Consider the following 113,285-nt stretch of genomic DNA (forward strand, 5'->3'; position numbering starts at 1 on the left):
GACATCTTTTAAAGCCGTGCACCAGAACTGACACAGTTTTGTCTTTGTCGCTGGATCAAGCTTCTCAATGTGCGAAAAACCTTCTCTGATTAAATACAGGCGCTGAGCCAAAGCACAAGAACCACTGTTGAAATGTACAATCCATCCATTTGACATCATTTGGTGTTTGTACATATTAAATGGTACAAGGGGGAGTAACGTACAACCAAATAGAAATTGGACATTTATCACTGTACACACACAGATCTGAGTGAGCGGTGATAAAGGATGATTTACCCTTCAGTGCTGAGTGTGTACGCACATTTAGCTTCGTAATCAAAGCAGAAAAACAGTCTAAAGCATATTATAGGATGCAGAAATAAAGATCTGTAGAGAAGGCTGATTTGTAACAGCGGCTTTACAAACTAAGGCAGCGGCAACGCAGGACAACAGAAGACACGTTTCAACGAACGTGGTTTCTTCACACAGGTTACACTGAAGTTATTTTTTTCTGTGAATCAAAACATATTTTTCATTTCAAATGAGAACACTAAAGCCCATATAGGAGCCAAGATAGACAAACTGTTTAAAAACAGCATTCCAGTGGCTGGTAACCAGTCTTGAAAACAGCCTCCAGCTTTGTACTCTTCTCAGTGGTATGTAGTCATGGTTCAGCGCGGTTACAATCGATTAGAGCCGAACACATTGAACAAAGCCGATGATGAGAATTAATCGGTCACAAATTAAAACGTACATTCTCAGAGTTCCGAGGCCGACGCGCTCAGCCGAACAACCTCATCAACAACACTTGCGCTGTCTCATCCCAGAACGAACACTGGTCGCCTTCGGGAAATCTTTCCTTTCATAACCCTATTTGCTCCAATTACTTGTAATGATGATTTGACGCTGTGTGACTGTGGAGAATTGCAGAAGCACGTAAAAGAATGGATCTTATTCTCAGTACACAAGCGCTTGCCTGTGAGTTTGTCCCGCTCTATGTGACAATAAAACAAAGTATATAAATTTCAAATTAATCTGGAAACATCAGGAACAACAACTTCACTGCAATGTTGTTTTTTATCTGAAACTTTGTATTCAATGGTTTAGATTTTGGAGAAACATTGTTTGAATATTTAAAAGTAAACAAGCAGAAATGTTGTTAAACACTCGATGGTGTGGTAAATATAATTTTTAATTACACATCAAAGGTCCCAGTGGCAGAAAATAAATGGACAACGCATCTCGTCTATTGATGCCACGGAATTGAAGTCCCACCGATACACGTGCTCAACTAATCATGAGACATTTCAGCAGTCAATCTTTATGTTTCCCAAGTTTTTATATAATCATAAGTAATTAAAACCAAACGTACCTGAACAAATCTGTGTGATAGAACTACCTCATACAACGTCTTTGAGAAAGACTTATTTGACGTCTACTTTAACTTTTTTGTTTGGTACATGTCCCATCTGCTAACATGGAGAAGGCAGTTTATAACATGTACGGCAGCCAGCCCCCAGGGGGCACTTTAAGACCGCTGTCATGTCCATCTTTATAAACCGTCAATGTTTCCAACATAGACTTATATAAAGATGGACATGACAGCTCCCCAAAAGTGAAGCAAAAGTGTCTTGATGGCCCCCTGGTGGCTGACTGCATTATAGGCCATGTAGCACACATCCATGTGCTGGATATTTTAGGAGGAAGTAGAGATACGTCATCCATCTTTTTATACAGTGTATCAGTCCAGCACATAAATCAACACCAGACTTATCATCCCATGGTGAGTGTATTCTTGTGTTAAAACTCTAGCTAACAAGCGTGTGAAAATGCCAGATTATGGTATACAAAATGGTGTATTTCCAGTATTTCATCCCAACCATAATTAACCATAACGTGGGTGTCCTTGCAAGATGAACAAGCAGCAGAAATGTTCATCTCAGAGCTGCATTGGAGCTGAAATTGCACTTCTGTGCATGCTATTCTTTTTCATCTAACCTGTTCTGGGCTGCATCTCTTTGTATTGTGTCCTGCAAAGGGAGAAAATAATCAGTGAAGTCAGCTGCTGTAGCATTTGCTGGGAGTGACAAGAACTTGCACTCTTGCATGGCACAGGACAGCACCACCCACACTGCAGTTTATATACTGTACCTCAGTATTTAAAAATGGCTGAGGTTGACTTTAAAAGATGAATCTTAGTCATACAGGGCTAATTCAGGGTCTAAAAAAATAACTTGCTTTGCAAGTCTGCAATTCTTTGTCAGTTGAGTTGCATAACCCCATGGTATCACATCTTAAGCTGCTTTCAGACATGCACTGAGCTCCGCAGTTCCTCCATACCTTCTCTGGAGGAGGTGCATGTGTGAACGCAAAAGTCAGAGTGAGACGCTCCACAGTTTCTAAAGACTCCCTCCACCTGGCCTCCTAGTAGTAGGTCCGTAGAAATCCAGGAGAAGTCGATGATGATGCTTTTGACGCAGACAGACAGACGCAAAAATAAAAAAACAAATATCTCTCTGTGAAATAGCGGTGACACACACGTCCTGCCTGTGTCTGCTGCACCCGGCTGCTCCACCTCTCGCCTGAATAATGCGGAGAATTTGATGCAGTTGTGAATGCATCTGTGCAGAAAACCTCCCTCTGTGTTGTGCATGTGTGAAAGGAAAACTGCGGGTAAACTCCGTAGCCAATTCTCCGGATTTCACCAGCAGGTCATGTCTGAAAACGGCTTCAGTAATGTGGTTTCTGGATTTGGGAGAAGCTCCCGTTTCCAAGTATAACCTGCCCAAGGTAACAGTGAGTCACACACACTCTCTAAGCGAGAATTAAAGTGGATTAGTGTAAATTCACTTTCTGTAGTTATCCTGTAGTATTGACACAGGGATGAAGTGTGAGAACATGAAATAAGGTCCAAAGCAGTAAAGGGATTTTAAGTGCCTGACCAGCAGTAAGGATCACTAGGTGTTTCTGTACGAATCACTCTAGTGGAGCAGCAGAGATGCACAGGTTGTTTAAGGCACAAGCAACTTGCACAATCTTATCAAAGGTTGACAGGTTCGACGTGCGCTCGGAGGCCGTGGTGAAGGGGCTCTCGACGGGGCCGGTGAGCATGGCGTATCTCCGCTTCACCATGGAGATAACCCTCTCCACATGCCTCGGCACACTCACCATCTCAGAGGAAGAATCTGCAAGCTGTGAGCCCTCCGAGCTCCCACAAGTCTCTCCTTGGTAGCTGCAAGCAATTTTAAACAAGGCTCCTCGTGCAGCCACAGAATCTGCAATGTCAAGATTGCGACTCGCCAACACGATGTCGCCTGGGAGCAGTTTGCAGAGAAACCCACAACCCTCCGCCAGAGTCTTGTCACTGACGTTTCCCAGCACACCCCTGGACACAAAAGTGACGACTCCTTGCGGAGCCACACCAATCAGGTACTTTAACACGTTATGACTTGTCCCTGCACCCTGAGAGGTAGCCGCCGCCCTCTGCTGCTGCTGATGCTGCTGCTGGTTGCCCCGGGAAACCGGCTCCTCAAAAGGCACGGTGAAACAGTCTATGATAACAGCACAGTCAGGGTGGGAGGTGCGCAGAGCTGCCGGCAGATTCTTTCGGAGCTCGGCTCTGGAGGGCCAGAAGACGGCTGTTGGCACCAGAGTGGAGGACATGATGTTGACCATCTGGTGCACTGTTCTGGTTACTATGCCGACTTTCACGCCAAAGCGGTACGCCAGGTCCTGGTTGCGGAGGTCCAGGCGGAGCCGCATCAGTGTGAGCAGCAGCTGCTGGAACTTGGAGAGCCGGACGTTCTTCATCCCGTCCATGTGCGGAGCCAGCAGCCACATTACAGTCTCTAAGACAAAGTAGTTGGGTAAACCCGTGTAAAACTTTACTTTCTCTGCATCGTTCCTCAAGAAATTCTCAGACAGAGACATTTTCTCCACAGACTCCCTGAGGGCCTGGTTTTCCTTCTTCAGGGCTTTCAGGATGTCTTCGAAGTTCACCGCCGCATCGAACTTTCCTTTCTTACTGTCACTCACAGATTCATCATCATCCTCATCGTCAGTGCTGAGGGAGGAGGACGCACTTTCCTCCACGATGGCCTCCTGCTCCTTCTCCTCGGGATGCTCCTCCTGGAGCCGCTCACCCACCGCAGCGCTGCCCTGACCCTGCAGGAACAACAAGGCGTTGGCCGCCTCCACACGGTCCTCCTGCTTGTCCAGGATCTCCAAGGCACCCGGCTCCTTCATCTCTGGGGATAAGGGAGCTGTGGTGAACACAGAGGGAACATAATCTGGCGAACGTGGATTCTTCACCTGTTTACCTGCATGTGGAAACACTGGGGGTGAAAAATCTGAAAAATATAGCATAATGTAAGTATCCATTTCTGGCACTTTCCCCAGTACTACTTCAGGCAGTAGTTTGAGGATTAATTATGATGGGCATGCAGCCATGTTTTTACCTGCCTAAGCTGGTACATTGTCCCACACGTAAAGTGCCAGGAGCAGTTTGATAACAGCAACAGTTTTGTATGGTTAGATATAGGATCTGTCTAATCTTCCCTGGGGGAAAATTAAAGTAAAGTTATAGCTGCCGTTATGAACAGTTATGAGACATATGTATGATTTTAAACTAAACGAAACAATATATTGATGAAAAATACAAAAGTGACATTGAGCAAATTATTACAAGACCAAGATATCACACAGACTTTCTCCGAAATAGTGCATGTACAGAATAAATACATGTTGAAGAAAACAAGAGAATAAAAATACAATAACACAGAATAAGAAAGATAATAAATAAACTAAGAATAATAAGAGACAGAAAACGCACAGTATATATAAATAGATATATATCTATATATATACACAGTATTGGTACTTTATATACGGTTAGTACCTTTATATACAGTCTTGGTACTTTATATACAGTCTATGGTTGGTACATTTTATACAGTCTACGGTTGGTACTTTGTATACAGTCCATGTTTGGTACCTTTATATACAGTCCACTGTTGGTACTTTAATAAAAAAATTTAGGTTGGTACTTTATATACAGTCAATGTTTGGTACTTTATATTCAGTCTATGTTTTAGTACCTGAGATGAAGTGAGTACTACACAGTCTGCTGCCGTCGTTAGGGATCCAGCCCTCCCGGTTCACAGCTTCGATCCACCGCTGCTTCCTGTCGGGGTCCCGCGGGAAGCGGTAGAAGGAGAGGCCGGTGCCCGGGGTCCTCCTGTTCCTGCAGCCGGTCACCACACACGTGTGAACCATCGTCTGGAGCGCGGAGCAGGAGAGGAGGTGAGCGGGGCCCGCTCAGTGGCCGTTTGACTCCCAAAATGGCGGAAGACAAGAGGAGGGCACAAAAGGAAAGAAAAAAAAAAAAGACACCACATGGTAGGGACGTCATTGATGCTCGTTTGCTTCCAACGATCTGATTGGACCGTTTGGGGTGACGTCAGTTGACTCTTTACTCACGCGTCGACACTGATGCGGTTTTAAATGTTTAGAAAAATAAATGTAAATATGGTGGAAAAGTGAAAGGTGGTTGAAAGAAGTAAAACAAATAGGAATAAAGTACGAAAAGTCGCATATAGAGAAAATTATTTATTTTTTCTAGCCGTCAAATGTATTTTAGATTAATAACTAACCAGTGGGGGTTCTAGCCTGTGTGGACCCCCGGGTGAACCCAAATCAATGCCACATTCCATTAAAAACCTCGGAATGACCTCCCACCCCAATATTCCGAGTGGTAATCAATGCCAGTGAGCCATTGTGAGCACAAAACTGGTCATAATAACGCATTAGGCGGCATTTCACACATGCTAAAGTGGTAAAACGCCCACAGACAGAAATTGGACAGTACTATGTGTACGACACATTTAATGACAGCGGTGCTAATAAACAGTAAAAACTACAGCTTTCACTGCTGTTGATATATGGAGGGGCCATCTTGGATTTCGAAGTCCGGGTTTGTGAGGTTCCTCTGACCTCCCGAGTCGAAATTCCGACCAGTTGTAACTTCCGACTTCCGAGGTTTAATGGAACGCGGCATAATAAAAACCATAATTACTTAAAAGAAGAAGACAAAAGGAGGGGGACATAAGGAAAGAAATACAAAATGGTAGCTTTATCATTAACGGCTGTTTGCATTCAACGATGTGATTGGAGCATCTGGGTTAACTTAAACGGTGAGGTCATGCAGTTATACAACGAATGTTAAATGTTAGCAAATAAATGTTAACATGGTGTAAATAGCCAAACAAGTAAAGTGCAGGTACTTAAGACAAGTAAAAAATTAAAAAAGGGTAAACTTCGAAAATGAAATGTGATGTCCTTAATGGTCCTTTACATTTCAACAATCTAATTGGACCGTTTCTGGTGACATCACTTTGTTTTAGTGGTTTTAACGGTTAGTTAACATAATATTTTGTGAGGTTCCGAGGTTTTGACAATATTTACATTTACAAGACTACATTTCTTCTGGCACTTTGTATATTGTATAACAGGTTATCCTATTTTGGCCTAATTCATTAATGCTGTAGACTAGAGTTCAGCTGCACTTATACTGAGTAAATACTTCTATCACCTTTTATTCAGAACTTTAACTAAAACTTTTAAATATGCTACACGAGCCTCTGGAGAACACATTTCCAAACAATGTTCAGAAATGTTAGGATTTATTATATACAAGTCAATTTATATTCAGATCAATAAACTCACATTAGTGCAAATTGAGAAAACCAGAAACCGGCAGCTACAACTTGTATGAGCAGCGTTTTGTGAGTTGAGATAAAACTAGATTTCAGTTTCAAGCAGCAGTTAGGTATTTGCGCTCAGTTTGTACACGGCGTTGTTCTTGGCTCCCCCCACTTGCTGCAGCCTCTTGAGCTCGGTGAGACACAGGACGAACACGGGCGTCTTGGTCCCTACGTTGGTAATCCTCTTCAGCTCCTCCAAATTCAGTTCCGTCTTTTCTCCTGCAGAGGGCAGGGCAGCACAGAACAGGAAACGGTGAGAAGTGGTTAGAACTGTAAAAGTGCTATCAATGAGTCTTATTTTTTTCCTCCAGTACTTATGAAACCAACATATTTGGGCTCTATTGGTGGTTGTCTGGTTTAGTTTGTGTTCACTATTTTGCAAATATTTTGGGCACCGTACCTAATTACCTGTATGATAGTATTATGACCACTCATGTGCATCAAGGTGTTTTCTTACTGTTGACCGACACACCAGCTCTTATTTCTGCCCTGCTGCGTCAGAACCTTTCTCAGTTTCTACAACATCAGGTTCAACGTCTCACTCTCACATCCAACTTGTCTCCTTCATGTATCCAATAACAGATTAATCTAGGTTTAGTCTGGAAGGGGTGATGATGTAGTTTTCTAAATCTTTTACAACTCGAAGAGGATATTTAGACAAAACGTTGATATATTTGCTTTAATCATAAAAGGGCAATGACTGTGGCACAGACCTGGAAACTCTGCTGTGAACTTGTTGATGTTGTGGACGACCTGGTTGAGGTTGGACAGCGTCATCTGCCTCATGTAGCGTGGTAAACTCTGGAACTCGCTCTCTGACACCGCAGACAGACTCGGAGCACTGGAGAGAGGACGCATTACTATGAAAATTTTGATTTGTAGACTGCATGCCTGGATTATATCAGGAAATGAAGCAACAAGATGGAAGGAAATACACATGAATCGTAGTTAGAAATAAACAGAACAGAAAGCGAATCACCTCAAAACTCCCCAAAACTAGAAAAATATTCAACATAAAACTCAATATCTTTGAATCTACTACATTTGAGTCGGGAGAATCTATAAAAAGTACTTTTCAGAGCAGTTTTACCTGTTTTTATGTTTTTGTGTCCTGACATTTGGTTGCACAACTGCCACTTCTGTCTTTTTCAACTGACTCTGGGACACAAGCTACAGAACAGAAATCATAAGAGAAAAATGAACAAAATAAGCATATGAGAGGTGAGTTGAATTTTACATCTTATATATAAATATGATTTTGATATTCTGAGCAATATGTCAATCATATCTAACGTCTGTTCAGGCAGGTATGACATAAAACCAAAGCTTCCTTTGGACAAAGAAATCACTCTACATGGAAAATAGATTTTTGAATGTTTTAGGTATAAATGATCGATAGGAATTAAAATTGTGTGATATTCATGGCGGAAGAAGCATTCAGAGATTTTACTTCAGTAAACGTACACACAATAACAATAACAAGAACTAACTAACTGATTGATGTAGCAGTAGACCAGCAACCCCCTCTAGTTCTGTGAGGTAAAATGACATGATGGCTAAACAACAAGCTTTGCAGGAATCCGACACTTAAAATAACAATCTAAGCATGTCAAAAGGAAAAAACTAGCACTTAAGTAGACATATTTTGAAGAGGATAAATGCCCAGTTGGGCCAGGTAAAGATTATTGTCCTTATCAGTCATTTACACCCAAAAACAGGGAAAATAAGGCCCTGGTTATCATGTCACTATCGGAAATACACAATGTCTTCAGTTAATCAGCTAAGACAAAGCTACAGGTATGGTCTCCTCAGTTGTGAGAAGTTTCATTAATGGGAAAACACAACTTACTTTACAGATGTCCTGTGTTACAGAGCTGAGGTCGGGCATCTCGGGGGTGCTGGGCTCTTGGTAGTCCCTCCTGATGCGAGGTGTCCCCAAGCTGAACTCCTGGGTGGGTTCGTCCAGCTCCAGGCTGTTAACAGCAAGCTCCTCCGTCACCTGTTCATGCACACCAGTCTTCCTTGGGATTTTCGCACTTCTCTGGGAGGTAGAGACGAGACAGGTTAAAAAAACGGCATGTACACATTAAACAGAGGTTCAAATTCAACTTTGTGGATTTGATCAATTTGCTATTTGGCTAAAAATCATTTGGTCGTACATTTTGTAGAGATTTCCCCAAACAAGACTCCAGGTTGGGCATCTCTGGCATTTGCTTGTCCTCCTCACCCATGATGGATATTTCTGGCACATTGTACTCCCACATGCGTTTGGAGCCGGTTGCTGTGCTATGAGTTGGCGTCAAAGGTTTGGAGCTGTGGCCGTCATCATCAGTTTGCATGCTGATAGGCTCTGGCTGCTTTGCGCTCTGCGAACACGTGCAAGAGGCACAAACTCTGAGTTGAAAGTTTTCAGCCAGTCTGGATGAGCAAATTAACTAATTAAAAATATTACACACAAACACTTCATACCTTTTTTGTGCTCACAAGTCGGCTCAAGTATGGTGTTTGAAAAGCGGGGACCTCAGGGGTGGTACACAGGGGTCCCAGACGAGTGGGGGATTCTGGGTCACCCCTGCCTGACGCTGCTGGGGAGCAGTTTGCTGTTGGTTTGTTTGTCTTTTTGATTTTGAACCCCTGGGTGCAAAACACAGGCAGTTCTGGGGACTCCAAGTTTTCTGCTGATGGCAAGAGCAATGTCATATGAGGGGGAACAGCAAACATGTTTCATTTCAGTGCTTTTCACGCATGGAGGATTGTGAAGTTTTTATAAGTAGCATTATAAGTAGCATTATAAAAAAAAAGCATCTTAGCATTGCTATGTCATCATCAGTAATACTCTTAGGTGACATTTTAGAATATTATTTAATGAATGTCAAAATTCAATGAGATAGACTTTAATTCATTTATTTCGAAAAATACATGTTAATATTTCTCAATGTAAAACACATTTTGGTACCAGATCTAATTTTTTATTGGCTCTAGAGTTAGAAAATTACAAATGTTAAATAGGTATTGTTCTGGAAGTGTTTAGAAAAGGTATGAGAAAAATCAGAGAAATATAGTAGAAGAACAGAAAATAAATCCCTTCACGGGAAAAAACAGAGGTAAAGGTCAGTTAAGGATTGTCATCAAAATAGTTTCATACCTTTAGTCTGTAAACTCTCCTTTAGAGATTCCAAGGGTGGTACAGGTTTGTCTTGTGATGATCTGTTAAAGCAGAGGACTTGTATAAAGTAGGAATAAGCAGTGATTATGGACTCCTGAGAGACCTCTGACAGTACTGCTGCAAATCATGCATGTTCCCAGCAGAGGTCAATAAAGATCACATACTGGACATATTTTGTTATGCTCCTAATACTCATCCTTTACCTTTGAGGCTTGTCGATGTTCTTCTGGATCAGATTCATAGTGAAGTCGTTGTACAGACACATTGTGTGCTCGGAGATGCCAAAGTTGTGCATCTGAGGACTCTGAAGCTCGGTGTCATCCATCCGCAGGGCACGCTTGGGTGTTATAGGCATGGGTGGTGGCGTGGGCGTGCTCAGTGAAGGGTGAGTGAGTCTTATCTCAGGCATGGGGGGCACTTCAGAGCACCACTCTCTCCCAGCCAGACCTCTCTTCAGCAGAATCTCAGACAGACCAAAGTCAGAGAGCTGCGGGGTTCGCATCACGTCAGTGAAGGGCGGTGGCCCCATTGTCCGAGATGATGAGGCCTGATCATCTCCAGCCTCCTCCTGGCTTCCCTCTTCTTCTTCTGCTGACTTAGTTTCACTTTCATCTGCTAATTCTTCAGTATCTGAGTCCTGGTGGTTGTCTTCTGTGTAAGAAAAGGTCACAATAATAACACAGTTTGAGTGCAGCTGGTTAAAAATAGAATGTCCAAGTGAGAGTCTCCTGGGTTTCTCTGACCAGCCTCCTAGTAAAACGATCCTGGAGAATGTCAGAATACGCCCATGTGAGAATACAGCAGGATTCACCTCGAGGGAGTGGGTGTGTTGATGACATTTCTAACACGCGACAGACACAAAAACCTTTTCTTTATGAAAGGCAAACTCCAGAGAAAGTCTGGACCAAATTGTGCAGTCATCCGCCGGCTGGTGACTTACTGGTTCGTCTCTGGGCATCTCTGGGAGCCTCGTAGCCGTAGTTTTCCCAGTGTTCCTTCAGAGTCTGGATGTCCTGACTGACCCTCTGCTCCATCACTCTGCAGGCCTTGATGAAGCTGCTCACCTCATTCTCCTGCGCTTTATGTTGAGTCATCTGATCCTGGACCTGCCCCTGCATGAGGACAGACCAGAGGTATTCGTCACAAAACTGACACATTATAAAAATGGTGTGTTGGAAGCAGGCCGGATGTAACATTAAAAAACTTTTATATGTAGAAATTTCATATTATACTTAATGAGGAAAAGTGTTAATCCGTCGCAGATAATGTTCTTTTCTTATTTGCTGCCACTTAGCGCTGCAGCTAAAAATGTATTTCCCTAATAATCTACTGTTAATTAATCAATCAATATTACTTTTATGAAATTACATTATTCACAGAGAGGCCTTAGTCAAATTACCAGTGATGACAGGCAATCACAAATCCAGGAGTAATTCGTTTATGAGTAAACACACTCATAGACAAATTATTATAAGGGATATTTCCCAAAGTGGGACGAATAAAGGAATATCTGATCTCATTTAAGTCAGGACCTTTTGGTTAATTCTGCAGGTAGCTAGAGAACCAGTTAATTATACTATAACGTCTACTTTGACAAAAATGTTTAATTCTACTAACTGCCATCAAATTCATGTCATAAAAAAAGAAGCCAATAGAAGGCAAGAAATAGGAACTTTTACTTATGTTCTGTAATGTAGTACAATTTGTAGATACTTTTAGTTTACGTAATTGCTTACATTTTTCAGTACTTTATACAAAAATTCCACTAGAAAGAAGCATTGAACTTCTTCTCTGATAAGATATGATTACTAGTTACTTTAACATGGAAGATTTGACATTACAAAAACATATGAGTGTATAAAAAATCTATTGTTAAAGATTAATAATAGATTTTGATTGAAGCCAAATATAAGGATAAATAACTGAAGCTATGCAAACTTGTGCATTAGAATAACAGAGCCTGTAAAACTATGGTACAGCAGATGTAAGTGTATAATGTAAGAATAAAACCTAAAATACAAGACTAGAGATATAAAATATATAAATTCAAATAAAGATAAACATAGTGGCAGTCTGGCAGCCTAGTCACATGGTTAATCACTCACTATATATGTATACACTCATGTATTCTTACTTTTAGTGAAGTTATGAGTACTTATTTAACAAAGCTGACGACAGGAGTACTTGTAATACAGTTTACTGTAGTATTTGTGGGTGTTGAGATTATTGAACAGACTTTGGTTTGGACAGTTTCTACCTTCAGGTTCCCGACGTCGCCGTTCAGTTCGTGGTATGCTCGCATCGCCTTCGCGGTGGTTTCTGGAAAGAGAAGGAGGTGGTGTGGACATATTGAAGTTTACTGAAGTATTTAAACACACTTTAAAGGAGCTGGACGCCATCTCTCACCGCTGTCAACCTCGCTTTTCTCGCGGTTATCGAAAGACTCCTGGAGTTTGGTGGTTTCTGACTCCAGAGTCACCGCCAGCTTCCGGAGTCTGGAGAAGAACCTCTCCGTCGGCTCCATGGTCGCACACGAGTCTGAACGTTAACTAATAAACTCGATTACACAGAAATAATCGTTTGTTTACATCTATTCTAACTTGGAGAATTGTTTCGTTTTTGGCGCCTCAGCTTTTTCCGGCTTCAGTGTCTTCTTCCTCTCTCCGGCAGACTAGGCACTATTTACCACATTGCTGCCTCCCACCGGTAGGGAAACATCACTGCAGTTTAGGCCCTCAAAATTGTTGTCTTGTGATATAAATTTGTAGTTTTAAGGTAATTCACATCTCCCCAGTTTGCCTAATGCTATAAATAATTCCTTTCTTTCTTTGGCATAGAGTTTGCAATGCATCAAAACCTGCTGCACAGACTCCAGGACTCCACAGTAGTCACAATAATATGTGTACAGAATAGTACTGCATGCATAAGCACACATAATTACCAGCTCTGTGTTTCCCCACAAGCACCAACCCACTTGTCAGTCCACAATGCCCAAGCCTTAGCCGTGACAATTTGATATCATCCATTTGAGTCATGGTTATTTTACTGTCAGGTTGAACTGATGCTTGGAAGTTATATAGCTTTTTTTCCTCTGCTGTCTCCATCCCACTCTCGCTGCCATATCTGATTGAGCCTCTCACTGATACTACGACACTCCATCCTTCCAAATGGCACTTGCACATCTATTGTATTTCTGCCCAAACTTGTCCTCGCTGCCTTATCCGCCACCTCATTTCCCTCAACACCAACATGTGCTGGCACCCCTCCCTGCCTCTCCAATTTAGAGACCTTCATTAAGATCTATCCGGCCCAGCTCTGCCTCCCTCTCCCCTCACCAATGCCACTAGGGCAGATAATGAATCTGTGCACAGGACAACTTTATTCCAGCCTCCATCTTCCACCCACTGCAGCCCCCACAATAAAGCAACTAATTCTGCAGAGAATATTGAAATCCCATGTGGCAGATTTGCACATGGAGGATGTATGAACCAAATCCCACTCTGCTGCTTTCTGGATCCCTTGAACCATCAGTGTAAATGTTTATATAGTTATTCCATCTAATTCTTAAGATGTCGTCTACATGTGCTGCCAGATATCTTTTTTCACCTTTCTGCAATAATTATTTAATTGAATAATAATCATAATAATCATGATTATGATTATTATTCAATAAAAAAATTATTGCAGAAAGGTGAACAAAGATATCTGGCAGCACATGTAGTTATCATTATCAATACTATTCAAATATTGTTATTGGATTTTTTTCTAACCCCGTAGGAGACTGGCCATCACAAAAAGAATGTTAATTAAAAAGAAAAAAAGAATGAAGCAGAAACAAAACAAATCCATGTTGAAATAGAGAGACATAAGATAATCAGTTACAGTCACATTTATTTTTGTGTGTACACTATTATAATAATCCAGAATTGGTTTCCCTATATTTACAGAATGTATCAAAAGAGCCTATAAAGTGGTACATCTGAGCTTCCCCACAAGAGACTGAATGATGGAGTGATAAATGTACCTCTAAATATTTGAAAGAGTCAGGCTCTATATAAATTTACACCTATCATGCATCATTTCCCTCTTTTACCATCAAGTTCAGAGAGAACAGTAGGTGTGTAGATCTCTTATCAGATACACTAAGTGTATAAATACTGATCAAACTGTGAAGGTCAGTACAAACCTGAACGCAGCACGACTGAGGTGAGAGACACGAAGAGAACGCAACTGGTACTAATTTACACACTTATATAACTCATCAGGAAGGTGAATTTAATGGTGTAATATTTCTCTATAGCTAATTTGTTGGAACAAAGCTCCAGAGCCATGGCGATGTTTGGGAAGGTTTTGGAGCCTGTGGGCTACATGCAAACTGTGAGGTGAGTTACCTTCTCTATATATATGTGACATAAACTTCTTAGTGAGTCCTTTTGATCGAAAACTGGGAGAGAACATTCCATTTTCCACATCCTGTTTAGAAAGCAATGTTTTCCAATGCATTTCCAACCTATATGGTGATCTGTCATTGCTCATATCACACAAGTCAATCGGGAGTGTGTGTGTGTGTGTGTGTGTGTGTGTGTGTGTGTGTGTGTGTGTGTGTGTGTGTGTGTGTGTGTGTGTGTGTGTGTGTGTGTGTGTGTGTGTGTGTGCGCGTGTGGCTCAGGGTCCTCGTTCAGGGCATCTGCTCCTACCTGGGCGGCAGTGCCTCAGCAGAGGAGATGGATCTGGCCAAGAAGAACCTGGACCACATCGATCAGGAGCTGGGGGTGTCGGGTCATGGCCTGCTGGACGACCAGGAGGTCCACCGGCTGGAGGACGACCTGGCGGTGGTCTACTACCAGCTGGGTACAGCGGTGAGGAGCCTGTCCCTGAATCTCATACATGCAGTTAGACTGAGTAAACAGATATATGAATATTACTGTGGAGGGAGAGTATCTGCTTCTCAGTGTTTTATTGTGAAGGTTAAGAGAATGTGAAACAGTCACACCTAAAAGTTAAATCACACACAGTGCTGTGAAAGTTAAAAATTACATGCAAATGATAAATCAGATTATTCAATGATTATTTTGATTATTGACTGATTGTATTACAGATACATTTAAAAATTACACCCTCATTAATGTGAAAATGTCTGTTCCTCAGCCCTGAGGAATTTCTTATTTTCTGACATTTTACACAACAAACCATAACTTGATTAAAAAATTACAGTTTTCTGTATTTATTTAAAAAGACAGAAAGACCGATTGCAGTGTATATTTCTGACAGTGTGAAAGAAAGCCCATGGGAATGGTAGGGATTCAGGGTTCTTCTCAAGGACAAATCAAATCAAATTATTTCCCATGAAGAAATATTTGAATTTATCTTTTTTAAATAAAAACAACAGAGCTGATGCTGTTAATTGATTTGATTGATGCTGGGATCAGAGGTTTTATTGCCATGTTGACTCGTCCGAGAACAAACTCCAGATCAACTTTCTCACCCGACAGACATTTTTGTAGTTTTCATGAACACCACCAACTCTGCCAATTTTCCTGATTCGTGACTGACTGGCCTCATCATGCAGAGTGCATTATGTAAATATGACCAGATGTATGACCCAAGCATCTGTTTAGTCGTAGCAGCCTTCGCATTAACAGGCTTATGCCTTTTATTTTTCTGTTTTAATTATTTCAAAACAGGAACTATTATCATTTCACTGTGAGTGTTCGACCGGGGTGAGAAATGTGAAAGAAAATGTGACTCTTCATCAGCGAGAAACAGAGAAATATGTGATGAACAAGCTGAAATCCAGAAGAAAAAGTGGCTGTGCAGGACGGAGGATTAATTATTGTTAGAATGTGTGTCTGTCTTTTCAAGGACACTTCAGAGTTGGCATTCATTATTTTCAGTTAGTGTCAGCTCTGAAAACTAACTTATTTATTCTTAGAATCCCTTTCAAAAGCAGGATGTGGGTTTTAGTTTTATCCATTATCCAAACCCATCTATACCACTTATCCTTTGAGGATCATGTTTGGGTTACTGGAACTAATCCCAGCTGACATTGGACAGGTCGCCAGCGTAACACAGGACCAACAAACAGAGAAAAACAACCATTCACACCATCGATCTAGAGTGTCAAATTTGTCTCTGGAGAAAAAGCCAGAGAACCTGAAACACACACACACACACACACACACACACACACACACACACACACACACACACACACACACACACACACACACACACACACACACACACACACACAGAAAGGTAGAAAGGTCACAGCCAAGCTGGAATACAAACCAGCAACCTTCTTGTTGTGAAGCGACAGCTAACCACTGTATGGTGAAGAGTCAAACACAGTCATCAGCAATTGAACCCAAATCTTAACGACTGCCAATGACCTTGTTCTACCTTCTACTTCCACCAAAGGCTTGAGGGGGGAATCAGGGGAGCGGTGTAAGTACAGCGAGTGGATAGTAGACTTGTTTGGATAATAAATGGATTCTTGCAAAAGCCCACTGGACATGAAATGACTTTTGATGTAATTTGTTGTAAGGCAATCAAATATATGCAAAGAAACACAAAATGACCACAAAGAGACATAAGATGAGATGCAAAACGAGGTATAAAACTACTATGACAAGATGCAAAATGACTTAACAAGATGCACAACACAACGACAAAGAGACGTAAAATGACTACAAACACAAAAATGAACACAAAGAGATTGCTCTGATGAGAGGTGCGGGGCCGATGCATGTCTGTCTCCAGCTATTTATTCATATTATATCTTATATCTTTTTAATTGAAGTTTCTGATCCGTCCCCTGCCTCCTCAACCCCTGTATCTCAAGAGAAAACCCTCTTATCTCCTCTTGTTCCAGGTCAGGGCCCAGTCAGATTTCACCAAGAAGGAGACAGAGGTGTTCCTGCAGTACGTACATGACCACCGCCTGGAGAGGCAGCTGACAGCGCTTTACAACCGCCTGATGGGAGTGTCAGCGCTGACCGACCAGCCAACCCTGCTGGAGCAGCTCATACTGACCCGCAAACCCAAACGCTGGGAGCTGAAGGAGTTCTGCGTCAAGGTTGGTGAAGGTGCAGGGGAGGGGGGGGGGGGGAGTGTGTGTGTGTGAGTGTGTGTGTGTGTGTTTACCTCATCTCCCTACAGGCATCGTTAAAGTTTAATTCTGTCCTACCTTACAAGTCATTATACAGAAGCATGCACCCCTGCTTAACTACACCATGAGGAGGCCTGAGGTGACACAGCCATCCAACGCTCTCAAGTACACAAATGAGAGTAGGAATAAAAATGTCTTTAATCTGAGATGCAGTAAAGCTCTCATCTGTTTGTCCCGTGTTAAAGACACCGGACCCAGGAATCAAGTAGCTACTTCAGATGTAATTTTAGGAAAATAATGCAAATCTGCTCAGTTAAAGCATCGAGGAGCATGCACAGCTACAGGATTAAATATTCAGTTCCCAGACCAAAGAGATAAATGTGAGAGAAAAACATCCAGGTCCTGTGGGGAATGAAACAGGCTGCATCTATCTTGTTGGTATGAAAATAAACTGAATATTTAATACTGCGGAGCTGTGACCTTCTAGTGTCTTCTTGTGTGCTGAGTTGGCAACTTCCCTTTTGCTGTTGTAAAAACTAATTCTTTTTCATCCACCAAAAAGGAGATACAACAGAGAACTGTGTAGGCTTTTAACTTCTAAACAGGAATTTTAAGTAGTCTGTGAAACAACATTGCATAACTGGGGTGTAACTAAAAAGGTTTGAGAGCAACACAAGGAAACATTTCTCTGTCTGCACTCACATTGTGCTTACATAAAAAACCCACAAAGAACTGGATGGTTCACTCACTTAAAAAAAAAAGTCACTGTTTGTCCATTAGTCCATCTGTTGTTCTGCTGTGACCCCGAGCAAGACACACACAGAACCAGCAGTCGCTGGCTTGTTTGTTATGTAAAAGCAATTATGCAATTACCTTATAAATATTAGAAGGGCGCACAGCAGACCGCGGACAGTCCCCTTATGACACCACATTTAAATTCACCGGATCCAGATTTTATTTGGATCTGCACAAGATTGCACATACTCATAAATTCTTTTCATCAAGTTTCATGAATTCTTTTCTGAGAAATGAAGGAAGTTTAAAACAGTTAAAAAACAGCCTATGTTGCAACGTTAAAGAAATCTATCCTTTTTATCTTTATTTAGTTTTTTATTTAGTTTATTATTTAGTTTATCCTGTTGAGGGTCCCGTGGGGGGACGTGGCTGCTACTCTCACATTCTAACCTACCGTCAATTCAGCAAACTCCACACAGAAAGAACCAAGAAACCAACTGGGAACCTTCTCGCTGCTAACCACTGCATCACTGTGCTGCCCACATTCATGAATATCGCTCTCCTAAACATGTCTGATTTTATTCATCAGGAGCCCTCAATTATTCTCTGAGACATCAAGAAAAATGTAAAAAAAAACTCACAAAATCTCACAATGTTAAAGAAAGTGATTACAAAATTCCTCAATCTGCCCCTTGGTTCGGATCCGCACCAAATACATCATACCGCATCCTTTCACCACGTTTTGTGGAAATCTGTCCAGTAGTTTTTGTGTAATCTTGCTCACAAACAAAGGGACAGGGGTGAAAACATAACCTCTTTGTCGGAGTTGATAATCATGGGCATGACGTACGTTGGACCAGCATTTAACCCTCATTACACATGATGCAAAGATCACTCTGAGGGCAGCGTAAGGACTATTTACCAAGTGTTTGTTCATTTAAAGCAGCTGTTGTAAGGACTGGGTGTTTTCAGCTTAGAAACTCAAATCAGTCTAGATTCCACTTCAGGGGGCTTTAGTGTGTGAGGCAGCCAGCCTCGCTGGATTAGCCTTAATGCTGCAGCAATTTCTGCTTGAACTCGGTGCTGGAGCAGTGATTTGTTTGTGCAGTGCTCTTTCAAGGACTTGTGTGCACTATGACCTGGTTTGCATAAATGCACGGGGGAAGATAAAAGCAAAGTGCTTCCACTGAGGCGGCAAGTAATTGAAAAATTTGCCCTCACGCTGCCGTCAAAGTGATCCTCAGTGAAACGATCCAATAAACAATACAATGGCACAAACTTTATTCTGCGTAATGAGCTGAGGAATCGACAGGCTCTGAGACCAAGCTGTAGTGACGTCTACAACTGACTGCAGCGATCAAAGTCACACTGCAGAACCTGACCTTGTTAAGCAAAGCAACCACAACTATGTTTCTTTAACCTTGGATCATATCATATATAAACAGGTTGTAGGTGATAAGTTTATGTGTCATGTGGTATTTTCGCTCCTGCTGGCACAAGAACTCTCGTGGTCTTTTCTTTTTTTGGGGGGGAGAAATTCTAAAGTACACTTTAAATAGGATGAATAATACAAAACTAAAATAATATCCACAGTCTCATTCATTTTCATATCCGTAAAGCTTGGTTGCTCTATCTCCACCAAAAATCAGCAGACGCCACCAGGCTCTGTGCTGTTAAGTTAACCTTGGATAACCTTTGGTGGCGCTCTTTCTTTGAAATGAGTTTGGGACATCTGTGAGCTTTATCTAAAGGAGAGCGATCAGTCTCACCAGCCTCTGTTCTGCAGTAAAAATGAGATTTGGAAACACTATTAAGGTCAGTGTAGTAGCCAAAAAATCCCAGATGGCTTGGTGTATTACTAAAGACAATACAGTGTCATAGACAACGTACTACAGCTGTACAAGATATGATTGTAATGCGAACTGGACCTGTTTTCAGCCAAAATTTGCAAATGGGACCACAGCAGAAGAGAACATCCAATTTTCACGAATTAAAATGTGTTAAAATTATGTTCCGGTGTTGTGACTGTCAGGTACAGTCATGTCTCTGCTCCAGAGAAGGGATTATCAAGACCTTAATTCAAAAAATGTCCTAAACAGTAATTTGAAAAATAGCGACTTGATGTGTTTGGCATTGGGGAATCAGGCCAGCAGTGTCTCAACCACAAACAACAAAACACAACATGTTCTGATGACTGTTGAAACTAGAATGGCACTCAGTAGAGCGCATCCCTTCCGCAAGGCCAAACAGTCCCTTTAAATTAAATCAAGCTACTGCAAATTACACACACTCAAGGATATCAGTTCCCTTAATATATCAGATTTTTTTCAACAAGATTCATTAATTATTCTCTGGGAAAGTGGTGAAAATGTCAAAAAGTATTATATCCCAAAATGTTACAGTGAAAAAAAAATCCGGGATCTGCCCCTTTGTCTGGATCCCAGGATCAGTTGAATAGTTTATGCGTAGTACAAACTATCAACCAAACATCAACCGACCAACCGACCAACCGACCAACCAGCCAGCCAGCCAGCCAGCCAGCCAACCAACCAACCAACCATCAACCAAACATCAACCGACCAACCGACCAACCAGCCAGCCAGCCAGCCAGCCAGCCAACCAACCAACCAACCAACCAACCAAACATCAACTGACCAACCGACCAACCAGCCAGCCAGCCAGCCAGCCAGCCAGCCAACCAACCAACCAACCATCAACCAACCAACTATCGACCAACTATCAACCAACCAACCATCCACCAACCCATCATCAACCAACCAACCCACCATCAGCCAACCAACCAACTATCAACCAACCAACCCATCATCAACCAACCAACCCACCATCAACCAACTATCAACCAACCAACTATCAACCAACCAACCAAAAAAACCAACCAACCAACCAACTTAGAACCAACCATCCAACTAAACCACCATCAGCCAACTATCAACCAACCAACCAACCATCAACCAATCAACCCACCATCAACCACCCAACAAACCAACTCTGAACCATCAACCAACTATCAACCAACCAACCAACCATCAACCAATCAACCCACCATCAACCAACCAAACAACCAACCAACCAACAAACCAACTCTGAACCAACCATCAACCAACTATCAACTAACCAACCAACCGACCATCAACCAACTATCAACCAACCATCAACAAACCAACCAAACAACCAAACCACCATAAACCAACTATCAACTAACCAACCAACAGCCATCAACCAACCAACCCACCATCAGCCAACTATCAACCAACCAACCCACCATCAGCCAACTATCAACCAACCAACTATCAACCAACCAACAAACTATCAACCAACCAACCATCAACCAACCAACCCACCATCAATCAACTATCAACCAACCAACCATCAACCAACCAACCCACCATCAATCAACTATCAACCAACCAACCAACTCTGAACCAACCATCAACCAACTATCAACTAACCAACCAACCCACCATCAACCAACTATCAACCAACCAACCAATCATCAACCAACGGACAGGGACAGTATAACAAAAAGTGCAACATAGTGTATCTGTGTGTATTGTTGCCAGTATGTTGTTAACAGTGTGTTTCGAAAATGACTTTTAGTTCAAAACGACCTCTTGAAGAATTTCTGGATGTTCAACACTTTTCAGTAGTATTCATGCATTAAAATAACCCATCTGGTTCTCCCTGTAGGGAAATACACATTTTAAAAACTATTTATGACCACTTTTCTCTTTATTTCAACAGGTAAACTTTGTCCTGGGCACCGGTCTGCTGTGTCTCTTCACGCAGGCTTCTCTGACAGGCAGAGATCAGGCTCTGCTGATGAAGACCTGGTCAGACCGTATGGGCGCCCTCTACAGGAAGATGAAGAACATGGGAGGCCGCTGCCTGGGATACTTCCTGGAGCAGGCGGAAGGGGATATTCGGCTACAGTTAAATGAAGCCGTGCAGAACCGCGCACCACCTGAGGAGGCAGCAACGGGCATCCTGAAGACCCTGGAGAAGAACTACGATTGGCTGCGCTGGGCGGTGATGCTCCACCCCGCTGTGGGACCTCTGGATGACGAGCAGGGCGAGGAGACAGAAGAAGAAAAGGAAGAAGCACCGGTGGAGCAGCCGCCCAACAATTTGCTGTCAGTGACATCTGACGCTCCAATCCCCCACGTGGTGGCGTGCTACCGTGACACGCCGACTTCACTGGACAAGAGTCGTATCCATCAGCTCATCGTGGACCTGGAGTGGAAGATCCCAAACCCACCCCCTGAAGTGTACGCCTCCATCGAGGATGACCCAGGAAGGGCGCGGCGCTACCTGGCGTCCCGCATGCTGAAGAAGCTGCAGGAGGGGCTGGGCTCCGGCGTGGCGGTCCACGTGGTTCCGGGCAGGATGGAGATGAAGTGCAACTTCCCTCAAGCCTCCTACTACCTCTACGAGTACAAACACCGGCTGGCCTCGGGCACCGTGTGCGTGTTTGGATGAAAGGGAAACGGGGAGGAAACGACCTGTTGTTCTCACACAGATGTTTCATAATCATATTAAAGTATCTGCTTTATTTGTGTTGCTTTCACACTGACATTAATTTGTCTTGAGTAATGTTGCTACAAATAAATGTCATTTTAGAGAAAAGAAACAATGACATACATGAGTTTTTACCTTCTTTCAATCACTGAGCCATTGGCTGACGTTAATTAGCTTCTAGGGGCAATGGGCAACATTTTGGGGCTTCTGGATATCCAAGACTCCGACTAGTTTTTAAAATCACAGAAGTCGAACGTTTCTCCACACAAAACACAAACAGCGATACTTTTTGTTGAAGTGTTTTAGGTCCAGATGACATTTTGGCTAAACTCTATATCAACATCTATCTGTATATGAATAAATATAAATTAAAAAGCCTTTCAGTCAATGTGTTCTGCCTCTTTTGCTCTCCACACTGACGGTTCACCTGCTCAAATGTGATTGCTCAAACCAGAAAAAGAAACCAGAAGGCTTCCGGGCCCAAAATCTTGTCCCTCGCCTCCAGATTCTTCATATGCTCAAGAATCTGTTTATATATAACCTTCCTTTAAAGCAAATTTCCAGTTTAGAACAACTTGAGTCTAATCTAATACTGTACAGTCATCCATTAACAGGGTGATAAGTCCAGCGGGAAGACACACAAGAGAACAAATAATCTAAAAGACTACTTGAAAGTAAAACTACAGATTTAAGTTTAAACCTGTGTTTTGTTGAACAGTGATGGATCTTTGAACAACTGGGTAAGAAGTTAATGGATTCATTTACAACCTACGATCATCTGACAGCTTGTGTTTCTTGTTTAAATCTATGTGATCCCAGATCTAAGAAGTTGACTTGGTGAGTCCCATGTTATTGATAGGGATCATGGCCAAAACAAGCAAAAAGCAAACCCCAAGTCATATAAAAACAAAAAGTCTGAATCTTTCTTGTTTTGTCACTAAGATATATATTGACTTTCCAAACATTGCTGTTAGATCGCAACAAGAAAGCAGAGATTAAATGTTTGACCCGTCTTAACTGTTGAGGTCTGAATCATTCCCAGTTCGAGTCAAGGCTCAAGAACTGTCCATCTCCTCGGTAAGTAAATGTCCAATTCATGTCCACATATGGAATCAGTTTTTTGGTCTTACACGAGTCCACCATCAGAGTTGAGCTCAACCATTTGTTCCAAGTCCTTCTTGACATCTGGGAAGCCCTGCAGCGCCTCCCGAAAGTCGTCACAGGACAGAGTGAAGCACTGGCAGTCGGTCAGCGCCTTCATTGTGGCCAGATGTTTGCCTTTGGTCAGCACGCACGTCTCTGTAGAGCGCACACACACACACGCACACACACACACACAGAGGGAACCACAAGAGCGTGGTTAATGAGCGAGTAAACCCTAATGACGGGGATGAGCTCTGACAATTAATCCTAAATTAAATAACCAGACTTAGCTGAGTTGTTTCGGGAAGCCTGCTTAGCTCTAAACGCTGCTGAGGTTTGCTGCCAAAAAGATTATGACTTGTTCCCACTTCAGCCTAAGAATTAAATCAGCCCCACAAATTGGAAAATGTTGATTTATTCACTTTCATTTGCCAATGGGTAAAAAAATAATCTGTCTTGCTCGCCTATGCGAACTTAAACAAACTAATAGAAGTGTTCAGAATGTGTGATAAATGTTGAAAAATCTGACTATATCTACCTAAAATATAATCCAAATATATTGAATTCATCAGTAAATCAAAATATATGTCTTTGAGATAGTACCATATGCCTGCCTCTGATTTTTTCCCCAATGCAATGGAAAACATTTTTTGCGGAGCTCACAGAGTCTTAAAATGACAAGAGCAACATCTTTTCCTAGAAACATGATCCATGTTACTGTAGATAATCCTCACAACCAGCTGTCAGCTGTTTTGGACGATCTCTGGCAGAAAGTAGCTCCAGTGAGAAGTGCTCACGATGACATCTGTGGATTATCCAGAGTGCAACTATGAACTGCTTTTATAAAACAGAAAATTGACGTTTTTTATGGATTTTTCAATGGAGTTTTGAACAATGTCTTCAAGTGAGACAGCAACATATAATGCTAAAGACCCAGCGATATACAAACTTAGTTGGACCCAAACAATTTGATTAACTGGGTTATTAAATTTAGCAATACTGTGCATTAGATATACTGTGCATTATTAGGATCATTATTTCAAGGAAGGCATGTTACTGCTGATTCTTTTATTAAAATGTGCTCTATAGGTGACAGGAAATGAGTGAAGACACTGACATTGTAATAAATGAACGGTATGGGTTTTAACCACAAGGTCAAAATGACACAGGAAAAAACTATTTTCTTAAATTTCCAAAACTTTCAGCACCATATGGAATTTCATTAATGTTCATTGTCCATTGCATTGAGGTGGAGGCAGAACACCCAAATGAGAGACATCTCAAACTCCAACTGCATATTCTTGGTTTCCTGTAATTTGAGTGAACTGATCCTCTATGGCTATGAGAAATAAATACTTTAAATTGATACCCTGAACACACTCATGGTCAAAGGAAGTAGTATCACAGTGATGACTCAGCAAATATCAAATTTAAACAGAGAATATTAAGTATATATTTAAGTACACTGTAAAATTGTGATATTGCTTAATTAAAAACACAAAATGTGAACACAAATGAGCTTATAGTACTTTTTGTTCATTATAATACTTACACAGCATCATGTACTTATTGTTAGTATTGTGTCACATACTTGGCCTGATTTCAGTTTCATTAAGTTTAAAACTTTTGAAATAAGTTGTAAAACACATTCTGATGTTAATACATCTTAAATTAACCATGAATATAATTCCCCAATGTTTCGCAACTTTTTTCTGTCTATCTCTGTCTGGAAATCAATTTCCAAATCAAAGTAAACACTTTGTAGATATTAAAAAAATGGAGAAAATCCCACCCACCTCCAAAAAAGTCTCCATCACACAGTTCCCTATCGTAGGAATCGCTCTCCATGAGGACCTGGCCGTGGTCGATGAAGAACATGCGGTCGCCCGGGACATTCTCTCGGACGATGACGTCTCCCTCCTGGAAGACCTCGTACTCCAGTTTGGGGAGGAGGGCACTGATGAAGTTTTCATCTCTGTTCTGAAACATTGGAGCTTTTCTCAGCAGCCGGCTGCACATCACTGTCAGGATTTGCTGAAAAATCATTAGAAATGATTATCAATTCACAAGAAAGAAAGAAAGAAAAATAAAAAATAAAAAATAAAATAATAAAATAATAATAATAATAATAATAATAATAATAATAATAATAATAATTATTATTATTATTATTATTATTATTATTATTATTATTATTATTATTATTATTATATGAATGACCAGGAAGCAAGAACCAGGCCTGACATTAAGAGTCAGAGGTTAAAAAATAGTGTTGTTGGGGGTTTGATTTAATTCAGTTTGTTCTAACAGATTGTTTCAAACTGCCTCAACTTTCTCCACCACATTGGCAATGTTGTGTTCATTTTTTACTTTGAAATTACTTTTTTATTAGTTTACCTCTTCAGACGTTTGTATGTGGGTGAGGTCTCCAAACCTCTGAGACACACCCACCATGAGAGAACAGACTCATTTCATATGAGCATGGTAAACATGGTAAACACACAGAAGTCCAGAGATGAGCATTTACCTCTTTGAGTGCTGAAGACACCGTGTCCATCACGTCCTTCTGGTCAAACCACTTCCCCCCATAGCGAGCCTGGTAGTAGTTGCTGATGCGGAGCTGCAGTTCAGGCGGTAGCTTCATAAAGGACATGTAGTGCTCCAAGCGACTCATCTGCAGAGAGTCACAAGGTTTCCACTCTGAGTGTCTCAGATACTCAATATTTGCATAGTCATAGTTTTCCAACGGCTCATTCCTACCCTTACAAGGATTATAATACAACTGCATTAATAACGAGAGAAGAAATATCACATGAAAAAAAATAACTAGTCCATTTAATAATTAAGAAAGGCTTGACATTCTTTATTTTAATCCTCCACTTTAAATCCAATAAATCATTGCGATGGTGTATGTAATATTTAGTGAATATCAATTTTTTACACCATCATTTACTCATATGGTCTCTAACATATAACATAATTTAATATATATATAATATAATATCTAAAATGTCCTTGTCTTTTATTTTCCTCTGCCTACTAATATTATTGTTATTTCCAGCTAATCCTGATTTCATCTTACTTTTTAAAATTTTGTATCTCTTTTTCATATGATTTTGTTTTAAATGTGTTGCCTTGTGTCAAGAACTTTGTAATTTGAGTTCTGGGAAGTTCTCCACAATTTTTTTTGTATTAGTCTAAAATAATTTTGACTTTGAATTGGAACCAATTTCTACTCAGTACTACTAGCTGGTGTAATAACTTGTTTAATATGGTGTGTATTTGCTGATGAAGGATAGTAATTGTCACCCATGAGGACCTTGATCTTGTACTCCTTGGCTGCTGGGTCGGTGTTGGCGATCATGGCGGTGGCGTTGGCCACGAGGACGGTGTACATCAGACAGCCGGACACCATGCTGACCATGACGATCCACATTTCAACATAATCTGGGGCCAACACACACACCAGCTCATTTAGTGTTATGTTTGGTGTATTTATATCTGAGAGTGAATGTGATACACATTTACTTCAAATGGTGTTAGTGTTGGATAAAGAAATCAATATCTCTCACTTGTTGGAGCATCCATGGAGCCGTACGAGAGAGCAATCATCTGTGAGAGAGCTCGAAAAACTCCCCATGAGTACTTCACGATCACTGTGGCATTCTGGAAGAAATATTTACATCATTAGTGGTAGTTTCCGTAGAACTGCGGTCTGTACCACAAAGTCTAATTGCTCTCTTGAGGTTTTTACTGTGCTGGTCCTTATCAGTCTGGAAACTCGAAATACAAGTGCACTCATGTGAGAGCGTAACAACATCTTGTAAACCATGAATCCATGTGATATTGATTCAGTGTTGAGTTTTACCATCAGGTTTTCTTTGCGGACCCAGCAGTCAGAGGGGAACTCCTCCAGCATGGGCACAAAGTACTGGATGCAGCCGTTCCAGTGACACAGCAGGAAAATCATCATGAACAAAGACAGGATGCGGAAGAACAGGCGGACCACCTCCAGGTTTGCATTTGACACCTAAAGAGGGGTTGACACGAAACGACACGTGACTTTATGGCACTACGTCCACACAATCCTGGTGGCTCAGATACAGTATGTGCCATTTTACAGCATTATTCACTGTGATTGAACACCCGCTATAAATAAAGACCTTGAAACCAAAGCAAAGACAGGTCATGAATACAAAAGTTAAACCTCCTGTGCAGACCTGACGTCTCTTTCTATGACTTTAACTTGATGTAAAAATGAGGAAAGATTATTCTGGTTTAGGGCGACATGGTGGAACAGTGGTTGGAACCAGTGTCACCTAACAGCAAGAAGAGATGAGTATGAGCATAAAGTGAATCTGGGATCATCTCTCTCTTTACTTTTCTTTAAGCATCTGTTGTTTGAGCAGTTACCTTTGGGCACATGTGATAAGAAAAAGGTGAGAAAACTGTTGAGTAACGGGCCGGCTTTTGTTTCACAGATGACATTGACAGTGGTCAAAGTCAGATTTGTCATCTGATCCAGGCCTGGTAAGATTTCAGCGGGCGGGGAGAAAGGTCGATTGAGTTTCAGGGGGGAGCTCTGAAGAGCGCCAGGCGTTTGAACTTACTTTCTCCACTTCGTTGAAGAACCTGACGAGTCGGGACACTCGGGCGAGTCGGATCAAGCTGAGGATCCGAACAAACATCAGGATCCTCATCATCTTGTTGGTCTTGGACGGGTTGTCATCACTGTTGTAATGCAAGTCCTGGGAAAGTGAAATAAAAAATTCATAGTCACTTTATATGTTTTATTTTATTGATATTATTGTCATCTTTTATATTCATCATATTATAATACTCTCAAGTTCTCAACACATTATTTTATTTACTTTTTCTCAATTATTTACCGTCTGTAAAGCTCTAAGCGCTGCACAAGCTTTTAATTATAAACCACCAACAAATTCATGTAAAATTAAGAGCATGTTGGTTTTGTGCACTGACACACGCTGAAGCACACTGTGGGCTTTTTGCTGCTTCAACAGTTTGATCTCTTCATTACCGCAAACAGCAGAATGTAGCCGATCGGGAAAGCAGCTATGACGTCCGGTATGAACCATGTCCTCAGGTAACTGAGCCGGATCCGCTTGATATCCAGAATAGCTTCCTGTGATAGAGAACAGAGCAGCAGATCGAGCAGATGGATGAAGACGCCGTGCAGCCAGATCAGATGTATAATTTAACACTTGAACTGAACCAATATTTTTGGGCGATTGTCCAACATTAAGGGAGACAGTGATGTCAAATAAGATTAGCGTTCTGCTCAAAGAAGAGAATCTGAATGGATTTGACAACATCATTGAGCTGTTGGGGAAGCTCATGCATGAATATTTCAAACAAGGCATAAACCGACTGAGAATAAATCTGGAGAAACCAGATGCTCGTGAGATCCAGAGTAAACACCACAGATGGGCCAATTTGGGATTGCCAAGATAGAAGTGCGGGAACATATGCAGATGAAAACAAACAGGATGTAGTTGTCTGTATAATACTTAATTGGAAATGTTATACTTCTCATTCAACCATTACAATAATCCCTGTTATAAAATCAAACAGCAGGTGCCAATATCGCCGGTGTCCAGGAGATGAGGGGGCAAGTTTGTTAATCTAGCCTTTCGTGTATTGAGTAGATTACAGATGGGACAGAGATGGATTGTACGTGCTTGTCTGCACGGGGATTATAGTCTCCCAGATTGTGTCTGAAAATAGAGCACATCCACTCTCACCTCGCTGTCCTCTGCTATGATGCCCATGCGGAAATTCAGAGCCACGTCTATCAGGAACAGCGTGTCTGAAAACACGTTAAATCCTTCCCATGCCAGCCCGCTGGTCCCGTCCAGAAAAGCAATCTCCATGGGAATCCCGATCAGGTTCAGAAACGTGATGGCCATCATGCACATGATGTAGTAACTCCTACAGGACCAAAAAAAATCACATGTGACTGGTGAGTGAACCTCAGATCTTGTTTACTATGTGGTTTTGTAGAGTCGCAGTTCATTTGCCAGAGGGACTCATTAGCTGCGGCAGGATGATTTTCTCTGATACTATAACTGCACAACTCCTCAGCCGTGGTTCAATACCAGGCTCAAATAACTCCCTGCTCGCTGATCCTGATTGTTTCATCCCCTCTCTGTTTTCACTCCATCTGATCGCCTTACAGACTGATAATAACAATATGGATAATGCAAAGCCATTCGTCTGTGAAAACACAGTAATTGGATCCATCTGCTTTTTCCTCTTCCAATCCTCAGCTATTATCTTTAAATGCACCTAAAAAAACGTGAATTTCAAGACTTTTAATCATTTAAACTCTCACTTAATTATCTCTGTTATTTCTTATGTTTGATTTCTCTTTATATTTTACACAAATTAATCTATTTTTGTTTTCACATGTGCAATCTTTTCAGAAGTGCAAGTCAAATAATCATAATGAATAATTTTTGACTAATAAGTAAAATTATAAATATGAATAAAGTAGGTGAGTAGGTGATGGGCTGATCATTTTATATTGCTGATAAATCTGCTATTAATTTATAGATTATTGACCAAATCACTTTTTATATATTTGTAATATGATATATCATAAAACACAATTTCCTCACACCCTAAACCATCAAGGTTGTTGTTTTTTATCACTTCACTTTCAAATGTAAAAATATTCTGAAAAAATTCAAATCTGTAAAACCGAGTTGGAACCAGAAAATGTTTGCAATCTTTTGATTTATTACTAAAATCATTCCTAATAAATTTTCTATCAATCAATAATTAATCAATTAAACGACTCATTATTACACTTCCAATACGGATAGAAGATAAGATAACATAGGATAACAGCAAAATACCTGCAGGACCTCACTTCAACAACACAACTTCTAAAAATATGTATGGAGTTTTGGGGTTAGGGTTGGGGTTGGGGTTGGGGTTAGGGTTGGGGTTGAGGTTAGGGTTGGGGTTAGGGTTGGGATTAGGGCTAAGGAACAGGACTAGCCTGAATCAGATATATCAAATACCTCATGAGGCTGAAAGGGTGAATGACAAAGACCCCGCTCTCCAGCTGTCGGAGGCACTCCTTCTCCACGGCCACCTCGCTGCCGTACAAGTACAGCGACTGTCTGTTCAGCTGCGGGAGGAGCAGGGCTCTCCATCCACAGGTGGACATAGTGCATCCCTCTGTGGGACCTTTTAGTTTCTCCATGGCCCGACCTTGGTCCCCTCTGATCAGCCCATCGCACGCTCCATCCTCCCTTATGCGGCAGCTGCGTCTTCCTCTCAGGACGAGTGGAGTCTGACTCGACCAGTTCTGACCTCCCCCCTTGTTCACGGGGTAATTTTCCACCAACGTTCCAAACCTAAGGGCTTATAGAAGCTGTGTGGAGCGAGGCGAGCGGACACCCTCCTTTCATCTGCCTCCCTCACTCCCTCCCTCCCTCTCTCCGTCAGCCTCTCTCTATTTCTGCCCCCACCCAACCCCTACACTTCTTTTCTTTTTCTCCCAGCTCATCAACTATTCAGTGTCTGTGTCTCATCCCCACATAAATCAAGCCATGTCAAGAGGGTAAGGTCCAGCTCACATTAATACTGAAGACAATGACGTGTGTGTGTGTGCCTGTGTGTGCCTGTGTGTGTGTTGAGGGGATCACAATTATAGTCACGTGAGCTCGACATCTGCCAGCATGTGCGGAGGACAAGTTCGGTCGGAGCCGTCTCTACCAGGGATGTAATTAAACACTATACTGTGTTACCTGATGCTGGTGATGCTGTACATATGCTCGCAGCTCGGAGCCAGCTACCGTGCTCTCTGTTTGCATTTTTCACATCAGAAGCAAAAACATGTTTGTGTCTTATCTTTTCGGTTTTCCATGGAGGGCTGGTGGGATTTTGAGGCAGGCGAAGTTTGAACCACAAAATGATGTTACAGGATGTAGCAGCATGTGGGAATTAACTGAGGGGTCAGGCCAGTGGGTGAGGTGAACTGCTGGCAGCTTAGTGCATGAGGTGAGATGTCTGATAATGAGAGGGACAATTTAGGAGATGACTCTGCTCAGAGTATCATGGGACATGAGAAGAGAGGTACAGGAAACAGCAACCGTTTCTCCACTTACAAAGAGGGATTTGTATTGGTAATGAGTTGGACGGATACGTGAAGTGTTATTGGAAAACACATTGTGATGTGATGGACTGTCGAACTGTTTGGGTGCACGCTCCTCTGACGTTCGCTCTGAAATAGGCAACAACCCCTTGTGACCGTGCACAGGAATATCATAACCATTGTAGTTTTTCTTTTAGTTGAGCTTCAAATCCAAATTACAGTTTTCAAATAACATAATAATCTTGTTCTGGAAACTGCAAGTATTTGGTGAAAAGGCAGAACAAGAAACCATCCTTCCTAAGTATAAGGTATTTTGGTGATATAATGTCACACTGCTTAATTGTGATTAAGTATTTTTGCACACTCAATCCATTTTTGCACTTTTCCAGTTTGCACTATTCTCATCCTATCCACTGTGTGCCTTATGACTGCATACTATGTTGTACTGTGTACTATGTTTTGAGTACTTAATATGTTGCATACTGATATGTTTACCCCAGGGCGCAGAGAGAAACATCATTTAAATCCCTCCTATGTCCTGTACAGAATTAACGGTGACTTTCGATCTTGGCTTCTGTCATTACACATATGAAGCAGAAGAGGGTAAGACAACATGATTATCTCAGTGTTTCAAATGCTGCAGAACATAACGCTGCTCAGAGAAAGTAAAATGTTCCTCAGTTATTTTTGCAGAAACTGGACAGAAATGAACTCGGAGCCTTTGTCCCCCTTCGGCTCCCCTTATTAGAGGGTTGATATTTGTCACTCAGTAAAATAACAATAACAGGGTTTAGTCTGACAATTGCTGTCCAGTAAGATAACAGAAATGCCTGAGTTGTTGTATTTTGCTTGGATTAAAAAAAAACATGGGTGTTTGTAATCCATTGACATAATGTGACCTAAATAAATGTTCAGCTTTTCTGGAGCACTGTTTTGTGTGATGGCAATGACATTTTTGCATTTCCATAAAGGGACAAGGCTTATTGGAATATACAGAACATGGGGGATAATTATTATATGTACGCATAGCAAACACCAGTCAAATAAAAACCCTTCTGCGTGTTCTAGAGACTGCTGGAAGCTTTTAGCAGCTGTGAAGAGGAGGTGGCACGTGGTCAGGACCTCGGCTTACACCTCTTCTCCATCAGGGGGCAGATTTCTACATGAAAAAAACAAAACAATGACAGAATTAAGATAAAACTCAGAGTGAATTAAAAGGTATTTGACTCGTATGTTCAGCTCTAGTGCCACACTACATGGATTCTACTCCTGGGGAAAGACTGCAGAGTGTGTTTCACATGGAGGTGCATATATAAATATATATATATATATATATATATATATCACACCATACAGATTAAACCTACAATGTGCTTACTTGCTCATTTATCTAGCACACAGCTGGCCCCCAAACCAGAGTAAGTGACTCAGTGATGCTGCTTACGCACTGCTGTGCTGCGCTGACGTCCTGTGGACCCAGCACACATGTGAAAACACATACACCTTTACCACTGTCGGACAGAACAGGTACATTTTTCATATTAAAATACTCCCACACCACAGAGGTGAGCCCATCGGTAATATATTCTTACAGCTCAGAATATAATATCTGCAACAGAACCTGCTCATGTAGAAAAATAATAGCTTTGTGTATTGGCTGATGTTCATTCTCAACTCATATAATGTTTACAGGATTTTTCATTTATTTTATTATTATTGTCACAGATTGTACAGTGACACATTTTGATATTTTACAAGAAATCACTAGTAAGGTGCTGAAAAAAGTGATAATATACTTTGCTTTAATTATGAATTGAAAGAGTTGACATTTATATAGGTCATGGTAAAGTTGAGGCTGTGTGTGTGTGTGTGTGTGTGTGTGTGTGTGTGTGTGTGTGTGTGTGTGTGTGTGTGTGTGTGTGTGTGTGTGTGTGTGTGGCACTGAATACATGATTCAGAATCACTGGAGCTGATAATTACATATAATTTGATAATGTTATGGTCTGTTTACGATTTTTTATATTTAGTCTTTTCACTCTCGATCTCTCGTCTTTGTCTCTAATTGCTTAATTTAACTGATATTTAAATATGCATTCCTGGTTGTTCATAGTATTATCTTTTAAATATGTTTTACCTTGTGCTTATAATTTATTGTTTTCATCCTGATTTTTAATTTGATGCTGTAACATGGCACATTTCCCTAAGGTGGGACTGATATAGAATTATTATATATTATCAAATTTTTAAATTGATTTGTTTTTATGACAAAAAAAGGGGAATTTAATTGAGTTTACTATTTACAGAAACCTGGGAATATTTACATTTAATAAGCTGTTACCAGAGTATTGTTTGTTTTCTGAGGAAATAATGAAACTATTGTGTATAACAGAGGTCAGTAGGTGCCTGGAAACTAATATTAGTCAGTTAGTAGACACTGAATTAGGATTATTTTCTAAAATCGATGTTTTCCAGCATTTTGTTGTATTTAGAAACGTTATGTCTTAATTAATATCACAAAAATCTAAGTGCACATGAAATTATGCTGTAGTATTTAAATGGGTTGTTTCACCTTTCCTTCAATTGGCCGCTGAGGACAAAGTACTACATTTCCCAGAAGCCTCCGCTGCCGCTGGCGGCACGTGGGATTGTATAAAACGCGGACACGTGCTCTTCTCTTCCTCGTTCATTTTGAAGGTGAAGTATTCCCTGTTCTTCGTCCTCCATCCAAGTAAGTGACAGACCTGAGCTGTAGATTCTCCACCGGGTTGTAATCCACGTTGTTCGTGACGTCATCAGCTCATTGATCCGCTGGGTCTCAGTTAATGGTCGTGAGCACGTTTCTGGGGCTGTGGTGTCGCAGCTCTTTGCTAACTTGCAGAACAGGAAGCTAAAGATGCTAGCTCCACCGGTTCAATGTAAAAATCCTCTGTGTTGATCTGAGTTCATGTTACATCATCATCAGCCTCCTCCACGGTCACTATGTGAATCTAAAGCAACGGCACAGACTGTACCTGTAACATCCCACTGCTGCTACCATTCAAACACAAGTAGTTTACTGTCACATCTCAGAAAGGAAAACATCAAATATTTACTTGGTAGAAGCCAGAACCAACAGAAATTAGTATTTTTTTGTTTAATTTTTTATTATAATGTATATTTGTAGTAATTTGACTTTTTATTACTGCAAATGCTTCAGTCATACTACAACTGCCATTTACTACATCCTGTGGTTTTATTCAACTTCCCATGAAGTAATTTTGCACAATTCTGATTTGCACTACTCCTAGCCACCGTGTGACTCATCACTGCATACTATGTCCTACTGTGTACTATGATTTGAGTACTTAACATGTTGCGTACTTTGTTTACACCGGGTATCAGAAACAGCATTTCAATCCTGTATGTCCTGCACATATGGCAGAATTGACAAAGATGACTTTGACCATATGAAACCATCCTTTTATGAATTAGAGGCAATTAATAATCAAATTGTCTGACAACAATTCTGACCATTGTGTCTTTCAAGTTCTGAATTCAAATGTACTGTTTACAATGTGTAGAGCTTAAACCTGAATTAATTAAAAAGCTAAATTATTCTCCAAACTGTTAATTGACATTATTTGTGGCGGTTAGTGTGATGAGGGGAACTACATGGCATCTCTTGTCATTTTCACCTATGCTTTATTAATCAGTGTCATCTTCTGTGACTTGCGTTGATATAATTAAAATATCTGCATTGAACGACCTTGAGCTTGTTCTCTGGACTTGCACTTGTCCACGAGTGATTCTGAGATGCAAAGTGAAAAATGCACATCTAATGTTTTCTGCTGGATATTCAAATGTCTCTCTTTATGTTAGTCTCCCTCAGCCTGAAGATGTCGACCGTTTCTGCAGCCAGCCTGGAGTCTGCTCATGTGACTGAGGGCACTGAGCAGAAGAAGCCACTGAAACCATGCTGCGCTTGTCCAGAGACAAAGAAAGTCAGGGATGCTTGGTGAGTGTCTGTCGCCTGAGGAACTGAAACATTTTGTCGTTAGAGAATATTTATTCATGCCTTTTTTTTTTTTTTTTTTTTTTCCTGCATAGCATCATTGAAAAGGGAGAGGAAAGCTGCACAGAGCTGATTGAGGCACATAAAGTCTGCATGAGGGCACTTGGATTCAAGATTTAACCTACCCTGACGACTCCATTTTTGTGTGTGTGTGGTGAGTATCATTTAACAATTACAAGCCTTACCTCACAAGGTCACCCTTTGTAGCACTAGCTTGTTTGAAACCAATTTCCTCAGGCTGGGTTGTTGATATCCCTCAGCTGCTCCTGATTCATCCACCATCAAATTCAAACTGGGTTTGTTAATTTAAACATGTTTGTCAGAACCACAATTACACATACTCTTCACACACATTTTCAAATGTTACATTTTATTTGTACATCAGGTAATGTGCCTTGAGTTTTAATTGTCGCTATTGAATCACATTTTTAAACCACTTTGAAATGTGTTCTGACCCAATTGGGGAGAAATCGCTCTTTGATGTCCAGATGTTGTAAAATCAATGTCATTATGCCATAGATGGATAAAATATCAGAGCTGGATGTGAAAACCTGAAAATATTTTTTTCTTCCAGTTATTTGCTTTAATGTACAATAGCTGCCATTTTCCTGTAAATAACCACGTTTCAGGTCTGTCACCCTGTATATTTGCTGTTCAGCTGGTTATTAGTATTCACCAGACTGTTCCTGGCTTCAGTCTCCTTGCTGGGTCAGTTGTGTCTCTTGGCCATTACTGATTTCATCCATTGTTGAGCACCTGCTGCAGTGTCCTACAAGGACATCATGTATCTGGGGGCAAGGAGATGTGGTGTGTGGTGGGCATCACGTCTCCTCTTTTGTTGCCATAGTGCACATGAAACATGCTCATAGCCACACAGCTGAATTCTCGTCTCAGCAGTTGAACCTTCTTTCTCACCTGCTCTTGTAAAATAAACTCTTTAAATCCAGACCTCAGCATTTGATCTGGGTACATTTTTTAATTTATGCATCTGATTGCTGATCATAAAATCCTGACATAATGCTCTTGACTTGTTTGACTCAAAATGTTGAAGGTGAAATACTCATTGTGTACTTTTGTGTTTTGATTTCCCTGCAGTGTGTTGCAGTGTGAGTGGAGGACAACCCTGGCTTTTCCTTCCCCCCCCCGCTTATTTATACCTCGACGAGAGGGGAGCTGTAGAAATGATGGATTTAGACTGTGTGTGGGAATGTTTTTTAATGTGCTCATTTGAGAAATGTGTGAAACCTAAACTGCTGTCTGTGATTAAATAAAAGTTCTATGCAATACATTTTGTCTGTTAAATCTATTTTAGTTTGGATTGAGTGCATTTGAGGGTTGTTGGTGTGTATTCATCTAAAGCTCCTGACGGTAGTGAAGGTCCTTTCTGCCTGTGATCGGTTACTTGCCACAGTTGCTGTCCCTGGTATGCACTTAGGCTTAAAAATAACTCCTGCCCCTGCAAAGTCAATACTTGCCCTATCTGCATTCTTTCTCTACAGTGTGTCGGTGTTACTGAAGTGTGCCGGGCAGCGGACGCATGGCTTGACATTCATTTGCAAACTTGCAAGTGACTAATTGATGTCTGTGTATTTTAAGACTTTGTTTACAGGGACTGACATTGTCACAACTTCGATTAGCAAGTGATCCACCGCTTGCACTTAGTAACAAGTGTATACATGTATCAGACTTTGATTTAAATCGTTTCTTGAGTCTACTACACCAGACTGTTGTGATTGTGTTAAAATGGTCTGCATAGAATTGAGTAGCTAAATTTGTGCCTAAACTCAAGCAGTATTTTGATATATATATATATATATATAAATAAAGCAACTAAATGCGTCCTGTTTGACGCATTAAATTTACAGCAATAATAACTCAAGTGTCCAGATTGTTGCAAAAGATTTATTGTAGAACTTAACAATTACTTTTTAGAAAAATTTTAAAGCTCAATTCATATTTGTTCCAAGGTTATAATTTTCGCTATGGAAAATGTTTCTGCACTCAGATGTCACCAGTTTTACCAGATGGATCTAATGTGAATGTCTGACAGCAAGGTGGATGTTGACTGAGTAACATCTGCTCAGTACAAATTCATTGTCTTAAAGTTTTAATTTGTTTCATACATTCAAAACATGCCCAGTCAGTGTGTATATGAAACTAATATCAGATCTATAATGCAGTGAATATCCAAATAATTCTATCAAAAACTAGAGACTAAGTCACAACATTTGAATTGAATAATTAAATTGTGAGGCTGCACATTCATGAAACACTGGAACTCATCAGGCATAAGATGAGTAAAAACACAACACATAATAAAATGTCTCCCACATCACAAAGAACACAATCTTATTTTCCTCCTAAATATTTGTACCAACTTCGACCTCAGAAACCAGCTGGTTCTTATTTGTTTAAATCAATTTTATATTTAATGTTTTTTGTTCGGACTTTGAACTATTCTTATTACATTCTGTTTATTGCCATGCACCAATAAAACTAAAAGTAAACAAAGCAGAGAACATGTTTCTAATGAACTGATGTGTTCGGAGAGTTCTCGTGACTGAGACATGAAGGCGTTGGTTGCACCGATGGGTGTTTATACCTGAAATCGGACCTGTGCTGTCGTTCCACTCATTTCAGTGCCTCTAAATATTCCCCAGCCGAGCCCCACACTCTGCAGGGAGTCAACTGGACTCATGAACTGAACTGTGCTGCAGCTCTGGAGGAACTTTATCAACAAATGTGTGCGACCATTTGTGAGTCACTTACAGATATTTTTTCTAGTCCCTCTCCTCCCTCGTGTTTCCTGCCCCTCTCTCGCCTTCACTTTCTGTTATGTTAAGTAGCAGGCCTGCTTTCCGTCCACCACTCTTCCCTCCTTGGGTTTCAATTCCAAACATGGTTATCCTTCTAGGGCTCAATCGGCAACCTCCCCCCTCCCGTGTCCCTTCTCTTCCAGCTGTTGGTTCGACGGTGCAGGGCCGGCGGGCGAGAGGCAGAAGAGCGCTGCAAAGAGAGACGACAGGAAGACGCAGAGGGCACAAGACGGAGGGGAGAGAGCAAGGGACACATAATGAGAGGAGAAGAAGAAGAAGAGCCATTCCAGCTGTGTTTCTATCACAAGTAGAGTCGTGAGAACTTCTTCACATTGAAGGTTTTTCCACTGCAACTCCAGGGAGCAAACGTTTGACATTTTCTCGTCGGTATTTTGGATCAAGCTGTGAGTCGAACAGAAACACTGAGTTGGACAAGAAGACTGTTTGAGGAGTTTCAAACATGAGCGCAGACAACTCAACTTTGCTGGACAGTTTGTTGTTCGCCCCTCTGTGCGATGGCTGGACCAACAACACCGAGGGAGCCATCTACCACCTGGGCAACACCATCCTGTTCCTGGGCTACATGGGAGGCAGTGGGGCCTATGGGTGCCTTTTCATCTTTGGCTTCCTGACCCCGGCCTTTGCGTGCCTGACCCTGTGGGGCTGGATGACGATGTGCGGCCTGGATGTCTTCACCTGGAACCTGCTTCTGCTGCTGGCCTGCTTGGCTCAGATCTGCCACCTCCTCCACCGACTGCACCAGGAGGGCATTCGCAGCGAGGAGCTCACCTCCCTCTACCAGGCGGTCTACCTGCCGCTGGGCGTCCCCGTCCAGGTGTTCAAGGAGATAGCGAGAGCGTTTGAGAACAAGGCGGTAGAACTGAAGGCCGGAGAGACGTATGCTGTGGAGGGCAAGACGCCCATCGACCAGCTCTCGTTCCTGCTGTCTGGGAGGTGGGGAGTGTGCATGTGTGTGTACGTCTGTTTCCAGAGAATACAACCAACACACAACGCTAACCAGTGAAAACACATCTCACATTCACGATTACCCTTTAAGTTACAACTTTAGCTTATCAACACAGTCATGGAGCTTCAGTCTTTAGCATTACAGCATGCTGTAATTAGCATTACATTTTATGGGTTTACGTCCACTCTTTGAATGTATGTTCAATGCCTACTTTATTTTAGCTCCGTTTTTGGTCTCTACCATCTGCTGAGGGAAATATCTGGGTCGCTAGTGGCACCTTTTAAGATTGTTGTTATACGATCATACAAATGTTCTATGTGAGGAAAGCTAGTTTTACATATTTTACACAATCATACTTTAATACTTGAGTACTTTCCTCCACTAACAAACATTTCTCTGATGCAGTCTGAGCAAAAACGATCATTTTCAAATTTTCACAATATCTTCGGTATGCATTGCTTTACAGGTGTTTATGATTTTCCGACTTATTATACGTGTTCACATAGTAAGTGGACAATTTAAGACTTTTGAGAGAGGTAGTTTTGACATTTAATTGTTTTGAAAAAAGCATATAGTTGTTGCAGATATTAATGACACTATTATATTACTGCTCAGCAATTTCTACTACAGACATAGTGTAGAATTTATTGATTTAAAGCTAAAGATAACACCAATCTTTTTTTTGAAGAAATCTTCTATTTCAGCCGGCTACTCCAGAGCTGAGTTTCTATTTTTGCCTCAGCTGTTGGCAGCGTGCAGCCGTTACAGGAAATGTATCCTCTTCATCCAAACATCCTCAAAGTAGAGCTGCGTTAGATCTCACAATTCTGGAGCCTACACAAGAGAAATGTTAAACAGAGTATTTTTGTCTGTGACTCACTGGTGTGTCGTCCCCCTGCAGAGTGCCAGCTGGTTAAATGATATCTTTGTACTTAGGACATGGAGAGTGGACGCTGACTGCTCCTCTTACCTTGAATTAAAGGTTGGACACAGTGTCGACTGCTCCGGGTGTGCGAGACACATTTTAAACAACAGACAAAGGAACAATGAGCAGATTTTTTCTGCATTTCTTAAATAGTTGTGTATTAGATGTGCAGCATATGATCTTTTGGTCTGTGCCTGTATTCAGCAGACATACTTTTCAGATTTAAAGATAAGCAACGTTGATATTTAACCAGCTACAGTTTTAATGTGTCATCAAGAGTCTCTTGTTCACATGGCCAAAAGCATGTGGACACACACACGTGATTGTTGGAACATTTCATTCTACGACCATGGGTGTTAATGTTCTACAACTCTGACTGCTTCCATTGGGGTTGAGGTCAGAGCTATGCATGTGCACGCCAGCCAAGTTCTTCCACACAAAACTCAGAAAAATATTTCTTCTCAGACCTTGGCCTAATTTTCTGCTGCGTTTTTCAGATGTAAAAAAATGTCCAGACCAAATTTTCTGGACATTTTCCAGAGTTCATGTCTGAAAACGGCTTTAGACTCACCCTACATCTGCCATATTGTACGTTCATGAAAGAACAACCTTATAGTTTTGGTGTCAAAGATCTACTCTACCTGAGAGGCCTCTGGACTCTATAAGTTTAAAGGCATTTTAAGTCAAAATAAGATTTTTTACCCATAATTTTCATTTTCATTTTCCCTATCACCCTATCCCTTAAATTCAGCTCAAAGCCCTATACAGAACAGGCTACATTCACACACATTCATACACAGATGACATACCGGGGGAAAGTTGGTGTTCAATATCTTGCTGAAGGACACACGTGCGCTGGAGGAGCCGGGGATTGAGCCACCGACACGACACACAGCTGCCCCCAGAGGTCCTGGTGTTACAGGGACATTTTTAGCGTGGGACTCCCCGGTGGAGATCCCTGTCCACGACTGTGTAGCTTCCTTATAGGGTAATCAGACCACAATGCACTGCAGCAACATAGCTGTTAATTGGGTGGGACTGCTGTACAGGCAATCCAATTATATGCTGTTCTAGGTCCAAAAGTTTTCTCTTAATTAACACTGTTGTGAAGAGTGTAAATAAAAACTTCTACATTGTTTTCTCTGCCTCAATATTTCAAGCTAAAATGAACAGGTTCTCAAATCAAAATTTGCCAAAACAGAATACCAGTAATACTATTTAACTACTATTTATTTTTGAAATCCATTCAATTTGTATAATACCCTCTTAAAGTACCAACTGCTTTAACAATGACCTAAGAAAGGACAAAGTCAGGAGGAGAATATTTATTTTGAAAGAATTATTTCCTGGAGGAGACGTCCATCTCTTTGTGCAGATGTCAGGTGATTGATATGAAGCAGATCGTCTGCAGCACTGAAATGACACCAAAGTGAGGATAAAACAAACTTTGACACTTTTGATGTTATCCAATGAAGTCCTGATGTTGCGTGTGCTGGATTATCTCACTCTGCGGAAACTATGTCCTTTTTAAATCAAACTTCCCAGAGAAGGAGGAATGTCTCGATATCCCTGAATTATGATTTCTGTGTGTGGAGAGGCAGAAGAGGAAGTTTGGTATTATCAGTTTATCTGAAAATGCTGAAAAATCCCTGTTTCTCTTTTTAACGCCATGTCTCTGTTTCTCTCTGTCTCTCAGGATCAATGTATCATTGGAGGGCCAGTTCCTGCATTACATCCACCGCCACCAGTTCCTCGACTCTCCGGAGTGGGAGTCTATCAGACCAAACGAGGAGGGAAAGTTCCAGGTACTGCAGAGGCCTCGACTCGCAGAGACGTTAAAGTTGATTACATGTTTTAACTTAAAAAAATCCAAAAATGATAATTCGCTCATTATCTACTCACCCCTATGCTGATGGAGGGGGTGGGTGAAGTGTTTGAGTCCACAGAACACTTCTGGTGTCTCAGGGGTAAACTTTGTCAGAGCAGAATCCAATACAATTGAAGTCAATGGTGAGTCCTTCTTCAGACGTAATGAAACAACAGAAAAAACATAACATTCCTCCATACTGCTCCTGCTTCCGTCGGAATTGCTAAATCCGCTTGCTTAGCCACTTCTGGTGGACTTTTAGATTAATAAATTAGTGTAAATGACCTTGTTTCGAGTCGAATTTGAATGTCGGGGCTTTCGGACACCTGGATGACACCACACGAGCAGTATGGAGGGATGTTGTGTTTTTTCTGTTGTTTTATTACGTCTGAAGATAAGTCACAAATGTCTTTGGATTTGGCTGCTACACTGTTAACCCCTGGAACTCCCAAAGTGTTTTGTGGACTCAAACACTTCACCCAGCCCCCCATCGGCACAGTGGTGAGTAGATAATTAGTGAATTTTCATTTCTGGGTGAACTATCCCTTTAAGTAAATTCAATAAGCGGACGTCTCCAGGCCAGAGCGTGGCACTAAAATGATAAATGAACTGCCACTAATATTGAAGGAGCTGAAAGGAGACACCAGACCTAGACATCAAGTCATCTTTCTTGTCCTTTACGCATCCTGTTGATGCAGAATAATTCAGTTCAAGAAGAAAAAATAACTTGCCATGACATTGGACCTCAAATAGAAAAGGACTGCAACTAGGAGTTAGTTGAATACCAATTTATCTTCGTTTATGTGTTTTTACACTGAAATTAATTCCCTGGGGCGTTTTCTTGTAAACAAAATTCATGTTTACCTATGGTGTTACTCTCCAAAATGCATTGTGTATGTCATTGATGGCTAACAAAATTGTGCGATGATACATTGTATGTCACACAAACATTTCTGAAACTTGCATAATGTCTTTCCTTTTAAAACATTTGTAAAGTTGTCATCTCAAATATTTAAAATCATTGTTTATGTCTAGTTAGCAGTTTATTTCCGGTCCATCTTTTTTGGTGCACTGTTATGTTGTCCTGCACAAACTGTTGATCGGAGAAACCGTCCTTCATTGTCATGTGCACACACAATACAAAATGTGCGCCGACTTGTAAAAACAATACTCAATACTTCTCCTAATGGTCAATACCCTCAAAAGGTACCTTCAAAGTGCTTTTAATTATTATCTAATACAATTAAAACAAATCAAATTGCAATTAAAGTGTGACAAAATGAACAGGATCACTTGTAGTGATGATGCCATTGATAATTATCATCCGAATCTTCAGCACTGTCAGGAGCTTTATTCACTTGTTTACTGGTCTGTATCTTTCTAGAAAAAGCTAGAAAAAGACTGGCTGGTATATGCAGCAAAGAGACAGGAGATGGAGGAGACCAAAAACTGAGCTAGATTAGAGTGATCGATGGATTTACATTCTTCAGGTGGACATGAAGATGATTTCAAATAAATAATAATTCTTCTCTGTGACAAATATCTATATTTTCAAATTACAAAAAGCACATTGACATTCCTACTCCCCAGGTGACTCTGACAGCAGAGGAGGACTCCTGCTACATCTCATGGCGCCGCCGCCACCTCTACATGCTGATCTCAAAGGAACGCTACATCGCCCGCCTCTTCTCTGTCATGCTGGGCTATGACATTGCGGAAAAGCTCTACAACCTCAACAGCAAGCTCTACATCAAGAGCGGCGTGCTGCTGGACATCCGCCTGCCCAGTCTCTACCACGTGCTGGCCCCGTCCTTGCAGGGCAGCGAGGGCGGCAGCTGCAGCGATGGCGGCATCGCTAAGGAGCAACAAGTTGAGCAGCAAGACGAAGACCAAGTGCCGGCCTACGAGAAGTCCGACCCAGCCCAGTCTCAGCCCTTCCAGCCGTACCTGCAGGGACCAAGGAAGCCCTACCTGGATGAACCCCGGCCCTCCCAGCCTGACCGGTATCAGCACCCCTGGGCGTCGGACCCGGAGCTGATCTCTGGTGAGGACTCCACCAGCCTGGTCCTGGAGGACTTTGCTGATGTGGCGGGCTCCTTAATGGATTATGGCAGTGAGAGGGATTATTTGAGGTAGAGGGGCAGGGTGCTGGAGCTAACACACTGGGTCACCACTTAAGCTACATGTAAGTACCTCACCTGGGCGGGGAGTGGTGTGGGGGCGGCGTGTGTGTGCATGGCTTGAAGTGCACAGTTCTTACTAACCCTGGCTTTGTAGTGACACATAGGGCTGGGCCCTATGTGTCCATTTTTTGCAATATCGATTTAATGATGTTGCAGATACAATCGTAGATATGGCGGTATATATTTATTCACAATACATTATTGTTACTCCATTATATTTATTTGACAGCTGTAGCTACCACTTACTTTACAGACTTAAACATTACATGCAGAAAATATCATCTCCATAAAAACATTTAAAATTAATATTAATTAATTAAGCATTAAGATATAAAGTTTATGAAATCCACCTCAACCATCTAAAACATTAAAATACTACACGTTAATGGCCAGTATCAATTAAAATATCTATATTTTGCACATTATACTATATTTTGTGTACAATAATATTTTTTTGCTCTAACTCAAGTATGATTTTAAATGCAGGATTTTTTTACTGTTAAGTTACAACAATAGTTACAATAGTTGTAACATTGTTGGACTATTTTTTTATTTTAATTTTCAAGTAGTCTTGCACCTCTGGATGAAATGTGAACACAATCACACACACAACAGTCAAATCAAGGTTTTAATGTTCATTCTTGACCTTGTAGACAGTAATTGAGAAAATAATCTCAACCCAAAGTTTAATTATTAGCTTGTTCTGGAACTTTTAAATATATCACATGATCTTCATCAGCAAATTCACAATTTCTTTTTTTATAAAAATGTAAATTTGAAGGTGTACAGCGCTGATGATGATCATGTGATTTGATCAGACCTCTAAACATCAAATTTATACAGTAAACTATTAGGATTTTATTAGATTTGCAACTTATAATAAGACAGTTTGTTAAATAATGACATGATATTATGAATGTAGAATGATACTGAATTGTTGTGCTGCTTTATTCTCAGTCGTAAGAGAAGAAATCTTTGCTGTGACATATTATTATAGTCCTTTTGTTTTGTGGCTCTTCTGCTCTTATTTAATTTATATTGTGAGCATCTGATGCTGTGGCTCCTCGGTCTTTAAGCATTTGAAAGTAAAAACAAATTCACTTACAAATGTAAAGGTTTTGGCTGTGTTTGGATTTTGCTGGTTTTTAAGGAACTATACCAAACAATTTCTTGCTGTCGAAATTAAATGGTGTTGGGAATTATTTCCTGTTGGGCTCCTCTGCTTTGGGAAACTTCTGGATTATTATTTTATTTTCCAAACAATATTTTAGGATTAAAATCTTTGTTTGCTCTAATTCAGTCCCTTTACAAGCTGCCCGTCGTGGTTGGTGCAGTAGCAGAGCTAAAAGTGCCCTCTCAGAAAGAAGAGATCTGCTCAGTAAAAACAGTTTAACAGCATATGAGCGCTAAATGTTGCTTTCAGACATCCGACTGAAGGGGGGAGGCAGCGGCATCAGCTGTGTCCTCATCTGAAGAGGATTAGAGCCTGGAAATTCAGGGGATGTCCAAAAAGTTCAGTGCCGCGCTTTTAATCCAGTGTGCTAACCACTTGGCTATCTGTCTGCTTATGTGTTCATCACCCCGCCTCAACCCCACCTGCCTTTCTACCAGCCCTCCAGTCACAGGTGGAGCATCACATTTCATAGCCAGATAGTTGGTTTAATGTCCGGCTCAGGTTGCAGGGCGGCTGTGAGGCCGTAGATCAAATCTATCACAACTTCAGTTCAGACAGAGGAGGCTCAAAACTCAGACCTCATGGCAACTAAATTTTCTCCAATCCGCAAAACGTGAATCCACAACTTTGAACCCTTGGATATTTGTGACAGTCCCTTCATTTCTGTTTGAGCAGCAATATGTAGAAATATGTAGATATAGTGAGATCATAGTTGATATTTTGGTTCTAATTTCTTGTAGGTTTTCAACAAGCTCAGTAAAATGCTGTCATGACAAACACCCATTCAGAAAGTTTCCAAAATCACACACATCTAAACTTGATAAACTCATGGTGCTGGACAGAAGCGATGAAAATTAGAAGACGAGAAATGTCAGCACACCCGGATCAGTAACGTTTCGGAGCACAGGCCTTTCTTCAGACTCCTAATAAATAAATGAAAAATAGTGTATTGTTATATCATTCTTCATAATGAGTACTTTACTTTGGATAGTAATATGATTGAGTTTAAATTTAGGCCTGATTTTTACTTGTAGAAGAGGATTTTTTACTAAAGATCTGAATTTCTTCCAGGAGGTGATAGCGACGGGGATCTACCGCCTCGGTTTCAAAGAGGCAGAGCGCCGCTGGCTCCCACCGACACTCCCAAGCTGTGAGAACAGTCTCTCCTGGAAACACGGATATATGTTACAGTGCAGTCGAATGAATGTGTCACATGTCACTTGTTCTTTCTCCTCCTCCTCCACCTCCTCACGCTCAGTTCACATCTTCAGTCCTGAGTGAGGTCAACATGTGCTCCTCTTTCTCCCTGATGCCAAAATGCAATATTTATATTTTGCAACAATCAATATTTGGAGCATATATGTATCACCTATTAACTTTATAATCAATTTGCCTAAAAATCTTGTCATGATGGCTTTGAAGCAACGTTTAAAGCCAATCTGTTGGCTGTTTTAAATGAACATGCAATTTTTACAATGTACAATTTAAAACCTGAGCGAGTTGATTAAATGTTCACAGAGACAGAACGTTGAACAGGAGGAGATTCTGTATCCAACATTAAAATAAAAATAATAATTAACTGTTAACAATAAGTCAAACCCAAATTTAAATCCCAAGAACACCTTCATCTTTAACTGGCACTGAGACAGGAAAGAGAGACAAACCTTCACTTTGTCAATCACCAGCACATTAAATGTCTGAAAAGTTATTTTAATGTTTTAAAATCTGATTTTATGTTTTTTTCATCTCACTAATATTCGATGTTGGATCTGGGATTGTTTGATTTGGACTCGACTTCACCTGAGTTAAGGACTTTTGATGTTTAATTCACAGAAATTCACTTGTATTTAGAGAATGAATTTAACTGCACAGGTTTAAGTTCACTAGAATAAGAAAACTGTTGGACCAACTTAAAAAATGACCTGAAGTGGTGACACAAAGATGAATCAACACAATTATCAAGTTTAATTCAAAAACGTAATTTATTCGTTTTCCACTAATTGAACTATTCTTTAAAGTTGGTTAACAATTTTAACACATTTTATAGATGTGACAAATTTAGATGTATTTGGTATAAACTGATATGATGTATAAGTGTGTGAAAGAGGAAAATCTCCATCAATTCATTCTCTTGGAAAATATTAAGTTCAGGACGTAGATTTTCTCTGTTACTTTCATGTGTTGTTGTTATTTACCTGAATGCACCATGACTCTTGGTTCAGTAGCAGAAATGAATGCTTTTTAACAGATGATGTACGACCACCTCTCACTTCTACTCTGGCGATATATTGGATGCCTGTAGATGTTGTTTTTTATTTTATATTTTGTAATTAATTGAGAATTTATACACAGATTCACAATGTGAATTGTCTGTTGTTATCTTCCAAAATAGAGAGATGGGACTAAAATGACACAGTCAGTGTTTGTAAAAGGTTTTTCTCATGGGGCCAAGATTTCTCCATAAAGATGTTTGTGTGCAGTGAAGATGTATCGGATTTTCTGTGATTTGAATATTAGATGATATAATTAAAATCTAAATATTAATGCAATACTCAAAAAAGTCACAACACAAGTATTGACCACTCAAAGCGCTTTATAGTACAAATCACATTTACCCATTTACACAATTTGGAACAATTTGGAACAATTTGGGGTTCAGTGTGTTGAGGGCACATTGGAATTTAGAGGAGCTGGGGATCGAACCTTCAATATTCTGGTCCCTACCTCCTGAGGCACAGCCGCCCTGTATCGACTGCTGTGTTTGGTGTCACATTGCCGTCAGAGCCAAAAGCTTGTTTGTATTTTTATGGATTTATGTAACGGTAGCTAAACACTTCTCAAATCTTTGATTACAGTAAACTATCATGAAGATGCTTCCATTTACAGTTTTTTACAGTTTAATTGTGGGAAATAAACATTAAAATATCGACTGGGAAAACCCTAAACAATCGCCACTTCTTTTTCTGTTTATTGCCAGAATCCCTAAATACAACAGAGTCTTGTCGACTGGAGTTCATAAGTTAGACAGATGTTGGGAACAAAACCAGACAACAGGAACAAAGAACACCTCAAGCGAAAGGAATGAACTAAGACGCCATAAACAGAATCAGAAATAAGGATTCAAATCACTTATTTCTCTCAGTCACAGTGTGAAATCAGTGGATGAGGCGAACAACAGTGGGACTAGTTTTCATTTTGAGTGTGTAGTAGAGTAAATCCAGAACAGCGTGTGGTTCTCAGTGTGGTTCCACAGAGATTTAAATCTCATTTTAAACAAGATGGTGTACGTGAGGTCAGGTTGGCCCCGATGGCTGACTTCAGCGTAGATTCATTATTATATATATTTTGTCCACTGTCCTGTTGAGCAGATTTCTCTCTTCCGTCAGTAGGAGTCACAAACCTGCACAAAGTCATGAGACCATGGAAGTCCTCGTCTGACGTTGACGTTGTTCACGCACAACGGATCTTCTCGTCTGAAACACAGACACGTGTAATGTTCATGTTAAACTTTAAGAGGAAAGTAGCTATTAAATGTGGGTTAAGGCAAACTTTGGACAAAACAACTTGAGATTAAACCGTACAAGACCAAAGTGGTTCAGGTGGAGTCTCTAATTTGTCACGATTTTTCTTTTTAACTGTATTTTCAAGATGATTATTTTTCTTAAAAGGCAAATAGAGAAGATGACATGCAACATAGACCCTGGCTAGAATCAAATCAGGGATGTTGCAGGCACGAGGACTTAAGGGATGCCCGGACAGTTATGTGCCAGACGTCTCAGTACAGTTCAAATATCCTGGATGTAACAACTGCCATCTTGTGCTTTTGACGTAATTCGGAGCAAGAGTCTGTGCAGTAGTGATCGTGGCTCGACCAACCAATTGCGGCTTGAGAGAAACAGGCCTGGACGCTGTCGGGATCCCAGTATCTGTGAGTAACTTTACAGAAGGATCAACTTGCCCATGCAGGAGGAGGAAGTGTGAAAGCTTGCACAGTTAAAATATACATGTCTGGTCCTGTATACCTGACAGAGGGGAACTCGGACACACAGACGGACTTGAAGTGGATGTCTCCCTGCCTGTAGAACCGAGAGCCGGTGTTCTTCAGCTGGATGGAGTGGATCTCACACAGAGCCACGGGATGAACCATCACCGTCCGGTACACTGTCGTAGACGTCGGACTGAAACACACGTTCATCTCCATGGGAATAATGTCATCAGACAAACACACACTTTCACATGAGCAATATTCATCACCAGTGGCAGTGTCCAAGGGCTCTGCACTGACAGGGGGCCCCCATATGACCAACATTATTGTTATTGTGGGGCCAGTGTCATATTCTTTTAAAGGATCTAAAACTTCTAGCTTTGCTTCTGGTTATTGCCAATTAAAGTGAATACAACAGACTGACTCCATAAGTGTTGTTGTGTCTTCTTCAACGTGTTTGCTCGAATTTGATTAAATCTAATATTGCAAGAAAAAAAAGTATCCTAACAATGGCTGGAGCTAGAAATAGATTTATTTACTCCGCCGGTAAAGTAAATGAAAAGCAGGTGAAAAAATGTTTTCATGAACTAGAGTGAACCTGTGCACAGCCACTTCCCATCTCTCAGCGTTTCTGGCTCAGTATCTTGCACCTGGCCGGCTCTTTACAGTGGAAATACAGTACCTCGCGTCTGAAAATAGAAGCTGCACACTCACCTCTTCTGTAAAGAAAAATGATTACAGTACGAGCTGCGGGATGAGAAGCGTCTGTCAGAGTCTGTGCTGAACAAAGACAGTCTCTGAGAACGCTGTCACACTGGAATTATTGCTGAGAGATTGGAGTTTACATTATAATGAAGATTATTTCGCATCATTTGCTTTCAAGGCGAGTTTACGCATCAGATTTGTGGCTGTTTGTGTTGATTTCCATCACGTCAACTTAAAGTCACCATCTTTAATTAAATCTCAAAGTGACTCAGTAAACAAAGGAACATCACGTCCTTCATCCGTATTTATTTATAGTTGCTGTAAAAGTCTGGACACAGGATCTCAGCTCGTCCTCTCTCCTTGTAAACAGCATGTACGACAGCAGAGGGTCAAACATGCCGACTTTTTGTGCAAGAGGATCATTTTGCATGGCTGTAACTCACAATTATTTTCATATGCTTTGTTTGGGTTTTGCTTGATCATAACGTTTGGCACTTTTGTTTTAGGAATGACTTCAGATTATTGGTTCTTTAACTGATTGACAAATGGTTCCAGCTATAAAATTTTGATTTTAAACAGAAATCTAAATTTAAAGTACAAAGAAATTGCATTGATTTGTGTAATATGTGTAATCTGGCTACCTTAAGAAAACTGTATCAATCAGTTGCTATTATTTAAAGTTATTAGTCTGGCCTGTAGAACTTCATAAAAAAGTGGAATCAGAGGTGTGGTACGTACAACCTGAGCCTCCGGTCTGTGCCCAGGTTCCCAGTCCTCAGCGTCACTTCCACCTCAGCGCTTTTATCCAGTCGAGAAACTTCCAGCTCCAGCAGGATGTGATGAGCTGAGCACAGGAACAACAACACACATTCTTTACCTTCTTACGTTCCAGCTGTCTAAATGACAACAAACATAAAAACTCTTCTTCTTGACTGTTGGTGTAGGGCCAATTTTGCCTTGGGGCCCCAAAGTCCATTGAAACGCTTGAGGCCAGCCACCCTGTTTTCAGAGCAGTAAATCCACAACTATTATCTCTCACTCTCACACACACACACACACACACTCACTGCAGAAAGGTGGCGAAGAGGTCGTGAGAAGGAACAGCTTCTGCTCTTTGGGGATTGGAGATATGGCTATCCCACTGTTTTCTGATAAACCTGAAACACACACACACACACACACACACATATAAAGTGAATGAGGGTCACACTTGTATGTCACATATAAGAAAGGGCTCCGTGTACGTTAACCGCGTCACAGTATCAGTGTGTGTTGGCGTATCAGGGCCTGAGATGATAAGAAGCTGCCAGTAGCTGCCGTGTGACGAGAGCAGAGCTGCAGCGTGAGTGCAGTTATATCGACTGGTGACACTGAGACTGAAACACGATACGCAGTTTTAACCTCTATTCCTTTATGTGCTGGTGTTTTCGTCATCCTGTCGGTTTCTCCACATCCTGAAGGAAACATCAATTACTTCCACTGCACGTGTGGTGTTTCAGAGAGTTTCATCTCTGGTTGTAATGGAGGAAACAGTTATGGATCGTACGGAGTCAATATCAATCTGTTAAAAAGAAACAAGTTATATCACACTGATGCTACAGTGCAGCTACAGCTACTGTCACTGCTGCCGAGAGGGAAATACGTACCGATATTAAAACGTGGAAGATTTGTTTATTTTGTTTTTGGAATCAAGAAAAAGAGATTTGACTGTTTAAATGCAGTCATACACATTTACAACATGATTAAAATGAAGCTTTGGAAGATTTTGGATTATTTTACACATTTATCTCCTTTGTTGTACTTTTTTTTGTTAGAATAATGTGTAAAACATGTCTGTTTTTCAACTTTCAGGAAAAGAGCTTCAAATCACTATACTTTCATATATACGTTAAGTAAAATTATAGAGAAACAGAGACTATACTTAAATTAATGACAAGAAAAAAAAGGATAAAAGAAAACTACTGGTCAACAGTTTGTCCTCATTTCCTGAAATAACAACTTGGTACCTTGAGATGAATACAATTCTTGGATTGGAAAATCCTGCATAAAGGTCCCCACATTTTTGGGATTTGTACTCTATAGATTTGTCTAAAGAGGGGCAGCTTCAGTGACTTTTTTTGCACCCAGCAACAGTGTATTTGGCTCATATAATAAAAGTTCATAGTAAATATATTGCATTAATAGTAGTTTGACATGAGGTTTCCTCTGTCTCCAATGTCACATAAATATATCATAACTTATAGTGAGTATGTGTGAAACAGTTCATTAAAGTAGAATTTTGGTGCATTATTACCTATAGTTGGACACGTCCCCTTGAAGACATCACAGTTCACACACTGTCCATTCAGGAAGTCCTCATAGTTGGAGCAGGGGATCCCCCTCATAGGGCAGGAGCCATTCAAGGCACTCATGTAGACGTGCAGTGCCCTCATATGGTCACATATCACATAACCGTACACTGGAGAGTAGATGAGAACTGACAACACACACAGAAACTAAGGGAGCCAGATGTTTCCGGAATTATAGATACATCTATGTATTTATAATTGACATTTTAAAAATAATTTTAAAATTATTAAAAATTATGTTAATTATGATTAAAAGTGGCCTGATGAAGCGTAGCTGCTGTTGCTGCAGCATGTGGAACGTACTTGAGGCGAACCTGGAGCGGGCACATCCTGTCTGATCCATCCCTCCGTTCAGGAAGAAGTCCACATGACCCACAGGGATGGAGATGCCAAAATCTGATGCAGAAGAAAACCTCATCATTTCATTTTAAGGTGAAAAAAATTTAATATCATGTGATCTAATACTATAAAGCAGGGTTCTTCAACGTTTTTCAGGCCAAGGACCCCCAAACTGATGGAGAGATGGAGCAGGGACCCCCTACTATATATATTGTATAAAATTGGGTTTTATATTAAATGGGCCTAGTGCCATGTATAAACATAGCTACCCTGTTATTGTGCATTCAATACTAAGCTATTCAAATAATACAGAGGTTCATATATTCATGTTTTTGTTATTGTGTGTCGCTGAATGTGTGCATTGCTGACTGAAAGATAACGTCTTCTGCCTCCATTTATCCGTTCGCTACAATATGTTGGATTTATGCTAATGTGTGTTTAAAGACATTTAAATTCGTGGGAAAAAAATTGGTTGGGAAAAAAATTAAAAATATATAAAAAATTGTCTAGTCAACAAAAGATTTCGCGACCCCCCCTGCAGTACCTCCACGGACCCCCTAGGGGTCGCTGACCCCCTGTTGAAGACCTCTGCTATAAAGAGGTAAAATGTCAGACAACAACATTACGCATTGTGCAGCTCTGGGCTCTATCAGCTTGAAAAGAAATTTAAAGTTGTCTCCTCACAGTCAGAGTCTGTGTGGATGGCATCAACAAACAGAGCATCAGACGGGTCCAACCGATCAAAGGTGTCAGCTCCTTTAAACATGGGTCCAGCAGGATCGAGGCCTGGACAACAAGGAGGGGAAACTCGGTTTGAAAGGAGGAAATTAAAGGATTGAATAGATGAAATTCACAGCCTGCATGAGAAATGATCATTTATGTAACAATATCATTCTTCGGTGCTGTCGGCAGTTCAGAATCTCCTGTGAAGCTTAGTTTGTATTTCAAATGCAACTTTCTGGTATAGAGTTTGTATCTTTAATGACATAAACATATCCAGGTTTATAGTTGTAATTAGTGTTTTTACTTGAAAAAGTTTTCATGCTCTAATGTTCAGAAAACAAATCACTGTCCTCATACTGTCCATCGCTGCAGCTCCTCTTTTCAGCCTCTGTCTGAAACACTTGGTTTTAATGCCTGTCTCTTTGTTAGGGGTCGTGCCAGACTAGGGGATTCTTAACTTTTAGAGCTTTTACATTCACAAAAAAACATAATAATACACGAGAGGAAAGAAAATCTGAGAATAATATGTCTCCTTTAAAATCATTTAAAATGTAAAGTGAAGCTTCTCATTATTTTTATGTCAGAAGCCTCGTTTTTGATATGGATGTTCAGGCTGATCACGTAATAAAGCATCAGTATCTGTAGATGGAGCACAACTACTGGGGTGAAGTCAACAGAGATTTGCTGCAGCATGGCAGCTGCAAGAGAAAGGAAATGAAAACAGAAGAAAATGTGTTGTATCGTGTGTAACTGTTTCACGTCTGCTGTTACTTTGTGTTACTGCAGAAAATGATTCAGGGATGTTTTGCAGTTCTTAGAAGTACTGAACTAGTGTTTTACCGACCACAACTAGAAACCAACTGAAATCTATACATAAATATAGATGTATTTTTGGTATGAGTACACATTTCTTGCAACCACATGTTTGATCTGTAAACATTCCAGAATTCCAGTTGCAGTCCACATCTGTGGCTCCTCTGAGCTGCACATTTAAACTCACACGAGTGCCCGCACTAAACAACCGACATAAACCAGTGAGCAGTGGATTGTGTTGGCTGCTGGGAACGAGTGGCGTGAGCCTCTGATCAAAGTGCCCTCGCCCTCTGAGGAGCGCCGCTAATCTTCCAAGGTCACGCTGCCACAGACGCGAGGCTCAGTCACTTCTGAGCTGTGGAGACCTTCACAGTCTGGACCAGCAGTGTCACAACAGCCGACAGCTTTAATTTTCCTATTCACCAGCAATCATGACGATATTGAAACAAGGCAGGAGCAGTGTAGCAGAACTTTAAATCAGGATTTTTATACATGAACTGTGAGAGATGATCACTCCTCAAAAACACTGATCCGCACTCACCTGTGATTCTTCCTATCTTCCCCTCAAACAGAGTCCCCACAAAACCAGCGACGTGGGCCCCGAGACTGACCCCGATGAAGTGGAAGGACTCCAGCTTGCATCCGTGTTCCTGTTGGACGAGACAAGACAGTCACGCTCTCAAGTGTTTCTGTGGAACTATACTTGATGTTGAGCAACACCTCTTATGATCAGCATCATATTTAAAAGCAATTTGTATCAGAAGGAAGATTTCCGTCAGCAGCACAAGAAGAAGAGGTTGAAACCTGCAGGTTAACTTCACTACTGCCTCTCTGTATCCATCAAAAAGAAGAATACACAGAGTTTATAAACTTTCCCCAGAGATCCATCACTTCTCTGGACACTGGAAAACGTTTCATAGACACACACATTTAATTTGTATAAATAAAAATATACATCTTTTTAAACACAATGTTGAAGTGACAGAAAATGGACTTAGGACACTGGAAGTTCTTCATTTCTTGGGGTCACTGCCCACTTTGCCTCCATGGCTTAGAATATCATTCACTGTTATTATCAGTACTGTGCTAGTAAAGAATCCATCAAAATAGCAGTAAACAATTTAAACATTAAACCTGAAAACTTTCCAGACAACTTGATGTACTTATGGTGTTTGGCCCAGCAAAAACATTAAATACTCAAATATTTATACATATATAAATAATTAATAAACAATTAAATACTTTTGAGTACCTGAATTCTCACATAAATTGAACTAAGCTTTTGTGGGATTTAAACTGTTGTAACTGAAGTCAACATTCAATTTCAATATTATTATCATGAGGTGCAGCAGGAAGAGGAGTGCTTCAAAATAAATGTAAGTCATGTGAGAAACTTCTGAATATCAGCTCATCCTCTGTGGCTTTTGTCTCACCTGCAGCTGGTTGATGAGGACGGAGATCTGCAACGCCACCTCCTTGTAGTTCTGCACCACCAGGTTGTAGGCGAAGGAGGCGCCGTAGACCCAGTCCACCACCAGCACGTTGGCGTCCTGCGCCCTGAGCAGGGCCCGGGCCAGCTCCTTCACCCAGGACGGCTTACTGCCCATGGCTCTGTGAGGGCAGGGGAGGGGATCGGATCATGGGTGGTGGGTTCATGATGAGGTTGACAGGTGGAAAACAAGAATAAAAACAAACCAGATGAGCTGCTATTCAAATTGAACATATCTGAGCTTGTAGGAGGCCTCAATGTGTCTGTAATGGAGCTGCGTGAATGAGATTGTGAATCAGACTACTGGATAACTCCTGGTATTTCCTGGATGGTTCCTGTAAGTTTTGCTACTATGTTCAGATTTTTGACTTTTTGCTTGTTTTGGGATTTTGTGATATTTACCTTTAACTTTTGCATCGCTTGCTGCCTTCCTGTGTTCGACCTCTGGCCGCATTATAACTCGGACTGTTGATTTGAACTTTGAGTTTTGTCTGATTCCCGCATGCAAGTCTCTGTTCTTGCAGTCATGACAAATCTTCCAGCCAAATGTCATAATGTAATTTACCATTTTATAGTTTCAGGCACAGAAACATAAAAACAAAGAATATGTTAAAATGCTGAAAGCAGGATCACGAAACCTAATATAATACACATGTTTATACCAAATGTTAACATGGAGAATATAAACGGAGAATTATTAAACATAAATAGAAATTAACAGATGACTGATTACCTCAACTTTTCAGATCTTAATTTTTTTTTTTTTGCATCTGTCCTGCTCATGACTGTTTTTGTTTGGTTAATTTCTGCAGAATTGTTTGTTGAATTTCTTGATTTTAATGTTTTTAAATGTTGCTCATCTATATTTAGGGGCATATCGGGGATTTCTGTAATTACATACTTAGAGTGTGGATTATATCACTTGACTTGTGTGACTGTGTTTTTTTTTCTATTTGTCGTTTCATGTGTGAGTGATTTACCCTTTTGCCCTCGTGAAGACCTCTTGTCTTTTTCTGACAAACTACACTGTCCAAATATCCCCAGATTTCCTCAAGTATAAACTGAGATGGCCCTTTTTTCTCCAGATGAATTGTATCTCTACTGCTGAAGCTGTAATTAGAAGGCTAGTGATTTCATTCTGTGGGGACTTTCCAAAAATGACTCTCTCACCTTTTGTGAGTTTAGAGCTTGGGTGTCGGGAAAGTTTGACTGAAAATCCCTGGAAAACTAAGATTTACCATTAAATATTAAACAAAAATGTATAAATATTTGACACTCAATGATAGTTAATGATTTAAAACCTGCACATCAAATCTGAATGGGACAGTTCATCTTTAAAACTTTATTGTATTTGTGAAAACACAACAACAAGGGCCATTTAACTCATGTGAATTGCTTGATTGTGCAATGAAATTTTGTGTTGTCACAAATAGAATAAATCTGGAGCTTTTTATCCCTACACACTTTTGGTCAATTTCCAGTTCGGCCTGTAGTAGTTGTAGACCTGGTCTAGAACTGGTCTGCTGTGGCCCAGGTGTTTTCAGGGCCTTTGGGACTCCTCCTCTCACCTGTATCCGTGGACGATGACCTTGGTGGGGCGGGAGGCTTTGAAGTAGGACGGCTGCCTGGTGAGAGACTCCTGGTCGAACGTTTGTGCACAGTCCATGTTTGTCCTGGTCAGCAGCAGGTACTGGACCTGCAGTTTGACCCTCTGCTGCCGGTACCCGTTCCATGTGGTGTTGTTGAGGTCGGCACACTCATCGTCTCCCTGCGCTTCCTCCAAACCTGGTTGATTAGAAGGAAGCGTTTGCCCACGACTGGGTCTGAATGTGGAGTATCGGCATCATTAAATCCCTTTTCTCGCATGATGGAACCAAACAATATAAATAGCCTAGAAGCTTGTATTGTGTATTTGTCATTATGATGTTGTGGGATATGCAAAATCCTTGTGTTTCTTAGTTTTTAGCATTTTTGAGAGTTGTTAGAATTATGTTGAGTTATTAGCATTTTTTAGAGTTGTTAGCATTGCGTTGAGTTGTTAGTGTTACGTTAAGTTGTTGGCAGTTCCACCAATGTCCTTATCTTTTTATAGCCCTTGATTTCGATTTTTGAACCACTTGACTTAACTACCTCGCCATATATAAAATATATACTGTACATAAAGATGGATGACACGACAGCTCCCATAATTTAAACCAACTGGTTGATCGCCCCCTGGTGGTTGGTTGCAGTATATGTCATGAACCTCCATTTTGGGAAATGGACCAAACTAAAAAGTACATAGTCAATAAAATTTTAACTAAGATGGTTTCTGTCATTTTAAGTAGTTGTTATCACACTGATGTAAGTTAAAATTAGCTCCACCCCAACCAAGTGCAACATTGAATTAGTATTATTAACGCTCTAATAATGCAAATTTAACTCATCCAAAGTAGAAAGAAACATTATGGTAAAATAAGGAGGAAGTCACTGACCAACAACTATTCTTATTTATGAAAATATTTATTTCTACTATCACAGTTACTAAATTGTTATTAATATGTATTTAAAACAAACTTTGGAAAATATTATGGCTTCAAAAAGGACCAACCTTTGAATTTGTGTTTATCACTGAAATGATAAATCATCTATATGTGTATGTTTTATTTCTTATTATTGGATCAATGGACCAAAGACTGAATAATCATCATACTGTGTTACAATAAGAAGTCATTCAGTGTGTGAGTAATTACACGACTGACAAAGCTTTGTCTATTCCACTTGAGCATCTTTGAAGCTGTTGCATGAATCAAATTCCTAAAAGAAGTGATGCAGAAGAAAATGTGTCCTTCAATGCGTCCTTCAAATCTCACTTACCCACTACCAGTGATGTGATGTAGACCGTCCAAACACAAAGGAGGACGACTTCCCAGTTCATGTCTGTAGTAACAGGGCGGTGAATGGGGGAGAGAAGAAGCTGCCCGGAGCTTTAGTCTGTGCTTAATGCTGCTGTTCTCCTCAGCCCCAGATTGGTGGCTGGAGAGAATCCAAAGCAGTGTTGTAACTCTGCAGCGACCACACAGCCTCTAACTGGCAAGCAGCAGATGTGAAGCAAGGCAGGAATCCATAATCCCATAAAAGAGTCCAAAAACACAAATGTTTTGAATGATCCTTGTGGCGTCTCCTCGTCTTTGAGCCTGAACCGATCCACAACAAACCTTCCTCTGTGTTTTCACTCAGTCATCCCATCTGTCAGAGATTTAGTTTTTGTTAGACTGCGTTTGTACCGGACCGACAAGGGCTTGAAGCTCTTTGACTGGCGGTGAATACATGAATGACCTCATTGGCGTTCAATGGCTGTTTGTCTAAAAAGCTGGACTCTGGCCTGCACTGTGTGTGTGTGTGTGTGTGTGTGTGTGTGTGTGTGTGTGTGTGTGTGTGTGTGTGTGTGTGTGTGTGTGTGTGTGGGGGTGTGTGTGTGTGTGTGGGTGTGTGTGTGTGTGTGTGTGTGTGTGTGAGTAGAGGTCATCCTGCTGTGTCTAAATGAAATCAATCATCAGCTGATTGATTGTTCCACCATCAATGCTGGTTTATGTAATCACTGCTCTTTGCGAATATATAGAAAAAATACTAATTCCACAGCCCTAAGCATTTAAATAATTTCACTGCAGTTTCTGTACTTAATTATAAGTGTGATATTTCACTCCAGATACAAATACAACTAGTTGTTTTGAAGCAGTCACACAAAAAAATAATCCATTCCCAGGAAAATAGGTCAAGTGATTTGTTTGGCTCAGTGTTAATCATGATTTAGAGCTTAGTTATGTTCCAAACCTCACTAGAAAAAACTAAAACACCCTCAGCTGCAAGAAGTTTGCTGCAAATCTCAAAGAACAATTGATTTTTTTCTCTTTGGAGGCAAAAAGGTCAAGTTCACAAGTGATGCATTTAGTTTTATTATGATATTTGTCAGTTGGGTCTGAGAAAAGGGAAGAAAAGAAGAGAACAATGCGCTGAAAAACAAAAACATACAAGTGCCAAAAAGAAAACCACTGAGCGATGCTGCGACACGTTTCCATCTCAGCTTATTAGTTTGATAATAATCAGCTTCATCTTCCTGTGTGAATGTGAAGTGTTCAACTGTCAGAAAAAACAAATGCATGAATCATGATGGATATTTTCTAGGTCACCAGATTGCAGCTAATTTGAAAGGCATATACATTTATATATGTATTGATATGTATTGATAATCATTATCTGATAATAAAAAATAACATGGAGATAAGACACGTTTTTGAGTTAAATCATTGTGTCATTCATTAGTTATGCAATAATTCAATCAATTCATTATTTACATTGCTGTGTTTTTAAAATGACTACTGCTTATGTTTTCATCTTTTGGTGAAATATCTTTTTTATTAAATGTCCAACCCTGACTCCAAGTGGGAAAAAATACAAAAACAGTTTTCTCAATGACATGGTTGGGATTAACATTACAGCTCAGGTCAGGACATTTATTAAATGAATAAAACTGCACATTCATTAACACATTAATACCCAGGGTCAGGTCTGTGTTTAAGCAAAAAATTACTTTGGTTAAGTTTAGGGAAAGGTTGTGTTTGAAAAAAATCTTATTCAAATAGTCAATTTGAGCTCTTTCTTTGTTAAAACCTTTATATGTGACTAAACATTTGAGGAGAGACAGTTGACCACTTTGAATCATTTAGCTGTAATTCGTTCCCTCTCTTTAGGCAGCTCTGAGGCGAGCCATTCAATGGTGCGTTTGCGTGCTTCCTCCCAGCTGTACTTGGGCTCGTATCCTAGATCCCTCTTGGCTTTCTGATAGGAGAAGGTGAACGGCGTGTTCAACATGGTGAGGAGCTGCCGGTTCAGCGGCAGGGCGACACGTATGAGAGGTCGGATCATCGTGCACAGGATCTCCAAAATGAAACAGAGCGCGTAGAGGAGGTAGAGCGGCAGCCGGAGTTTCTCTTGAATGTTGAAGCCCAGAGGCGCCATCAGGACGTGGTTGAAGTCTGAGTAGCTCACCGGCGGCGTGTCATCAGAAATAAAGAAAAACTTTCCTCCTATCACATTTCTCTTTTGTGGATCTTTGAGGCCGCGAGCTGCTTGGAGATGAGCCACGGCTACGTTTCCCACGTAGACAGGATTCACTCGAGCCTCTGGTAGAGACATTCTCAACAGAACGTCCTCGTTTCGTATCCCGTCGTCCATGTGGCCCAGCAGGAAGCGACACCCTTCGCCAAAGATGTACATAGGTCTGAGGGCACAGGTGGCCAGTCGGCCTCCGTTCTGAAGCACCTCTCCGTGGGCCAGCAGGGTTCTCTGCTCTGCCTCATTTTTGGTCTTGCTGTAGGAAAACCTCAAGGTACTGTCATAAATTGTGTCCTCGCTGCCATTGATTATGGGTTCACCTTTGGGGTTTGGTCCCATCACCTCGATGGAGCTGGTGTAGATTAAGGACACCACGTTCTCCTGAACACAGGCCTCCAGAAGAACCTGCGTTCCTGCAAAGGAAAGAGGCTCTTTAGTTCTGTAGAAGAAAATAATTGACCTTATTTCCTTCTCTATATTTTCTTAATACACCAGGTTCAAGTTCCCTCTCTCTCTGAGTGACTGTAAGTGATAGTTACACTAGTTAGTGTTCGTTATGAATTAAAGTGTCAGCCTCACCTTTGACATTGACGCCATACATTTCACTGTACTCCACTGATCCATTGACGTCGATGATGGAGGCCGTGTGGAAGATGACTGACGCACCTCGACAGGCTTTCCTCACAAAATCACTGTCCCTGATGTCTCCCTCGAACACACTCAGCTGTGTGCTGCCTCTACAATCTTACACAAAGGACATCAACAACACAATAAAAATACTTATACATATATGTGTTCCAAACATAATGATATAATGCATATGCTATCTTAAAAATACATTCAGTTGCTGTCCCATTAAAAAATAAACGTAAACTGCTCCATTTATTTATGAATTATCTTCATATCAACCTCCCCAAAGTGCAATATTCATTCTAAATTATCTGTGCAATCACTTGCTCTGGATGCTTCATTACAGGGTTTGTGACTTCATTTTAGTGCTGTTTCCTGCAAATTCCTTTTGAATACATATATATGTATAAATGTATATAATATGCTATTTCACTATGTTTTCTGTGTTTTCTTTCAAAGCCTTACTTTGTGTGTGTTATCAATTAGGCAGCCACAGACTTTCTGCACATAAAATGTAATTGTACTTGCACAGTGACAATAAAAATCTCTTGAATAGTTTAAAGTAGTCAGCACTTATATAAAACAGCTTTAGAGTTGATTACTGTGGAAAAATTGAGAACGAATTATCAATGATTATCTCCATTAATTAACTTGTCATTGTTCTTGCTGCATATTTTGGCCAAAAACCCTTGAAAACAAGTTTTTTGAATCTCAGTAAAGTTTCTCTAATTATTTTTCAACTGAATATAAAATGCATCATAATACAAAGTGTGGTCATGAACTTTGTGATATTTGCAAATGATCCTCACAGTTTCATGCTGTCAGGTGGAAAAGCTAGTAGATTCAGATTAATACTGTAATATTAACATTGTTTTCATGAGATGGATAAATGAGGAAAAATCTCCTCCTACAGTTTTCATGTGCTGCTTATCTTATAAGAAACTGTAATCTACAGCTATGAAGCTACAAAGATTTAAAAAATTTGAATAAATTGCAGAATGACAGATTTTACCCTCCAGAGTCTGGAAAACTTGAGGTTGTACGTGTTTGTCCAACATCCGAATCTCCGCCATCGTCTCTTCCTCCAGCAGCAGCTTCACCAGCCTCCTTCCCAGGAATCCACAGGCTCCCGTCACCACACACACATCACCTCCCAGAGACATGGCCGGGGTTAAAGAGAAAGAAAATATCTGCCTCTTCCAAAGCTCTTCTCTCTGAGATCTCCTCAAGAGCCTTTTCAGAAAAAAGAGTGTGAAGAAACCGGGATGGACTCTGCTACTTGATGAAGGAATGTGAGCTTCACTGACTGTGGGATGGACCTTTTATATGCTAAGGACAGTTGCTGTTGGAAGACACAATCTTTTATTTTAATGTTAATGCTGCTTTGATTGAGGGGGTGGGCTCAGTGTGGGACACTCACAAAAACAAGACCAGGGTTACTCACTGAAATGAAATGAATGATTTGAGGAAGAGGTCATTTAATATTTCACTTTAAATCTTTTTAATCCCCTTTTGTTATTTGTCAGCTTTAGTGACAAGTTATTTTACAAAATAAAATGTCCTGTGTAAAAAACACATCAAATAAATATGATGTATTTAAAAGATTAAACTTCCCAGTTTTCGAAGTATAATGATTTATTATCATGGGATAAACCGCTTGAGATGATCAATCTTGTTTTCAAGGGGTAGTTAAGTTGACTCCATATTGAGATAAGCTACTTTAAAATTAATAATAATCTGATAATATGAATAACATGTAATAATTTAACTCTGCATCATGGGTCATTATATTTTTGGAAGATTAAGAACTTTTTTGCTGACGATACTTGTAAGTCTGTTTTTTAAGGCTTTTATTTGCAAGTTTCCATGCATAGTTTGTTTTACTTTCAATTTTAGAATCTGGCAACGTCAGGAAAACACCAACAGATATAAAATGCTGGGTCATTGATTTCAACAAAAAGAGGTTTGGAGACTTTTTTATTTTTTGTCAGCTGCTTGCTGTATATACTTTGTATATTTTAAATCTTTGCCTCACAGCAGACAAAACAAGACGCCAGCTTAATAATGTGACTCTACAAGGTCAGACCTGTTTGTTTCTGCTCTGTTCCGAAATCCAGAGGAACAGTTTCACAGTATTACTTTAAAAGAGAAGATGGGTCGATCTAATCTCTGTGTTTTAAATACTTTGCACTCTAGAGGAAACCACAAGGCCAGATCAGCCAAATAAAACAAGACTTGAAGTTTCAAGGTGACGTGTGTCTGCCAGATGGCCAATTCTATTTTCCTGTGCAGTGATTAATTTGATTTGGCCGTGTACATGGTGAGTGTGATGGAAACTGTGAGTAAACAGTTAGAATTACATTTGACTGTGGGCATTTTAACCAAACAACGTAGTATATATTAGATCATGTCTTACATATATTGTATTATAAAAAGAACTACGTGAGCAGATTCAAAATAGCTTTGGGCATCTTTTCTCGAAAAATATCGCTGATTTTGTGATTTTTATTTTGGTTATTCAACACAATCATGCATAGTATGAGTCTACTTTGAATATCACAGCAGCCTGTTGTCTTATCTGGAGGTGAAGGATGCATTTTCAACGGCAGCTTCATCTTCATTCACTTACATCACACATGAAGAAAAAGGCTGTGAATGTGTGTGTTAAGTTGTGAACCCACCTTGCTATTGCATATTACTGCCAGACAGCTCCACACCCAACCACACCCAGGCAATAAAACACTGCATATCAGCATAAATATACAAAACCACATGACAGTAAGTGACTGAGATTTTGGTTCGGCAACATGGTCCAAACCCAAACTGAAAACCAACCGGTTTTACTAGAAAAAACTTTATAATACTTTCAGGTTCCTGCTTGTACTTAAATGTAGGCACAGTGGAAGAAAACAAGACGATGGGGAACAACTCTGTAATCAAGAGGAAATGAGCTCAGCTTTTATTTTGTATTTTCTCCTACACACTGCACGATAAGCTGTGTGGGCTGCAAAATAATATCTTTGATTCCACAGTAAGAACAAGGTTGACGTCACCCACTGGTCTGTGAGCTGAGACCTTGTGTTTGACCTTGTCTCCAGCGTCATCTTGGTTTTTTGAAACCAGAGGTAACCATATTTGGAGGAGCAGGGGAGGACCCTTTAGCTCCGCGAAAAAAAACAGACTTTACGACATTCACACAGTACGTTCAGCAAGATAATCTTCACAAATGAAAACCACTTTTGTGATTTTTGAAAAATAATAATCACTAGAAGTAAAAAGCTAACATTAGCCATCATCGATAAACTTCCAACTTGTCTCCTGCAAAAGCCTTTCCTCTTAGAAACCTAATTTGGACGAGCACACATCAAGGCTGTAATGGTGGAATAGAGTAGATTTGTATTCATGTTCTGTGGGATGATGTTTCATGTCCAGACAACCTCTGTATAGTCTGTATTTACTGATGTTTATTTTGTGGAATAAAACAGGAAAATGTCTTGAGTTTGTGATTCCCACAGAGTTTATATATTAGACGTCTCTAAACCCCATTTGAAAACACTTCAACTTCCGGATTGGGGAACTGAGAAGTGCAAAGATGCAAACTCATTCCTGTGTATCAGGACTCATTCCTGCTGCAGTTTATTCAAGATTCTCTACATGGTTTGTCTCATCTCTTATAACACCCCTGACTTTGACCTACAGTATAAAACAAAGCTACTCCGTGGGTTTGACCTCTCTGTCAGGATGTGTTAATCATGATTTAAAGCTTAGTTGTGTTTAACACCTCAGTACAAAAAATAAAACACCCTCAGCTGCAAGAAGTTTGCTGCAAATCTCAAAGAACAATTTTTTTTTCTCTTTGGAGGCAAAAAGGTCAAGTTCACAAGTGATGCATTTGGTTTTATTATGATATTTGTCAGTTGGGTCTGAGAAAAGGGAAGAAAAGAAGAGAACAATGCGCTGAAAAACAAAAACATACAAGTGCCAAAAAGAAAACCACTGAGCGATGCTGCGACACGTTTCCATCTCAGCTTATTAGTTTGATAATAATCAGCTTCATCTTCCTGTGTGAATGTGAAGTGTTCAACTGTCAGAAAAAACAAATGCATGAATCATGATGGATATTTTCCAGGTCACCAGATTGCAGCTAATTTGAAAGGCATATACATTTATATATGTATTGATATGTATTGATAATCATTATCTGATAATAAAAAATAACATGGAGATAACACACGTTTTTGAGTTAAATCATTGTGTCATTCATTAGTTATGCAATAATTCAAGCAATTCATTATTTACATTGCTGTGTTTTTAAATGACTACTGCTTATGTTTTCATCTTTTGGTGAAATATCTTTTTTATTAAATGTCCAACCCTGACTCCAAGTGGGAAAAAATACAAAAACAGTTTTCTCAATGACATGGTTGGGGCAACATTACATCTCAGGTCAGGACATTTATTAAATGAATAAAGCTGCACATTCATGAACACATTAATATACCCAGGGTCTGGGCTGTGTTTAAGGAACACAATTACTTTGGTTAAGTTTAGGGAAAGGTTGTGTTTGAAAAAAATCTTATTTAAATAGTCAATTTGAGCTCTTTCTTTGTTAAACCACACCTCTTTTAATCATAACCACATATACTGAGTGCAGAAACATAGGTAAAAAAGTTGTAGTCACTACAAATGGATATTGTACTGAAAGACTTTGAATTAGTTATTTGCCACCTGACCAAATATGTACATTACAGCAACATTATGTAACTCTTACTGAGCAACAGCGCCCTCTGCAGACACATAGGGTGATTAATTCTATGTACTTTGAAGCTGCTCCTGTAAGATAAAAAAGTTTAAGAGTGTTGCTTTAACAATAAGTTTGCTGTTGTATATAACAAAAAATTTGAGGAGAGACAGTTGACCACTTTGAATCATTTAGCTGTAATTCGTTCCCTCTCTTTAGGCAGCTCTGAGGCGAGCCATTCAATGGTGCGTTTGCGTGCTTCCTCCCAGCTGTACTTGGGCTCGTATCCTAGATCCCTCTTGGCTTTCTGATAGGAGAAGGTGAACGGCGTGTTCAACATGGTGAGGAGATGCCGGTTCAGCGGCAGGGCGACACGTATGAGAGGTCGGATCATCGTGCACAGGATCTCCAAAATGAAACAGAGCGCGTAGAGGAGGTAGAGCGGCAGCCGGAGTTTCTCTTGAATGTTGAAGCCCAGAGGCGCCATCAGGACGTGGTTGAAGTCTGAGTAGCTCACCGGCGGCGTGTCATCAGAAATAAAGAAAAACTTTCCTCCTATCACATTTCTCTTTTGTGGATCTTTGAGGCCGCGAGCTGCTTGGAGATGAGCCGCGGCTACGTTTCCCACGTAGACAGGATTCACTCGAGCCTCTGCTAGAGACAATCTCAACAGAACGTCTTTGTTTCGTATCCCGTCGTCCATGTTGCCCAGCAGGAAGCGACACCCTTCGCCGAAGATGTACATAGGTCTGAGGGCACAGGTGGCCAGTCGGCCTCCGTTCTGAAGCACCTCTCCGTGGGCCAGCAGGGTTCTCTGCTCTGCCTCATTTTTGGTCTTGCTGTAGGAAAACCTCAAGGTACTGTCATAAATTGTGTCCTCGCTGCCATTGATTATGGGTTCACCTTTGGGGTTTGGTCCCATCACCTCGATGGAGCTGGTGTAGATTAAGGACACCACGTTCTCCTGAACACAGGCCTCCAGAAGAACCTGCGTTCCTGCAAAGGAAAGAGGCTCTTTAGTTCTGTAGAAGAAAATAATTGACCTTATTTCCAAGAAAAGAAAAGTGACCACATTTCTCCTGTATTAGCTTCACTACACTGGCTTCCGGTTAAATCTAGAATAGAATTTAAAATTCTCCTCCTCACCTTCAAGGCCCTTAATAATATGGCACCATTATACCTCAAAGAGCTGATAGTACCTTTTCAACCCACTAGAGCACTGCCCTCCCAGAATTCAGGCTTACTTGTCGTCCCTAAAGTCTCTAAAGGTAGAGTAGGAGCCAGAGCTTTCAGCTATCAAGCTCCTCTCCTGTGGAATCATCTCCCACTTTCAGTTCGGGAGGCAGACACCATCTGTACGTTTAAGAGTAGGCTTAAAACCTTCCTTTACAATAAAGCTTATAGTTAGAGCTGGTCCAGGCTTGTCTTAGACCTGCTCTTAGTTATGCTGCTATAGGTTGAGAATGTCGGGGGACACATGACACACGGAGCTTCTCTTTCCAGCTTCTCCTTCCTCTTCTCAATCGTTATCACATCAAAGAAATTAATATCTCATCAATACATATTACTGACTTCACTTCTTCCCCGGAGTCCCTTTGCCTTATCGTCCGCAGATCCAGATCTGTGGATCGCGTATCAGAGATCGTGATCGTAATGGTGGATCCAGTATGGCGGATTCTGTATCGTGTTGGCATCTGATACTGGTGGTGAACCACGATCAAGGTGGCAGCTGATGGTGGACCCTGATGGCGGCAGTGGACAATGACTGTGGACTATAGTGGCGTCCGATCTTGATGGTGGATCATGATCGTGGTGGCTGCTGACCATGGACTATGATTGCAGCAGGACTGCCTGATATATAGTATTTCTCCTCAGATACTTGACCATTACTGACAATAATCCATCAATTCATTGACCTTCAGTTATGCTTCAAAATGTTTATTCTTATCAATGCTGCAAATACTCTTATCTTGCTGATGTTCTCCTTTACACTTGACATCTATTGCACTTCTGTCCGTCCTGGGAGAGGGATCCCTCACATGTGGCTCTCTCTGAGGTTTCTACGTTCTTTTTACCCTGTTAAAAGTTTTTTTTAGTAGTTTTTCCTTACTCTTGTTGAGGGTTAAGGGCAGAGGATGTACCACCCTGTTAAAGCCCTATGAGACAAATTGTGATTTGTGAATATGGGCTATACAAATAAAATTTGATTGATTGATTGATTTCCTTCACTACATTTTCTTAATACACCAGGTTCAAGTTCCCTCTCTCTCTGAGTGACTGTAAGTGATAGTTACACTAGTTAGTGTTCGTTATGAATTAAAGTGTCAGCCTCACCTTTGACATTGACGCCATACATTTCACTGTACTCCACTGATCCATTGACGTCGATGATGGAGGCCGTGTGGAAGATGACTGACGCACCTCGACAGGCTTTCCTCACAAAATCACTGTCCCTGATGTCTCCCTCGAACACACTCAGCTGTGTGCTGCCTCTACAATCTTACACAAAGGACATCAACAACACAATAAAAATACTTATACATATATGTGTTCCAAACATAATGATATAATGCATATGCTATCTTAAAAATACATTCAGTTGCTGTCCCATTAAAAAATAAATGTAAACTGCTCCATGTATTTATGAATTATCTTCATATCAACCTCCCCAAAGTGCAATATTCATTCTAAATTATCTGTGCAATCACTTGCTCTGGATGCTTCATTACAGGGTTTGTGACTTCATTTTAGTGCTGTTTCCTGCAAATTCCTTTTGAATACATATATATGTATACATTTATATAATATGCTATTTCACTATGTTTTCTGTGTTTTCTTTCAAAGCCTTACTTTGTGTGTGTTATCAATTAGGCAGCCACAGACTTTCTGCACATAAAATGTAATTGTACTTGCACAGTGACAATAAAAATCTCTTGAATAGTTTAAAGTAGTCAGCACTTATATAAAACAGCTTTAGAGTTGATTACTGTGGAAAAATTTGAGAACGAATTATCAATGATTATCTCCATTAATTAACTTAATGGATTATTATTAACTCTAATTATTTTTCAACTGAATATAAAATGCATCATAATACAAAGTGTGGTCATGAACTTTGTGATATTTGCAAATGATCCTCACAGTTTCATGCTGTCAGGTGGAAAAGCTTGTAGATTCAGATTAATACTGTAATATTAACATTGTTTTCATGAGATGGATAAATGAGGAAAAATCTCATCCTACAGTTTTCATATGCTGCTTATCTTATAAGAAACTGTAATCTACAGCTATGAAGCTACAAAGATTTAAAAAATTTGAATAAATTGCAGAATGACAGATTTTACCCTCCAGAGTCTGGAAAACTTGAGGTTGTACGTGTTTGTCCAACATCCGAATCTCCGCCATCGTCTCTTCCTCCAGCAGCAGCTTCACCAGCCTCCTTCCCAGGAATCCACAGGCTCCCGTCACCACACACACATCACCTCCCAGAGACATGGCCGGGGTTAAAGAGAAAGAAAATATCTGCCTCTTCCAAAGCTCTTCTCTCTGAGATCTCCTCAAGAGCCTTTTCAGAAAAAAGAGTGTGAAGAAACCGGGATGGACTCTGCTACTTGATGAAGGAATGTGAGCTTCACTGACTTTGGGATGGACCTTTTATATGCTAAGGACAGTTGCTGTTGGAAGACACAATCTTTTATTTTAATGTTAATGCTGCTTTGATTGAGGGGGTGGGCTCAGTGTGGGACACTCACAAAAACAAGACCAGGGTTACTCACTGAAATGAAATGAATGATTTGAGGAAGAGGTCATTTAATATTTCACTTTAAATCTTTTTAATCCCCTTTTGTTATTTGTCAGCTTTAGTGACAAGTTATTTTACAAAATAAAATGTCCCATGTAAAAAACACATCAAATAAATATGATGTATTTAAAAGATTAAACTTCCCAGTTTTCGAAGTATAACGATTTATTATCATGGGATAAACCGCTTGAGATGATCAATCTTGTTTTCAAGGGGTAGTTAAGTTGACTCCATATTGAGATAAGCTACTTTAAAATTAATAATAATCTGATAATATGAATAACATGTAATAATTTAACTCTGCATCATGGGTCATCATATTTTTGGAAGATTAAGAACTTTTTTGCTGACGATACTTGTAAGTCTGTTTTTTAAGGCTTTTATTTGCAAGTTTTCATGCATAGTTTGTTTTACTTAAAATTTTAGAATCTGGCAACGTCAGGAAAACAAAGCTCTTCTCTCTGAGATCTCCTCAAGAGCCTTTTCAGAAAAAAGAGTGTGAAGAAACCGGGATGGACTCTGCTTCTTGATGAAGGAATGTGAGCTTCACTGACTTTGGGATGGACCTTTTATATGCTAAGGACAGTTGCTGTTGGAAGATAAAATCTTTTATTTTAATGTTAATGCTGCTTTGATTGAGGGTGTGGCCTCAGCGTGGGACACTCAGAAAAACAAGACCAGGGTTACTCACTGAAATGAAATGAATGATTTGATGGAGAGGTCATTTAATATTTCACTTTAAATCTCGAAATAATCCATTACAATTAAAGGTCATGTGTTCAAGACCTTAAGTGGCCATATTAGAGCTGAACCAAACTTAGTTTTAAACTGAAAAATCTTGAATTTAAAGGTAACTCAAAATGCATATTACTGCCAGACAGCTCCACACCCAACCACACCCAAGTGTGGCTTGCACAACTTCTCAAGATACCATGACCTGGATGAAGAATGTGATTATTACTGGAAAATAACGAGCAACATTTTTTTTTACATTTTTATTTCAAAACACTGCATATCAGCATAAATACACAAAACCACATGACAGCAAGTGACTGAGATTTTGTTTTGGCAACATGGTCCAAATCCAAACTGAAAACCAACCTGTTTTACTAGAAATAACGTTATAATACTTTCAGGTTCCTGCTTGTACTTAAATGTAGGCACAGTGGAAGAAAACAAGACGATGGGGAACAACTCTGTAATCAAGAGGAAATGAGCTCAGCTTTTATTTTGTATTTTCTCCTACACACTGCACGATAAGCTGTGTGGGCTGCAAAATAATATCTTTGATTCCACAGTAAGAACAAGGTTGACGTCACCCACTGGTCTGTGAGCTGAGACCGTCTTGGTTTTTTGAAACCAGAGGTAACCATATTTGGAGGAGCAGGGGAGGAACCTGACTGAGAGCTAGGGGAACCCACCAGGATTCATCCATCGGCCTTTAGTCTGTTGCAGACTAAAATAAGCTCTGCGAAAAAACAAATTTATGACATTCACAGAGTACGTTCAGCAAGATAATCTTCACAAATGAAAACCACTTTTGTGATTTTTGAAAAATAATAATCACTAGAAGTAAAAAGCTAACATTAGCCATCATCAATAAACTTCCAACTTGTCTCCTGCAAAAGCCTTTCCTCTTAGAAACCTAATTTGGACGAGCACACATCAAGGCTGTAATGGTGGAATAGAGTAGATTTGTATTCATGTTCTGTGGGATGATGTTTCATGTCCAGACAACCTCTGTATAGTCTGTATTTAACGATGTTTATTTTGTGGAATAAAACAGGAAAATGTCTTGAGTTTGTGATTCCCACAGAGTTTATATATTAGACGTCTCTAAATCCCATTTGAAAACACTTCAACTTCCGGATTGGGGAACTGAGAAGTGCAAAGATGCAAACTCATTCCTGTGTATCAGGACTCATTCCTGCTGCAGTTTATTCAAGATTCTCTACATAGTTTGTCTCATCTCTTATAACACCCCTGACTTTGACCTACAGTATAAAACAAAGTTTCCTTTCATTTACCATAACTGCAGAGAGAAAGAACCACAAGGAGCTGAGTCGGCGAGACGCTGCATGGCTGACAGTGAATGCAAGGAAAGGAAATGTTACTAAAGATGGTGCTTGAAGAAAGATGCAGAGTTTTTGTACTGTACTGCTGTATAAGCCATGCTTGTAGCGGCAGCTTGAGTTTGCAAAACTACACAATTTTTTTCCCAGACTTTTCTTCGATGGTGGTCAGAGTAGAAGAGGGAACACCTCCGCTCTGTGGCCTGTGCTCAGCTCTTCGCTGTAGGCAGCGGACACTCCTGTATCTGAGCCTCGTCCACTGACCCCTCCGGCAGATGAACCGTCATCGTACAGGCCCGAATCCCCCCCAGAGGCTCCAGCACGTTGAACACTCGGTCCCACGTATCCTGCTCTGGATCGTACCGCTGCACGATGTCCACCATGCACCTGCTGTTCCACGAATACCCTCCCACTACGTAGATCTGCCCGTTAAACACAGTCACTCCGACGTCACTCTGGCCCCGAGGCATGGGCGCCACCACCGTCCACTGGTCCGTGTCTGGGCTGTAGTACTCGCAGCCCAGGACGTCGTCGTAGTCACTGCTGCCTCGGAAGTGATTCCCGCCCATGACATAGAGTCTGTCTCCGACGGTGCACATGCAGTGCAGTCCGCGGAGCTCCCTCATGTCGGCACGTCGGCTCCAGGTGTCGGCCACAGCGTCATAGCACCAAAGCTCCTTCTGGAAGGCGTCACGGGTGATTCCACCTGAGGGACAGAGCAGAGGCCAACATACATGATGTTATATATATATTTAATGTAGATCGTGAAAAATATACAATCCTAAATCAAATTGCCTGTAGTTTTGAATTTTTTTTCTTAGTATTTGAATTATTATTTTTGTAAAAAGCATGAGTTGCAAATCAGACACTATACAGTATATGATTTAATACAGGATGTTGTGAGCACATAACGTGTGTGTTGTATTCTAGTAAATAATAAATAAATAAATGTTACCAACTGTAAGGGAAATGTAACATTTTGATCATGCACAATGTAATCATGTTAATTTCCCCTTTGATTGATCATGATTGAATCTTATACAATGTAACCTTGATCATGCTGTATCCTGTACAACTGAATGAATCTTGGCCTGATTGCCTAAACTAAGGCATTGTTGCCTTGATGTCATCAGAAGATCCTGACCTTTGGCTTAGAAACCTCAACCAGGGGAGGAAGGGGCCAAAAGAGAAAGAACAGCTTCCCATCGGGGTGCATATTACAAATAAACCTTTGTCTTGTGAACCATGCTCTGAGCATTAAAGTGTGACAATACTGTCAGAGCTTTGTGTGTCGTTCCTCGTTGTCAGAGTGGGATTGCAGAATTCCCACGACCCCAACACTGTGCAGCAGTATCGATTTCTGGGTTTTAACTTTGTTGAAAAACACCGTGGGAAGCCTCGACCACAGGTCTTTGTGTTTCCTGCTTCTCCGTCCTATGCGTGATACTTATATTTCTGCTCTCACCACAAGAGGCCGGTTTCCTGTCCAATGTTGCTAAGAAACCTGACTCAGATCAGACAACGAGCAGCCGCAGAGGCTGCTGTTAAACAGGAAGTGGTTTCAAATAAGGTTGGCCCTGCAAGTGCTGTATATAATTCATCTTGTCAAGGTGGAACTTTCTCATATTTAGAAAACCGCTGTCAAATCTGCCTGAACAGGTTGAGATGTGAACGGTGATGGACGTGATCTGTATGAATGACAGGGTGTCCACACTTTTGTATCATCTTCCTAAACAATATATATAACGGCACAAGTCAAAGTGGACAATTTATTTCAGATGTTACACAGCTGCTTGATATTAATATTGTAAGTACTCCCAGAGTCGGGGTTTCTATTTCTGTCTGAATTCTCGATCTTGATTTCAGGGTTAGTGAACAGCTCAAGGGTTTTCTGCTTGTGAGATATTGAATTATATATTTTATCAACAATTTAAACTCTTTGTTGAGCATTTTCACATTGACCCAAATGCTGCTTTCCGTAGGTCAGTGCATTTGGCTCGAGGAGTCTAGTTGTACATCTGACAATGGATGACATGTGATGACTGTTTATGAGTCATTTGTCGAAACATCTCAAATGAGTGCGTAGAGTTTCCTGACAAGTCCTGCCCTGAAAGTGCACGACAATGTTGCACAACTGCAAAAGAAAACTAAGAGGAAGTCTGGTTGGATGGTTTGAGAATGCAAAGTATGTGTTGTGTTTCGTTTGACCACAAATACAAGTTCTCTGTTACTCTAAGCAGGACCACGATCTTTCCCCTACCGTAGTTTTTGTTTCCTAAACCTTGACATTTGAGTCACATTTTAAACAGGTGAAGTTTATTTGGTTGGCCAATCACACATTTTCTCCACTGTGTCTTGTCTTTTTTTCTTCTTTCTGTTTTGAAAGTTTTGAATCTGAAGCAACAACCTCTTTAATCTGTATCTATGTTTAATGGTTTTACCTCATTCCTGTTATTTTATCCCATAGCCTTTCACTTTCCAAAAATAAACCATTTATAAAACCATTATTCAAAAGCTTCACTCGACAACTTTATTTAATGTTTATAATACATTTACCAATACTTATGCAGTGATACACGTTTCTGTTGCCATGTTGTGCATTCAATGAGTAATAATGGGCTATACAGAATAATCTATGTTCTTAAAAGTGTTAATAAATGGATCTTGTTCGGGATGTCCTGCAATGTTTCCCATAATCCTACCTCTGCAGAAGGTGGATGTGAAATGATATGACTACAGTGAAAGTGATTTACCTTCACAAGGGAACCCACACATTATTAATGGCTTTTAAGTGATAGAGAACGTATTAGTAAGTTGTTACTAAGCAGTAGTAGAGCCATACATTTCAGATTATCAACACATCATGAATTGTGGTTTATCAGAAAGTGATCCCCAGATTAATTCTATCGACTTTTAATTTGCGTGAAATTCGTTAAGTTAGTGTGAACAACAAACTTTTTTACCTGAGATGTACATGAGGCTGCCGTGAACCGTTCCAGCATGACCGTAGTGAGGCTCGATCATGTTGCTCACAAATGTCCACTCGTTCTTCTTCAGGTTGTAGCACTCCACCGTGTCTGAGCACAGAGACACGACTGGGTCAAAACTTTATTCAAACATGCATTTGAAAAATCCACATTCACAGTATCATTAAGTAGTTTTTCAATTATTTGATCTATTAGCACAATAGTTGAAATGTATCCTTCTTTTCAGTCATTTAAACTGCAATTCGTCATGTATTACATAATATATGAAACAATGATGGAAATGAATCATCAGTGCACAAACTGACAGCAGAGGTAGAAGAAGCATTTGCAGCAGCTCACCGATCTCTCCTGACTCGTTCCTTCCTCCAACTGCTAACAGCTTCCCCTTCAGAGCACTGAGGTGGAAGAACGTCCTCTTCTCGTTGAGTGAAGCAATCTGAAGCCACCTGTCGAAGCGCGGGTCGTAGCGGTACGCGCTGTCGATTGCCGTCTTACCCTTGGTGTCGTATGTGCTCTGGCCTGTGGGGAATAGAAGTTAACGACCTCCAGACGACCCTCAAACACAGGTACTGACCAACAGAGGTTAAATACCCCAAACCTCCCTTTAAGCTGCTTTTAGACATGCAATCAACTACGGAGATCCCCTGGAGTTTCTCTGGAGATGGTGTATGTGTGAATGCATATGTCCGCTGATGTCGATGTGATGTAAACGAAAACACGTGATCTCTGCAAACGTTGTGCATGTGTGTAAGGGAATCTCCGGACGCAATTCTCAAGAGTTGCTCCGCAGGTCATGTCTGAAAACAGTTTTAGTCAGTTAGAATACGTCTTTTCAGAAACACAACGAGTAAGTCCAGTTGCCTAATTACCCTTTTACAACTTCTAAACACAATATGACCATATTTTCCTTTTCTTGCATTTCCAGTGTTTCAATCAGATGTTTTGGTGTCAAACTGTTCCTACCCAAACACCTGAAGTAGTGAACGCTTACTATCTAGGTAATGTGATGTGAGTGTTGTCCTGAAAGTGTCTACGGTTTACAGTACAGTGTAAAGTTGTCGCACTGACCTCCAACAATGAACAGGAAGTCGCCCAGAAGAGCGACACCATGTTGGTAGCGTGGAGCCTCCATGGGTTTAAGGGCCCTCCAGTGGTCACTGTTTTCATCGTACAGCCTCAGCTCGCGGCTCACTACCAGCTGCTGCCTCATCACGCCGCCCAGCGCCAGAATATGCGTGGAGTTTGAGCGTATTTGGGTCCGCTCAGTTTGCAGGGCCGGCTGCATGAACGGCATCATCTGGTAGTTGCTGGCCTCAAGCAGGAGGTTCACGCAGGCCGTTTCAGAGCGCATCATGGAGTCGCCTCCTTCCTCATCGTCCTGTGAGATCTGGATCAGCTCATTGGGGCTCATCAGTGGGAAGCGAATATGATGCATTAAAGCATAGATGGACGAGCGACGTTTGGGGTGGTCGTGGGCCAGCCATCCTCTGGCGATGTTGTAGAGCTCCAGCTCAGGGAAACCTTCCAGCGAGTTGCTGGCCAGAGCGTTGGCCATGCTGGTCTCTGAGAGCTGGAGGTAACGGTCACTCTGCACCATCGCGGAGAGGTTATGACTCACAAACTCACCTGGTTTGAAAGAAAAGAAGAATAATATTAATCTTTCAGTTTATTCCACCATAAGGTTTGTTTCCCCCCCTGTCTGTTGGTTCGATTGTCAGCAGGATTACGCAAAAAATGGATTTACAAAAAAACTTGGTGGAATTATGGGACATGGGTCAAGAAAGAACCCACTAGATTGCTTAATGGATCCGGACAAAGAGATGGATCCAGATGTTTTCCCCACTTTTTTTAACACTTAGAATAATTCATGGATCTTGATTTAAAAAATCAGACATAATTAGTTGATTGATATCTGTGAGTGTGCGTGGAGGTTGTAATGGCAGATTTGCATTTGTGTAATGTTTAATAGAAGAACAGATATGTATTTAGAAGAAGTAGATAACAAATGTGTTTCTGTGACTTACAAAAGTTGCAGAGGGGACTATAAGTGTTTATGGCCCCCACATGTGTGTCTTAGCAAATGCTTCACTGCAGGGGTTACTTAGTGTGTCTGATAGAGATGGGTGAGGGGAACTCTACATTGTATACAGGACTTGAGTCTTTTGATGTTGTAGATCTAGATAGGGGATCTCGGAGACAGATTGTCTCACACCAGAAAGGCACACCAGGGGTCTGAGACGGAGATCTGAGACAGGAACTCTGCCCAACCTGGTCAGACATCAAGAGGCTGATGAATACCTTTTGGCTCCTCGCGGGGAGGGGCTTCTGATTGTATAAGTGAAGTGATTCTCCTATGCTCTGTGCTCATTCTGTACACGTCACACTAGGTGGCTGTGTGGGGTGAGCCCACCTTTTAGGTGTTTTAGTTGAACTTTCCTAGAGACAATGTTATGTGTGTATTATTATACAATAGAGTATGATTATTAAACAGAAACTGCCACCACAAGGTATACACTCTTCTGAGTGTCCTTCTAGTTTGAGTTATTGAAACAAAAAGATTGGTACGATGAATTTCAGTGATCTTACTTTATGTTTTAAATATGGGTCGGTTAAATCGGGTCCATTATATGGACTGTTTCTTCAGATTGGTGAGATTGGAAGAAAAAACTCTTGATACTCAAGTCGTTAAACTGACAATATGACACCTCAGCCACTAAATCAAAACAATTAGAACTCTCTCAATCAAAACAATAACCATGAAAATCTACATTACATAGCAAACAGCAACGAATAATCCTGATCTCTCTCAAGTGACCAATACAAACAGTGGAAGGAAAAAATAGCAGACAGGCGAACTAGCCAGCAGTTTGTTTTTCCTTCATCATACGATATTTGAAGTCATAGCAGAGACGGACATAGCCACATGTAAAGAGGATATGATGCAATTAAAAGCCAACAAAATGAAACGTTCCCTTGAATACAATTGGGGATTCCTCTGTGTTTAAACTGTTTTTTTTTTTGCCATTTTAATGAAGAATCGTTAATTATATTATATCGTTAATATTAATTGCTCCTTCCCCCCATAATACAATTATAATACACCTTGTTCCTTGGTTACCGAGCTTAAAGATAGGTTTCTCTTACCTATATTTAACTTAACGTCCTCCAGAAGCAAGTCAGTGGCGATGCGTTCGATTTCCACACAGTTATCAATCGTGATCTGTGAACAAAAACCCAGAAAATAGTTTACTTTCTTTACTTTCTGCATCACTTTCATATTGGCTGAGTCATGACGTTTTTCATGGTGTACGGTACAGCTAACACAAAGGAAAGGTGTAGGGGAAGGACAGTTTAATGAGCTCTGTCCTTCAGTACCCTCGAATATAATTGATGAGCGCAGAGGCAAAAAAATGTGACATATAACTTTAAAAAAAACTCTCTCACCTCACTGCTCAGAAGCTGATTACAGAATCTCAGCACGGGCATGACCTGCAAGAAGTTTGCAGCCTCCAGGGTGTCCTGGAGATTACTCATGTCCAGGCTGACTTTGGATGTGTAAATGAAGTCTATAATGTTTTTTAAACCCAACAGAGTCACCCCATGCAGTTTGATCTCTTTCATATCCTGCTCCCTCATGCCTCCTGAGCAAAGACAAAAAAAGTACAAAGAGACACGGACAAGGTTAAAGTTATTCTGCTGCATTTCTGGAGATTTGTCCGGTGCAGAAACGGCACCGTCAGCAAGATACAAAGACAAAGCTGACTATAAAAAGTTTGCAGTTGCTCAATCCACAAGAAGTGAATAGTAGAAGTCAAGTAAACAGCGAAAGAATATAATGCAGAAGTGAAGAAAGATGGCCACCACACACTTCCTCTTCTTTTACTACAGTTAGTAAATAAATAAATAGTCAGTGTGAATAAAAAAGTGGAGAAACACGACAAAAGCATAGAAGGAGTGGGTCACTGTAATGGATGTTTATACTGTATGTTGTTGAGCGACGACCACTCACCGGTGAACATGGCCTTGAAATAGTCACTGGATGAAGCCATGATGACTCTGTGGACTGGGAAGGTTTCGTTGCTGTCCCCTGGAACCAGGATGACATCGCAGAGAGTCTTATCTGCCCGAAAATGATCAAAGCCCTGTGCAAGAGAGAAAACAAAACCTGAACATCTCTGAAATATCTAGATATGTAAAATATCTAAATATCTGGAGCTGGTGGCAGAATGTAGGAGGTGTTGGTGGAAGGCCCGCTGCAAGCCCATGGAGCTGGGCTGCAGGGGAGTGGAGCCATGTGGCTGAAATGCACCTTGACGTTGGTTGCCAGCCGCCATTAAACCGAACAAAAGAGAAGAAAAAGAAGAGCCACCAAGAAGATCACCGAAACTGCAGAAAAGGTGTCAAGGTGGCTGTGGATTAAGAAGGGTGATGAATGGTATTGCCTATCAGCCACAACGTCTACCTGCAACACAGCTGCTCCATGGTCAGTGCTGCTGAACACCTTGGACAGCGGCCGAGGAGGAAGCTTGGGCTTGGTTGCTTTGTCCGGGCGTTTAGGCGGCATCTCCACGGGCGGCGAGGGAAGAGCAGGAGCCGGAGCTGGAGCCGGAGCTGGTGGAGGAGGCCTGTCATCTAGAGCACCAAAGATGTGATTAAAGTCATGATACTGCTTTTAAGGCAGGTGCATGGATTGTATAGAGAGTGTAGAAGTAATAACCACAAATTGCCAGTATCAAAGGTAAAAGTTCTCAACAGCAACAGTCTCTGCACTACATTGTTAGATTGATGTTCTTAAAGGTTCAATGTTTCCTGCTGAAATGTTGCATACGTTGTAAATATTTTTACTTATATGAATGTTGTTAGTCTTGTTGAGCACCACTAGAGTAAATGTACCGAGTCCTTAGTCATTTTCGTCATTTGTTCCGTGTTTGCATTGAATACTTTGGATACAGATTTCATCGTGATGTGTAAATTTCTCCTCTGTCTTTTGTCAAATATTAGGTCAAGATAAGTTTATGTATAAAGCACATTTAAATGGATTTATTTGACCAGAGTCGTTTAACCAAAACGTAATAAAAACATAGAGAGACATACTAAGAACAGTTAAAAGCCTGAGAAAACATGTGAAACTTGACTTTAACCATAAATATCTCGATGTAAGGAGAACACTTATTGGAAAAAATGTATTGTAATAATTGAAAAGTGAAGTGGAAGGAGCAGGCGAGCCAGTGACCACGCACCTTGGTGCACAGGTCTCTCAGCTGGAGCCGGGGGTCTCTCCGGCTGAGCTGGAGGTCTCGGTGGATCCCTGGACTGATGCCTGCTCAGACGAGACAGTCTGCGGCTCAGCCTCCCAGGCCCGCTGTCGTCTCCACTTCCCCTGCAGACAAGGAGGAGGAGGAGGAGGAGGAGGAGGAGGAGGAGGAGGAGGAGGAGGTGTATTACTGTGACATTTAACTTCCCCAAAGCAAATAACATATAGAGATTAAGCTGTATTAAAAACTGCTTCATGGATTTGATTTTATTAACCTGCTACATAGAAGCAATTTAATGCAAATGAGAACAAAACAAGATCTATTTTGACAGTTTCATTAACTGTATATTCAGTTTGATTCTAATTTGTATTCTCTCTCTATTTCCTTTCAGGTTGTGTACAAGTTCAACTTTCCTCATCAGAACTGACAGATGTTAACACAGCTGACGAAAGTCCCCCATCTGTTTTTCTTACTGTGTGTGTGTGTGTGTGTGTGTGTGGGTGCGTCTGTGACCTTAAAAAGAAGGAACAAGCAAACGTTTTTTTATTTAAACCACTTCTTTTGAAAGTGCTTCCTGCCAAACTACTAAGTAAAAACAAAGAGAAATACTTAGCAAACAAAACTAAATATTATTTTACTTTACATAAACCAAAACCAATGTTTAAACTGTCAGTTTTCAGAAAAATGGAGATATAGTAATTAAGTATTAATCTGACATTGGAATTAAAGCCAGTTTCACTCAAATTGCCAAAATGTTGTTCTTACCTGCTTTATTCATTGTACATTATTTAAAATGTAACATGAGGAAGTCAAGAATCAAAATGATTTAATATTTTGGCAAAACTGTCTCAAGAGTACCTAAGTAAATCATTAATGAATATAACATTTGTTCCTAATTAGCATTAATCATATGGTGCAATAGTAGATATAAAAAATTACACTGTAGACAAAAGCTAGGACATGATTACAAATATGGAAATCAAACACTTGTATCTTGAACGACTGTGTTTCAAACATAAAGACACATAAACACAAAGCTCCAGTTAGTGATGCATCCAGTGACACCCCGAATTTATCTTCTGTCTTTTAAGGGTGTTGAATAAAAAAAGACAAATACCCCATCTCATTGGGCTCCTGAGGACTGTCGTTCCGCTGGCGAGACTTCCTGAGGACAGAAACAAATTATATATTTATAATATTAGTTTTTTGTCTGGTGCTACAGATGTTTTGTCCCCAGAGGAAGGAGACAATTTGTTTATGTGCAAGTTCATCCATGCAAAAAGCTAAACTATTACATCCCGTGTACGAGGATTCTTTTTTGACACTAAGTTAGTCTGATTTTTCGTAACTTTCCTGTAGTGAATTTATCTTTTTCACAACATGACTCTGATAAATTCTCTGTGATAAACGTGACCTAACTTCTTTGCAGACAGTACAAACTTCACCGACCTTGACTTTAAACCTTCTAGTTCAGTCTTTACCAAAAATCATTTATTGTCACTGCCATTTATTTACTGTGTCTGCTGAGCCCCCCAAAAAATATTTTCCTGTGTATATTTTTATCTGAAACTTCAGTCAGAGACGCTGCAGCTATTCTTTTGTAAATGGCTGCTCACATATACAATGTTGAACTTAACTTAAAGTCTCAAAATATTCCCCACTTGTATATATGTTAATTAAACCAATATGTAATCTGACAAAATAATTTAATTATATATTTGAGGATTTCCATAGATTTTTGCTTCTATTCTATTCTATTGTTGGTCTTTAACAACAGCACGCAAATCTGTGATGACCGTTTGTCATGTGTGTGTAGTTGTAGGGTCTTACTCATTTCAATTTCTAATCTGATAGGTTCAAATATCCTGGAGCACGTAACTGTACCATATGAGAGCATGTTGGTGTCCTCTTTCTAAAATACTTCTTCTACTTTCTTCTGGTTGTTTTGACGTGTAAATGTTGAAATTAGACAATTGTGGTTTTAGAGCCCCACCATAATGGATGTCTTCATGATCTGTCATTTAGAACTATTTAATGTTGGTTATAACATACAATGAGTTTCAGAATCAATGGGTAAATTGTCTAAGGTGTGATTCATAGTTGAGGGGCTCCTCTGCAATTTGTCTTTCAGCGGTACACTTTAAGTTAGCTCTTACATAAAGCACAGTGAAGTAGAGTTACCACATTCTAATTCTTTCTCAACTCATCAGTGTCATAATGAAGAGACACAACAGCTCAGGGTCGTTAATATCATACATTATATTTAACAGAAATAAAATGAGTTATACGTTGCACTCTTTAGGCCAAATGCACCTTCCTGTGCAGCTTTGTAATACTCTATTATCATGAAGTGCAGGCGGCTCACACAGGGCCGTATCCAAACCTACCTGGAAGAAATCCTCCTCAGAAGATTGGACCCGAGGCCCCGCTCCAGCCTGACCGTGGGACCAACCAGAGCTCCGAGAGGAAGAGTTGAGCAGAGAGCGTCTGCTGCACTGCACCCGCTTGGTTGGAGATCTGAGGCGTCTGAGCGAGCATCATCGTGTCTGTAGCTTAACACAGACCTCAGCCACTTCCTGTTCTACTTCTGTGTATCTCCGTCTGCGTCTTTCTGCACCTTGACGCTCAACACCACAGTGTGTCAGATACTGTGGGTGAAATGAGCAGAAAGTTTCACACAGGATTTTTTCAGGTCTTTGATTAAGTGTGTGGAACTATTGTGCTTGATTGTTACATTTCTAATGTTAATTATATATCTTTATCTGGATGAAGCTGAAAACATGAAACATATACTGTGTTTTCTAGATGCTGGTGAGAATCCGGCCTGTTCAAGGTTCAACCACTGATTAGTTTCGTTCTGGATTTTTGGATTCTCGAGTTTTCCCCCTGTTACAGACTTTTGATTTATCTTTGTGTTGGACTCATTATTTAATTCACAGACTTTGTGATATTTGGTTTGCATTTGGTATTCTCCTTGTGTTTGGACTTTGGTTTTCTATATTTGGACTTGTTTTGTATATATATAGCGATGTTCTTTCCTTGTGTTCGTTTTTTGTATTTACTTCTCAGTTGTTTGATAAGATAAGATAAGAAAATATAAGATAATCCTTTATTAATCCCACAATGGGGACATTTTCAATATTACAGCAGCAAGAGTCAGAAATAGGCATCATTAAGTAATAAGTGAAATGCAATAGTTAAGTGTAAGGAGTGTTTTCACTTTGAGTTTATTACCTCTGCCAAATTTAAATGATTGATTGATGTTTTCACCTATTTACATTTGTTTGTTGGTTTGTCCGTTTGTTAGCAAGATTACGCAAAAACAAATCAACCAATTTCCATGAAAGTTTGTGAATGGGTGGGGCGTGACCCAAGGAAGAACCCATTATATTTGGATGCAGATCTGGATCGGGGGGGGGGGGGATCCAAGATTTAATTTCCACTTTTTTTCGGAATTGTGAGATATAGGATGTTTTTTTTGACATTTTTGTTTATTTCTCAGAGAAATGATTTTTGAGTTTTAGATCCATGACTTCTTCACACCTGTCTATGTCTCACCGTGGTCCAGTTACTAAATGCCCTGTTTGACATATCTGCTTTTCCTTCATTTGGGTCCTGCTACTCATAAACCTTACAGAGTATCACTGATTCGATTATATTAGATCCATTGGGGATTTAAAACACAATAGAGCTATTCTCACAATTGCCACAAACTTTTGTAAAGATACTGTAAAGATACTGTAAAGATACTGTGGCCATTTGTGTTTGCATCTCTCGATCAGACTCGTACAACCGAATCCTCCCTGTATGCAACAGAGTAATTGTAATTCTCCTTGAGTGTAAAAGACTTCTGCTACATCTACATGTGTGTTTCCCTGCTTTCGACAAAAACAAATCTTCATTCTCTCAGCAGGTGTTTATTATGGCACAAAACCATCTGGCAGCTTTTCAAACCACAGCGTAAATCCTTATATGTTGTGCTCATTACAATAAAACCCAAAAGAAATTTGTCGTTTTCATGACCAGTGCCTCCATCCCCTCCAAACGCAAACACACTTTCATTATTCACTTGCTAAATCTGCCACTGACGCTCAGCCTCCCCCAGACACTCTCACTTCACTCTGAACACATGTTGGATGTCAGACACAAGACATTTCCAAGTGATGGAAGCTTCCCCAAATGATAAATACACAAGGTTTGAGGTGGACATCTCTCAGTTCATCATACGATTCAGTCTGTGGCTCAACTTCTTCTGGTTTGATTCAGTCCTGTTCGGGGGGCTGCCGTCCTCGTCCACACTGCTGCCCTCTGCTGGCCAGTTACAGTTTGGCGAACTGAATCAGGTTCCTGTTGATTTCAGCGACGTTCCTGCAGCCTGAATCATATGAATATAAACAAAATGACACTGTTGAGATTAAATATTGCTGAATGTGCACAAAATGTATTCACATGGCGACACTCTGCCTGCTTTCAGGGACTTGACGTCTCAAAGGCCCCGTTCCCGTTCACCTCAGGCCAAATGCGTCTCTCTCGTGGGATCTGATTTCATCTCCTTGCACTAGATTTCTATTTGCAGAAAACCGGTTTGCAGAGTCGGCTCCAAATCATTGTTGGCAAGGTTTCACAACCAACCGCGTAAGTACGGATGAGAACGTACTCTCGCTTGCACAGAGAACTTCAGTGGATGTAGACAGCGGCCATACACAGGGGCACTGGATGTCAGACAGAGATGGCAGTGCAGTGCAGTTTCAGTCCGTGCCTAACATGATCTGTGTCGTGTTCTACATATGTGCATCAGAAAATATACTGAATGTTCTCAAATAAAACAAAATGTTATAAAAAATTAAAATAAAAAAACTAGGCCTATTACATTGCTCCCCTCAAAATGTCACTGTAGAAAATTAAATACAATTTTCTTCCACTGATTTTGATTAGTAGTATTCTTTTGCCCGGCAGTTACTGGCCCCCTCAGCTCCCTATTTCCAGAGTACCCACACCACCACCTGATGTGTTGTGAGTTGTTGGATCTCAAATGCATCCACAGTGAGTCCCCTGGGATCACGTGGGGAACGTGTTTTAACGTGTGTTAACACGAGCAGGGCCCGACTCACCCGATAGAGCCATGGACAGACGGAATTCATCATTCAGGATTTGCAGTACCTCCCTCACTCCCTCCTCTCCCTGGAAGATCACACAGGAACCATCATTATTTTAAAATACAAAATATCTTATCATCCATAAAATTATTATGGATCATCCATTGATTTAAGTTTGATTTGATTTATGTGATCTTGACCGAATGGACGTCATTGAGTTTAGACGGTGTTACAGGTCACAAACTGTATTCAGGTCAAGAACAGTTTAAATCACACGAAGGCCTCAGCTTCGACAATATCAGCGACTTTCAAGAATAAACTTAAACGGTGGAGGACGGTGGTTAGTATGTGAAGCTTTTAACAAATCCAAGATCAACATAGTCAGACTTCAGTCAGTAATAATACTATAATGACAAGAAACACTTCAATCTGTAATCAATCAAACGACCCACATACACACAGAGTACCACACACGGTCATATCAGTGCTGCTCTCCTACCTTGTACGCAAGGCCCCACACTGCTGGACGGCCAATGAAAACACACTTGGCGCCCAAGGCTAGTGCTTTCAAAACATCGCTTCCTGTCCTGATGCCTCCGTCCACATAGACCTCGATCCTGCCCTGCACCGTGTCCACTATCTCTGACAGCGCGTCGATCTGTTGGCAGCAGAGGTGGAGACGTAAGGCCAGTGCACTTTATTAAAGAGATGTCGACTGGCTTTCCACTGCACCTCAAGTTTAACTGTGTGTGTTGCCACAGACTGAAAAACATTTCCCTTAAACATTTTGAAGCCAGAACGACAGCAAACAAACTATATAATACTATAATAGTATTACTGCAATAGCACTGTCACAATGAAGGAATAGTTTCACATTCTGAGAAACATTTTGAGGATTGAAACCTCCCTCATGTCTTTGTCCTGAATATAAAGCTATAATAAGTAGATTTCATCAGAGAGAGACTCCAGTTGCAGCAATGTTACTCGCCTTGTGTTTTTAGAGCTAACAGCAGTACAAAAGCCACATGATACAACTGCTCTAGCTGCTATAATACTTCTTATTCTACTGTGTAGGAGCATCACCTCTACGTCTACAGCATCAATCCCCAGGCTGTGATACCCACTAAATAACTTTGGACAGGACAATTCTTAAATATGAAATAAAATGTGATGTGGTCTGTGAGTACCGAGGCCGGTCCTCCGTCCAGCTGTCTCCCTCCGTGGTTTGACACGATGATGCCCTGGACGCCGTGTTCCACGGCCAGCTCCGCGTCCTCCTTGGTCAGGATGCCCTTGATGATAATGGGCAGGCGGGTGATGGACTGCAGCCAGTACACGTCTTTCCAGCTGATAGATGGGTCCAAGGTGTTGGCTGGGATCCCATAATCCTCTGGGCCTGCAGTCTCCTGCTGGTACACAAAGTACAACAACAACTGATTTAAGCATGCAGTCAATATAAAAATGGACCACTGCTGTTTCTTGTGGGGGGGCAGGTCTGATACTACTGGTACATTGAGTTGATCTTTGGTGATATTTCATTTATTGATTAATAACACAAACTGCATTAATAATTTCCTATGCACAAAAACAGAATCCTTAACCAACTTAAATAAATAAATTGAATTGGTAACACACAAAGTAATTAACGCAAACAAGTTATAGTAACTCAATTTTAACTTTAATCTAATATAAAAATGGAATATTTTTTGTGTACTACTAATTACCAGTAACACTGATTTTTATTAAGTTGGTCCAAAAAGTTTATTTTTTCAGTGTATATGCTTTAACTATATAAAATACTACAAAACCTAGCAGTTAAATCATTGCATTGGTGCTCAGTTAATCAATGATTATGTGATATTAATAATTGAATAAAATGTTTTTATCATATGGCAGGAAGACGTCATTTATAACTGTAACATGCAGGTTACAGTTTCTCTTGCACAGTCTCATTAATTACACAGTTCTGATACAGCAACTTTAAATCCCTCAACAGCAGATGTGCAAACCCCAGTGTTACCGTTAGAATTGTCCCCCATAAGCATGGGCAAGTAGGAACCAAAGGCAATGAGAATGTAAATAAGAAACCTAAATACACATATTTACATATAAACTCATCTAATGATATGCAATATGTATAACACTTGTATTTGATAATGAAATTATTAATTATATAATGAGCTTAATTCTAAGATACTAAAGATCTAATACGCAAAAGAAAGTAGTGTAAATATATTTGCAATACAATAAGTTAAAAAAAATGTGTACATAATTAAAAGAATGACCTACAATGAAAAGGAAATCTGGAATTATACATTTGATGACAACATGAAAATATATAAATTGCCATTTCAATATGAATATTTCACTGAATATAAATAAGCGATGTGACTGAAATAGTGATTTACCATGTTCACTCTGATCTTTGACCTTATCTGTTATGTCTGTACATTTTAAATGCAATAATAATAATAATAATAATAATAATAATAATAATAATAATAATAATAATAATAATAATAAAAGTACTGTCACCTGGAAAACTCCATCAAAGTTCTTGACCTTGAGGTGAGGCGGTAGTTTGAACTGGTTGCGGATGTCGTTGCGGCGCTTTCCGGTGTAGGGCACATCGACGGTGAGGACCAGGGCCTTGTATCCCAGCCCCTCGACACGGTGCACTATCTGCTCTGAGAGCTTCCGGTCCCGGTACACGTACAGCTGGAACCAGCGGTATCCGTTCGGTGCTGCTGCCACGATCTCCTCCACCGAGCAGGTGGAGTAGGTGCTGGTGATGTAGCAGGTGTTCAGGGCCTCCGTGGCTGTGTGGAGAAAGATGAGAAGTGATCAATGACTTGATATGTAGATCTAAAAACCCTCTGGGTTCTCTGAGAAGATCCACCAAAGTGCATCTGCAGTGCATTTATTAATCAACTCAATTATTGAAAGCTCAGTTCAGTCTAAGATTAAATGAAGAAAATATGAGGAAAATGATTTTGTGTCCTGTACAACATGTCGGCCTTTATTTCAGTCATATGCTTCCATCTAGTGTTGGCTATGCATGCTACGTTATTACTGGATAATAGTTTTAGATAAACAGAAGCTTGTTAAAAAAACAATCTCATGATCTTTTCCATTTGAGAAAGGGTTTCGTCAAGTTTGGAACAAAAAACTCTAACTCAAACTAAGTTAATTAAGGGCTCCTATATGAAATCTTCCACGTATCGGTTCAATTCAAATGAAGAGACGCTCCTCGCTGACCCACAAACACACAAACACAGTCCTCACCCCGAGCTGTGGCCACCTCTCCCTCATGCCAGGCCAGGCAGTGGAAGGCCGTCGGTGCGATGCCCACTGGAAAACTGATTTCTGTCCCCTGCACGGTGGTCCGTGTGTCGCTCACCGACACGTCCCGTAAGATACGAGGCCTCAGACGGATCCTGGGTGTGGAGAGCAGATGAACATGTGATATTAACATGATGAAGGGGGTGAAGGTTCAGGTAGATGATGGTGTTCACTCGGTTGAAAACTACAATGTGGGGAATATGTAGGAACAGCATCATTTGACCAACTAAAGATCTTTTGACCAACTAAAGATTTATAATTGATTAATGTCCAGATTATTTTGTCGATTAATTGATTAAGTCAATTATTCAAATGCTTTGCTTTGCTTAACGAACACAAACCAAAGATAATTCAGTTCACGCCACTGCAGTCACACAAAATGACCTAACAGCTGAAACCATGGATATCTTTTGGGCCTTTTTTGTCTGATTGATTAGACAACGATATGATTAATTGATTATCAAAATAGCTTCTTATTGATTTCTGTTTTTAAGAGAATAATCTTTTGCAGCTGTAATTTGCATAACATCAATTAAAACCTGATTTTTGTCCCAGTATTGATATAAATGGTATAAATGATCAACTAAGCAGCTGTTTATAGGTAAAATGCTTTTCTGCCTAATCCATCAATTCAATATGAGTACATTTTTTCATACACTGTCCGAATACAAATTGTATTAAATACCAGAAATTAAACAATCAGACTCATTGATCTGAAACATTTGTGGCCTGATAAATGATATAATATGGCTATTTAAATGAAAGCTGCCATGGTATGAGGGCTATATATGTCTCTAATGGTAAGGAAGTTTATATTGTCTCATATGTGTTATGTTATAAAATGGCACATATCTATGAAAATCAATGACTTCATAACATTGTTATGTTTAAAAACTCAAAATATATAATTACGTAAAGTAAAAGTCTATAAAACTGACTCTCTGCCTCATTTTTCTCATTTGGAGAGAAAAAAGTCTTGACCTGTCATGGAACCAAACCAAAATATTGACACAGCATTGCAAAAACATTATCTAATATTATATAAGTCTATATATAAGTCAAAGAAAGTCTATCTATCGAAGGCAAATCCTTATTGTGATGATAACCTGCTGTTTTTCTGAGACACACCATATTTCTTGGAATCAGGAGAAGCTGTGATTCTGTTTTCCCAAACCTTGGACGTAACATCATCTTTCCAGGACACAACCCAACCTTTATTCCTACTGGGAGAAAGAAATTCCAACCTGACGCCAAATGCACCGGCGAATAAATCCTTGGTAACAGGTTTGTTGTAGCAAAAACATGTATGTACACATCATCGCAGAGAGGAAAAGCACAGTCTATAAGTTTTCAGAAAGACATGAGCAAAGCTGAGAGGAATGCACGAGGAGACACGCAAAGGAAAAACATTCTGACAAGATACAAAAATAACTCTGTCCCATTGGTAACAACTTTCAAAACAGATCATTAGTCTTTATAAAGGAACTGGAACAACAACACTGCATAACCTCCGGGGGGAATATAAGTGTTTGTGATTATGAGGAATCACAACCACACGTACAAAACTGTTTAAACTGAAATTAATTACAGCAGATTAAAGTCCACAAAAGCTTTGATTTACGATCTTTTACAAGCTGCGTCCTCGTACGACCAGGAGTTGGAACACAAATCATGTCAACCTCTAGAGGTGAAGTACTTTATTCAGCATGTCAGTACGTGTAAATGAGTTGAGGTGACACTGATGGCACTAAAAATGTCAATAAAAATCCTGTTTACTCTCTGTGCTGTGTGGAGGGGACCCGGCGTGTTCCCATAAATACAAGTATCCAAGTATTAAAAGGGACTGTTGCACTGATGTTGTGTATTTGTGATGAAACTGTAAACTGTACCTTTTATAAGCCAGCAGATTGTCGTCCCTGGTGCAGCATTCGTCTGCTCCGGCTGCGTAATAATCCCAGGTAGCCTTTGAGAGATGCTCCTTGGCATACTCCTCAAAATCTGTCAGGCATACCATTGCCATCTCTGCACAGCGACCCCCCTCTCTGTTGGGGGGGACAGAGATCACAACATCTTCAGTCTCAAGCTTATTAACATTGACAAGAACGAAATTTACAATAAACAAACTATGGCACACAATAGAGCGCATTTCTCTGACAAGGCCCAACAGCCAGCCATTTAAATACACTTTCCAGATTGTTATTGGAGCTGCACCAACTTGTACACACTCACAAATAGCAGTTCCCTAAACATGTCTTTTTTGCATCTAGATCCATGAATCCTTCTCTCAGAAATCAGGGTAAAAAGTCAGAGAAACACCTTATCTTAAGAATAATTCCCGGAAAATGTAATGCCAGGTCATTCGCTGACCTGTACCACATCCTTCCACCAAGTTTCGTGGTAATCCATCTTGTAATTTTTGTGTAATCCTGCTTACTAACAAACCAACACATGGCCAGGGTTGAAAACACAACTCCAACAGTTTCCTTATGAAACCACATTTAACTTCAATAGATCTGGATTTTTTGGGATCTGCATCAAATTGTTCACACTCATAAATATCAGTCCCCTAAATATGCCAGATTTTTTTCATTAGGATCCACTCCGGTCTATGTCACATTCCTGTAAGTTTAATAAAAAAACGTTATGTGTTTTTTTTTTGCCTAATCCTACTAAAAGTCAGACAAACACCATTGAAAACACAACCTCCTCCAAGATACGTTTCACCACATGCACAGGCCGTATAATGATGGTTCACTTAAAATATAGATTTTAATATCCAAAATATCTCTTGATCATATCTATAATGTGTTACACACAGTTCAGGTGCTTTCCTTTATCCCAAACTGTCATCTCTCCTCCAGTGTCAAACAGGATCTGTCACTTTGCATGTGAGACAAGAAGCTACAGGCACCAACAGAAAACACCATCAAGACTTACCCCAACCGATCGATCCGTCATAAACAACGTCCGTCCCTCTCACATGACACATCCTCCACAGACGACTGGAGCTGCGACATCACCCCTCAAACTCAAACACCCCTCAGCAAATGTGGAACCATCACGCGGCCAACAAACTCATCCGTCAAGCCTCAAGCTGAGCAACTTAAATGATTATTTTACTTTTGTCAATGTTGACCTTTAATCAGGTTTAAATCCTTGTGTGTGTGTGAGTCCTTGTGTCGACTGTGTTGCTTTTGTGTCGCACAGAATCAAACTTTCATAGAGCCGCTATAAAAGCCAATGACAGTGAATGTGACCCGAGGGTGACCCCTGCTCTCTTATTGTGTTTCCACAAGCTGGAAATGTGCTGATGGTGACTGCAGCTATAGTGAGGACAAGAGCTGTCTGACACAGTGCAGCGTGGTAATGATGGTACATACAGTAGTGTACGTATGGCCACGCACATTTACACGCTCCGTACACACAATCCTACATGCTAACAAATACAGTACATACAGTAGTGTACGTATGGCCACGCACGTTTACACGCTCCGTACACACAATCCTACATACTAACAAATACAGTAAAAACATTACACGCTTCTTTCACACAATCCTACATGCTAACAAATACAGTACATACAGTAGTGTAAGTATGGCCACGCACATTTACATGCTCCGTACACAAAATCCTACATACTAACAAATGCAGTACATACAGTAATATACGTATGGCCACGCACATTAACACGCTCCGTACACACAATCCTACATACTAACAAATACAGTACATACAGCAGTGTACGTATGGCCACGCACATTTGTTGTGTTTTAGTTGAGTGTACTCACCGATTACAAATGTTCATTCTCAATCAGCAGATTTTCCCTCTTGACTCATAACCTGAGAATAAAACACAGGGAGTTACATCACCACTGCAGACTATACAGATACTCTACTGCTGATACTTCCAGTACTGAGAGTAATACTACAACTTTGACCAATACGACCAGAGCAACTGCTTCTACTGCTAACAGTGCTGATACAACCTCCAGTACTGGTGGTACTACTACTGTAAACATTACACTACAACCATCACAAAACTATATTACAAATAGGAGTACCACTACTGCTAAAGTTAGATGTTGCTACTATCACTTACTATGACACAAATATATTGATAATAATACAAACAATACTTGTGGAGCTTCCTCTAGCTACTGTTAGAGTTTCAGGTTGTAAAATGATAAACACTGTTGTAACCAACACCACCACCACTATTACTACTACTACAACTACAACTACTACTACTACTACTACTACTACTACTACTATATTATATATTTATATAAGTGTTGGATTTTGACACACATTTGTGATAGCCATTGTCTCATATTATATCTGATAAACTAAATAAAAAACAAAGTAATACGTTGTTGAATTTGATTACTACTGCAATTTGTACTTCTATATAATTATAATGTTTTTACCATTGATTGTCTGTTCTGTGTTCGAATCTGTTATTCTTGTATTTATATTTTAAACTTTTTATTTCATTGATGCCCATCTTGACCAGGACTCCTGAGAGAAGAGATGTTGTATCTCAATGGGACCAAATAAAATAAATACATGTCTCCAGCACAAATCCTGTTGTATAAGTTTTCATCTGTGAACACTTGAGGGCAGTGCAACACTGACTGAATCTGAAAGACTGACGTCTGTTCTTAAAGAAACACTCAACATCTGTAACGCAGGTAAACACAAGCTTCAGTTAATGTGTGTGTGTGTGTCTGTGTGTGTCAGTACTGCAGCTACTAAAAACCAATATATGACCTCTGATGTCTGTAGTAAGTAAGTAGTGTAGTAATAATATCTGTGGTAATATTTACTGTAGTAAACAGGACACCGCACTACACACTCCACACTACACACTACACACTCCACACCACTGTAACACTGTAACTGTACCAACCTGCTTTTTTTTCTTTTAATATTTAAACTAGAATGTATTTGATGTGACAAGTGAAATCTTGATTTTACATTTTAGTTTTTTTTCCTATATTTTTTTAACTTAAGAACGACTAATAAGAAGGCCAATGTGAGCTTTAAAAAGTATTAAAAAAATATTTTACATATTTGCAATTATTTGTTCCATTTCATCTTTGTACTTAAACATTTGCAAAACTATACATAGATACAATTTAAGCAATAAAAACGTGTTGTCTCAAATTGCAGTACATTTTTACAATCTCTATTTTTCCACCAGACAACGCAGCTACAAAATCTTTTTTTTCTGACTTTAATATAATTCGTTTATTTACTGTGAGTAAATCGTTTTTTCCAGTGTGGCTGGATGGGTGTGGTGAATGAGAGCTCTGTCCTGTGTCGGCTGTGAAAGGTGACGTTCATTGAATGGCTGCTGAGAGCACATTGTCCAGGTGAGTTTCTAGAATACCTGGTGTTTGGCATTTAGTGTGAAATGCAAAAAGGATAAGATCTCATCGGCTTCTGTTATAGATTATTAGTTCAACATGGGCCTATAGTTAGCCTGGACCTTGTCTCATCACCAGGAAATAAACACAACCTGACACCTTGTTGCTGCCATTAAAATATCTGGAAGAAGAAAAAAACCCGTAGGTGTCTACATTTGGCTGAAAAAGGTCAAATAAGCTGATAAGTAGAATTCAGCAAAGTGTAAATAAAAGTCAGTGAAGGGGATGAAATCATTGTCTTACCTTTAAGTCAGCTGCTTGTCCAGCTTACAGTGCGTGTTGGTTCCCTTCTCATGTGACAGGGTCATGTCAGAGGGCAGCCCCCCCGGCCCACCTGACCCCCCTGTACGACCTTCCCCATCCCCCCCCTCTCACAGAGTGACGCTCCTCCCTCGGTGGCTCGGCACCAGCTATAAGCCGTCACGTCAGCACTCTGAACCCCGGCCTCTCTTTGTGCCAAAAACACACCAAAAGCTGCGGGTCAATGGTTTGTTGTCCCGTCCTCCTTCTGTCTCTACTTCCTCCCACATTTTTCAATCCTCTTCATCCCCGTCCATATTACCAATTTGTCCTTTATTCCTTTCGTTTCTCCCTCATGTGATCTCCCCTTCCTTCCCACCTGAAGGTATTTTATCTGCGTGAGTTTGTCCAAGCGGGTCATATTTGTCAAATGCAAATTAAGTTTTCATCCTGGTTAATAATTAATCCTCACTGCACAAGTAAAACTAAAGTTAACAGCAGTTTAGATTTTTTTGGGCTACTCATTGCCTAATTTTTCCGCAGAGCATTCAGGGCACATTCCGGTACTTTGTATATTAAGTGTTGGAGCAGGAGTTTGCACTCACAGGTCAGGAGTCTAAAACTAATAAAGACTTTATCAAACTCAGATTAGTTTAGCTTGTTTAGTTTATGAGTTTATTTTATACACAATGTATAAACAGTCCATCACATGTAAAGCATCAGACAAAATATAGTCTCCATGTCTGAAAATGTTTCTAAAGGTCAATGGTCACATGACTGATTCGTCTTGATCCATGGTTAACGTTTTGTTTTAAAAATACTGAAGCTTGTGTATTTTCTGATAAACGTGTGAATTTAGCTCCATTTTTCTGCTGCTCTCACTGCGGTTGCGATAGTTATGCAAACTTATTTGAATGTAATTAGAAATTAATTGAAAAGTATTTTTTCCTGAATTTAGTTGCTTAAAGTTGCAGTGTGTAGAATTTAGTGACATAAAGTGGTGAAGTGACATGTTGCAGCTGAACACCCCTCACCTCCTCCTCCCCTTCCAAACATGAGAGAGAACCTGTGGTAGTCTTCAGTTTTCATAAAAAACTCAAAAGGTGTTTAGTTTGTCCAGTCTGGGCTACTACAGGAAACATGGCGGCCTCCATACAGAGGACCCCCCGTGTAAATATAAAGTATTTCAATATAAAGTGCCCATTCTAGGGTAAATATAACAACAATTTGTATAATTTAGATGAAAAACAATCGTGAAAACATCACTAGGATTATTTTAAAATAAATTTCTGTCAACAGATCCCTTTCACCTAAATCTTACACACTGGACCTTTAATCACCTCGGGCTGATGCTCTGGAGACTACGAGCATTTCCTCTCTGCAGATTGACACACATCAGTTTACATGGACACTGATAATCTGACTGTTGAGCTGATTAGGACAATAGAGTAAATCACATATTTTCTGATCATCTAAGCCAGAATAAGGTCAAACTCTACAAAAATCGATAATTGAACCAAGACACGTGGAGTTTTCTTATTATGTAGTAATGAAAACGCAACCTAATGTTTTATTTCGAGACGTCGACGTACAAGAGTTACCAACTGCTTGACGACACATGCCTCGGGTCCGAGTGAAAAGAAGTCATAGCTGTGTGTCATAATCAGATCTGTAACATGTAAACAGGAATATGAATGGAATGTTCTATTAGCAACTCATGGAAACGTCATAATCAGAAATACGTCCTCGTTTCAATGTGGAACCTCCGCCTCCTGTTCACTTCTGATCTGTGCGAGCGAGGAAACGGATCAAACATTTGCTGCCTGTGGAAAAATTGCAGCGTGGCGTCACCTGCAGTTCAACGATATTGGCTTTGCATTTGCAAATGTGGGACCAGGCCCTTATTCCCAATGGGGTCAACAGTTTGAATATCGGTGTCCATGTAAATGTAATCAGTGCTTAAGTGGTGGTGTAAGATCATGAATTCATTTCTAAATCAATCACATATCTGCAAAACAAAGGCAACTGTCAAAGCTCTAATGAATCACACTTTGGAATGATGGTTCCTTATTTCACAGATTGTTTAATGGGTTTTAGTGTTTAATGGCTTTAGTGTCGTCACACCTGGCTGTGAGCGGCTTGCAGCACAATAAGATAAGTGTGAGAAAACCAGTGAATTCATAAACAGTTTAGCAGGGGCTTGGGGCCGCTGGTATCTGATATGTCTGTAATTCACTCGACTATAGCTCCAGTGAATCAGTCCAGATTAAACACAAGAAAATAGTAAAATATAGAGACTTTTTTCGCTCTGTCTCCAAATGTCAGACTTGTCAAACAGACTTGTGGACTTGGACAGGTGTTTTGAGGGCCTTGACATATATAACACAGATGTCCTGAGCTTTGATATCACAAGCTTGTTATGCTAGGGTCCCCATGTAAGTGATGGATAGATGGCGATGTCACAGTGTCTCCGCTCGCCGTGGACGCAACAAAACGCCCTGAGAAGTTGTTCAAGCGTTTTAAAACAGCAGTGGGGTGCAGTGATTCTAAATTAGATTCTCTCGCTCTTATTTCGTTACAGCGTTTGAATTGAATTTTCCCTTTGTAAATGTAATATCTTTGGTAACAAAACCTGGCTTCTTGAGAGACGTCTGTCTTTCTGTGTGTGTGTGTGTCTGAATTCATGGGTTTTATTTTGGCTTTCACACAAAGGGCTGTGAAGGTGGAGCCAAGGGCTAAACCTGACGAGCTGGACCTCCGCGGGGAGGTGTGGGTGTTACCTGGAACCGAAAGGAGGTGCAAATTGTGTTAATCCACAGCTGGCCTGGATGCCTGACACCACAGAGTTAGATCTGGCTCTGGGGCCGCCGTGTTGGATGTGCTGGACGTTCAGCTGAGTGGAAAACCTCTTCCACATGCCGGTCGAGGCTCTACCCTCGGGCTGCAGCCCAGCACGCCGCAGCACATGTGTGTTGAATTGCCAAGGTGTTATCATGCCCTGGCGAGGCTCCGAGCTCCTCCACCTCTGTCTTTCCCTGGTTTATTATCAGACTAAATACAGACAGGGACATGGGTCGCAAATCCACGCAGGCTTTCATTGGACTCTGCAGCGAGGCCCAGTCTGATGGCTGTCCATCATGGAGCTGCAGTTTTTTTGTGGTTATGCTTTTTTTTTTTTTTTTGCAGAAAAAACAGCAAAGGAATGTTAGAAGAAAAGGCGTTAGCTGCTGGGGGCCACACTCAATTTAAAACAGTTCTTAGCAGGTTTTCTCCCACAATAGTTAAAACAAAGGAGCAATAAAACTGCAGAAATGATTAATTAGGTTAAACAGCGACAAACAACAGGTTGAAAGGGGCCAAAGATAAGAGCTGTTTGTTTCAGACCCTGGATTATCTGACTCGAGGGTCTCAGGATAGATGGTGAGTTATTTTGACTGTAAAACCCCACGAGATGTGGTCTGATGTGTGTAAAGATTTGTAAAGAATTAAATCAGATAGAAATCTAAAAAACATGACAATCTTAAATTGAACTAATGTGTATTAAAAATACCAAACGAGAAGCAGTGAGAAACACTACACAGACGGGGGTTTTAATGGCTGATATAAAAATTATGGTTCGTAAAAAAAACTGTTGAATTGTATGAATTGAATGTAGATAAAATAATTACAATTCTGAGGTGGAAAATTTTAAATAGAAACTTTTGAGCTCTTTAAAAATCAGAGGTGAAATTAATTGTTGCGTCTGCGATAACTTAGACAAATAAACCTATTATATTTTAGTATACTTAAGTGGAGACGTAAAATAACATCAAGACATTTGTTGTAATTATCAACTGGCTGTGTGGACTTTGTTCCAAAACCACATTTTTATATACATTTTGTCGTTATTTTATAATTTTACATTCCGATATTTCATAAAATTTTTTTTTAAATAGAACTATAATGTTTCAGTATATAATGTACATACAAGAACTCTAGATATGTTGTACAACTAAAAATCATTAAAAAAATATATAAAAATAAATAAATAAAATCATTAAAACACATGCACATTTATGTCAGTGTGTATGTGTTTCCGTATTTTTTTGATTTTGAGTTATTTTTTTTCTGATGAAAAATACTTTAAATGAAAAGAAAAAAGGCCAAAGACTCTCTGAAGCTACAATCATAAATCCATTCAGGACATTTAATAAACTTTTATGGATGAGTTTCTATTTTCGGAGTGTGTATTTGCAGTTGTGTGTGTCAGTGCTCGGCTCCGAGCACCGAAACGAAGGCAAAGGAGTGAACACATCAGTGGCTGTAAATGTCATGTAGCGGCTGAGTGATGGATGTCCAGAGCATTTGATGTCTGGGAGAGATCTGAGCATAACTCACAGTTTGCAGTCACGCCATATCACACTCTTATGATTCAATCCATGCAGCATCCATGGACGCTTTGCTCACATCTACCGAGGGGCGGTGGTGTTGTGTGAAAGTTGTATTTGTGCTCAATTTGAACGAGGGAGGGGCACATCATGATTTGAGTGAAGGATTCATTCCTCCCTGATGTGTGCTTGAAGCTGCGAAAACTCCACGGTGACGACTGTGAACTCTGTGGGAGCATTGAGACATTAAAACCTTCACTGCACATGAACACCACTTCCTCTACACGTTCCCTTTTTCTGTAGTTTGTTTAAGTTTGGCTTTTCTGTGGTGGGAGTCAGAGTGCTCTCTTCACTCAGGTGTGCAGTGATAGTTTGGAGTCCTGTCCGGTGACGTTACATTAAAGGAACTCGACGTCTTCAAAATGCAAACGCACGTTCCCACGCACACGTCAGAGCAGGAGTCCGTGTTTTCCAGGAAACGGGTTAGTTGGACGTGACATGAGACAGGAAGTAGAATGACTCGTGGAAAACCAGTTGGTGTGATGAGAGGAGACATTTAACTTATTTCAATCAACTTTTATTTCATTTTCAACATGTTTTCTCCGAGCACGACCAGAAACTCAACCCTGACTTTGTTATTTCAGTTGCTTAGATGTGAAGTTTTGGTGATCTCACCCAAAATGTGGCTGCGTTTGAAGACCGTGCAACTAGGCTGTTCCATTTCAAAGGCTCCTCCAAATGCATCCTTCCAGCAACGAAGGCTCCCATGGACAGACCCTCCCCAGCCTAATCTATCCCAGGATTTATTGAACTTTGTTGACAAACTAGTTGTGTCTCAATTCAAGTTTTCGGCCCCCTTGGTTTGGTTGAGCGTGACACTCGAGCACTGGACGTCTCGTCTCACGATAAATCTGATTGGGCTGGGGCGGATCCTACATTAGCCATGCCGCTGTGATGCAATCAATCCTCCGATGCAGCCTCCACAGGATGCAGACCCGGAATTGAGACACTGCGATTGTTTAAAAAAAACTTTCTTGTCATGTCCCACTGCACCTCTGTTGCTATAGGCGACAGCGGTAAGCTGGGGACGCAAAATCCTTTGTAGACCAGACGTCTCATTACGGTTTGGCCTCTGCTGCCCATGACTAGTGGGTCGTCCATGTTCACAAGGCTGCATTTGATGTTTGATGAGGGCGTGAAAAATGATACCTAAATTGAATTTGATGTTGAAGTTGGATTAGCATTTTTGATAATAATGTATTTTCGTGTAAAGACATGTACCAACCGGAACTAAATAAAAAACGCATATGAGAAAACTGCATGGTGTCAGCTTGTACTACATATGTGTGTGTGTGTGTGTGTGTGTGTGTGTGTGTGTGTGTGTGTGTGTGTGTGTGTGTGTGTGTGTGTGTGTGTGTGTGAAGTTATTGTTTGTGGTTTCTTTGTTCATGATTTTTATTCATCAATTGTGATGAATCAGCCAAGTCAAGTGCGAGCTCGGATAAATGATCACTTAATTATTTTGCAGGGAAAAGACACAAACTGACATTCCGACTCATTTTCTGTCAGTCACTGTTCATCATGAGAGGGAGATTAGTTTTGTCGTTAAACGTCCAGAGGAGCAGAGTTTTGACAGGTTTGGAAATCTGTGGCGACAAACGGTGAAAAGTCGAGACAGTTGCCGGATCTTCATTTGTGTTGTTGGAGTTAACTGTCATTTCTAATTGACAATGATTGAAATTGTGTTTTGCTAATCTAACTAATGCACGGTAACATGATAGCCTGAGGGAGGTGTGTGTGTGTGTGGTCTGCGTGTGTGTAACCGTTGAGCAGCTCTACATCATCACTCACTGCTCTATTTGACTGACAGTGATTATGAATGACAAAGAGAAAAAACGATTTTTTCAACTTCTAAGCCGACGGACAACACATCAAACGTTATTAAGATGAAAACTTAAGTGGCTTCGTCATGATCTTATCTCTGGGTTTTCCTCACAAGAACATTCAAGACTTGTTGGTAGTAAAATATCAACACCCAGGGGATAAACTGTAAACGTGCATCTGCCAAACGTCCCAGATGAAGACCAGATCCAGTTGATAAGTGTTGGCTTCAGTTTTAACCATAGAGCCAATTTAATAATGACTTCAAGTGGACAAAGATGGCAAGGTTTTATTTCTGCAGAGAGCTCCTTGTTTTTCCTTCATCAGATACTGTGCTGATGTTTTTCATGAGCAATAAATCTCCCCTTCAGTTATAAAGATCTGTGACTGGTCCTCTCTGCGAGAGTTTGGACTTTATGTCGGGAGATAAAACAAGTAGAGACTAGAGATTAAAAATATATATAAATATGAATAAGTATTGCCATGCTACAGTTTGTATTTAAACTTTCCTTGCTAATGCTTCGCTTGTAAAATATTTTCCTATTTCCCAGTAGAGGTTTGTGGTGACAGGTAACAAGACATGAGCTGTTTTCAAACATAAAAAGATTCCCATTTTCTGGGCATTTTCTAGAGTTTGTCTTCCACATATGAAGAACGCAGCAGGAGACTGAGTGATACAGTGTTTTTATTGAGAATCTGTAGAACAGTTACTAACAATGGAATACAATGGAAATGGAAATTATCTTTAAACCAACGATGAATTCATAACTGCAAATGTAAAATTATAATAATAATAATAATTAACAAATTATTTTATAGCACCTCTCAAAACACAAGCTGCTTTACAAGTTGAAAATGACAAATGGAAGGTGAACAAAAGCAAACAATAATAAACTATTTAAAAGATCAAACAGAGGCACAGATAGAGAAATACAAAATAATAAAGATGTGAAAAGAGTAATAACAAGATAAAACAAAAGACTTAAATTGTTCAAATAGACGACATGAACAGAACTGGGAGAAAGCACAGCTATAAAAATGTGTCTTTTTAAGAGATAATTAAGTTAGCATATTGTGCACAGAACAACATGATGTTAGCAACATGATGCACATGTAACATGGCTGCAACAGATATGTGGGTAATTTGACTGTGGTTGAGCTCAGTCAGGAGGAGATAAGAGGTATTAGACTTTTGCTCTGATTGTGTGTGTGGTTTGTTACTGATGAACCTGTGTGTTAATGCTAAGTCATTTCCTCTCGTACAATATTTTGGGTTTATTTATAATCAAATTTAAGACATTTGATTTAGCCTGTTTCAAAAAATGTGACAAATGTCAAATGTGCACTTACCTGTGAAAACAGAGAACCGAACTTGCCGATAACTTGCCGCGTTTGCAGCGAGTTCACAGATGCAGAGAGGGACTCTTGTCTTTCAGCTGCAGAGACTGTTTGCATGCGTGCTGTTGTCTCTATGTTTCTCTTCGACTTTCAGCGAAACCCTCTGCAGAATAATCACTTGTGTTTTTCCTGAGAGGAAATAATGGATGATAAAAACCAAACACTTTGAAGTTTGTGGGGGTTTCACTTGTGTCATATAACCCGCTTCAAACTTTGTATCCTCACGCCTGGATCTGTGAACCGTTTTACTGGGGTGAATGCTTGAACTTGCCTTGGGGACACAAAGACTTTATGCAAATAAAAAGACACATAAAAAACACATAAAACTCATGGTGTGCAGCTATTCTATTTAATAATGTGTAATAAATACTCCGGAATGATTCTTTCTGATCATTGAAAATCTAGCGAGCTTTGATTTAATGCCTCTCTGAAATAAGAATGCTCTCCAGCCCGCCCTCTCAACCGCTTTCCTTTCTCTTCCCACATTTTCTCATTCATTCCATAGCCTGTTGTCTCAGGACTCTTCATGCGTCCTTGGGGCTCATTTGGAAAACTTCACGTCCAATCAGTCGCTGCGGGAAATGCGAATCCACTGTGACATTTTCTCTAATCAGCTCTCTCCGAGCCTCGCCATCCTGCTCTTGGACATTATGCAAATCACAACGCAATAACCTGGCCAATTAGAATCAAACAGAACCCCGCACTCATCCCCGTGGTCTTTTTTTGGTTCCTTTTCGAGGGGAAGAAGAGGACATCACAGTACACGGGATGAAGCAATGCCGACATTCAAAGTGCTTGTGTGTATCTGGTACGTACGTGCGGACTCGCTGACCTGCACCAGTGCTAGGCTGAAAATTGGATTTTGAATAGGGACGGGCAGGTACGCTCATCTGCAGGTGGACACTTGAAGGCATGTTCCCAAAGCAACATGCACACAAATACAAATAACCCCTACACCAATGGATAAATGCAAAGTTCTTGCTGTTTTTCAGTTTTAAAATGTGCAGCTGCCAGAGATTTAGCTTTGGATACAAAAGTTTTCTAACGTCTATCTCAAAGTGGTCTGGGATTTAACAGTCGAAACCTATTTTTATTTCATATTCTGAAGCAAAAGTCGAAGGAACTGTCCATCATTTAAGGTCTGGTTTGTTTCAGGGGTTTTACAACACTGGGATTGGTTTCGTGATTTTAAATCCAAAGCTTAAGGATACGAGATAAGTGAAAATTTGGACGAACAACGCTTTGGAAAACAGGACTCACAATTACATTCAGGTGAAAAATGATGGAATAATATGCATTGAAGTATTTTATAAGCAAGATTGAACTTTCCCAGGCAGCCCCAACAATGTTTTAAAGCACATTTGGCAGGATGAGGTTTGGTCTCTACTGAAAATGTTTTCCAGTACCAAACTTAGAAGCCATTATTTGCTGATGTTGCTTAAACAAAGACATTTAAGTCATTTTTTTCACAATGTTTACATTTTGAGTTACTGAAAACCTTTGAAACACCGAAACAAATCAATAAAATGGTAAATTCAGTGAGAAATCACCATTTAAACACTAAAATCTGATATGTTTGTTTTGACAAATGCCAAAATTAGCTGATGTTTTTGGCAAATTGTGAAACAGTTTCAACCCCACCGTGTGGTTTGAATTTTATTAAATGAGTTCTCTTTTAATTCTAATTATGTTGTATTATTACTAATACACTGTCCCTTTCCCAACCACTGCCACTTTGGGTGAATAACTTCCAGCAGACTGCAGGGCACGTCTATTAAAAAACCCCAACTCAAGCACTTTAATGCTGTTACTAATTATCTGTGGATGTAAGAGGGAAAAAACTATAAATATTACAGCTGAGAATACGCTCAGTATAATCTATTCCTCGTGGAATCGCACACAACATTACTCAGTTGAGGGGAAAGAGTAAAACAGTTTGGCCAAATCCTCTCCATTACTGAAGTGATGGAGGAGCCACACGCCTCATTTAGGAGAATCAATTAAGGGTTTGTGGAAATTAGTCAAGAATGGTGGAAGCCACAACACAGTGTGCGGGAAATGAGTCTGTAATATAAACACAGATACGTGTCAGGCAGAAAGAGTCGAGGGAGCTTAAGATTTCTAAACTCTACGGTCTGTGTGTGTTTCTGGAGGTTAAACGGCAGAAGGCATTAATCTCCTCGCTGGTCCTCGCCGCTCTAATCTGTCGCAGGACGGACACGCTTGATGAAAATCAGACACCTGATTCGTGTCAGCTGCACTCAAAGAGAGGCCGTCACCATCGCCATCTCTCAGAGTCCAATCAATCCGAAGACAACTGGAGAAGTATATTTAGCTCAAAGAGCCGAGCGGCAAGTAAATATTTTTACTGGATTTTTCCATCTAATGATATGCAGCAGATGTGGAACGAGGCGAGAGGGATGGGAATCACTTCACTGACTGACTGTGTCCCTGCCAATACGAAGGCAGCGAGAGACAATAGCAGACTTTCAAGTTCGCATTAAAGAGGTTAAAGTTTAAATATGTTTTACTGGGATTCCTGTCTGTATGAACCCAAGTTCCTTCATCCTCAAATAACTGGGTTTTACAAGTCAAAGTCCACAGTTGTTTATTTCAAATCTGGGCTTTTGATTTTTTGGTTTGGCAGCAGGAACTAAGGATTTGTTATGGATTATAGTCAGTATGCTAAACTCTCATTTTCCCCCTCTGATGAAAACTGGACAAATTGTGGGCTTTTGGGAAAAGTTTGCATGAGCACACATGTGATTCTATTTGCATGCATGTGTGTGTGTGTGTGTGTGTGTGTGTGTGTCAGTCAAAACAAGGTCTCTGAATCTCCCCTCCGGCCATCACGAAAAGTTGTCAATCACCTCCTCTTTTAATTCCAAAAAGATGAGTGCTCACACGCTAAAGCGACGCCCACCTAGCCACAGGCTCTGCCTCTGAAGCCTGTTGGTTTTCCCCTCGCCCCAAAATATGGAAACAGCATGACGGGCACAAAACGGCTTATCTACCAAATGAAAAGTGGCGCCACATTAGTTTTACACATTTTCAGTTTGATTCAACAAAGCATTAAATCCATAAAAATAGGCTGTATCAGATATCATGTCAAACCATAATCGTAGTGTATTTTTAGTTTGATAGTGTGTGTGTGTGTGTGTGTGTGTGTGTGTGTGTGTGTGTGTGTGTGTGTGTGTGTGTGTGGCAACCCTCGAGGGATGAAGTGAGATGATGGTATTGTGCTGTGACGACTCTGGGGTGTTTCATTTAAGAGTATCCACTATTAGAAACCGTTTAATCCAATACAGAGAGCTGGAATTTGACTTTATTGAAAACATCTAATGCAAAACAGATTCCTACAAATTTTTTGCAGTGATTTGATCAAATCCTCCTGTCGACGTCATTTAAAAATTCTATTACAGGTAAAAACGGGTCTGAAATAAAGTTATTTACATTATTTAACATTGGCATAATGTGATAAAATTTCTGCTTTCAAAACGAGACACAATCTTTCGTTAATATGATTTTCATTTTTTGCAGCATGAGGGAAAACATCCAAACCAGGAATTCGGACTCAGTCTCGCCTATAAACGTTTGCTCCAGCGCCAGAACTACAACTGTGTGGGAACCAGCAGAGAGTGGAGGGCCCACTCTGCCACGTCGACCCCAGATTACAGAATGTGACACATAACATACATTTACTGTCAAATCGTGAATCTAATTATCTTTTCATTTGAATATTTATCATCACCCCAACCTGGGTTTACAACAAACTAGAAAAAGGTGAGATACATCCTCCGTCTTTTACACGCTTCTCTTTAAAAATAAAAAACGAATATCCGACAACAAATCTGAAAAACCAAACCTTACTGACGCGCTCAGATTTAAAGTTTGCCAAATACTTTTCAGGAGGAGATAGAGAGTGAGAACAGGATGGTGCTGACAGATTTATATGCTCAAGAGGGATGTTGTAGACTCCTTCTCTTCCTGCCCGCTCTTATCTTATAGTACCTGTAACGTGGTCTCTTTGGTTTCCTCCTGCCATCTACAGTAGGACGCCCCCACCTGGCCACCTGGTGTCTCCACTGACAGGTGAGGACAAAGACCCTGCAGAGAGCGAGGCTTTGCACGTGGCATCAGGTTTAACAAGCTGTCACCAGGGTTTAGGGGATGGAGGGATGATGGAGACTTTAAATGCATGTGTGTGCGAGTGTACCCGAATGTACTGTAGACGCAAGCATGTGTATGAGGCTATTTGTGTGTGTGTGTGTGTGTGTGTGTGAGGGATGCAGCAGAAACACAGGAGGCGCCTGGACCTGTTTCCAGTTAAAAGCAGAAGCCCCCACAACAAAGGTTCTGGCCGGGGGAGTCGTAACGAGGAGAATATCATTTTTCTTTGGCCTCTGTGATCTGCCATTCTTACGTTTCACTTTCAAAGCTCTGCTCGCTGGCACAAGTCCTCAGCTCCGCATCTCTTGATGGAAAGAAGGAACATTGCCCTCCTCATTCCTCTTCCCTTATTCCAAAAAAACGAGAGAGAGAGAGAGAGAGAAGAGGAAAAAAAGGCCAAATAACCCGTCCTGCTTGGCACGGCTGATAAAAGCTGCACGGTTGTGTTGGGAGGCATATTTCTCTGTCAGTCCGGCTCTGACGAGATCTCGCAGTAATCCTCCGACAGGCTATTTAAGACTTGTGGTTTCCTGGTGAATCCCTCTTCAGGACTTCCCTTCCCTCTGCCCACGGAGAGAAAAAACAGCTCCGTTCCCTGGGAGCACTTACAGGAGATGCCCATGAGCAAGGTGGATCGTGCAGAACTGCTTGTGAGGAAACTGTGGTTGCAATGAGGCGTGTTAACATTTAATGAATTACAAGTGTATGATTGTGAAATAAAACAATACAAGCAGCTCATGCTCAGGGAGATTTTGGCCATGACTCATGTAAAAGAACAACTTCTGTCCCAAGACACCGTCCTGCTTAATAAAAGACATATGAAACACAGAAATGACAGATCTGTCCACAGCCCTGCTCTTCAAAGATGTATGTAAAGTGCTCTCATCAAAACACGAAAATCGTCCAGAAGGATCATTTGAGAACCCTCGCTTTCCACCTTTATATGCAGAATTTCGTTATTCTTCCATTTCCAAATCAACAGTTTGCTGGAAATCGCTCAGTCCCCACTCTGCACTTACAAACTCCCCTTATGCTGCCTTTAAAAAGTATTCACAAATCATCACGACTCGGCCACAATAAAAGCTTTGATCAATGCATCTGTCAACGAGAAAGTCTTCATAATCTGGGTTACATGTTCAAAAAATTGTTTTTATTTGGGCCCAAACAGAAGAAAAATTGTTCCGTTCATTTGGCTTCAGTTTGCCTCTGAGCAAAGCATTTAACCCAACATGGTGCAGCGGTGTGATAGTGTGAGAAAATAACTCTAAAAATACTATTTAAATTTATACAGTGGGTGAAATGACTGTTTATAATGTTGATATTGTAGCAATGAACCAGATGGAGGTCATGTTTTTTTCAGATTGTTTGCAGGATTATGCAAAACTGAACAGAGTTCCACGAAACTTGGTGGAAAGACGGCGTTTGGGCCAAGAATGTGTGACGTCACCCATTAGTCTGTGAGCTGCAGTTTGAAGCCTTGACTTTGGCGCCATCTTGGTTTTTTGAAACCAGAAGTAACCACATTTGGAGGAGCAGGGGGGTGGAGCCCTGACTGAGAGCTGAGGACAAGGCCTACCTACACATGCAACCTGCACCCATTGGATGGTAGTAGCTGTCAATCACATTGTATCCATGCCACAATGCGTACGGTGCTTTATGGTCTATTTGACACTAATTTGGACCATAATTTATCAAATTAACATCATGCATCAACTCCTAAGAACTTTAAGAACTTTTAAAACCAGTGGAGTCACACTCTGCTGGTCATTTGACAGAGTACAATGTCCATTTTTAAACGTGGAAAGAGCACATTACATCTTGGTGTCGATCAGAATAATTGGGACAATATTTTTTTCATTTTCTTTTCTTTTCTTCTTGTTTTTTTACGTAAACCATCAAGACAGATGTAACCAGCAGGTTTTGATGGAAACTTTGAGTCTCTTATTAACTATCAGGCCACCTTGTTGCAGTAAAACACCAGGCAGGCTCTGTAAGTACAGTTGTATGATACATAATGCGTGGGCCATTGAGCTTCTTTTGAATGTTCACGTCTCTCATGTGTTGACCAGATCTGTGAATCTGACTTGATGCCTGCGGCGTGGTGGGGGAGGGGCTCGATATTATTCATTGAGCTGATTATTTATGGACGGAAGGAAAGCGGCTTTGATAGAGCGTCTCTCGAGTGCTCTCAAGATGAAATGTACTCATGTCCCTGACCTCTCGCCGCCTGCCCTCTTCATCTCATCATCTTTGTTTCCCATCAAACAATGTGTATGCGCACGTGTGTGCGAGAACAGAGAGAGCGCCCGAAAAATCGCTGCTCCATTAAAATGTTAAGAGGCTAAAAGTCCCCATTGAACTGCCTCGTAAAATACTTATGGGACAGTCACTTAATTATTATAAGTTCAAGAGGTGTGATGTGGATGCTTGCTCAAAAGGATCAAGGGTGCAGAAAGCACAGAGTGGTTTCATTTTCATTTCAAGTTTACATTTTCTGTCATATGGGAGCTTCCTGTAGGCTATTTCACATCATTGTAATGTTCTGTTGGACAAGGTTTTGATGTGAAGTCTAAGATTTGAAAAAGATTCAGCCATGTGCTGTTGTTATTGTTGAAGTCCTCACATATGTATGCCACAAAGAAGCCAGGCACAGGGCCTGTGTGCCAGGTGTCTGAGTGACGGTTCCTCCTCGACGGGAGCCGGTCCAGCCTCGGAGGCTTCAGGCAGAAGTGCTGTGGCTTTCACGCTGTTTTATCGCTCAAACATGTTCCACATTTTACTGCTCCGCCAATGAGGAGCAAGGTATATAACCACCAAACTGTCCCCTAGAGGAAATGTTTGGAAGTTCTGCTGTAAGTCATTCATTAGAAGATCGTAGAAATATATACAACACATTACTAACACATTTTTAACTTCTGCTCAGAAATGTTGACTTGTAGTGCTCAGCTGGCTAAATGGTGAAACTACAACCTCGGCCTTTGCCACGACGCCTTCTATAAGAAAGGTTGTGCTGTCTAGTAACTGATTATTACCATTGACTGTAGCCTATATAAAGATGGACTGCATGACAGCTACCCCAAAAAGAATGGGGTAGTTGCAGAATAGATAAACTCCGGTAGGTAGTTCTTATCAGACTGAAAGAGACATCATGATTGACATGTGAAATTGACTTGCAATGGTTGGGTAGAACCTCGATATCGCGATATCGCGGCTACACTCCCTTACATCATGATTGACCATCCATCTTTATGTACAGTCATTGATCATTACCTGAAAATGCCTAACACAGAATGTAGCTACTCCATCCATTGACAAGATAGGTATTTGAAAGTTTGGAAAAGCTTGTGAGTAGATGAGCCTTGTGTTAATGTTGCCTTATCAAACTGTAGTGGAGTCAAGTTTCTGTCCACCTAACCATGACCTTTAATTAGTTTACTAATTACTCTCTTGTCATAGACAGAAAAGCTTGAGGGGGGAATTGATTCCGATTTCATATCAGTGCTTTAAGTTCAGAGATCAGAGTCATTCATGTGGATATCGTAGTTTAACAAAATGACTGGATAAGGACCAAAGGGAAAAAAGGAAGGTAATAAAACCTTGAAATTTGACTTATTTAACCTGTAATTAAGAATTTGTTGGGGTATAGTGTAGGTTGCCAGATACAGTTGTTGTATTGGCACCATTGTTCAAACCTGGCAACCCTGAGGCCTCTTGTGGCTTTTAGAATCTGGCAGTTGTTTGCCAAGATAAAGTTCCCTTCTCTTAACTCCAAATTCAACAATACATTATTTTTAGTTTAATCATGAATAGATTTTTCTAACAAGGTAGAGATCAGACCAGACTACAGTTTTTTTTCTCACTCCCTCAAGAAAGCTTACGCTAACAACCTGAGTTAATGCACAGATATAAGATATTATCATTCTGATGTATTAATATCTTCTCACATCACTCTAAGAAAAACAAACACCAGCATATCCCACCATGAACATGGACGTCTGTACAGAATTCTCTGTCTGCCGAGTGAAACAAAATAAAACCAGCTGGTGCTGTGGACTTCAAAATGATGCTCGACGGTTATGTATCATCTCACTTTAAGCTGCATGGTATAACACTGCTGTACACACTTACAGCTGAGTTTATGGTCGAGCCTTGTGATGTTACCCCGGCTTTTTTCTCCACATCATCTCTTTATCCACGTTTGCATCTCAGTTTGAGGTTTTTATAGCAGAGCTCGCAAAAGTGTCAGATGCTGCATCACCGCCCACCTCTCTAAAAAAAAATCACACATCTTGACCTTTTTTCTTCTTCTGCAGTTCTTTTAGCTGCACAGACGTCCCAACATCCATCCATCTGTAGAGCAGGTTGAGATTCAGGGCACTGTGTTACATGAGGAAAATCAATCTGCCTCAGAAGTCTGCTCCACATGTGCAGAAGATGTATTGGGTGGTGTTAATATGTGGGCATGCGTTATGAATAATATTAGGTGAGTGTCGGTGTGTGAGAGAAAGAAATGAAATGATGCAAACTGTAACATGTGCAATCCCTATACACACATATTAACACCTGTTAACCGGTTATTGACCAGAAACTCACTGATATTTCTCCTTAAAGCACAATTATCTCATCAAAACTCATTTGGGTTAAAGGAGACATATGATGCTTTTACAGTTTTTCTTCCCTCCAGTGTGTTATATAGTTTTTTGTGAATGTAAAAGTCCTGCCTCAAGCTACTTAAGACCCATTTGAATTGCATAATGCACGCCTGGCGAGTAGTTTGAAATACCCCCCCGAACAAATAGAGTTAAGGCCGACATTTCCTACACGTGTTAGAAGGGGTTGACCAATCACAACAGAGGGGATCAGCTGGCCAATCAGAGCAGACTGGGCTTTATCAGGAGGAGGGCCTTAAAGAGACAGGATCTGAAACCAAGTGTTTGAGACAGAGGCTGAAAAGAGGAGCTGCAGCGACGGACAGTTCGAGGAAAGTGATGTGTTCTCTGAACATTAGAGCATGTCAACATTTTTAAGTAACAATAATTAAAGCTATGAACTTGAATATGGGCAGAATAAGTCTTTAACAACATTGATACTGAATACATATAACTGGTAATGCAATGATGGATATTTTCAAGTAGAGCATTTTTAACAATGCCATTCATTGCTAATGTCCATATACAATTATATCTTTACATTTTTTTATTTTAATTACATAATTTCCCCTCAAATTGCGCTATAAAGAACATGTTATAACTGTATTTATTATTATTTATTTGATAGTGAGATGATTATGTTTGCATGTTTTCTGAAGTGGCAGCGTTCAACACATTAGGCTGTTACCTCCAAACTGACAGGCTCTCAGTTACTTGGGCATCAAAACAGATGGGCTAAATACAAAGAGAGTCCACTTGTTACTTTATTATTTCCAAAATGACCATAATTTTCTCCTTTTAATTCCAACTTGGCTTTACTGTGTGCACTGTGTTTGATATTAGCATGTCATTACAGAAACTTCTGCACATTGTTTCAAGAACCGCCATCTTTTTTCTCTCTGTCAGCATAAAGGCATCAAATTAACAAGCTCGAGTATAATGCAAACCAGGAGGGAGGTCAATCCCAACTCATTTACGCTGCTAAGGAGGGATAACCACTGTGAGAATTCCTGGTTCCCACCGGTAGGAGAAAAAAAAATCTCGTCCTGGTCACTGAGAGATCAATGCAATTGAAGCTGGCACCTCGCACTCAGAGGGAGCTCCACGGGGAAGGAGGCCCAGCCCCGGGCGGTCCGCTGCCAGCCCAGGTGAGGGATCAGGAGGGAAAGGAGACATGGCAGCTCTACTTCCTCTTGGCTCGGCTGGGGCGGCCAAATTAGAGAGAGAGCAGAGCCTTGCATCATCTGTCATATACTCTTCTCATCTCTCACTCTTTTTGTCTTCTTTATCTCTCCATCTCTTCAATCCTTCGCAGCGGCGCTCCCTCTTCCTCCTGTTCGCCTTCTACAGGATTACAGTGCAGAAATATAATCCAGATGATGGCTAACCACAGATCACTGGAGAGCAGAGGGAGCCTGCCAGAAATCACCATGCCTGATAATCAGTGTGTGTGCGTGTGTGTGTGTGTGTGTGTGTGTGTGTGTGTGTGTGTGTGTGTGAGTGTGTGTGTGTGTGTGTGTGTGTGTGTGTGTGTGTGTGTGTGTGTGTGTGTGTGTGTGTGTGTGTCTTGATTACGCTGCTCTCCACAGATTGGTTTGATGATCATGGAGGAGCTCTGACAGGTCGAACCTCTGCACTGGGTTGCGGAGTCGTGGACTCAGTTTCATTTTTTAAATTTGAATTTTTCCTTTGTTGTTGACATTTTGTACCTATTTGATAGATGTCATAGTGTTCTCCCTTGATTTAAGTTCTTTTCTTATTGTGGTTCTTACTTATCATATTGGTTTTGAAGTGAATTGAAAGTAGAACTGGATTTGTCTGGCGATATTCATTGTTTTATTATAATTATTTTTTTTAATTCTGGAATTTGGTTGAAGATTTGTCACACACACACACAAACACACACACACACACACACACACACACACACACACACACACACACACACACACACACACACACACACACACACACACACACACACACACACACACACACACACACACACACACACACACACACACACACACAGATACAGTATAAAGATGGCAGCGTATAAGTGGTACATGAGTGGGTCTGACATGCAATCAGGCTGAATTACTAAGTGAGAAAAGCAGGCAACTACTCGGGGGCCCCAAACCTCCCGGGGCCCTAAAAGCCAGCAGATTTTTGGGTAATTTGATTACT

General features: G+C 40.5%; 11 protein-coding genes across 26 annotated transcripts; 3 read left to right on the forward strand and 8 right to left on the reverse strand.

Moving 5' to 3' along the window:
* Positions 1 to 1,690: 1,690 nt before the first annotated feature.
* On the reverse strand, positions 1,691 to 5,332 carry LOC117754583. 5 transcript variants are annotated; one of them, XM_034573551.1, is made up of 3 exons: positions 5,076 to 5,332; positions 4,299 to 4,328; positions 1,691 to 4,226 (listed from the first exon to the last, which is right to left on the reverse strand). In XM_034573551.1, the coding sequence occupies exons 1-3, from the start codon at positions 5,251 to 5,253 to the stop codon at positions 2,956 to 2,958; spliced, it is 1,479 nt and encodes a 492-aa protein (XP_034429442.1). In that variant the 5' UTR covers positions 5,254 to 5,332; the 3' UTR covers positions 1,691 to 2,955. The 5 variants fall into 5 exon arrangements, with proteins under 5 accessions (XP_034429442.1, XP_034429444.1, XP_034429443.1 ...); XM_034573553.1 differs by lacking the exon at positions 4,299 to 4,328; XM_034573552.1 differs by lacking the exon at positions 4,299 to 4,328 and having other exon boundaries at positions 1,691 to 4,241.
* A 238-nt stretch (positions 5,333 to 5,570) lies between these two features.
* Positions 5,571 to 12,595, reverse strand: ska3 (spindle and kinetochore associated complex subunit 3). Of its 2 annotated transcripts, none has more exons than XM_034573545.1 (11): positions 12,313 to 12,576; positions 12,164 to 12,225; positions 10,847 to 11,018; positions 10,110 to 10,557; positions 9,886 to 9,947; positions 9,210 to 9,418; positions 8,900 to 9,106; positions 8,590 to 8,781; positions 7,831 to 7,910; positions 7,454 to 7,581; positions 5,571 to 6,959 (listed from the first exon to the last, which is right to left on the reverse strand). In XM_034573545.1, exons 1-11 carry the CDS (start codon positions 12,428 to 12,430, stop codon positions 6,802 to 6,804), a joined length of 1,836 nt encoding a protein of 611 aa, XP_034429436.1. In that variant the 5' UTR covers positions 12,431 to 12,576; the 3' UTR covers positions 5,571 to 6,801. The 2 variants fall into 2 exon arrangements, with proteins under 2 accessions (XP_034429436.1, XP_034429437.1); XM_034573546.1 differs by having other exon boundaries at positions 6,617 to 6,959; positions 9,210 to 9,415; positions 12,313 to 12,595.
* On the forward strand, positions 10,990 to 23,219 carry LOC117754584. 2 transcript variants are annotated; one of them, XM_034573555.1, is made up of 4 exons: positions 10,990 to 11,039; positions 14,576 to 14,765; positions 16,781 to 16,984; positions 21,515 to 23,219. In XM_034573555.1, exons 1-4 carry the CDS (start codon positions 11,023 to 11,025, stop codon positions 22,247 to 22,249), a joined length of 1,146 nt encoding a protein of 381 aa, XP_034429446.1. In that variant the 5' UTR covers positions 10,990 to 11,022; the 3' UTR covers positions 22,250 to 23,219. The 2 variants fall into 2 exon arrangements, with proteins under 2 accessions (XP_034429446.1, XP_034429445.1); XM_034573554.1 differs by lacking the exon at positions 10,990 to 11,039 and adding an exon at positions 14,094 to 14,288.
* Positions 23,220 to 23,412: 193 nt separating this feature from the next.
* hcn5 (hyperpolarization activated cyclic nucleotide-gated potassium channel 5) lies at positions 23,413 to 30,896 on the reverse strand. Its single transcript, XM_034573548.1, has 10 exons — positions 30,481 to 30,896; positions 29,197 to 29,383; positions 28,473 to 28,577; positions 28,042 to 28,179; positions 27,300 to 27,461; positions 27,004 to 27,097; positions 26,751 to 26,878; positions 25,959 to 26,105; positions 25,228 to 25,465; positions 23,413 to 23,587 (listed from the first exon to the last, which is right to left on the reverse strand). Exons 1-10 carry the CDS (start codon positions 30,663 to 30,665, stop codon positions 23,415 to 23,417), a joined length of 1,557 nt encoding a protein of 518 aa, XP_034429439.1. The 5' UTR covers positions 30,666 to 30,896; the 3' UTR covers positions 23,413 to 23,414.
* A 3,283-nt stretch (positions 30,897 to 34,179) lies between these two features.
* LOC117755225 (cytochrome c oxidase copper chaperone) lies at positions 34,180 to 36,896 on the forward strand. The gene is made up of 4 exons (XM_034574822.1): positions 34,180 to 34,287; positions 35,418 to 35,553; positions 35,646 to 35,764; positions 36,706 to 36,896. Exons 2-3 carry the CDS (start codon positions 35,435 to 35,437, stop codon positions 35,728 to 35,730), a joined length of 204 nt encoding a protein of 67 aa, XP_034430713.1. The 5' UTR covers positions 34,180 to 34,287; positions 35,418 to 35,434; the 3' UTR covers positions 35,731 to 35,764; positions 36,706 to 36,896.
* Positions 36,897 to 38,179: 1,283 nt separating this feature from the next.
* popdc2 (popeye domain containing 2) lies at positions 38,180 to 48,022 on the forward strand. 3 transcript variants are annotated; one of them, XM_034574388.1, is made up of 4 exons: positions 38,180 to 39,395; positions 42,015 to 42,123; positions 43,776 to 44,229; positions 46,614 to 48,022. In XM_034574388.1, exons 1-4 carry the CDS (start codon positions 38,887 to 38,889, stop codon positions 46,694 to 46,696), a joined length of 1,155 nt encoding a protein of 384 aa, XP_034430279.1. In that variant the 5' UTR covers positions 38,180 to 38,886; the 3' UTR covers positions 46,697 to 48,022. The 3 variants fall into 3 exon arrangements, with proteins under 3 accessions (XP_034430279.1, XP_034430278.1, XP_034430280.1); XM_034574387.1 differs by having other exon boundaries at positions 43,776 to 44,370; positions 46,614 to 46,880; XM_034574389.1 differs by having other exon boundaries at positions 38,180 to 39,380; positions 43,776 to 44,370; positions 46,614 to 46,880.
* Positions 48,023 to 48,117: 95 nt separating this feature from the next.
* Positions 48,118 to 59,257, reverse strand: pla1a (phospholipase A1 member A). Of its 5 annotated transcripts, none has more exons than XR_004612517.1 (11): positions 58,801 to 59,255; positions 57,513 to 57,729; positions 55,889 to 56,066; positions 54,997 to 55,105; positions 53,604 to 53,705; positions 52,884 to 52,976; positions 52,526 to 52,708; positions 51,300 to 51,389; positions 50,971 to 51,076; positions 49,565 to 49,716; positions 48,118 to 49,015 (listed from the first exon to the last, which is right to left on the reverse strand). XR_004612517.1 is itself a non-coding variant. In XM_034574384.1 (11 exons), the coding sequence occupies exons 1-11, from the start codon at positions 58,859 to 58,861 to the stop codon at positions 48,925 to 48,927; spliced, it is 1,386 nt and encodes a 461-aa protein (XP_034430275.1). In that variant the 5' UTR covers positions 58,862 to 59,255; the 3' UTR covers positions 48,118 to 48,924. The 5 variants fall into 5 exon arrangements, 2 of the variants coding, with proteins under 2 accessions (XP_034430275.1, XP_034430276.1); XM_034574384.1 differs by having other exon boundaries at positions 49,565 to 49,720; XM_034574385.1 differs by having other exon boundaries at positions 49,565 to 49,720; positions 52,526 to 52,690; positions 58,801 to 59,254.
* Positions 59,258 to 60,618: 1,361 nt separating this feature from the next.
* On the reverse strand, positions 60,619 to 63,006 carry LOC117755030 (3 beta-hydroxysteroid dehydrogenase/Delta 5-->4-isomerase type 1-like). Its single transcript, XM_034574488.1, has 3 exons — positions 62,681 to 63,006; positions 61,618 to 61,782; positions 60,619 to 61,451 (listed from the first exon to the last, which is right to left on the reverse strand). The coding sequence occupies exons 1-3, from the start codon at positions 62,829 to 62,831 to the stop codon at positions 60,643 to 60,645; spliced, it is 1,125 nt and encodes a 374-aa protein (XP_034430379.1). The 5' UTR covers positions 62,832 to 63,006; the 3' UTR covers positions 60,619 to 60,642.
* Positions 63,007 to 66,119: 3,113 nt separating this feature from the next.
* Positions 66,120 to 70,016, reverse strand: LOC117755029 (3 beta-hydroxysteroid dehydrogenase/Delta 5-->4-isomerase type 1-like). 2 transcript variants are annotated; one of them, XM_034574486.1, is made up of 4 exons: positions 69,754 to 70,016; positions 68,744 to 68,908; positions 66,557 to 67,405; positions 66,120 to 66,224 (listed from the first exon to the last, which is right to left on the reverse strand). In XM_034574486.1, exons 1-3 carry the CDS (start codon positions 69,902 to 69,904, stop codon positions 66,597 to 66,599), a joined length of 1,125 nt encoding a protein of 374 aa, XP_034430377.1. In that variant the 5' UTR covers positions 69,905 to 70,016; the 3' UTR covers positions 66,120 to 66,224; positions 66,557 to 66,596. The 2 variants fall into 2 exon arrangements, with proteins under 2 accessions (XP_034430377.1, XP_034430378.1); XM_034574487.1 differs by having other exon boundaries at positions 66,122 to 66,244; positions 66,561 to 67,405.
* Positions 70,017 to 71,571: 1,555 nt separating this feature from the next.
* si:rp71-68n21.9 (kelch-like protein 9) lies at positions 71,572 to 84,116 on the reverse strand. The gene is made up of 12 exons (XM_034574358.1): positions 84,084 to 84,116; positions 82,913 to 83,106; positions 81,643 to 81,690; positions 80,511 to 80,650; positions 79,733 to 79,902; positions 79,280 to 79,412; positions 78,715 to 78,911; positions 78,415 to 78,490; positions 76,339 to 76,896; positions 75,610 to 75,789; positions 75,247 to 75,360; positions 71,572 to 72,989 (listed from the first exon to the last, which is right to left on the reverse strand). The coding sequence occupies exons 1-12, from the start codon at positions 84,114 to 84,116 to the stop codon at positions 72,493 to 72,495; spliced, it is 2,340 nt and encodes a 779-aa protein (XP_034430249.1). The 3' UTR covers positions 71,572 to 72,492.
* Positions 84,117 to 84,430: 314 nt separating this feature from the next.
* On the reverse strand, positions 84,431 to 94,863 carry hao2 (hydroxyacid oxidase 2 (long chain)). Of its 3 annotated transcripts, none has more exons than XM_034574959.1 (9): positions 94,637 to 94,862; positions 92,753 to 92,804; positions 90,853 to 91,005; positions 88,907 to 89,058; positions 88,157 to 88,440; positions 86,809 to 87,030; positions 86,121 to 86,279; positions 85,637 to 85,706; positions 84,431 to 84,900 (listed from the first exon to the last, which is right to left on the reverse strand). In XM_034574959.1, the coding sequence occupies exons 2-9, from the start codon at positions 92,767 to 92,769 to the stop codon at positions 84,845 to 84,847; spliced, it is 1,113 nt and encodes a 370-aa protein (XP_034430850.1). In that variant the 5' UTR covers positions 92,770 to 92,804; positions 94,637 to 94,862; the 3' UTR covers positions 84,431 to 84,844. The 3 variants fall into 3 exon arrangements, with proteins under 3 accessions (XP_034430850.1, XP_034430851.1, XP_034430852.1); XM_034574960.1 differs by having other exon boundaries at positions 86,809 to 87,027; positions 94,637 to 94,860; XM_034574961.1 differs by lacking the exon at positions 85,637 to 85,706 and having other exon boundaries at positions 94,637 to 94,863.
* Between the last annotated feature and the right edge of the window lie 18,422 nt (positions 94,864 to 113,285).

The sequence above is a fragment of the Hippoglossus hippoglossus genome, chromosome 21, assembly GCF_009819705.1.
Source record: "Hippoglossus hippoglossus isolate fHipHip1 chromosome 21, fHipHip1.pri, whole genome shotgun sequence".
In the NCBI taxonomy this organism is placed as follows: Eukaryota; Metazoa; Chordata; class Actinopteri; order Pleuronectiformes; family Pleuronectidae; genus Hippoglossus; species Hippoglossus hippoglossus.

What these genes read in the sequence shown, in the direction of transcription:
- ska3 (XM_034573545.1), bottom strand. Translation starts at nt 12,430, where the DNA reads ATGGAGCCGACGGAGAGGTTCTTCTCCAGACTCCGGAAGCTGGCGGTG. An exon ending in AGATGCCCAGAGACGAACCA is followed by an intron (nt 10,558 to 10,846) that starts GTAAGTCACCAG and finishes TTTCTTACACAG; the next exon opens with AAGACAACCACCAGGACTCA. An exon ending in ACACAAAAACATAAAAACAG is followed by an intron (nt 7,582 to 7,830) that starts GTAAAACTGCTC and finishes TCCTCTCTCCAG; the next exon opens with TGCTCCGAGTCTGTCTGCGG.
- pla1a (XM_034574384.1), bottom strand. Translation starts at nt 58,861, where the DNA reads ATGAACTGGGAAGTCGTCCTCCTTTGTGTTTGGACGGTCTACATCACA. An exon ending in GAAGATAGGAAGAATCACAG is followed by an intron (nt 53,706 to 54,996) that starts GTGAGTGCGGAT and finishes CTTGTTGTCCAG; the next exon opens with GCCTCGATCCTGCTGGACCC. An exon ending in GGGGACGTGTCCAACTATAG is followed by an intron (nt 51,390 to 52,525) that starts GTAATAATGCAC and finishes TGTGTGTTTCAG; the next exon opens with GTTTATCAGAAAACAGTGGG.
- LOC117755029 (XM_034574486.1), bottom strand. Translation starts at nt 69,904, where the DNA reads ATGTCTCTGGGAGGTGATGTGTGTGTGGTGACGGGAGCCTGTGGATTC. An exon ending in AGTTTTCCAGACTCTGGAGG is followed by an intron (nt 68,909 to 69,753) that starts GTAAAATCTGTC and finishes CCTTTGTGTAAG; the next exon opens with ATTGTAGAGGCAGCACACAG. An exon ending in GTATGGCGTCAATGTCAAAG is followed by an intron (nt 67,406 to 68,743) that starts GTGAGGCTGACA and finishes TTTCCTTTGCAG; the next exon opens with GAACGCAGGTTCTTCTGGAG.
- hao2 (XM_034574959.1), bottom strand. An exon ending in TGGACGGAGGACCGGCCTCG is followed by an intron (nt 86,280 to 86,808) that starts GTACTCACAGAC and finishes TGCTGCCAACAG; the next exon opens with ATCGACGCGCTGTCAGAGAT. An exon ending in TCTGTCCATGGCTCTATCGG is followed by an intron (nt 84,901 to 85,636) that starts GTGAGTCGGGCC and finishes CATATGATTCAG; the next exon opens with GCTGCAGGAACGTCGCTGAA.
- LOC117754583 (XM_034573549.1), bottom strand. Translation starts at nt 5,253, where the DNA reads ATGGTTCACACGTGTGTGGTGACCGGCTGCAGGAACAGGAGGACCCCG. An exon ending in TAGTACTCACTTCATCTCAG is followed by an intron (nt 4,329 to 5,075) that starts GTACTAAAACAT and finishes TATATTTTTCAG; the next exon opens with ATTTTTCACCCCCAGTGTTT.
- si:rp71-68n21.9 (XM_034574358.1), bottom strand. Translation starts at nt 84,116, where the DNA reads ATGTCAAACAGGGCATTTAGTAACTGGACCACG. An exon ending in CAGGAGCCCAATGAGATGGG is followed by an intron (nt 80,651 to 81,642) that starts GTATTTGTCTTT and finishes CCTTGTCTGCAG; the next exon opens with GGGAAGTGGAGACGACAGCG. An exon ending in GGACGTTAAGTTAAATATAG is followed by an intron (nt 76,897 to 78,414) that starts GTAAGAGAAACC and finishes CTTTCAAACCAG; the next exon opens with GTGAGTTTGTGAGTCATAAC.
- hcn5 (XM_034573548.1), bottom strand. Translation starts at nt 30,665, where the DNA reads ATGGAGAAACTAAAAGGTCCCACAGAGGGATGCACTATGTCCACCTGT. An exon ending in GCTACATTCTGCTGTTTGCG is followed by an intron (nt 28,180 to 28,472) that starts GTAATGAAGAGA and finishes TCACTTTCCCAG; the next exon opens with GACTTGCATTACAACAGTGA. An exon ending in TCTTCAACGAAGTGGAGAAA is followed by an intron (nt 27,462 to 28,041) that starts GTAAGTTCAAAC and finishes ACCCCTCTTTAG; the next exon opens with GTGTCAAATGCAAACCTGGA.
- LOC117754584 (XM_034573554.1), top strand. Translation starts at nt 14,236, where the DNA reads ATGGCGATGTTTGGGAAGGTTTTGGAGCCTGTGGGCTACATGCAAACT. An exon ending in GGCTACATGCAAACTGTGAG is followed by an intron (nt 14,289 to 14,575) that starts GTGAGTTACCTT and finishes CGTGTGGCTCAG; the next exon opens with GGTCCTCGTTCAGGGCATCT. An exon ending in ACTACCAGCTGGGTACAGCG is followed by an intron (nt 14,766 to 16,780) that starts GTGAGGAGCCTG and finishes CTCTTGTTCCAG; the next exon opens with GTCAGGGCCCAGTCAGATTT.
- LOC117755225 (XM_034574822.1), top strand. Translation starts at nt 35,435, where the DNA reads ATGTCGACCGTTTCTGCAGCCAGCCTGGAGTCTGCTCATGTGACTGAG. An exon ending in AAGAAAGTCAGGGATGCTTG is followed by an intron (nt 35,554 to 35,645) that starts GTGAGTGTCTGT and finishes TTTCCTGCATAG; the next exon opens with CATCATTGAAAAGGGAGAGG.
- popdc2 (XM_034574387.1), top strand. Translation starts at nt 38,887, where the DNA reads ATGAGCGCAGACAACTCAACTTTGCTGGACAGTTTGTTGTTCGCCCCT. An exon ending in GGGAGGTGGGGAGTGTGCAT is followed by an intron (nt 39,396 to 42,014) that starts GTGTGTGTACGT and finishes TCTGTCTCTCAG; the next exon opens with GATCAATGTATCATTGGAGG. An exon ending in ACGAGGAGGGAAAGTTCCAG is followed by an intron (nt 42,124 to 43,775) that starts GTACTGCAGAGG and finishes CCTACTCCCCAG; the next exon opens with GTGACTCTGACAGCAGAGGA.
- LOC117755030 (XM_034574488.1), bottom strand. Translation starts at nt 62,831, where the DNA reads ATGTCTCTGGGAGGTGATGTGTGTGTGGTGACGGGAGCCTGTGGATTC. An exon ending in AGTTTTCCAGACTCTGGAGG is followed by an intron (nt 61,783 to 62,680) that starts GTAAAATCTGTC and finishes CCTTTGTGTAAG; the next exon opens with ATTGTAGAGGCAGCACACAG. An exon ending in GTATGGCGTCAATGTCAAAG is followed by an intron (nt 61,452 to 61,617) that starts GTGAGGCTGACA and finishes TTTCCTTTGCAG; the next exon opens with GAACGCAGGTTCTTCTGGAG.